The sequence below is a fragment of the Castor canadensis genome, chromosome 12, assembly GCF_047511655.1.
Source record: "Castor canadensis chromosome 12, mCasCan1.hap1v2, whole genome shotgun sequence".
NCBI lineage: Eukaryota > Metazoa > Chordata > Mammalia > Rodentia > Castoridae > Castor > Castor canadensis.
Window position 1 is genome coordinate 40,533,801 of NC_133397.1, and position 144,179 is coordinate 40,677,979.

The window sequence follows — 144,179 nt, forward strand, 5'->3', positions numbered from 1 at the left end:
AGGGTGGGACTGGCAAACAACAGGAGACTGAAGAAAGCCTACTGGGAGTGGAAGGCTTGACTTTCAGGAGCCAGGCTTCAGGCACTTTTAAGAATATAAGCTTTGGCCCAAGAACAGATTCTCTGTTCGCTCTGCCCTCCTTGCCCTGTATGCAATGAGAAAGATTTACCTGATTCTAGCTCCATCCTGGGGACAGCTTAGGCTTTTCCACCAGACCAGGCAGGAAGGAGTCACCTCCTTGACAGTTTTGTTCCAGCAAGAGCCTCCACTGTGCCCACAGCAGTGTCCAGAAAAGGTAGTCCATTGAGCCCTAGTCCTGTGGACTGTCACCTATGCCAGGCTCGATGGATCTTTGGGAAACTGGCAAGTACAGAAACAGGAGTGTGTGCTCTTCACAGATGGAAATCAAACCATAGGAGCAGGTCATGAGAGTGTTTGCCAGTCAGTCTCAGCCTTCCCTCCAGTAAGCCCCAACCTGACCCTATCCCCTTCAACTGGGGTGCTCAGGATTTAGCATACTAGCAGAAGAATCTACTTAAGGAAGGAAGCATGGTCTTTCCCAAGATTATCAGAGGGGTTGCCCTCGTTGATGTTCTTCAGAGAGGCTTCCAAGGGCTTAAGAGAAAGGGACCCCAGGCAGCCCACACTTGTCTCTCTGAGCCTAGCTGTCCTGCCACTTCCCAGGCCCCCTCAGCACCAGGCACCTCCAACAAGAAAGATATACTTGGGTGAGCCAGGGAGCCCAGACAAAAGTTTCCAATGGACTGGTTCTCCCAGGATGCCATTCCTTTGTTGTCACCTGAACACAGTGGGAGGGTTATGAGTTGTTCACAAGACAGATTAGAGCACCCCATGGGATGGTCAGCTTGACTCAGTTTCCCACATCAGGATAGGAAAAATAATTTTCCCTCTACCCTTCTGAGTTCTTTGTCAGGCCTCTCTTACAAATGTCAGATTAATAGAAGAAAAGCAAACAGAAGTGTGATGACACATGTACCTCATTTGCACATGGGAGATGCCAAGGGAAAATGATTCCGTTTCAGAAGTGGCTTAGAACTCCAACTTAGACAACATTTTCAACAAAAAACAATATAATTTTAGAGGCAAAGGAAAAGGGCTTTGAGTCTCTAGGGGCAAATAAATGGGACACTAATGGTGAGCAAAGGCCAATTAGTGAAGTTTGCTTTCCAGATTCCTCTAGTGCTGTCCCTAGGCTCATAAGAGTCTAAAGCTGCCCTCTGCAATCAATCTTTGTCCTTACTGGTATAGAGGGAGAAAGAGGAGGAAAACTTTGTAAATTTATTTATTTGCTTTTAGGGGAGGGCAGAGGACTTTTCTTATCTCGGCTTTTTTTCATGTGCCTTCAGCTCAAAATAATCCTCTCACCAATATAGCAGATTTTAAGGTAGCATGTTCTACTATCCTTCAGCTCCACCAAAGATGGTCCTAGCCCTGGCCATCCTAGCCTCACTGCCCTCACCTTAGCTAAAGGTAATTCAGACACTTTACCAGAGACAACTTGAAACCCTCAGCTAGAAGTGGGCGGTCATGGGTGGGCAAGGCTATTGTGAATGGCACCTACCTTGCTCTGCCAGGGATGGGCTCCAGAGGAGCAATGGTTCATGTTTTCTTGGGGGCAATCTGTAGGCTTTCCCAGAACCTCTCCTTCTCAGGCACCCCTACAAGCTTTGGCTCTCCCAGTATAATTCCCAGGGATGCAATGTCTGAAAAACTCCAAGCTATATAACCATCCTCTTCCCTCTCCACATGCTCTGGACAGTCAGGGAGATAGCATTTCAGTCACCTTTTGCTCTGGTGATGACAGCATGTGATGATCTGTTCCCTTCATTGACTTCTCATCCCTAGCATGCAGCAATTGCCTTGTACTTTAAGTGGGTCTGGGGGACCTGAATATAATAATTGCCCCACATCTCTGGTTACTTGGTCCTGCCTGTGTCAGTCACTGAAGACTGAAGCTCTGGGTTGGGCTTTTCTGGTGCTCCCAGAGTCCAATAGGAAGGCCCTGGTCTCAGGCCAGAGAAGTGGTCTGTGGCTGTAGAGCCTTGTCCAGACCTCCAACCTGGCTTTCCCTGTTTTGGAAAGTGATGCTAGACACAAGGGATGACAAACCCAGGATAGACAGCCCTGCCCAACCTCAAGTTCTGGGAGTGCTTCAGCATTACTTTCCTCACTGGGCCAGTTTTTTCTTCTGTCAAATAGGGGAAATAATTTAGGCCCTTGTGACCTCAAAGTTTTAGGACTCAAATGAGCTGAGAGCTATGAAAAAAGAAGTCAACATAGAGTATTTTTGTCGCCATTCACATGGAAGGTTTGGTGGTGAGTGGCCTGAGCCTGGACCCCACCTTTGTCCACGCCAGTGTCTACTGGACTGCATCACATCACTGTGGGACCAAGGGTCTTTGGGCTAAACTGCCTTGCGCTACCAGTAGGGTGCTGAGAAAGCAGGGAGGAGGTGCTGGGCAGGGACAGCTGCCTTTGGGGTTGCTTCTAGGGTTAATTAACTGGAATGTGTTTTAAGACCCCAGTATCAGAGCTGGCTGTGGGGGTGGTGTCTGCTGGTTGGTGCATGACCTTCAAATGCACCTGACCTGCACTTGAGGCCCACTTTGCCTTTACTCACTGTTAAACCTTGGCCAAGTTCTTTAACCTGTCCGGAATTCTGTGTTCTCATCTGCAATATAGAGATGGCTACACCAACCACTTAGGGCAATTGTTAGAATTAAGTTAAATAATTGTGTAAGTTAATGCGCCAGTGATTGGGGGTTATCTTTGCCTTCTTCACTTTGAAGTGTAACTCCCAGGCCTCGTTCAAGTGCTTTTGGTTTGCAGAGGGAGGTGGAAGCTCTGAGCCAAACCCCAGAGACTCACTATAGTAAAGTCCTCAATGAGTACACCAGGAAATGTGGCTAAGGCACAAATGTGCAGGGCACAGACCCCTACTGCCTTGTGGATGGAACCCCCAGCAAGGCCAGACTAACCTTAACTAGGGAAGAGCTGCTTGCTCCGTAGGAGGATCTGAGTTTTGGGAGGAGGGGGATTTGTGGCCTTGTCTCTCAGTCTCTTATGTTGGCTAATCAGAGGTGGCTGGAGAGGAAGTGCCATGGTGACGGGCCCTGGCAAGGCCCTGCTCTGCTGGCCCTGTGCTCTGGCCTGTAGTTGTTCCAGGCTGGTTCACCATCTGATCTAACTTGAAGAAAGGCAGTCTGAACTGAGAAGTGAAGATCAGTGCCCAGTATTTTGGAGGAGGTGGCAGTACACAGAGCAGCAGTGTCTCTGGGCCCATTGGCCTCACCTACATATGCCACATGTCTGCAGAGTCCAGCATGCTCCACCTGTAGGCTCTTCTCTCTTTGTTTATTCCCTGAGCTGTGACAGGTGGCTTAGAGAGGCCCAGGCAGCTTGAGGAAGTGGGAGGACCTGGAAGTCTTGTCTTTTGCTGTGTGTGGGGGTTGAGGGAGCTGCACCTGCTCCAGCAGCTCCATAAACATGGACTATTGCTTCTGTTTGGCTGGCAAATTCAATAGGAATGTCTTAGCCACTTGACCTCCCAGTGAGGTGGTTTTATTGTAGGTTCTCAGTTCCCACCCCCCTCCACCAACATTGCCTGAGGCTGTGTTCTTCATGCCATGCAAAAGTGGCAGTGGCGGGGAGGTTCTGCAGGCTCCCCACAGAGGAGAGTGCAAGAAATGCACCTAGCATCAATCTCACTAGGATTCAAAAGCCCCTCTTCCCCTTGCCCCTGGGTGGGCAGAGGTTCAGATTGCAATGATAGTTGACTGTCATTGCTTAAAGACACTGTGGCTTAATTTAGCTTCAGAATCCATTTTGTCAACAAAAAGGTGGGAAAGACTCACTATATCTAGAGGGTGCAACATGGTATAACCCTTAATTCTCCTGTCCAATAGGCCCCCCAAACTGCTTCTCCTTGCACCCCGCCCCACCCCCTTTAAGGCTCTACCTCCTGCTCAGAGAAGAGAGCTTCTGCAACTGGGCCCCCTTCTCACTTCCCAATACAGGGGTTCATATCTAGAACCCAGGACTCAGAGGCCCAGCTACAGCCTCCTTCCCTCACCCGGAGTGCTGGCTATGCCTCCAGATGGGCAGAGCTCCCAGCCTGCCTAGAACCTGAAACCAGCCCAGAGAAAGAGAGGTCAAGACTGGCCCTGCCAAAAGGTGGGGCTGGCCAGGAGTTCAATTCCTGGTGGTCCACAGGCCCCTGAGTCCCCAAATGTGACCTGCCCTCTGCCCAAGCCAGTGTTTTGGACTCTCAGTCCTGCCCCTTGAAGACAAATATCCCCAGCCTGGCCAGAGAGCTGCAGGTCTTAGACATCTGGCTTCTCAAGGACACTGGAAGAGAAAGGGACAGGCAGGCATGGGTTTAGCAACACAAAGGGCATAGCCACCCACTATGCTAGGAGACCCCACCTAGGCTGGGATTGCAATGAGCTTGGGGACTTTCTCAGCCCTCTTTGAGAGCTCTGGGGCTAGCATATCAGTCAGGCACTGGATGGGTCTGGAAGGATTTATGCCCTTTCCCCCTACAGGGAAGTAGGGCCAGCCTGTATCCTTGGAGCAGCCCTGCTCCAGTCTGGTTGAGCAGGTTGAGGCTGACACACAACTGAAAGAACTTAAAGCCCATTCTGGACTAGCAACACATGGGCCTCCCCAGGGGTGTGTCACACTTCAGGGTGGCTGCAGGAGGAGCCTTCCTGTAGATTATCTCCTCCAGGTAGCTCCAGTGTCCCCAAACAGGGGCTCCAGGGACCAGTAGGCTCCAGCAGCCTCCAGCTGATTCCCAGCGTCCCAGCTGGAAAGGCTGTTATAGAATCCCAGGAATGTGCCTTGAGCTCAGAAAGAAAATTCCCAAAATAACTTCTATAAATACTTGAGGGCAGGGGTGGAGAGGAGCGCTTAGCCTAGCTGACAGCTGGCCTACAACCAGGGCTGCTTCCCAGGGCAGGCTCCCCCAGAAGACCTTCCTGCTTGTCCCTCTACTCATCATCAGGCACTGATTAATGGGGGGATAGCATTTAGAGGCAAGCATGAAAGAGGACAGCAAGACCCTTCCTTTCTACCAGGCTGTAGCCCCTATTTCTCCACAGAGAACCTGACTCCTTATAGAGCCCTCCCGGTAGAGTCTCCATACAGACTGGGGGACCAGACCTCAGAAGGGCCTGAGCCTCTCAGATTGCACATCTTGGTGGCTTTAAGAGACAGACTTCCTGAGCGCTGTGGGGAGCATCCCTGGCCAGCCAGCGAGGCCAGGAAGCACTGACTGCATCCTGGACCATCCCACTAGGCTCTGAGCAGCTGTTCTGTAAAGAACAGAAAATCAGGCAGGAGAGACAGAGGCCCTATCCCCCTCTCAGTCTGGGGAGCAGGACAGGGATGGGACACAATAGCCTCACAGTAATGAAATGCTGTAACCCTAGGTGACTGTGTGGACAAGAGGCTGCCATCCTCAGGGAAGGTTTCCAGATAGATGAATATAGCCAGGTTACACTGCCCCGAGATTCAGGAGTGTGTTTTGAGGGGACTTCCCTCATAACCCTGCTGCTCCCTGAAACACTATTGGAGGCTGGAACTAGTCCAGGTACTTCTTATAGCTGCAGTGCTCCATCACCATCATCAGCTTGCATATGGCTGTGTAATCCCTATGGGTGGGCAGCCCAGGGGAAGCTGAGAGCCTCTCTGCAGATCTGGGCTCTGTCAGCAGATGAACAGGAAGAATTTGGCAGGGACATTTGGATGGAACTGAGACACCAACTTTGTGTTCTCATCATCTTCTTAAAGACCTGTGCTTCTGGCATGTGGGGTGCCAGGAAAAGTGTTGGTGAACCCTGGTGCAACACCAGGCTGAGAGCATAGCAGGTAAGACCTCCCATCTTCCTGGGGTTGGGTCCCACCCAGTTGCCAGGCAGCAACAGCTCGGAGTTGCTACCAAACACGAAGGCGGCTGGTGTCAGGGGCAGATGGCCACAGATCCTGTTACAGGCCCTGGGCCTCTGGGCCCCAGCCTGACCCCAGCCTGGTGTCTCCTTTCAGGCTCTAAGGTCAGCACCCCCAGGCAGGGGACTTGAGCCAACACTACCGCAGCCCACAGCCCTCCCCCCACAAAAGACCATGCCCTCTCCCAGCCTCTAGAGATACCAGCTATGTCATTCTCTCCCCATTCCAAAAGGACCCTCTGCTCGTCCTGAAGACACTGCCATTCACTGCCTGCCCACTATGTGCCTCCAGCTTGCAGAATCTTCAAAACACTGCTACCAGGAAGGTCTCTCCCATTCCGTGGTTTATAGATAAGGAAACCACAGCTCAGAGGTCAGCCACTTGCCTATGTCAGCCACTTGACTATGGTTACTTGTCAGTGGCAGAGCTGGAATTACAATCCAGTCAGGGTATCTGGCTGCCAAGTCCTGGCTTTTTCCTCTACCCAGGCATGCTGAGGTGGCCACTGCAAACCTTCCACACTAAGACAGACAGACACATACACACACACACACACACACACACACACACACCACTGCAAACCTTCCACACTAACACACACACACACACACACACACACACACACAGTTCAACCTGGCTCCTTCCCAAACACATCTTGAGAAGAGGGGTCTTCAAACTTACTCTCAGCAATGGAACCCTTCCTTCCAACAAAACCTCATATAAAAGGAAGTGCCAAAAGAAAGTTGAGAGTGCAAGAGGCCACTCTGGGCCTGCCTTCTCTGGAGGCCCTGCTGGCCCTCATCTGTCCTCTGTTGCTCCCCATGGGCAGCACTAACAGTTCTCAAACCTTCCATTTTTGGTGCTTAATTTTGGTGTCTGGCAGCCATCTGCCAGCCTTCTTTCCCTCCTCCCTGTGGGCTCTGTTCCATTGTGAGCTGCTTGGGGTCCAGCCTGGACCATGTGGACCAAACAGCTTGGCCTGGAGCCCTGCTGGCCAGACATACACTGTCCCTGGTCCCAGGCAGCCCTGAGTCAGCACAGTTTACATCTGGCTAGAGACAGCGCCCTATCCAAGGCTCCACCCTGCTACAGCTCTCCTTCCTCTGCCAGCTTCAGCCAAATGTGTGTGGTTCCTTGGGTGTGGCTGTGTCCAGGGTCAAATGAGGGTACTGGGAGTACAGTTCCTCTTCCTCTCCCCACCTTGGCCACAGAACCTTCAGCTAACACCTCCTGAAAGAGGCTTTTCCTAGGTTTCCTGACCGCCATCTTGCTCTCGTCTAATTGGTTATGTTCCAAGCTCTTGGAGGACTTTGTGAAATCAGGCATGTGCATCTTTCCTGGTGCGTCTCCATAGCAACTGAGGGCCTAACTCTGGGGAGCTCACAGAGGAGGGAAATGATCCAGCTAAAAATGTACATGGCCATCAGTGGGTGGGAAGCAGAGAGGGGGCTCCAGGCACAGAGAAGGCAGCTCCCCACCCCCACACAGGCCCCCCACCTGCCGAGGAAGTCAGTGTTGGAGCTTTACCTACTCTTTTGGAACAAGAAGAGCCGTCTCCTCCACCTCACCCCCAAGTCTGTGCTGCCATTCTGCACTACCTTTGAAGGCTGGAATAAAGACTGGTGGGATGGTTCAAAGCCACCTTTCTGGGACCTCATGCTTCCCACCCTGTCCCCCTGCTCCCTCCCCAGTGTGGGTGGAAAAGGATGTACAGGGGACAGAGTGCCAGTTTCACTTCCCTGACCCTATTTGTAACAATCCCTGTCACTTCCTCTAGTTCTCAGTCAACAATTGTTTGAGCTAAACTTCAGGGACACACTTCCTGTCTGCTCCTGACCCAGACCCCAGGGTGTTTCATTCCTGAGTCCATGCAGTCCACTCATCCAGCACTGCACTGCCCTCACCCTAGCCATCTCATTCCTTGTGACTTCACCCAACTAGGCTAGGCTGAGCTGGGCATTTGGACCCAGCCATCCCTGAGAAGACAGACTGCTTGCTGCAGGCAGAGGAGCTGCCCCTCCGTCCCACAGTGAGGACTATCTCTGAATGCAGTGCTGAGGCTGTCTGCACCCGTGGAATGAGGGGCAGTCTGCACTGTAGGCAGCAAAGACTAGAATGTCCCCTTTTTGGGAGCTTCCTTGTGCCAGGTCCTCCCCAGTGCTCTCTATCCACTGGCTGATTTCCTTGTCTCAGCTCTAGAGAAGGATGCTGTGACGTTACCATTTGCAGAGGAAGATGAGGGCTAGAGGGTTATGGATTGCCCAGGATCCACCAGATGGGGGGACTGAAAGCCAGGTCTGGTCTTAAAGGCCTGTTCCTTGGGGCTAGGAGGAACAGAATTTCTTTAGAGGGTGATGCGGGAGGCTGGAGTTGAAGCAGGGCTTGGATGGGGACAGGTAGGGTTTGCATGGGCAGAAAGCATGGGGTATTTGTCAGTGTGCAAGCGAGACTTCAGTCCTCTCTGGCTGGTGGTCAGTGAACATGCTCCTGCTCTTTTCCCTGTTGCCCAGAGGACCTCACTAACCCTGTCCCATGCTTGGTCTCCAGGGTATGATGCTGAGTCGGCTGGGCCACAAAAGCCTGGCCCAGAAAGTGCTGCGGGACGCTGTGGAGAGGCAGAGCATCTGCCATGAGGCATGGCAGGGCCTGGGTGAGGTGCTGCAGGCCCAAGGCCAGAATGAGGCCGCTGTCGACTGCTTCCTCACAGCCCTGGAGCTGGAGGCCAGCAGCCCCGTGCTACCCTTCACCATCATCCCCAGAGAGCTCTGAGTTACATGGCGGCAGCAGAGGCTGCCCAGCATGGGTGGCAGGGAGGGATAATAGCATTCAGGTGCAGAGCCCAAGGTAATACATCACTAGTCAGCACTTCTGCTGCTTGCATTCCTAGTTCTCCTACCCCAGCTCCTTCCCACCAGGGCCAGCTGGGCCTGGGTGCTGCTCATCTGGAGCTAGATGGACAAGATTTGCATCTGAAGCAAATCCCTTGCTCCTGGAACTGTAGTGTTGGGGAAGGGGGGGCGGGGTGAGAGGGGCAGGAGGCAGAGGTCACAGTTCCACAGGGCCCTTCCCCTCTATTATCTGTGCACCTTCAAAAGGTGCACTAAGGTCTTGTGCCTTGGCCACAAGCCCTGCTCTCCACCCCACCCTGACCCCTGAATTTCCTGGCTTTGAGGGTCTGCCACAGAGATGAACCCCATGAGCTGCCATGCCCTCTGGCTGGACCAGGCTTTTTCTGGTTTCCTTCCTTAGTGCCTTAGCTGACCAGCACTTGAACCCAAAGTGACCTTGCAGAGTTACTGTGACCAGATGTGCTCCTGAGGGCAGGGCAGGGGGCCCCTGATGGCTGTACTTCACCCCAGCCCATGCGCTGCCTTGTGGTCCGGTAGCCCCACACCTCTAGCCTTGCTCACTGGTCTCAGGGAGCACAGGGCAGTCACAGCCTGAGGTTGCTGACAGGGAAGACGACAGGCTGAGTCAGCAAAAGATGCACATGTGGCCCTTCTTTGTCTCAGGACATCGCTTGTATGCTACTTGCTTCTTCTCTTTGTCACCAAGTGCCTTTGGGCCTTTGGTATCTGACCAGGTGCACTGATCACCAGCTTTAACTCTTCCATTTCTACCACCATCTCACTGGAAACGTGCCTCAGCCCAAGCGGTCCCCATGGGCCCTAGGCCAGTGCAAAATACAGCTCTGACCCAGCCCTTTCTGATACTCTGTGTCAACATGTTCCTTCAAGCCTTTCCTTAGAGCACAGGTCCCCATGGGACTAGTGATGTGGAGGTGGGCAGTTTCTAGAACTGTCCACAATACATCATCACCCACAGCCCATATTGCATCTCAGGCTATCTTAGGTGATAGCCTAACCTACCCTGGCCACTTGTGTCTCCACAGGGGGCCATGGTTGGAGACCCCCTCCTTCTGTGCCCATGTCTCTGTCATGCCCGGTCTGCAAGGGTCATTGCTACTGGGCAGATACTGCTATCGGCTCCCAACCTGCCACTTCTTATTCTTGTGACTCTTCCCTGGGAAGCCAGTGCCTGGAACCTTGCAGGGCTCCCCTCTGATCTGAGCATGGGCTCAGTTCTGAAGCTCCCTCAGGTACAGCTCTCATTTCAAGATGTGTGGGAAGAGGGCGTGAGGGCCGCCCTAGTTTGTCATGCCACAGCTTCCCATGAAGGAGAGGGCTGATGGAACCCTGCTTCATGCAACACTGCCTCAGCACTGCATATCCCCAAGTGTCTCCAGACGTCTGAGGCCTCCTGGCCATACCAAGCCAAAAGGCACCATGGAACACTCTTGATCCTTTGCCTCTTGGTGGAAGGCTCTCTATGTGTATATGTGTGTGTGTGTATATATATATATATGTGTGTGTGTGTGTGTGTGTGTATATATATATATGATAGAGATATATTTTTTCTGGAATTCTGTTAGAAAAAGTAAAGGATAAGCAAATGCTATTGTTTTTTACCTTGGGGTGCTCAAAGGTGTTGGCAGTCAGGCACCAAATGCACTCCAACTTTAAGCATTTCCTCTGGAATACTTGGCCCACGAGGAGCTGAGACAAGTCACTGACAGTGGTTTTGCAGATTGAATAAAGAGACTGAATAAAGCAGACTGTCTGAAGCAGTGTGTTCCTTTATCCTGCTCTCACAACCCCAACCTGGTGAGCCTTCCCTGAGCCCACCCTGGGAGAGGAGGGAGGGCGCTGCAGAAGCCTGGAGGGCCAGGGCCAGAGAGTGCGGGATGGTAGGGAAAAGGAAGGAGGAGGAGATGGGCCTCCAAGGTCTGGATCTGTGCTGGAGAATGTTGCCTGTTAAAAGTAGGTGAACAGGGAGGCCTGGAGGCAGAGCTGGTTGTGGCCTCTGACCTGTCCTTCGAGTGGGCCTAAGCCACCACTGCCTCCAAGGCCCAGCTTCTGAACAGGAATGTCAGCCCTGTCAGCTGTGGGGAAGGACCACCAAGATTTGGGGGCAGTCCAGTCCACTTCCAGATGGGTGATCTCTGCTGAGAAGCCCATAGCAGTACAGTTGAATAGAGAAGTGACACCTTAAACCAACATACTATGTCTATTATAAAACATGCACCAAAAGCTTTAAACAATATAAACTTACACACCGCTCTTTTTTTTTGCCCCATGAAAACTCCAGGAGATCACCTGCTAAACCCCAGAGCCTCAGTCCCTGCAGGCTCTTTGAAGACAGGTGCCCTGCGGCTCCCCCTAGAACTCAGGGCTGGTCTAGACAAACCCTCTTGATCTTCTTGCCCGCTGTGGCTGGGCCTCCTTCCCTGCCATCACCACATTAGGCTTTGCCAGCCCAGAGAGGACATGCTTCTTTGGAAGCCTTTGGTGCCCAGCTTCTCTTTTTTGCTCTTTTTTTTTTTTAGGTAACACACAAACTTTAGTAATTGATAACTGCAGCAAATGGTGTCACATGCCCTGGTTAACCTTCAATTCATGGCCCTTTGGATGAGAAAGGTCACAGGTCTCCACCTGTGCCTGCCAACCTGGGAGAGAGGTTTAGAAGAGAATGGAGGGAAAGTGGAGGTTTGATTTTCCTTGTTCTGAGAAGGATTTTTCCAAGCTGACCTTGAATGGGTCAGATGTTGGAAAGTCAGGCAGTGGAACCCCACAGAGCCCAGGCATTTCCTGACCTCTGATCCAGTCCTCACACTCAAGCCCTCTGCAGACAGTGAGGGAGCAAGCCCCATGTTTGAACTCACCGTGCCTACATGAGTCTTGCTGGGGATAAGACTTGGGGCTGCCCTGTCCCCACCCTATCCACCACTTCTGGGAACACAGCCCCCACTTGTGCACATCAGGGTTAATAGCGTTGATCTTCAGGCATAAGCATGAATGGAATTTCAGACACCAACACCCAGACTCGGGTACCAAAGTGCTCATTGTTGCATTGGCACTCCTACCCTGGATTCAGATGTCGTCACTGTGCAAGTATTTATTTCTTGGCCTTGGGACACCCATTTGCCCAGCCCATGCTGCCAGCTCTTGATGACAACCCACTCAAGGGACCTGTCACTGAGCAGCCTGTGGACCAGCCCCACACTGGAGCCAAGGATCCTGGGAGGCTAGGGAGGTCCTGCATGGAAAGCATCCACTCTCCCCTGCCAGGGGTTCTTTAGAACTTCAGGTGCTTTGAGTTGCAAGACACACTGAAGGTAAGAAAGAGACGTGTAGCTCCCCGGAGGGCAGAAAGTGCAGAACACAGGCCTGGGACCCTATCCCGATGGAGGCAGCAGGGCAGCACTGCTATCACCACCTAAGCTAGAAAGCCCAGCTCTGACATTGACTGGCTGTGTAGCCTTGAGCAAGTTGCTTAACCTCTCTCTGCCTGTTTCCTCAACTATAGAATAATAACAGTGGAATAGGGCCTGCTGTGTGGATTAGGATGATTATATGAAAAAAACATTGAGCGCTTAGAACTGTGCCTAGCCCATAGTAAATGTTAAATGTGTGTGAGCAATTCTTTGCTTTGGCCTACTCCATCTTCCTTGCCCTGCTAGCTGACTTCGCTCGCTCAGAGGTGTTGCTGCCCCAGGTCTGTTGTCAGCCCTACTCCTGCCTGCCTTGCAGCACTGTAGTCACTTCTCTGAGAGGCTGCTGTTGCCTTTTTGTTTTGTTTTGTTTTGTTTTCAGTACTGGGGTTTGAATCCAGGGCCTTGCACTTACTAGGCGGTACCCTATCACTTGAATTACACCTCTAGCCCTTTTTCTTTTAATTTTCAGCTGAGTCTTGAGCTTTTGCCCTGGGATCAACCTCAGACTGTGATCCTCCTACCTCTGCCTCCTCCTGCATAGCTGGGATTACAGGTGTATACCAGCACACTCAGGAAGTGGCTGATTATCTTAAACAAGAGTATCCAGTTGGAGCCAGGAATGGAGGTACATACCAGTAATCCTAGAAACTCAGGAGGCAGAGGGAAGAGTTTGAGGCCAACACGGGTAGAGTTAGTAAGACCCTTTCTTAAAAACAAAACATTAAAAAACAAAAGGGCTGGCTGGGGGTGTGGCTCAAAAGAATTGACTAGTATTTGTGAGGCCCCTGGTTCAGTCCCCAGTACAGCAAAAAAGAAAAGTCATCTGATTGGTCCCACTCATTTTGCACGGGTCACTAGGCAGCCTGTAGACTGACTTCCCTTGGGATGTGCCTTGCCCTGATCCAATCAACCGTGACAGGAGGCATGGGCCTCAGAACACAAAATTCAGCCTCGTATACACAGAATTCTGGGTCAGGAGAGCCCTGGCCCCTTTATCTGCCCAGCGTTCCTTCATTCCTTGCCCCTCTGCACAGTAGGTACAATGCAGGTCCTTGCGGAGGGGCAGACAACAGGATACACTCCGTCCCCTCAACACCCTTCCTGTCTACTCCCTATCACTGACATCATCTATGGAGCCTCAATGAGGGGAGAAGCCATCTGGCTTCTCTCTCAGAATGAAGATCATCCAGTACCGCACTGCTTACACCGTGAGCCCTTTCTGCTAATCACTCTACCTTGGGAGATGGGTTTTGTCCCCAAGAAAGGTGAAAAGATCATTGTGTCTCCACTCACAGCTACTTGCCATGTGTCAGGGCCTGAGAACTCAGGGCCTTACCCACAGAGCCAGAGCTCTGTCCACTGCCACCCTCTGAAGACACTGCCCAGTGCACCGGCTCTGGGGACAGGAGGAAGAGCAGCTTCTCATCACTGCATCAGGACAGCTGGGATCCCTGGATGCTCGCGTCCCCAGGAGTCCCTGTGAGAGCAGGGTAGAGTGAATGGTGTGAATGGTGCTCTGTGCTGTCCATACCCAGCCCCTTCTGCAACCAGAGTGGAGTTTCCTTAAGCAGAGGTCACTCAGGGGCTGGAGATCCACCAACAGCGATGGCATTCAGAAGATGCAGAGCAGCCAGAAGCCTCAATGGGGGACCCATGGGACTCCATTACACTGACCATCAGCTGACTGAATCATAGTGGGTTCCAGAACCAAAGCGTGTCCTCCATGCCCTGGCCCACAGCCTGGTAGATGTGCCCACACAAGGGGTACTCATACAGATGGGGATTGTCATCGTCCTCTCATTCTTGCTACCTCTCCATCACTCACTCTCTTCCTTTCTTGACTACCTCTGGAATTTGGCAAGAAGCAAGTCACTGCTTTGTTTAAAGCACGTATTTGGTTTTGAACCATTTGAGAATAGTTGCATAAACCACGCTCCTTTTCCCCTTCACACTGTGGTGCATTTTTACCTAACCCCAGTGCACTTAACACTTGAGGAATTTAACACTGGTGTGACACTCAGCTAATCCTCTGCCCATCCTCCAGCTTTGCCTCTCATGTTCTTTATAGTGTGCCTTTCCTGCTGCAGGATCCCATGTTCCATTTAGTTGTCCTGTCTCTGCCTTTTAATCAGGACAACTCCTCCTTTCTGCCTTCCATGGCATTGACATTGTGAGAGGCTGCAGAGGGTCTGGCCTCTCAGCATAACCATGAGACAAAGAGGGAGGGGTGGGGATGATGATGCAGAACAGCTGACTGGTAGGAACTGGGAGATTAAAGCAGAAATGAAGAGCAAGAGAACCTGCAAGGCAGAGCTCCTGCATCCAAAGAAACAGCTGCCCACCCGAAGGCGACAAGAGGACTTGAGCTATGGGCCTCTGTTTTGTCCTGATGCCCTCTCCAACTCTGGCAGTCTGACTGAGAGGTCAAGAGTCCCATCTGTCTGGTTTCCTTGAATCCTTACTGTGACCACATGGAGCCTGGAAAGTCCAAGTGTGACAGTTCCTGACAGCTCAGAGAAAGACCACACTCACTTCTCTGTGCCATCGTCTGACACTGAGACCCACCTGCAGGGTGGGGCTTCATGTATTCATCTGTGGTTCACATGCCAAATCGGGAATCATGTATACTGTGATGGGAGTCAAGCAGGTGTGGGGACACTTGCCAAAGAGGAGCAGCTCTTTGGGGCAGTGTCCTGTAACTCTGACTGTGATCGTCAGCTTCGGTGTGGTCCCAGAAGGAGGAAGCTATTGCAAGTCCCCTCCTGTCCTGTGCCTGGCCTAGACACAGGAGTCCACAGCTCACTACCTCACCCCAGGGAGCCCCAGGCTAGGGGAGGTGGATAGAGGCATCCTGTTGGACACACACACCCCAATCTGAGTGTACCCCACCTAGGAGGCAGAGACTTTGGACAGCTTGACCTAGCTTCTGTGGAGCCCCTGAGGGTTGTACTAGGCTGGGCCAGAGGTCCTTCTTCCTCCTGCTGTGGGTCCATCAGGTCCTCTGTGGCTTCCATGTCCACTCTGCCCCATAGCTCTCTTTCCAGAATGCCTGCTGGGGCTCACTCCTTGCCTTTGTCCTTTAAGACCCAGTCCCATGCCTTCCAGAAGTGCCACCTTATTGGACACACAGGCCACACTACTTGGCCTGTGGGCTTTGCTTCCTCAGTCAGATTCCCATGCCGCATACACGGGGGCTCAGCCACACCACTGTGCCCCTGCCATGACTAGAATACCACTTGGGCTCTATGGAAGCCTCCTGTGCTGGGAGGCTCAGGATAGAAATGTGGAGTTGAGGTCACCTTGTCATCAACTATAGGCTGACCTAGGCCTTTCCTCTCTGGCTGGATGGACTTGGCCAGTCCACGTGCTATCACAACACTGTACCTCCCATAGGGAGGGGCTGGTATATGCCCAGAGGCCACGGTCCTGCTCAGCCTATTATGGCTGCTGAAGGACCGGAAATTAATACAAACCAATTCTATTTTATTTTCTTTTTTTGGTGGTGCTGGGGTTTGAACTCAGGAACTTATGCTTGCTAGGCAGGCACTCTATCACTTGAGCCACTCCACCAGCAATTCTGTTTTCTTAATAAAGTTACACATATATTGAATCTTAGTCTATAAATTGAATTTATTAAGAAATATACACTTTCATCATTAGGATCTTCACCAAGACACTTGGGCCCTCAAATACAGTTTTCAGAACCTTTATTTTTATGTCTACCCAAGTTATTTCATGTAGCACACTTAAAATCCTTGAATCATGTGGCCACTGGAGATTTTGTCTGGAGATGTAAGTACCACTCATAAACCATGAGTAGAGTTCTCTCCATCCCAAGTGCATTCCTCTAAGGAGAGGGAGGGATGGGTAGGCCCTGAGGCCTGAATCCAGAGTGAGAGCCTTCCCTTTGGGCCTAGTAGATTCTATATGGTACACCCCTGCCTTTGTCCCAAACCAAAGAGTATGGGGACTCTAGCTAGGAGTCAAGCTGGGCAGAAGTACAGTAAGCCTACCTTATTCACAGACTAATTACATGTGGTTTTGGTCAAGCGTGGCCAAAACTCATAACATTTCAAAAATAAAAATAAATTTCAAAACCAAAATTTTTAAATTCCTGCATGCATTTCACAGCTCAGAGGAGAGCAGAGAAGCCCTCAGTCAGTACCACGTTATCATCAGTGGTGTTGAAATTGTTGTGTGATCTGCCAAGTGTCTCCCTGACCTTCATTTTGTAAACTCTACCTCTCAAAAAAGAAATGGTGCCCCAAGAGGAAGGTAAGCATCATGTGCTAAATTTATGTGAAAAAGTGAAAATCTGAGATTGTTAGAAAGGCAACCTGTCTTTGGAAGAAGTTGAGTGCTAGGAAAACTGAATCAAGCGTCTACAGTGCAATGCTTTAGGCCATGCCTCCTGAGCACGTGCAGTTTTTCCTCAATGGCGGTCTTCTTGGAACCACACACCTGCAGATACCAAGGGTCTGCTGTAACGTGGGCTCAGGCTGCTGCTTGTCCAACCCAGAATCACCACCACCTGGTAACGTTCCAGGCGTGGCTCCCCCAGAAAGCTTTTGGTGCCATGCGTTTCTTTTCCCTTAGGACTCAGCCAGATATTAAAACAGGTCAATGTCGTCTTCACAGCTGAAGAGCAACTTCCTAGGGCAGATGCCTTGCCTGCCTTCTTAAGTCTCTAAGAATGGGAAATAAATATTTGTCAACCACATATTGGATAAGAGGTTAATATCCAGAAGTGAGGATGTAGTTCAGTGGTAGAGTTCCTGCCTTGCATGTTCAAGGGCCCTGGGTTCAATCCCTCAGCACCACAAAAAAAGAAAAATAAGTGAAAAAATGAGAGCTTAATATCCTGAATATATTGAGAACTCCTAAAACTCAACAACAAAAAACACAAAACCTGATTTAAAAATAGGCAAAGCACAAGAATGACTTTTCTCCACAGAATATCTACAAAATGGCCAAGAAGAACATGCAAAGATGGGAAACAAACCAAAACTAGAAGGCAGCACCCTCACGCCTGTTGGGATGGCTACTACTGATAGAGCAGAAACTGGGATGGTGAAGATCTTAATTAGAAGGCTGTGCACTGCTGATGAGAAAGTAAAATGATTCAGTCACTACACAAAACAGTATGGGGTTCCTCAAATAGTTAAAAATTGAAGACCGGCACTGGTGGCTCACATCTGTAATCCTAGTCACTCAGGAGGCAGAGATTAGGAAGATCATGGTTCGAAGTCATGGCAAACAGTTCACAAGAGCTTATATGGAAAATACCCAACACTACAAAGGGACTGGTGGAGTGGCTCAAGTTGTAGAGTGCCTGCCTAACAAACATGAAGCTCTGACTTCAAATCCTAGTTCTGCCAAAAAAAAAATTTTAAATGAAACTATCTTATGAAACTACAATTCTACACATATACCCAAAACAATGGAAAGCAAGGTCCCAAAGAGATATTTGTACACTCATGTTCATAACAGCATTGTTCACAATAGCTAAAACATGGAAGCCAGCCAAGTGTCCATCGACAGAAGAATGGAAAGCCTATCCATAGAAAGTGATATTCCTTAGACTTAAAAGGGAAGGAAGTTCTGGCACATGGTACATGGATGAGCCTTGAGGACATCATGCTAAGTGAAATAAGCCAGTTACAAAAAAGATAAATACTGTCTAATTCCACTTACATTAGGTACTTAGAACAGTCAAAATCATAGCAACAGGAAATAGAATGATGGTTGCCAGAGGCTGGGAGCAGAGGGAATGGGGAGTTATTGTTTAATAGGTATGAGTTTTAGTTTTACAAGATGATAAGAATTTTGAAGATGGTGGTGGTGATGGATGTGTTACACTATGGACACATTTAACACCCACTAAACTGTATTCTCTGAAATGTTTAGATGGTAAATTGTGTATTAGATGTATTTTTGTCACAATAAAAAAGAAAAAGTAACTGCTGATTCTGAACTTGTAGCTTTTGAACTGTGTTTTTAAGATAGTAAGGCTTTGCAACAAATCATAGGCTGGAGACCAGCCAGCTCCATGCCGTAGTTGGTGGCATTAAGCACTTTAGATGATGCTGGAGACAGCCTGTCACCTCCGCCCCTGTGGCCCTAGTCTCAAAGCCTGCACCCACCACTCAGCCTCTGGGTCTGAAAGGGGTCACCTATAGGCCAAGAGAACAGTGGTGGGGGTAGGAGTGGGAAAGGAGGGAAAGAAGAGGAAGGAAGGAGGAGGACAAGTTGTCTCCATCCACGCTGTGACTTTTGACATGCTTTGGCTTAATGGAGAGGAAATTTCACATGGAACCAGCACAAGATTTTGTAGCCAAGATGAGACATTCCCTTTGGTTGGAGCCAAATTTGGAGAACTGTGAGGGTGGGGGTGGGGTGGAAGAGCAGAGGGTTGTTCAGTGGATCAGGGCAGAGCCTAGAGAAGCCAGTATCATAGCAACTAATGGGGGAGGGGTGGTGGGGTGAGATAGTTGAGGCTTTGGGGGAAGTCGCTTGGGACTTATGATGGGAATGGGTGTGAGCCCAGCAAATACCATGGGCCCTTCCATCTGGGGTGCTCAGTGGCTTTTCTAAGCCCTCTTGGACATTCCATTTGATGCACGTGATGGTCCTAATTGCTAGATGACCCAATCTCAGAGCTCAAGCTCCATGTCAACCTGGGGCTGTCCAGCCTCTCTTCCCCCATCTCAGAATTATTGTCCCAGGTTTGGGCTTGTGAAGGGGAAAAGCCATTCAAAGTCCCTCTGGTCTCTCTGGAAAAGCCTCCCCCAGACTGAATGAAATACAGTACTATAAAAACATTGGCACCTGTAATCCTAGGTACTGGGAGGTAGAGATCTGGAAAACTGCGGTTCAAGGTCAGCCCTGTCAAAAAGTTAGTGAGACTCTCAGTCAGGTATGGTGAGTGCATGTCTGTGATCCCAGCTACACAGAAAGCCGTAAGTAGGGAGATCACAGTCTGAGCTGGCTCCAAGCAAAAATGCGAGATCCTATCTAAAAAATAACTAAAAACAACAAAGGGCTGGATAGTGATAGACTGCCTACCTAACAAGTATGAGACCCCAAGTTCAAACCAGAGCACACCAGCGTGTGCACACACACACACACACACAGAGAGAGAGAGAGAGAAAGAGACAACTACTGGCATATGACAAAGAGGAAAAATAAAAGACTGCAAAGCCACTGTCACATCATTCCAAATAGCTAAGCAGGACTGGGGAAAGGGAGATAAGAAAGACAGGCCTGAGTGCCAGCCCCCCAGCTCCAGAATGGAAGCTCAGCCCATAGCCAAAGGCAATGCCTAACAAACACTCTCACTGGGCTCAGAACACAGGATAGCCCAGGCCTGTAGAATGTTCCCCTCCAGGAGAAATCTCTGCAGACTGGTCCTCCCCTCTTATTCTAAAAGTCTCTTTATTCTCTTAGGACACTGGAGAGCCTCCCTCCACCCCAATTACACAACCCACATAGTTGGTCCCTGCAGCCACATCTGCACTGTGGAGCTAGGCCCTCCTTGGCCCTGCTCATGGTCTTGGGACCCCTGACGCAAGCTCCCCAACTGGTTTCCCTCTCCTGGGAAGTCGCAAGTGGAACCAACTAGGGGCTGGTTACCTCCTTGACAGGATACTGGCTGAGGGAGCCACATTTGATCATATAGGATAAAGAGGTGTCAAGAGCCTCCAGGGGTGGGAGAAAAGCAGACCTGAGAGAGAAGCAAAGGGGTGATTGAGGTGCCAGGGAGAGAGAGATGGTTCCTGCCAGCCCCGGTGCACTCCCTGTCAGTGAGATGCCCCTAAATACAGACAGCAGAACTCCCCCACCCACTTTCTCATTCTAGTCTCAGGGGCTCCTCTAATTTTCCATCCATCAACCTGACAAATAGACATGACCCCTTCCTCTACCTCCCCTTCCTAGAGAAAACTCATCCAGCAGAACTGCTAGTCACTACTTCCCAACTGAGCCAGAACTTTGAGCCATTTGGAGAAAAGACTTAGAACTATCTGCCCTGCAGCCATCTTCTGAGCAAAGGACCCAAGAGACATGCTCCAGGGACCCTCCTCTCTCCCCAGCTGCTGCACAGCTGCTTCTTGCTCGGCTGCCTCTTGCTCAGCAGGAGTGCAAGGCAGGGTAGTGTCTTCCCCAAAGGTGAGTGAATTCCGGGAGATGACAGGCTCTCCTTTTTGCCCCAGTGCCCATGTTATTAGAGCTTGTAAGTCTAGAGAAGAGAGGTGACTTTTTCGTATTTTAAATCTATCGAAATGTGAGCATTTCCAGGGTGCTGGTGGCTCACACCTATAATCCTAGCTAAGATCTCGGTTCGAAGTCAGACCAGGTTGTGAGACCCGATCTTGAAAAAAAAAAAAACCCAACACAAAAAAAAGCTGGTGGAGTGGCTCAAGGTGGTAGGCCCCAGTACTGCAAAAAACAAAAATTAGCTGATTAGCTTTATCAGTTAAAAACGTTCTCCTTGCCAACTCTGCCTGTGCTGAGCCCTGCAGCCATGCATCGGCCCGCCTGGTGAAACTCCTGGAGTGGAAAGGACTTCCTGCGTGCGAGGCGTGCAAGGCTCACAGCCCAGCCTTCTGACTGCTGTGCCCCTCCCACGCCCTCGCTTACCCCCTCCTCTTTCCGCTGGGCCATGCTTCCTCTTCTCCCCTTCTGCAAGTATTTATTCCTGCCTTGGGACTTCGCCCAGATGGCGGTCCGTGCCCCTGACCCCCTACTCCCCTCCTCCCTGCTGATCTCGGCCTCTGGGTCCCTTGGGTGGTGGCCAGGATGTCCTCCAGCATGCGCCCAGGCTCAGGCCTGGGTTCTCTGCCTTGTTCCTCTTCTGAATGCATACAGCAGCCTTCATTGTCACAGGCATTCCTCCGCACACCCAGTGCAGTGATCTGGCACCTTCCTGAGATTACAGCCCATCTTCCTGTCAGAGCTGTCACCTGCATGAGGGCCGCCTTGAAGCTTCAGACCACAGGGGACCAGACTTTGTAGAGCATTTCCAGCTTCTCAGGCTCCCTGTCAGCCTGGTCTCGCCTACCACCCTCCCCAAACTTGACCCCATTCCTTCTTCATCTCTGCTCCAGGCCCCACTCCCAACCCCAGCACAATGCCTTCTGCTTACCAGATACTCAATGGACTCAAAATCAGAAATGCAGTCACATGCACTTAACAGTGGCGATGTGTTCATTAGTTGATTTTGTTAGTGTTGTGCAAACACTAATCGACATGGTCCAAGATCATTTATGCTCCTAGAGCCATGATGAACAAAACAGCATGAGATTAAATCCAGCACAAGAGAAAATGATGCCATCAAGAGACGCAGAACGTGAGATACATGAAGCTGCTGCCAGTGTAACACAGTATACCATCTTACAAGGAACTTCCTAGTAGTAGAAGGTGTACATTCTAAAATAATTATAAATGGGCCAGGCATCAGTGGCTTGTGCCTGTAATTCTAGCTACTTGGCAGATAAGGAGGATCGAAGCTCAAAGGCAGCCTGGGCAAATAGTTTTCAAGACCCCATTTCCAAAATAACCAGAGCCAAATGGACTGGAGGCATGGCTCAGGCAGTAGAGCATCTGCTTTGCAAGTGCAAAGCTCTGAGTTCAAGCCTCAGTCTCACTAAAATAAAGAAAGAAAGAAAGAAAGAAAGAAATAGGTGCAGGTGGCTCACTCCAGTAATCCTAGCTACTCAGGAGGCAGAGATTGGGAGGATCGAGGTTTGAAGCCAGCCTAGGTAAAATAGTTTGAGAGACTCTATCTCGAAAAAACTCATCACAAAAAAGGGCTGGGGGAGTGGCTCAAGGTGTAGGCCCTGAGTTCAAACCCCGGTACCGTAAATAAACAAGCAAACAAACATAAATAAAATAATGATAAATGGGCTGGAGGTATAGCTCAGTGGTAGAGTATGTACTTGGCAAGCCCAAGGCCTGTGTTTGACTCCCAGCACACACACACACCACCAACACACACTACACACACACCACATACACACATCACATACACCCACCCACAACACACACATACCACACACCACACACACACCACACACACACACACACCACATACCACACACACACACCACACAAACACACACCCACCACACACCCACATCACATACACCCCCACACACACACCATATACCACACACACACACCACACACATACCACAGTTAAAAGAACAGTAAACATGTAAACATGACAAGAGAAAGGGAAGGTACAGTATAAGAAATATGCAAATCAGTAACACAGTCATTATCAAGCTATTTGTGCCTTACCTTCACATGACTGGCAGCACAGTGGGCGTCGCCATAAACATGTGAGTAAGGCCCTGTGTTCAGACGTCACTAGGCCGTAGGAATTTTCTGCTCAGTCTCATTCTTCAGGGACCACTATTGTAAATGCCATCTGTCAGTGACCAAAACGCTGTTATTTGGCCCGTGACTATACTCATTGGACTGAATAATTATTGTTCTTTTCAGGGAGTTGAAAAAGAGAAAACACCACTCTATTGGGTTCCCCATTGCCATGGTTTAATGTTGACGACCAAGAAAGTCTTCAAGGGGACCTGGAGATCTTTGAACTCTGATATAGTGGTGTTGAAGGGACCAAGGCCACACTGCACAAATTGGCTGTCCACATTCCCAGTCTCTCAGACACAATGTTAGGGAATAAGCAAAGAAACTGACTGCTCAAACAGGCCAGGGTTGAGAGTGAATTGCTGATTAGGCTGATCCTGTTGGCGATAAGCAGGCCAAATTGTCACTCCAGGCAATGGATCATGTTCTGTGGTTGATCCCCGTCAAGGAATAGGCAAAATAGCTTTCTTTTTCTTGCGGGGTGTGTGTGGGGTGGGGAGGGGGGCAGTACTGGGACTTGAACTCAGGGACTCCACCTTGAGCCCCTCCACCAGCCCTTTTTTGTGATGGTTTTTTTCGAGATAGAGTCTCACAAACTATTTTGCCCGGGCTGGCTTCCAACCGTGAGCCTCCTGATCTCTGCCTCCTGAGTTGAAAGGATTACAGTCGTGAGCCGCTGACACCTGGCTCAATAGTTTTCCAAACAGAAGAACTTGCTAAAACTCAAAGCAGCTTGGCACTAAGATTGCTTTATTTTATATACCAATTGTGTTGTTGAAGAAGAGGCTGTGTTCTCGGCCCATTTTTGCAATGATTGGGGACTGTTTAGGGAACTGACTTGAAGATGTATATGCTCCTGGCCCTGGGGTTTTCTGAAACAGAAGAGAAAATAGGAACTGATGACACAGTGACACCAAAATCCAAGAGTCCTGTGCCTGGCTGCTTGCTGAGATGTGGCTGATGAATCCCTCACAGAAGAAGACAGGGCCAGGGAGATGTCCTGGGAGCCAAGGCAGCTCCTGTTGGGATCACCATGAGGATGGAGAGGTGTTGAAACAAGGGTAGGACAACTCAGTGATCACTGGCACCTCTGGAGGAGGTGGGTCATGCCTTACCAGAATCTCATAGCGCGCTTTCTCCCAGGGAATGCCATCTGCCTCCCTGCTAACAGCAGGGAGGAGCAAGTGGCTGGACTGACTGGCTTCTGTAACTGGCAGGTCCCACTTAGAAGTCCAAACTGCCTCCCAGCCCCAGCGTGCTCTGCCACTGCTCCAGGGTTACAGAGTGAGGCATTTTGCAGCCCATCCTGTGGACCCCAGGGTCAGAAGCATTCTCAAGGAATCTCGAGCTCTTGTTTTTTAAACATCATGTTTCATTCTGTTGAAATCCTTGAACAAAATATGTTGTCAATTATTTAAACCATGCCCCTCTTCTGCAAGATAAGTGAATGCTCTCATTTAGACTGAGACTTCAATTTCCTGTGCTGGGGGTGCACATACACTCTTGAAAACCAATGACATTTTTATCTTGGGTCTATTGGAGGGATACTTTAGTCAAGGACAAGGCATTGTGTCCAGCAGGCCTGGGTTCTAGTCTTAGTCTCAGTGGCTGGGTATGACCCCTGGCCATCAATCAGGGTACAGTGCTTGCCTGTTAGGAGGGCCTGAGGCTCAATGGAGTCTTCCCAAAAAAGCCCTCCACGTGTTGCTAGTTGCTATTCTTGTTACTGGTCATGTCCACCCCTCCTTGCTGCTTGCTGTCTGTTCAGGAGACAGTGAGAGTAGAAAGTGTCACTCTTGAGAATGAAGCAGAGTGGTCAGCCGGGTGTATGACATCAGCTGCCTGCAGAAGTCACTTTAAACACAGGATGTTTGCCTTGCCAGAAGCAAAGGCGCAGCCTGGAAATCTAATCAAGCCCTGGCCACACGTCAGAGGAAGTGGAAGCCTTTATTGAATAGTGCTATTAATAAGGATGCGACACCCATGTGAGTGAGTCCTGGAAGGCCAGCTCACAAAATGGGAGATTCAGGGGGCCTGCCCCAAGAGCCCACCCATTCAGGAGGCTGCTGTGTGTTTAGCCACCTTCTGAACATCCAGTTCAATCCCCCAGAACTGATTTCACCGTCACCAAGAGTTCTTCTGGTTGTTCTTGCTTCCATGAAAACTCTATAATGGAGGCAGCCCCAGACTCTGGGTCCTCTGAGTGGATACTTACATATTAACGCTGCACTTCCCACATCTGGCTCAGTTTCCTCGGAGTTCGGTTAGCGTAACTCAGTCTTCCTGAGACTCTTCTGTGCTGTGGGCTCTGACAAACATCTGCTTGTGGATTTCTGGTGATGCCTATAAAGGTGTGAGGATCCTCCAGCTTCCTGTTATCAGTCTGGCTCTCATTTCACTGGCTGGGCCTCTCATTGTTCTGCCAAATAAAGGTCCCACCACCCCAACTGTGCAGCCCAGGGGTCTGGAGCAGAGATTCTGAAGGTCAAGGCTTGGGGTATCACAGTTGGGGCTAGGGATGGTGACCTTCAGCCACACAGTGGCCTGCTAGTCTTTTTCTGCCCATTTCCCCACATGCTTCTCCATCTCTGTGACTCCCTAGGGGGAGCCCATTTTCTTACAGGCAAAATTTGTATTTGTCTCCCCAAACTCCTCAAATAAGTCTACAGACCAGCAAGTCTACAGATTCGGGTGCAGACTAAAAGCAAAGAGACTCTGGGAATTAAAATAGTCTTTGGGATTTAAAATAGTCTTTAGACTTTTTTTTTTGTGTGGTACTGGAGTTTGAACTCAGGGCCACCTACTTGCTAGGCAGGCACTCTACCACTTGAGCCACTCTGCCAGCCCTTTTTAATTTTTAGGTTATTCTCAGATAGGGTCTCGAATTTTTGCCCAGGGCTGGCCTGAACTAAGATCCTCCTACCAATGCCTCCCCTGTAGCTGGGACTACAAATATTCACTATTACTCTTGACTTATTTGTTGAGGTGGGATCTCGCTAACTTTTTGCCCAGCTGGCCTCAGACTGCAGTCCTCCCGATCTGTCTCCCAAGTAGCTGGGATTACAGATGTGCACCACTATTCCCATCCCTCAAAAACTACTTTTAAAAGCCACCATTGTCAAGCTCTGCTTTTATAATCTTGTTCGGTCTTCTCAGGGCCTTTGAGGCACTGTATACCTGAGGAATCCCCTTTCTTTGTCGCACTCGATGAACTTGAGCCTCTTTCTGCTGTCCTGAGTCCTTGGGGCAGCGATTGCTCATGGCTTAATGATCCCTTGTAGCTCAGTAATGTTTCTGCTTCAAGTTTTTGCTTCCTTAAGCGCCGAGCAGCCACACCCACATGAAGAATGGCGCTCTTCTGAGTGGCAGGAGCAGCCTTTGCACACTGCTCGCTTCAGTCCATGAACAGTGCCCCCACAAAGCAGCCAGGTCAAAGAACCAATGACCAATTACTGGGATGGCTATTTTCAGCTGACCCGTAATTTGGCCACGATTCTCAGGCTTGTAGATGTTGGATCGCTGCACTGCTCACTGCCTTGACATACACTGCACATGGCCACTCCATGGAACTGTAGTTCTCCCAGCCCGCCCCCCCCACCCCCACAGGTGAGGTCATGTGATCTACAGCCCAGCCACTCCTCTGGGGGTGTCTGTTTTTCGGAATACTTACTGAACAGCTGGGCAAGAATCGGGGAACCCTGGACCGAAAACAAGAAGTAATGGAGCTTGTTGGAGGTGTTCTTAAATTATAGTGACCTGGGCCAGGGCCTTCGTGCTATGGACCATTAAAAAAAAAAAAAAAAGAAGAATGTTTCAGTATTACTAATGTTTGATATAGTTTAAGTCTTTATTTGTCCTCCCCACATAACACATGAATTACTGTGATATGGTAGAAAAATCCCCAGACCTGGGCTTGACCGGGGGAAATGGGAAATGAGACTAAAACCTGTGCTACCTGCTTAGCTGCTCCGACTGAAGCAAGACTGAAGAAGAGAGGTGACCTGTAAGTGTCACCCCTTGGCCCTGCCCAGGGCCTCAAGGCCAATTGGCTCTCTTTCCACACTCAGGCTTCCTGAGCACATCCACAAACCTCACGCCATACCTCATCTCTGACTGTTAATTGTGATTTGCTGCTCTTAGTTTTTAGCTTTAAAAACAGACTTACGCTTTCAAATATAAATGTAATATCTGCTATCTGAGGCTGAAAAAGTCCTTACAGCAATTCATGGATGCAAGCACAGTGCTATGAGATTAACATGAATGAATGAACACAATTTTAAAAAGACAAACCCCCAAACAGGAAAATTAGCAAAAGGCAATACAAACATTCAGTAAACAAACTGTAATTCATTCATAACTAAATTAAGTTCTTATTAGAACAGTGACTTTTTTTTGAGAATGGAGGTCTAGAGAGTTTATAAAGGTTAAGAAAGAAAGAAAAGGGCAGGTGTTGCTCAGTGGTAAAGCACTTACCTAGCTGTATGCACTCCAGAGAAAGAGAGAGAGAGGACAGGAAAGAAGGAAGGGAGGAAGGGAAGCAAGGAGGGAGTAAGAAGGAAAGGAGAGGGGAAGGGAGGAAGAGAGAGCAAGAAGGAGGGAAGGAAAGAACCCAAACATTTAACAAGCACGGGCACTCTTCAATGATGTGGTAGAAGCATAAATTTGATCAATGTGTCTGGAAAGATCTGAAATGGTTTAAAGTGCACATGCCTATGCAGACAGAGGGAGAGAAAAGAAAATGGTTGGGAGGGCAGACCACCACCCAGGAGACAAATGGCCAGTCTTGAATCCAGATACGGCAGGGAAGATGGGGACAGCCCAAATACCACACTGGATAAGGTGACATGGCATTCACCTTTTCTCTTTTTCTGGTAATTCACTTTTCTTTTTCTTTCATTTTCAAATAGCCAGTGCTCATTGTGTCATGGGTGGGACAGGTAAGAACTAGAAATGGCAGCATGTCTGTCTTGGATCTCTTTATAAATAATGCAGGAATTGAGGAAAGTAGGTGAGAGAACACATGGAAAAGATGGCCAGGACTGAATATGAGGATTCAATGTAGTATTGTATTATGGTTTTTGTACTATGTTATACTTTTATATTATTTATATTATATATATTTTGGGGCAAGAATACTGGGAACCCAACCCTGGCCCTCATGCTACATGGCTAGCACTCTGCCACTGAGCTACAACTGAGCCCAGAAGTTGTATATATTTTCAGTTTTCACAGTACAAAGTTAAAAACAATTGTTTATTTATTACTTTGATCTAGCCATCCCACTTTTAGGCATTCATCCCAAGAAACAATGTGCAAAGATTTTTAGCTACAGACATTCATTGTAACATTACTTCCAAAAGCAAAATATTGGAAATAAACTAAGAGACCCATGATGTATGCCTGATTAAATAAATTGATTCTTTCATCCAGGCATCCAGTGTTTTGATGTCTATAAAATAGTTTTTATAGATATTAAAAGCCATTCCCAACAGTAAGAATGCAAGTTTAAAAGTATGTGAATAGAAAAGAACTCAGAATGAATTGTTCCAGGGTGTCTTCATAGACAGTAGCTTTCTCTAGGAGGTGGCATATTGAGTCAAAAGAAAGCAAACATTTTTTTTCCTGTTTACCTGCATTTTCTCATTTTTGTACAATGAATATAAGCACTCTTGAAATACACAAACAAAACTTAATGTATAGATTAGCAAACACAGAAATCAGGTAAAGAAGAAAAGGGAATAAAAATAAAAGACGGCTGGAAGTATGGCTCAAGTGGGTCCAGGGGCTCCAGGGGCCCCTTGAGGAACTCTGTCTGAGCAGACACTGGCAGAACGAGGAGGAGGGCTTTTTTGAGGGCAAGAAGGCTGAAGGAAAAGTTGGTACAGGAGCAAAGAGAAGGAAGGTGAAGGCTCAAGGGGACCGGGACTGGAGGGCAAGCCTAGAGAGAGGGACGTTATTCATTTGAACTCTGCTGGGACAAATTTTCTACACTGCAATAATAAAATAAAAGTGGCAACTGGTCTGTGCTATTTAATTAGTAGAAAAGACCAATGAACAGATGATTCGTGATCACTGGGCTAGTGCAATCTATGCAAGTTAACAGTAGGAATTCTCTTCCACTCAACTTTCCCAACCAGGAGTGACCCAGGAGGTTAGGGACTGCTACTAGGTTGAATGGGTCAAATCCTGATAAAACAGAGCTTAATAGTCAAATCCACAGGTATTCAGGGAAACTTGCTGTGTGCAAGGTATTTGTGCCAGGGCTTCTGACAGATGTTGACAACATTCAGTATAGTGTTGCCTGCGATCAGTTCAGGGCGCCTGCGATCAGTCGTGAAGACAAGGACACAGATTCAGTAAAAGTAACAATATGAGAATCACATAACAACAACGAAACAAACTGTGACAGAATAGAATTAAACATTAGATGAGTGGCACTGACCTAGTGGGCTTCTGATGAGTTCACAATGAGAAGAAGCTGGGGGGTGGGCTGGGGTGGGAGATGGAGCATAGAGAAAGCTCGGTCAAAGAGAGGTCCAGAGTACAACATGGAGAAGGGCAGGACAAAGAGGCAGGAGGGAAGAACATGCCGCTCCTCCGTGCTGGAAGTAACAGTGCTTACACCAAAGCTATTTTTTTCTTTAAAATCCTAAAGCTAAAGGGAACCTAGAAAGACCCCATGGTTCGTTCCCACTTATCCTAGGCAAAAACAGCTTTTAGCTGATCATGCTGGAAAGAGAAAGGGCCGGTAATAAATTTATGATCTGAAATATCTATATATGCATGCATAAAACACAAGCAAAAAATGAAATCACTACACGGGGTGGTAAAATTGTTCTCCCCCCAAAAACTTTGGTGTGTGTGATAGACAGGAATATACTGCCACCAAAAAAGACAGGTGCCTACTGAGGAGGGCAGACACCTTTGTGGATTTGGGAGCAAGGGAAACCTGGAGGCTTCGCCTGTGGCGGGATCATCCAACTTGGAAAATTCTAGAATTCTGTAAATACTAGGTTACAAGTTTAGAGGAGAAGGGAGAGAAGTGTGCTGGTAGATGCGGTTGAAGCAAACCCACTAGGGTTTGGAAAAAAAATTGTTTTTTGAGACAAGGTCTCTCCCCATAGCTGTATAATCCAGATTGCCTGGGACTCAGACTAGCCTCATTTTTTCTCAATACTGGGGTTTGAACTCAGAGCCTTATGCTTATTCGGCAGACGCCCAACCACTTAAGCCACTCTGCCAGTTCTCTTTTATGATGGGCTTTTTTTTTTTTTTTTTTTGAGAGAGGGTCTTGCTTTCATTTTGCCCGGGCTGGCCTCAAACTTCGATCCTCCTGATCTCTGCCTCCCAAATAGCTAGGATTATAGGCATGAGCCACCAGTGCCACTGTGAGGTATTAAGATGATAGACACTTATTTGGAAATGGGAATTTTGGGAGATGATTAAGGTTAAATGAGGCCAAAAGAATGGGGTCTCAATGCAAAAGGTCTGTGGCATTATAAGAAAAGAGACACCTGAGCAAGGACACTCTCTGTGCATGTGATGCCCTGGACCATCTGAGGACGGCAGAGAGTCCACATCAGCCAGAATGACCTCACCAAATATGGCCATCCAATCTTGAGTTTCCCTGGCCCTCAGCACCTGAATAGGAAAACACTCTTTTTAACTTTATAATTCTGTGGTATTTAATTATAGCAACAGGAAACAAAAGAAGACACCAACCCACCTTTACATTTTTATTTTTATTTTTTGCTTCAGCTAATTTGGGATGGATTCTATCACTTGCAATGGAAAAAAGTCCTTTTTCACCACCACCACCCCCCCCACCCCGTTCCCAGTTGAGATGCTATTGTAAGACAGAAGCTCAGGAAATGCTCCGTACTCACAGCTGGACAGAAAGAAACAGGCTCTGCTGAGGTCAATACCATCGGAAAAGTTATGCGGACTTTTTAAGAAGAAAATTGCCAGGATAGATATTTTCTTAAAAATCCCAGTATATCTGTAGCTATATTTTCCAAAACTCTTACCTAGAAGTGAAACTCATCTTTGAGGAACTTGAGACTAGAACCTGCTTTAATTATCTTAACTTCCAGATTCTATTCAAGCCAAAATCCGTTTTCTGCTTTATTCAGTCTGATCATGTTTATTAATTATTTTCTCCTCCCCCACGGAATTTCAAACTGCCAGCTCAGTTCTTAACTGAACTAATTCCTTAAATGCAAAAACAGCTGGAATGATTCAGCATTCGTTCCTTATGCTGGTATTAATGCACTGGGAATGCCACAGGTCTGATACCCACTTTGAGGACTCTTTTTATCAAATGTGACCAAAACAGACAAGTCACATAATGATCATTTGTACCCGTAAGACTCTTTACTGTTTTTCTCTTCTTCTCCTTATTTATTTATTTATTTACTTACTTACTTATTGGAAGTACTGGAGTTTGAACTCAGGGCCTCAGGCTTGCCAGGCAGTGGCCCTTTTTGCATTAGTTATTTTTCAAATGGGATCTCACATTTATGTCTGGTCCGGCCTGGACTGTATCCTCCTATTTATGCTTTTCAAGGAGTTAGGATGACAGGTGCACACCACCATTGGTCTCTTGAACTTTTGTCTGGGCTGGCCTCGAACCATGATCCTCCCCATCTCTGCTTCCTGAGTAGCTAGAATTACAGGTGTGAGCTACTCCCACCTGGCTCTTTCTCTTAATCTTTTTAGGGCTGTCAGGTTTTAAGAAGTACAGAACACCTTGAAATAGTTCTGATAATGAAGAAAATCCCACCTTCATTTGACATTGGAAGATTTATTTCCACTAACAGGATACTGTCTTTTTTGCTTTCAAATTTTATATTTTTACAAAATATAAAGACAGTGGAAGAGAAAGGAAAAAAACAGCCACCTTAGTCACAGTACCTCAGCATAGCTAATAAAAGCACTTTGATCCCATCCCCATTTTAATACACATAATCTTTCTTATATTATTTTAATCATAACATATACATTAATTTGTATCCTCAATTTTTCACTACACATTAGATCATGAAGGTTTTGGGTGTTATATCATTTTTACAATGATTATATAAATGGCTCCAAAATATTTCTTTGGGTGGATATGTAATAGTCTTTAAAGATTATTTCCTTTCTGCTGGTAATTAAATTGTTACAAATCATCTCTTAATGATATCTTTGTATAGATTCATATTTCTGTATTAAGATTACCACTTTGGGAGGATTGTCTCAAAGTGGAAATTGCAAGCTAAAAGGCATAAACAGGTTGCTTTGCTTTGCTTTGTTTTGTTTTGACAGTGCTGGGAACTGAACCCAGGATTTTGCACATGCTAGGCAAGTGCTCTACCAGAGAGCTCAGTACATACTGCCAAACCACTTTCCACAGGGTTGCACTGACATATAGTCCCACCAGTAACAGAAAGCACTCTTCTGGAGTTTCTGGAGTCTTCATGTCAAGCAGATCTTGGGGGAAAAAAGATTGAGAAAAATAGAACCTTCCTTACTCCATGTTGTCCTAATAGGAAGACTAAATAAAGCCATCAGTTGCCCCAATATGTCCAAAGAAGTTGTGCAGAATATCTAATACCCTAAAGCCCACAGTTGGAAACACATTTAGGAGGCGATAAAATCCTTCTGTGTTTTTAAGATCAAGAGATTTGTTTAGGTCATTTAGTTAAAGGGAGGGAAAAGAAACCATAAACTTTGCCTTTTTCACTTCTCTTGGATGAGACTGACCAGGGTGTACGGCAGTTTGTTTTCCTCTTTAGAAGCAGCTTGGTACGGGGAAACTGCACCTTTGGTCTTGGGATGCACAGGATGTGGGCTATCAATGTTCTAAAAGTAAATGGTGGCCAGGAAGAGTTTCCAACACAGCTTTCTTTTCTCATGTGTGAGAAAAGCCCTTTTATTTATGGAGGACGTACCCTCTCCCCAAGAATGTTCACGTACATACACTCTCGCAGTCAGTCATACTCGTGGACAGACATTTCTGTTGACTCATTATGGTTATTTTAACAATAACAGAAATAGCCAATAAGCATACCATTCTAAATCTGTAATTTGAGGCTAAAAATCATTTCCAACCAGATAAACACCTTACCAGCAGCTTCTCCTGAGAGCCACCTGCACTGTGGAAATAAAATGTAATGATTCACCAACAGAATCCCTGACACAGAATAAGAAGCCTGCAATGAGTTTTTGTTTGTGTTTTAAAAACGAGTAACAGTGACTGCTCCACACTGAGAGGACTTAGGACACATAAGATCTTAGAGGATTTCCAAGTTTAAAGTTAATTTACTTTTCTTCTTTTTGGCTCTGGGAATGGAACCCAGGGTCTTGGGCATTCCAAGCAAGTATTCTACCATGGCTATATCTTAGCCCCATTAATGTGCTTTTTAGAACCAAAACACAAACAAACAAACAAACAAAAAACGCCACATAGCTTATAATGCATAACTAATAAACAAACTTCAGTGTGCTCTTTCTCACAGATCACAGAAAGACAGAAGAAGAGGTGGGCAACCCATATGTATCTTTTATAACTTGCCTTGTTCTAGAAAGGGCAAAGGGAACCTGGCAAACGTTTGTAGGTCTGTGCTACATTGCACCTGATCTACAGGTCAGATTTCTGATGACTGTAGGTTTCATATGCCAACAAAGAGGGAACCTGTCCTAAGTCAACAGGGTTCAAGTGACAGCATGGCCTTACCACGCAACAAAATACAAAACACATTTTAGACAAACTAGAGAGTTAAAAGTTTTTTTAATCAAAATTTAAAAATAGAATAAAATTAAAGTGAACACCATATCTCTAGAGGAAACATTTGTAAGTGATGAGAGGAATTTTTTAAGAAAGGGAACGATACATATTTCATTCATTCGACACATTTGAGCGCTGTATGAAGTGCTGAGTAGTGATGAATGAATCAGACACAGTCCCTCTGTCATGAGACCTACATTCAGGAGGTAATGACAGACTACTAAATTTGAAGACAAACATTTTTTACACTTTAACTTTCTGTATAAATAAAACTAAAAAAAGGGAGGTGGGCGAGAACTCCTGAAAACTTCAGCAAATACAGGTGTTAATAGCCCTTTACTATAGAGTTTATACGAATTACAACCAGAACAAAATAACACTAAAACTTCACCCAATAAATAATTGGGCAAAGACTATGACCATAAAGTATATAGAAAGGATCACAAGTACCTGGCTAACAAATAATTAGAAGGTAGAGCTTCAGATCAATCTAACATATTAAGTTAGAATAATGGGATTTTACTATCAGATTAGCAAATAGTTTAAATAATAATAAAAATGTATAGAGATTTAGAGAAATGCTCTTGTCATTGCTGGTGCAATATGCATGAAGCCCTTATGCATGATCTCTACCTAGTAAATCCCATTAGTGACAATACACAACAAATGATTCCTAAATGTAGAAAAGAATTTTATGCAAGTCTGATCACAATGTTAGCGTTTTCATCTTAGTTATCAGTACCAAAGTTCTTGCATAACGAGATCATGTATCTGTGCAAAAGTTGTCATAACATGAAAGAACTGTCCAATGTGCTGCCCACAGACCTGTAAATGAGATCCTCTCCAAGTGTCTCTCTGCATAACTGCAAAACCACCATTGCAGACAGGCGGGTGTCTTTTCCTCCCTCAGTTTTAAGTGATTATCCAACAATACTGCAAATGAAATGCAAATTCACTTCAAAGTGAAAGTGCACATTTTACCTCAAAATACAGAATTTCACGAAGTTGATGAGAGTGAGGAAGAACCTAAATCACAAGGAAAGACTGGCCAATGAGAACCTTGCAAAGTTAGATTTGTTAACAGCGAAGAGGAGAAGTCAGACAAGGACTGACACTTCACAAAAGAACTATTTAAATCATTAAAGTATTAAGAGATGCTTTGGGGAAAACTAATACAACTTCAATTTTTTTTTCTAAAATCCATTTTCTTCAACTTTGTTCTAAAATTTCATTTGAATGTCAAACATCCAATGAAAGATGTCACAATACTATCATACAATATTGTTGAAAAAATTAAAATCAACACACGTCTTTTTTTTAATCTAAGAGTTAGTGTAGAGTTGCAGGGATGAGATATATTCCTAATTTTTAGTTTAAGTTTTCAAGTGAAATCTAAATCAAACTTTGACTACTGGGAAATAGTTATTCCATTTAAAGAGGGGGTCACTTAACAGATAGATGCTTACTGCATGATGATAGAATAACTTATTTACCCAGTAAAAATTAAGTTGAAAAGGATTTTTAATAACATGAAAGTAAAAGATATATTAACTAAAAAGGGGACAAAGAAGCATAGTGCAGGGCTGGCAGAGTGGCTCGAGTGGTAGAGTGTTTGTCTAGCAAGTGTGAGACCCTGAGTTCAAATCCCAGCACCACAAAAAACCCCCAAAAACCCTGTAATGCACCATAATCAGAACTATGTTTTTAAAATTGAGGGCAAAAGGGAAGAAAATTAACAAATTGGCTTGTGAGTAATGAGTTTTTAATGTAATTTTCTGTATTTTTCGAATTTTCTCAGTTTTTATTCACTCATTTTACCGTAGCTTTTTACATTTTTCATATATTTTTACTTAAGTTTTAGGACTTTTTATTAAATTAATAGAGAAATACAGTTTGAATAAACAAATGGTAGCAGAACCCTTATAATGAAAAAGAAATCTGGTCCCAGTTCTTTCTGACTTTGTTCTCTGAGACAACCTTTTCTTCTTTTCTGAGAGTGTGGAGCATCCAAACACAGAAGAGCAAGCACAGCACTTCACTGCACTGGCACCTTCCTGACCCCCACACACAACCAGCACGCTCAGAAACGATGAGTGCAAAACAACTTTTACTCTTAGCTGTTCTTCTGGTAGTTCTCTTATTGCTAAATAGCATGTTCTTCTTGTTATTTTCTAATTTATATTTTAGAAGTTATTTATTGACTGCTTCCTGAAATAAATGAGAATGTGTCTCTCTCGCTCTCTTCATTCCTGTCAATTCTTTCTCTTCATTCACTCAAAATAGTATTTTAAGTCACTAATCAATTTTTTACTAAACAAATATTTTCCCTTGCAGAGTCAAGTTATGTCCTATGATTTCTTTCCTGGGTAGTCTTTTGTTTTACCTGGAGTTAATAAATGCCTTCTTTTTACTCACACATTTTACTATACGTATTTTCTTAATTTCACCCCTTCTGATGTAGAAGCAGCCCTCCTAGAGTTCTCTGCTTTCCTCTCAATATTGGTTGGTTTTTCTCTCAGCCTGCTACAGTGGTCAACTTGGGACATCTCTAACCTTCCAGAAGAATTCACTTTCCCTTGGACTCTATGCCTTCGTCTTTCTGGATTTATTCCCCTGTCTTGCTATGTTTTATCATTTGTGCCATCTTTTTAAAGAGTATGTAGGATGTAATTTTATGCATTTTTGCATATTTGAAAATGTTTTTATTTTATTTTCACAATTGATAGTTTGGTTGAACATAGAATCCTAAATTGAAAATAATTTTTTCTTTCTCATTTCTCTGTGGATAGTAATTATATATTTTTATTCTTCTTTTTTTTTTTTTTTTCGGTAGTACTGGGATTTGAACTCAAGGCCTCACACTTGCTAGGCAGGTACTCTACCACTTGAGCCATAGTGCTAGTCCATATATTTTTTAAAAATCTTCCCTTTCTGTTCATCGAATTCTGTTTTCAGTCAGGTTTTTATCCTCTGTAGTTTATCCCAAACTCTTATTCATCTTAGAGATTTTTCTCACATGCCTAGTAAAAGGTCTGGGTATATGGCTGGGATACATTGAGATTGCAGCTGAATGGCAATCCAGGTTCTTCCTGGGGTAGCCTCAGGACATTGTTCTGAGGAGCAGAACTTTTTCCTTCCTCCCTCCCATCCTTCCTTCCCTCCCTTCCCCCTGCTCTGTGTTGGAGATTGAACCCAGGACCCTTTGCAAGTAAGGCAAGCACTGTACCACTGAGCTATACTTTAGTATATATTTACATTTTTAAGAGGTTGGGTCTCACTATGTTTCCGAGGCTAGCCCCAAACCCCTACATTGAAGCCATCCTTCTGCTTCAGCTACCAAGTGGCTGGGATTATAGGTGTGTGCCATTGTGCCAACTGCACCAATCTTTTGTCCATGGGGCAAATGTCCAATGGCCAGCATTTTCCACATGGGGAAAGGATTGCCTCTGTATACAGTGCTAATTCATTCCCTGGTTTTGAACCTTATGCTTCTCTTTACCTTTCCTTCAAGTCCCTAGACTCCCTGTAGTTCGAAGGGACAAATGGCACAATACTGACAGTAGGCTTCAGCCCCAGATCAACTCCCTCCTGTCTACAGACATTAAGCAAGGTCATGCTCAGTGCCTAGGACAGCTTAGAGCATAGGTTCTGAGGTCACGGACAGGGTCTGTCTGGAATTTACCTCTTAATGACCATGTGACCTCAGGCAATTAACTTCCATTTCCTGGTCTACCACAAAATGATGACCAGTAAATACAGTCTTACCAAGTCGTGAGGATTAAATGAGACAGTCTATGCCAGGCATTGAGCATTGTGCCTGGCATCAGAAAACACTCAGTAAATGGCAGCCAAAATCATTACCAACTTCAACCCCAAAAGAACAGGTGGTTTATGAAGTTTCTTCCAGTTCTAAGAGTACTTAACTGTTCCATGACTTCGATGTTAATTTCTAGAACAATTAAACTGAATGATATAATCAACCAAATGAGTTGTTCAAACAAAAGCTGCATGACACGTTACCATGGCATTTATCACAAGAAGGTTTAAGACAAGTTCTCCTATCAATCATTGTTCCTTTACCAAAACTCACACTGCAGGCCATCCTCTCCCGTTGCTGGGATCAAAAGAACTTGTTCTCTGCAGTTCACAGGTTCATGGAGCTAAACCAAACCCACAAGTCTGCTCTGGGAATGCCTGTTTAGGACAGACATGAGTCACAGCCAATTTTCTGTACCTTAGAACATTTTCCACGAAAGTATTCATTTTCATTTTTTTGAAGTACAAGATGTTCCAAATGAGTGAATCACTTTTACTTCTACAATGGAATGAAGGGGGTGATACCAAAGAAAATGGCAGTGCAAGGACCTCCAAAAGTCTTCTCCAGAAAACCAACATTCAGAGTACTGGAAAACAGTATGAGGATCAACTACCTTGTGCTATTTCACGCAGCAGGCTGCTGTCCTGCAGGGTCCCTACCTGAACTGAAAGCAAATGTGTATCTTGTGCTGCTCTTCAGAATAGTAAACAAATCACTATTAACTTGCAGCATTTATTGAAAGCATGTATTTTAAAGAAAATACAGTACCACTCAGTGAGTGGAGGGTGGGGGGGACCTGAGTCTCCACTGCTGTCAAAGCCAACACAACACCTGCCTTTATCTCCATTCCTTTCCCATCCAATAAAATAGCATTAACACCCCCCCAACACACACCTACCTAAACACACACTAACGCAGTAGGCAAAAAGGGACAATAGCCAACAAGAGATGATGACATGTTTTTCAGAAGATGTAAAGCATCAAAAAAGGAGCCACTTCCAAGTTTAGAGGGAAGGGAAACACTGGAGGATGTGATGTACAGATATGGTGACCATACACCAAGAAACACCTAAGAGCATGGTGATGGAATGTCCAGGGAACACTGTGCACCAAGCTAGGAAGCACCCAGCTTTGATTGCAAGAGGACAACAAAATGTTCCAGAAGGGATATACCAGAGGAGAAAAAGATAAAAGCAACTGATCACTTATCTGATGCATTTAAAGATTGTTGAGAAGAATTTAGAGTTCTCTTGAGAAGTGCCATCCTTAACAAACCAAGCAAACCAAAATTAGTTGTTAACTCCAAGAAAACAAAAAGTTCAAGAAATCTCATTGTAATATACAATTTAAAATATTATCTCTGACTTGACAGGAAGCAAAATTGGAATGTATCAAACACTATCTGTTGACATAAAAATGTGATGTAACTCTTGGGAGGGGAGGGGCTTACGTGTGAGGAGTTTGGAGAGCTGTAGGCTTGTATTCCATGCAGAGAATTATAAGATAATTAACAAGAATAAAGCAGTAATTATGTAAGGCTGGGTTTTTTTTCTTAGAAATATGGATGAAAATGCTAAAATGACTAAAAGAGTGGAAGGTGATTTCCCTCACAAGGAGGTGTCAGGCCTCCTGCTGCTTGTTAGGATTCATGCTACCTACCAAATGACATTTAACCACATATAGGTAGTTTGGGTGAGAACAAAAGTGTTTTTAAAAAGCATACTTTATCTTTTTCTTTTTTCAACCTGATGGGCTGTCAGACACTGGCATTGCATAAGGAACAACATTTTTTAAAGCAATTAATTTTTTACTTTGATAAATAAAAACTGTCATACGTATCACGTACACACTGTGGAATGGCTAAATCAAACCATTTAATTAACATAGGCACCACCTCACACAGTTACCATTTTTTCTGTGAGAACACTTAAAGTCTATTCTCTTGATTATTTTCAATAGTACAAAGCATTGTCATTAACAATAGTCACAGTAAATCCCTTGAACTTAAAAAAAAATTAAAGAGTCAGACATTTTCTTCTGTAACTTGCCACAAATGGGCTGATTACTCTGAATTTCCTGGCATATCATCAGATATACTTTAGGTATACCTTATATCGATCACATTAATCACTCACAGGTTTTTGTCATGATAAGCAAAACGCTTATATTAAAAGGAATCACTGTATAGTTTAAACATCAGATTCATCACGAGTTAACTGTCTATGTTATACTTACAGGAGTGAAGTAGTTTGGTGGGAATCTTTGAACTGTAGAACGAAATACAAAGCTCCTATATTAAAAAAGAAAAGAAAAAATGGTCTTCTAAATCCCTTTTTATGAATTTTTATTAGCACATATTAATTGCCAAAGGGATCTTGCAATATTTCCATACATGCATATAATGGGCTTTGACTAAGCTTACACTCAAATCTTTGTGTGTGTGTGTGGTACTAAGTTTGAACTCAGGGCCTACCTTTTTTTTTTTTTTTTTTTGGTGATGGGTTTTTTTCAAGATAGGGTCTTGCAAACTATTTGCCAGGGCTGGCTTCTAACCATGATCCTCCTGATCTCTGCCTCCTGAGTAGCTAAGATTACAGTCGTGAGCCACTGGTACCTGGCTAAATTTACTCTCAAATCTTAAATTAAATTAACAATAGGAATCTGCTCAGTGCTGTGGTTCAATACAGAGATTCTGGAAGTTGGCTACTTGGTTTCAAATTGTCTTTCACAGCACTCTCTACAATCTGTGCTGCTAACAACCTAACTTCTCCTAGACTGAGTTCTACAACGAGGCAAAAAATAAGCATTTGTGGATGATAAGCTGATAGAACCTTAGCTTTCTGTCCTGGACAACTCGCCTGCCTCAGGTTTTTACATCTGCTATTTGGAAATGATTGCAAAACCCACTTTGACAGGGTTGTTGGGACAAATCTACATAAAATTACAGTGTCTAGCACCAAGCAAGTGTGCCAAAATGCTAATTATTATTATAAGGAAGAACTTCTGGATAAGAAGGATGTTGGAACAGGCAATTTAATAGGGTAGAATTTTTTTTTCCTTTCTTTAAAAGCAAACATTTTGCTTGATTAAAAATGATCTGAACTTAACCTAGCAAGAATGCTAAAGCACAGATTCTGTGTTGTGAATACTTGGATGACCGTTATGTTATTCTTGTACTAAACCCACTTTTTAAAGTGAAGATCTTGTTAAATTATTCCCTAGCTCTTGTTAAATATTTAAAAATGCTAATCTGGATATGAGGTGCATAGATGAGGTTTAAAAGCCGTAAGTATTGGTATTTAAGTACCTGTAGAAGGGCATGAGTGAAATGTTTGAGAGTAAATCAGTAAGTATATAATTACCTGGACACGTACTTGGGAACTGGTGTAGGAAGTATATCGTATTGCCCCGGGGCAAGCTGAAGTGACTATATACAAGGGACAAGGACACAATAATAGATTAATACAGTTTATAAACCCACTGAGTTATCCGCCATTCATAATCTTCAATGGCCACATAACATTACATCATTTATTCTCCACTTTAATAGTGGAAAAGGGACCCCTTGAAAGACGGAGCTTCAAAACATTCAACATGCATTCACTTTTCATGGTGAATTTATAGACAAGGTGCCTGAGATGCTGGATGGGAATGCTGTATAATTGATCACATTTTGAATGTACAGCACAGTGCTGGTGGTGGGAACACGCTGATGAGAGAGACATGGTCCGTGACCAGCAGGAATGAGAGGCACATATAGAAAGAATTCTAACAGAAAACACTGTAGTCAGTGCTAAACACAGATGGAAACTAGGGGAAGGTGCAGAGAGTAGATCCAACAGGATGATCCAAAGACAATCAAGACTGTGAGATTCCAGGGAGGCTTTTCAGAAGAGAAGGACTTCCTGGAGGAGAGCCAGGGAAGGCGTTCCAAGAAGGATGGATCTCTGGGCCCATGTGCAAACTTGCTGCAAACTCTCTGGCTGGCTCTGTTGTCGCAACTTCTGTGGTTGCTGTCTTTGTGTCTACGAGTGTGAGTGTTAGCTTAGAGGTGGGAGAGGGATGGGAGAGTTAGGAGTGGGGAAGTGTAGAGAGGAGGGTTGCTGCTCCCTGTGTGGCAGGAGTTGGCAGGGAGGAGTTGCATCATCAAATCCTATGAAGACTGCTTCCTGAAATGACAATCACTCTCCACCTCCTGGTATTTTCACATGGGATTCTAAGAAACAGTACTGCTTTTGTTGAACACCGAAAACGAAGCATACTTCTCCTAGCATTACCTGCCACGTGACCATTCAGCTGATACTTTTCACCCCATAGCTTTCTTGCCCGTGTTAGTACACAATTTTGATTTCCATGACAGCTTTTCTGGAGACCATGATAATAGTAAATATAAATTTCATGATGAAATATACACAGGTCTGATGCACCTGCATCTTGTTAATTGCCCATCTGACAGAATAAACACAAGGAAACAAAGGCATTTTTGTATCAGACTACAGAAACATGTTTTAGGCAGGGATCTTTCTTGGGGGCCAGCAATGAATGTCCTCTTTCTTGATTTTGATTACATGGATGCTTGCTTTCTATTTATCTTAAAACTGTGCATATATGTGCAGTCTCTCTCTCTCTCTCTCTCTCTCTCATACACACACACACACACACACACACACACACACACAGAGAAAAAGAAAGAAAACTGGAAAGGGGATTGAGAAGACCTGAAAGCAACTGTTTATTCATCTATACTCAGCAATGTACATAAGATTTTTACAATGAAGTGCTACCCGTGGCATCTATGTTTGTCCTACTATACTTGGCATTGTCCATTCTTTGCCATTTAACAGAACTGAGAGGGTTGATTTTTCTTTTATGCCTTACATGAGAGACTGTTCCTCTGCTCCACATTAATCTTGTTTATCTGGGTTGTTCCATTGTTCTTAGGTCTAATGGAATATATACACTCACATACACACTGCTTTCTAATCCCCACACTTCTTCATTTGTAATGTATAATATAAGGCTCAGAGAAGCTGATTCTAGCTCATTAATGTTTCAATTCATACTGATTAGGAGCTCAAAAATCTTGTAGTGGCTTGAGGTCTTAAAATACAGCAGAATAATATTAGTGTGGTCATATAGTTCAACAACATCAATGTCACAGAGCTAGCATAAGGTAAAAACCAAAACAGAGCAAACAAACTTCCACTACTTAGTAGGCTTTTGGAGTGAATAAATACATATAATTTTAAGACTGTTTAGAGCAGCCTTAGGTTCACAGCAAGATTAAGAGGTAGGTACAGAGATTTCCCCTGCCCCTACATACAGTCACAGCCTTCCCCATCATCAATGGCCCCCACCTAAGTCATGCATTTGTTACAATCAATGAATTACAGTGACACATCATTATCACTCAAAGCCCATAATTCCATTAGGGTTCATTGGGTGTTGCACATCCTATGGGTTTGGACAAATGTAAAATGACACGTATCCACCATTACAGGCAATGAGAATTTTCACTACACAGAAAATCTTCTAGGTGCTACTCCCTCATCCCCCGCTCCCTCCTAACTCCTGGTGACTGCTGATCTTATTGTCTCCACTGTTTTGCCTTTTCTAGAGTGTCATATTGAGACAGAATAGGGAGCTCCTAATTCCTCCATGACTTAAGCTGTCTTCAAAGATATTCCCACAATGACTAGGTTCAGGGGCTGCTGATTCCTCCCTCAAGCTTTCCTGCAACAGCCACAGACGCAATTTGCCTGAATTTGATCAATATATAACCTCCCTGGGGAGGCATCTCCGCCATCTTTTGTAAGCCAGCATAAGACAGATCCAGCCCACCGAGCATGGGCAGATCACCATGTCAAGTGCAAACCCAGGTGCTCATCAAGAACTGACAGGATGTGTGCAGAAATCCTGGGAACATGTGCAACTGCTGACTGTGCGTGCACCTGCATGAGCCTGCCTTTTTCTCTACATAAGCTGTATTCCTCCTGTCCTCAGCCAGCCAGTTCAGGAACCCAAACTCATGGGCTGTCTCCATTATGCTGGAGCAGAAGCCCCAGCAAAGCCTTGTGTGGGTGATATTTCTTGCCTCTTCATGATTTCTGTCTCAAATTGAGCAAAAGAACCCAGGGCTGAGCTGGTAACACTAAGAGCTGACAAGATTGATAACAACATAGCTAGAATCATAAAGTATGCAGTGTTTTCAGGTTGACAGTACTGTGCATGTAAGTTCTAGTACATCTTGAAATGGTTTAACAACTCAGCTCTTTTTAGAGCTGAATAATATTCCATCTCATAGAATGAGTTAGAAAGTATGCCCTCGGAAAAGTATTATAAAGTATTGGTATCATCTCTTCTTAAATGATTGACAGAATACACCGATGAGCCCTAAGGGCCTGCATTTTCTGATTTGGAGGGTTATCATTGATTTGACTTCTTCAGCAGAGTTTTGGCAGAATGTGTCTTTCAAGGAATTGGTCCATTTCATCGAGGTTGTTCCATTTGTGGGTAGAGGATTGCTCATTGCATTCCTTTGCCATTCTTTTAAGATCCGTGAGATCCTGGTGACATCCTCCCTTTTGTTTATGATATTAGTTGTTTGTGTCTTCTCTCCTTTCTTCAGTTAATCTAAAGGCTTATTAGTTTGTTGATATTTTCAAAGAGTCAACATTTTATTTCATTGACCAATGCTTTCAACTTCATTGGCTTTTGTTCTTTCTTTTTTCTCTGCTTACTTTGGACTTATTTGCTCTCCTTGTTCCTGGTTTCCTAAGTGGAAACTAAAAATGGTTGATTTTCAGACTTTCTTCTTTTCCAATATATGCATTCCACGCTATAATTTTCTTGTAAGCACAACCTTTGGCACATCCCACGAATTTTGTTAAAGTGTATCTTCATTTGTATTTAGTCCAAAATATTGTTTAATTTCTCTTGGCATTTCTTCTTTGATCCATGTAATTATTCAAAGGCATGTCATTTAATATCAAGTTATCTTTCTATTATTGATCTCTGTTCAATTCCACTGTGGTCTGAGAGTCTACTTTGTACGATTTTAATTCCTTTAAATTTGTTTCAGTGTGTATAATAACCCAGAATGTGGTCTATCTTGGTGAATGTTCCATGTGAACTTGTTTTTTAAAAAAAATTTTTTTTTTTTGAGCTGTGGGTACTTGTGGAATTTACAAAAGTTCTTATAATAATGTCAAATATGTCATACTTGAATTCACCCTTTCCAGAAGTCTCTTCTCTTCTCCCTCTCCCTAATCCTGAAACAATTACAGCAGGTCTCAATTTTCCATTCACATACACGTGTACACAATATCTGCACCATATTCACCATGAGAACTTGTAAAGAATGCTGTTTTTGGAGGAAGTCAGCCTACAAACATCAATCACATCTAGCTGGTTGATGGTGCTCTGAGTCCAATCATGTCCTTACTGATTTCTGACTGTTACATCTGTCCATTTCTGATAGAGGGGTGTTGAAGTTTCCAACTATAATAGGAATTTATCTCTTTTTGGTCCTATCAGTTTTTGCCTTGCGTATTTTGTCACTCTGTTAGGCATGTGCCTAATACATCGTTCTATCTCCTTGGAGTATGGAGCCCTTTATCATTAGCTAATGCCCTCTTTATCCCTGATAATTTTCTTTAATGTCTGCTGTCTCCGAAATTAATACAGCTAACCCTGCTTTCTTTTGATTAGTTAGCATGGTATATCTTTCACCATAAATTTAATTTATATGTATCTTTACATTTAAAGTGGGTTTCTGTAGACAGCATATAGTTGGGTCTTTTATGTTGATCTACTTTGACCATCTCTACCTTTTAATTGGCGTATTTAGATCACTGATGTTCAAAGTGATTGTTTATAATATATAATATATAACTAATATCTACTATATTTGTTAGTTTCCAAAAAATAGTTGTGCTTGTTCTTTGATCCTATTTTTGTTTTCCACTTTTCTCTGCCTTTTGTAGTTCTAATATAACATTTTATGCTATTCCATTTTCTCTCCTTCCTTAGATCTCCTGGGTTAGTGTAAATGGGGGATTTTCTTTTTTAGTGGTTGTCCTAGAGTCTACAAAATACACTTACAATGAGTACTTTTAAACAACCCTATACCATTTTATGCATAGTGTGAGTACCTTATAATAACAAAGTAATCCTGCCAGGGGTGGTAATGCACTCCAGTAATCCCAACACTCAAGAGGCTGAGGCAAGGCCCTGAAGAACTTGAGGCCAGCCTGGGATATGCAGCAAGTTTGAGGCTGGCCTAAGTGCATATTGAGACCTTGTCTCAAAAAAAAAGTAATCCTAACTTCTTCCTCCTATACCTTGTATCACCATTATCATTTATGGCACTTATATAAATATATAAGCAGACACACACACACATAAGCATATGTGATCAGATATGTTGCTACTATTGTTTTGAATAAACTCATATTGTAGATCAATTAAGAATTTAAAAATAGGGTTAAAATGTGATTCTTATGAGTTCAAGGCCAACTTGGACTTCATAGCTAAGAGCCTGTCTCAAAAAAACAAAAAAAAGAATTAAGCAAATAAAGTTAAAACTTTATTTTACTTTTATTTATTCTTTCTTCTAAGACTCTTCATTTCCTCATGTATATTCAAGTTTCTGACCTATATCATATTTCTTCTTCCTAACAAATTTAACATTTCTTGCAAAGCAGGTCTACTGGCCACAAATTCCTTTAATTTCTAAGTTTTTATTTCTTCTGCAATGAAGGGTAGTTTCACAGGATATAGAATTCCAGCCTGGTGGGTTTTTCCCTCTCAACACTTTAATACTTCATCCCAGCCTCTGCTTGCTCGCAGGTTTCTGCGGAGAAGGTACAATGCTTGCCTTCATTCCTCTACAGGTGGCTTCATTCAGAATTTTTTTTTTTTCAGGATTTTTTTCCTCATCTTTGATTTTCTGTGGCTTGAATGTGTCTACCTATTGTTTTGACATTTATCCTGTTTGGTGTTTGGAGCGTCTTGGATCTATGGTTTGGGAAAAATTCCCAGCCATTTCCCCCCCAACCCCAAATCTTTATTCTCTTGGTTTTTTCTCTTTTTCTTTCGTATTTCCATCTTGCATGTATTACACATTACAGTTGTTCCACAGTTCTTGGATATTCTGAGGGATTTTTTTCAGCCCTCATTCTTTTTATTTTTCAGTTTTGGAGTTTCTACTGAGCTAACCTCAAGCTCAGAGATTGTTCCCTCAGCTGTGTTCAGTGGTTTTGATATATAGCATTTCTTTCTGGTCCTTTCTTAGGGTTTCCATACCTCTGCACCCATTGCCCATCTGTTCTCGAGTGTTGTCTACTTTGTCACGAGAGCCTTTAGCATATCACTTTTTTTTTTAATTACTGATCTGATCATTCCAATATCCTTCCCATGCCTGATTGTGTTGCTTGTTCAGCCTCTTCAGTCTCTGGTTTTTTGCCTTTTAGTATGCCATGTCGTTTTTGGTTTTTTGTCTTGGTGGCTAGACAAGATATACTGGATGAAAGGAGCGACTGTAAATAGGCCTTTAGTGATTTGGCGGCAAGGTGAGGAGGAGGGGATTGTTCTAGAATTCTGTAATTGCTCTCAATCCTTTAGCCGAGGCCGTGCCTCTCTCTGGATGCCATTTCACAAGATTTTCTCGGCACCCTCCCCTAAGGAGAGACAGGACGACTAGGGTGGCTGGGTTGGGTATTTCTCTTTCTGCAGGCATGCTGGACTCTGATGACCTCCACGACGCAAGGCTCTGGTTGGAAAGTTTCTCCTGAGGGCAGGCCTTGTGAAGAAAGTACTCTGACTTACTTCAGAATTCTTCCTCTTCCTGTCACCCTGGTAGAGGCATGAAAGATTATTCTCTGACATTTACTCTGGAAATCTGGTTGAGCATCTGAAGTTAGAGCCCAGGGAAGCACGGGGACTCCTGTGGTTGGGTTCTCTCACGACACTTAAGTCTTGGGCTTGGCCCCCAAGCTTTCAGCCATGTACCTGGGGAGATTTCTGCTGTGGAAGGCTGTGATTCTCTGCGGCTCTGCCATCTCTCCCATTCTGTAGGCAGCAGTATGCCTCACTTCTCTTACGGAGAAGAGGATTTGATTTTTCAGTTTGTTCAGCTTTTAACTTGTCATCAGGATGGCGCTGCAACGTCTAAGCTACTCACTTGTAGAACTGTAAACCAGAAGTTGGTGAGACACTATTTGGTGGAACCCAGACCCATCATAGGTGGGACAGAGGGAAAGAGATTCCCGTGAGAATAACCCTAAAACCAACGCAGCCAAAGGGCTGGCAAGTGTGGCATTCCCAGCCACTACTGAAAAATTCCATGGTGTATCTCCTCTCTGAGTAACGAGGTCTCTTTGGTCAGTCATATGAAAACACAGTGACTCACCGCTCAGATGTCTTAAAGTCTGAGAAACAGACAACACAGGACTGTATCAAAAAAGAAGCATGCCTGTCGATACCAATTACTAGCCTTAATTTTACCATTATCTTGTAACTTCCACAAAAAACAACTTATTGCAGTCTCTGAGATAAATTCTCTATATCCAATTTTCAAACTCCACTTTCATTTGCTACACTCATGACATATTTGTATGTGACAATCATTGCTTTGCCTTGCAGTGGCTCTTTAAGAAGTTCCTCTCAAACAAATCTGCTAAATAAGCCAACTTTGAGGGCCATTTTTTTTTCCTTTAAATGAACAACAAATTGTTCCATTATCTCTACCTTCAGCTCTTTGCTATCCCCACATTTAAGTCTTGAGGTCTCAAGGTGGCTAGCACCCCCGCTAACCAACCATTTAGTAGGACAAGTGTTCCAGGTGGCTGCTTCCTTTTGACCTAAAGCAGATATCCAGTGGGAAGGGGACAGAGTCACCAAATCTGTTTGATTTTTACATGGGCTTCATCTTACAAGATAATACTAAAACTAACTGGGACACAACCTTCATATAATTTTAAATGTCTTTTGTTTAGTTGTAATTTTCATCAAAATATTCCCAACCGAGGGAAGTAAATAAGAGAACTTCTAAAATGGAACATATAAAGAAAAAGAACACTTAAGAGAAAAAAATGTTATTTTGAAAAAAAAATTGAGTTCTTTACAAATGAGCATGACTGAAAGTATGACTTATGCATTGAAAACAAGTCAAAGTGGGGGGCAGTACTCAAGTAGTAGAGTGCCTGTTTCATAAGCATAAGGCCCTGAGTTCAAATCCCAGTACCACAAAAAAGAGTGAAAACAAGTCAAGAACCACAGAAAGAAAAAGTTCAAGTCTCTTTCTTCTCCCATCAAACCCCTACTTTGCAAATGTAAGCCACAATTAATGATTATGTGTCTGTCAAGAAAAAACAGAATGCACTAAACATCATATGTATGAATACTTGTTTTCATTTATACAAATGGGATTATGCTACAAAATTAACCTACACTTTGTTTTTATTTTTTATTTTTGGGGGGGTACTAGGGCTTGAACTCAAGGCCTTCACCTTGAGGCACTCTACCAGCCCAATTTTTTGTGATAGGGTTTTTTGAGATAGGGTCTCACAAACTATTTGCCTGGGCTGTCTTTGAACTGTGATCCTCCTGATCACTGCTTCCTGAGTAGTTAGGATTACAGGCGTGAGCAAGCAGCACAAGGCTACACCTTGATTTTTTCACTTAATAACTTGAAACACTTTCATATGAACACCTTATTATTTTCAATAGTATGCCTAACAGTATGCTATTGCATGAATGTAGCAATATTTAGTCCTTTAAATGAAATTACAAACAAAGCTGCAGTGTTATATAAATAGCTCACTGTAATTTAGTTAAGACCATCCATAAGGTAAATTATGCATTGAAGGTATATCTAGGCTGCCAAATTGCCCTCCAGAATATTTTTGCTAAGTGATATCCGTGCAAACAATGCAGGACAATATCTGTGCCTGTGTCCTCTTTGCCAGTATTGGGTGTCAGCATACTTAAACTTTTGGTCATCAAATAGGTAAAAATGACAAAAAACAGGACTCATGTTTGCCCTTTGAGACCACACAGTGGTGAGCGTGTTTTGGAAGCTCCCTGGCATCTGCAGAGTGGTAGCACTCCACCTTCTTTTGGGCTGCTGACCTAATTCAGTACCGACTCACTGGCTACAGATGGGTCCCCTTCTCTGTAGGGAGATTCTGGAACTGGCAGACTTAGCCGACTTGAGGCTGGGGAGAAGGAGCAGAGACAGCATAGAAGGCTGGGAAAAAGCAAACCCTAAGGAGGTGTTAGAGCTTAGAAACAGGGCAGATGTGGGATAGGGCCATGCAGGAAGTGGGGAGGACAAACCAACTAGGAAAGTCCATTTGGTGCCCATTGGAGGCTAAGAGTTTAAAACGAGACTGGTTCTTTAGCCACATGGTTGCAGCTACCAGGTGAGCAGTTAGATTTAACCAGGGTGTGGCTTTGCTAAACAAGCAAGAGGTAAGCAGTCAGAGCCAAGACAACTGGCAAAGCATGCCGAGTAACTATAGATTTGAAGCTCTGGACTTGAAGCTTGCAAGGAAAACAGCAGAGGGCTGAGGAAGAAAAAGCTGGGGCAATCAAAGGGTGGAAGGCGGGGTAATGGAAAAAATTACGGGGGCTGGGACACAAGCTAGAGTACGACCAGAGATCAGGACTCATGTAATTCAGATTGTGAAGGGGTGAAATTATGGGCCATGAAAAAAAATCATTGCAAATCAAAGAGGAGAGGTCAAGACATTGAGAAGCCAGTCATTGGATGATCACCGCCATGTGTACTGGAACCTGACAGGAGAGAAGCAGTGAGCACAGGGAGCTGACATCAGCAAGAAATGAGGGGAGAAACCCCAGGCTGGTGGATGACTGTCACCCAGGGGCAAAGCAGGTCAGTGAGAGAGAGCTGGCCCCATTGCTGTACCTATATTCTACAGTGAACACATATTATTTCTCTGGTGATAAGCAAAAAGTTACTGCATGCCAGGCATGGTGGCACATATTGATAATCCCAGCACTCAGGAGGCTGAGGTAGGAGGATGCGAGTTCTAATGTGTGCTGCTATTAAAACACCAGAATTTTGAATTTTATAGGTGAATAAACAATGTTACATCTGAATATCTCTCCCCTTGTGAACAGAATCTCATATGCCTTAAAATAGCAAAACATTGAATTCTTCCAGTTTCTGGAGCTTAATCCTTTGTGGGAGGTGGGGAGAAGAGGAGAAAAGAAAAGAAAGAAAAGTATGTTTTCAGAAGGCTTCTCCATTCCTGTTGGTAAGCTAAATTCCTTTGGTTTTTAAAAAAGTTTTTAGTTTTGGGCTGGTGGAGTGGCTCAAGTGGGAGATCGCCTGCCTAGCAAGGGTAAGACCCTGAGTTTAAACCCCCGGGCTGCCAAAAAAAAAAAAAAAAGAAAAGAAAAAAAAGATTTTAGTTTTGCCTAATACCAACCTTCTATGCTTTCTCCTTTCCATGGTGGGCTTTTGGCCAACCCTCAGAGCCCCCTCAGAGCAAGGGAGGAAGCAGAGGGGAGTAAACAGCAAAGGAAAGTATAAAATAATGACTTTGCATTTGAGGTGGCCAGGACAATTTCACATGTCTACTAGTTACCTGATACCAAGCCATAAAAGCCCAAGTATAATTTAGTGTTTGTATCCATCTGCTGAAGCAATCAGTGTAAGATTTACCCGTTTCACAGCTGTGATTTGCAAAGCAGTAGGAGGGACTACATGTTGGATATATAAACTCTCATCTTGCTGAAACTATCCTGTCTACCTTCATGGTCCTTGGTGTTTTGTTTTGTTTGAGACAGGATCTCACTATGAAGCCCAGGTTAGCCTCCAACTCACACTCCTTCTGCCTCACCTTCCTGAGTGCTGGGGTTACAAGTGTGCCCTCCCCGACCCACCGCCATGTTGAGCTACAAGCCCTTGTTCGTAGCTAACTTCCAGTTGCCCTAACATAGTAACATTCTGATAAAGTTGCTAAGATTGATACTATTATTAGCTCTTTTCCATTTGGGGGATATTAAGGCACAGAGAGCTGCAACAAGTGACTGAAGTCTCAAGTAACAAAGTGTAAGTCACAAATCTTTCCCTCAAACAGGCCAGGCACACCCCTGCAACTTCCATGCCTTCAACAAAGCTATGTTCCTCCCTGGAAATGTCTCCTTGGGATTCCACCGATCCAAACTGTACTCCTCACTCTAGGAGCGGGGCACATGGGAAGAGGGCTGAATTTGTGCTCAGGAGCCATCTCTTTGTTCAAGGTGCTGCTCACCTACCCATTAGCCATGTGCTAGAACAAGAGACGCAGTCTCCATGTGCCTCAGTTTTCTTACATGTAAAATGGAGGTAACATCTGCTTAGCCTACTTCAGAATACTTAAGAGAGAAGCAGCTAATGCACATGGAAGCTTGCAGTAAACACTAGGAGCCACATAAAAAACATGCTTAGTATTACTTAGCCATGAGGAATAATGACATGGCATTTGAAGGTAAATGGATGCAGTTGGAGGACATCATGTTAAGAGAAGTAAGCCAGGCTCAGAAAGACAAAGGCCATGTGTTTTCTCTCATATGTGGAAGATAGATCCAAAGGTAAACATATATACAAAAACAAGCATGCTCACATACAAACTCATACATAGAACATGTTTGTAACAGTGGAACTACTCTACGGAACTCAGGGAAAGAGGAAAAGGAAAAGAGAGTGACAAAGCATCAGTAGTATCGAAAAACATTGTGTATTGAAAGCTGGTGAACAATGGGGAGTGGGAGGTAAAGGGAGAGTAATGGAAGGGGTTGAACTGAGCAAAGTAAAGCCCACCTACAGTGGGCTTCCAGTGAGAAAACCCTTTGAACATCAACTTACGTATTAACAAGAAACAGGACTGTAAAATAGGTACAGTGGGGAAGGGGTAATGGTAGGGAGGAGGGTGAATGAAGGGATTAAGGTGACAGTGTATGGTTGATGGACTTCATACACCTCTATAAAATAGGACTAAAAAACCTCTTGCAATTGCTTTAAGTGGGGTTGAGGGGGAGAAGACGATGGGGGCAATGGAACTAATATATAATATAAGTCTAATTGCTATTGTCACTATGAACTACCCCCCCCCATAATGCATATATTCTAATTAAAAGAAGAAAAAAGACATGCTTATGAGTCAAGGTCCAGCCTAGCCCTCCTTAATCCAGGGAACTTTCCAGATTTTCAATCCAGCCTCCATTGAGCTTAACCCTTGGCATCCCCAACTGCATTATTTATCTCAGTACATTTTGTTTTGTATTGCTACTTAAGTACTTCCGGGTCAGGAACACCTAGTCTCTTACAGCCTAGCACAAGGCTGTCAGCCGTGCTCTACATTATCAATGCTATAATACACTGGCAGAACTGAGACTAGAATCTGAGCCTTCTGTGACCAAGGCTCCTTTCTCCAAGAAAAATAAATGCGTTTCCGTGTTTTGGTGCTAGGATGAATGCAAGGCTTTATGCATAGCCAAACACATGCTCTACCATCGAGTTGTTCCCCTGATCACGAAAAACTGCAAGTGCTGCCCTGAGGTGTGTAGATATTCCTGTGAGGATGTAGTTACATTTCTGCTTCAACAAGGATGTTACCAAGAAGCAGGGCTGTCTCCTGAAAAGGGTTGACCAGATAAACTGCTTGAAGAGGCCAGAGCACGGTCCAGCCACAGATGAGATCTCAGAGACTCCCCAAGCCAGGAGTCATCCCAGAGGGAGAAATTACTCACCAGGTGCTCTCCTCACAGAAAAAAGCTTACTGGACACATTTGCAAAGAGGTAGCCCTTTGATTTCTATAGGGAGCAAGACGTCCTGGAGGTTCCCACTGGAGGGGGTGGGATAGACACTCCATGCATAAAGAAAACCTGTTTTCTGTAGTGCTTTACCTTATCTTTGTAAACCAGGGCGCTGGGGCTTGGCCGAGGCTTGTCCTTGAATGCATACGAGGCCTTTTGCTTATTTAACAGGTCTAGGAAGCCAGGAGGACTATAGTGGGGAAGATCATTTAGGACTGGATCATTTCTTTGCACAAGAGATGGCTTCTTCCTTCCTTCATTTTTAAAACTGTAGGTCGTGATCACTGGATTTAATAGGGATTCTTCAATAAATGTTTTCAAGTGGTAAGTACCAGGGATAGGAGTATTCTGTGGAAAATTGACATCGTTTTTAAACCTGTAACTTTTCCTAAAGCACCATTCTTGAAAAGGTCATTTCTAAATAGCATTTCTCTTTGTTTGCAAGTTTAATGAAATTCTATCAAGTGTAACAAACACTCTTGACAGAACAGTATTTCAAAAAAGAATTATGATTATTCTCTTTCTGAAGCAACTGCTGAATTATGGTAAACTTATTCAAAGGTAACTTCAGGATGTACTTTCATTTGTGATTCAACTTGGACCGCAGATCTTAGGCCTTTAAGTGATACTACTCACCATAGTTTCTTGACTGACCAAAAGCAACCCTACTCCCACTTAGTGGATACTACAGTTGCTAACTAGCCCTCAAGTAGGAAGCCTGTGGCTGAACTGGCAGAGCATCCAGTGTGCTTAGTGCAAGACAAGGTTTGATATGTCAAGTCACAACCACAGTGTGACTGAATGGCTGGAGTAGAGGTTTTTCTCTCTTCTGTTCTTGGCCATCTTTCCATTAAGCACTCACCCAGTTCTGCCATTAAAATTAGTTCAGTTCCAAGAAGGCTTTAATCAACGGGGCTCTCTTTACTAGCTTCTGAGAGGTAGGTGGTGTGGTCCTTCTTTTGTATGTTACCATCATGCTTTTACACATGCTATCCATTGACCATAGTAGTAAATGTTCTCATAGGTTCTATACCACCTACGCCAAAATCTGAACCAAATCGCTTTTCCAGCAAGGAAGTTTTTCCTTTCTTGTGCACTGCCACCAACATGGTAGGTGGCCTTATCTAGGTGGGCTACATAAAGCACCTGAATCTCTAGAGTTGTTTACTGTCCAAGCTCTTATTGCATTCAAAATTTAAAGCTAATTTCTTATTCATATGCTAATACTAAAATTATAAGGCCATGTATATCTGAACAACCATTGTTTTCTTACAATTAAGTGTTACTGACTTCAAAGGCAAGACTGATTAAAATCTTAATGGAAATAAAAGTAATTTGGACAAGAAACACTGAAAAGATACACACTGTTAGTGCAACTCTCCACCATCCTTCTCTTTCAAAAGATGAATGCTTCTGGACTGGTTTCTATTAACAAATACAAAATATGCTTATTCATTTGAAAGGCAATCCTTTAAAATTAAATATCTTAAAGAAATTATACTTGTACCAAAACAACGAGCTATCATTAAAATAAAAGCTACATAATGATCAATTTTGCCCATAAATATTTCCTTAAATTTCTTTTTTATAATCTTAAATGTTTTTAAAAATCTAAATTCCCTTTGGTGCTGGCAGAGTGGCTCAAGTGGTAGAGTACATGCCTATCAAGTGTGAGGTCCTGAGTTCAAACTCCAGTATCACTAAAAAAAAAAAAAATATATATATATATACACACACATATATATATATACACACACATATATAAATATATGTGTGTATAATATATACATATCTACAAATTCCCTTTGGTGAAATTAGAGTAACAAATACCCTCGTCTCACAGAGATGTTGTGAGGATATTAGACATAACAAAATTTGATGTTCTTAGGAAGAAAAGAATTGAGCTTGGGCCGCAACTCCTTCACTTAGCAGCTAAGTGCTTTGGGCAAGTTGCTCACAGGGATATAAAAAGAAGGTAGTACCAGAGTTGGCATAATGGTAAAGTATCATTGTATTCACACTATGGTTGGATGCAGTGGTTCATACCTGCATGCCAGCTACTCAGGAGAGGGAGATTGGGAGGATAGCACTTCAAGACCAGCCTGGGCAAAAAGTTTGCCAGACCGTGTCTCAACAGAGAAGTGGGGTGTGGTGGTATGCATCTGTAATCCCACCTATGTGGGAAACGTAGGTAGAAGATCACATTATAGGCTGAGCCCAGAGGAAACGTGTAAGACTCTTATCTGAAAACTATCTAGCAAAAGGGCTGGGGGAGTACCTGCCTAGCAAGTGTGAGGCTCTTTTTTCAACCCCTAGTACTCCCCCAAAAAGAGAAAAGAATCACACCCACATTGGGTGTGGTTGTAACCCAGCACGCAGGAGGCTGAGGCAGGATAGTGAGTTCAAGGCCAACCTAGGTCGTTATATAGTGAGACCCTGTCTAAAAAAAAAAAAAAAAAACCAAAAGCCTTGCACTCCTGAATATGATCAAAGTACACTATATGTATGTATGAAAATGCCATTTTGTGTCATTTACACTAATTAAAAAAGACTTAGGGCTGATGGAGTCCTGAGTGGTAGAGAACCTGCCTAGCAAGCGCAAGGCCCTGAGTTCAAATTCTAATACCCGCCCCCCCAAAAAGACTTGTACCCATAACCAATGCTTAGTAAGTGGTAGCTTTTAACACTCATCTGCCAAGGTAAGACGCAGATGGTTTTGCTATTTCTCAGTTTCCAGGAAAGCTCTCATCTTCCATAGTAAGTAATTTACAACTCAGTTATTACTATTACATTTGTTTCAGCCCCTGTCCACAGAACAGAGCTGTTTGGTTTTTTCCTTTTGTACTGTTTCTAGTAGGGAAAAAACATTAACATACTTCCATTTTATAATGCTTTTGTCATTATTATGAAACATGAGTTAGGAAGAATGCATTAAAAGTAATAATCTAGTCTGTTAAAAAAACCTGATACAATTATTCCTTCCTGATTCATAACTGGAATCCACTATTCAACTGGACTTTAACTATGAAATACGTCCATTTTTCTTAAAAATGGCTTCATGCATACTGCTCAGTCCAAATTTCTTCTCCTACATTCCTATGTGAGATTTATGCTGCATCGTCTGGGGCAGGGTTTATAGTCTCAGAAAGATGACATTGTTGGGCAAGTCAAGTCAGGTGACCCACCTCCTAAGTGAGGGGGGAGATGGGCGGGAGAGCAGGGAGAGGTCAGCACAACAAAAAGTCAAGCCAGGTAACCGGCTGCGGTGGCCCAAGGCACCACCTGCCACTGAAATTCACTTTAAAGGGGAAAGATAAAACTACACATCCTTCACCCCAAGACTTTATGAACTAACCCAAGGAAATTCTTGGGTCACTACTACAGTAGTAGTGCTTGGGAATGGCGCCTCGGGCACGGTGGGAGAGGAAAGGGGAAGAAATGTCATCGTCCACTGAAGCAGTAAGAACACAAGGGATGAAGTCGAGAAGGGAGGCAGCAAGGCGAAAGGGAATACATTGCAGATCAAATAGGAAGAAGGAGCTGCAGTGTGGACAAGGGCGGGAGAGGGCCTCCTGAAGCGGCAGCCAAGGGCTCCAGGGCTGGGTGACAGCGGCCGCTAAGGGCAGGGCCTGGCGGCCGGGGGACGGCCGTACCGGGATCCCGATGAGCGAGTCTCCAAGCCCCAGATCGTCTCTTAGAACTGCGGAGGTGATGGAGATGACTGGCTGCTCCATGGCGGCCTGCCCCGTCCCGGGCCTGGCTGGCGTCAGGTTGCTAGGAGGCGAGGACGGCGCAGGCGTCCCAGTGAACTGGCGTGCGCAGAGGCCGCGGGTTCGTCTCCCCGGCGCGGACCCGCAGCGAGACCGTTCCACTCACGCAAGTGTGCTCAAGTCTGGAGGGCCCGAATCAAGGCGGGCAGGTCAGGGCTTGAGCGAACCCCCGATCTCCATCAGCCCTCCCCAGTCACCCGAACCCCGCAGCCCGGGCTGGGAGACTGCTTAGTTGGCATACTTGGCGTTAAGGCAGAAGTCTGCAGTGGAGCCCACGTTCTGCCAGGGTTTTTAAGCTCCTCCCAACATGAGCACTAGCCAGCTGGTTTCACGAGCTGTGCACCCCTTTCCTTCTCACTTGGGCCTCTCTGGGTTGGAGCTGCTTCTCAACCCGAATCATTCTCTTTAAAAAACAGCACTTAACTCACAGCAAAGCAGGTATGAGTCCCACCTGATGCGTGAGGCCAAGGTATCCAATGTAGTGTAGTTGATTGGGCAGCACAGACACTGCACAGCCAGAATTCAAACCCAGATCCGACTCCAGAGCCCCAGTGCCCTCTATACATCAATAAGTTTCGGCCCTCTTCACAAACTTCCAAAGGTAACATAGTCACACATTGTGACTATGACTGTGACCCCAGCATTTAGGAGGGTGAGGCAGAATAGAGTTCCAAGGCAGTCTGGGCAGCAAAACAAGACCTGTCTCAAGACAACACAAAATGTGCATTTATAAACTTGTCAAGGATCCAACTGCCAAACCCAATGGGAGATTTTCAGCTTTTATCAAAGATAGTCTTCATTTCTTATTGCTACATTGGTTACTCCCCCTCATTCTTGAGTCCCTTTCCTCTCCCTTGTCTGGCAGGATTTGAACAGGAGCTGCACTTGCTATGATTTATTCTGTGCTTGTTTCCTTGCCTAAAAAGGGGAAAATGAAGAAGTGCCTATCCACATGGGGTTATTGTGGTTATGTTAGTAACCATGTCTGGCATAATGCATTCAGTAAGTGTTATCTTTAGGACAAAAAACAGAAATTACAACCCAAGCCCTCACCTCTGCTCCATTAGAAGCTCACTCTTCACACTCTTCACACCTTCCTTCTGCAGGAAATGCTGTTCCTTTCTTTGACCACTTGCCAAAGGAAGAGTCAACTCCTGAGTAGTCCTCAAAGACCTAATACATCTGTTCCAAAGAACCAGGTGCCCATCTTTATTAGATTCATTTAGATAAATCATTTCTCCCAATTTTAAACATATCCAAATAATTGATTGGTATTTAATTCTGAGTCCCTTGAACATAAGAGGGACTAAAGTATTTTTTGAGTAAATGACCAGTTTCCCTGTTTGTGAATAAAGCCAGAGAATGGACTACAGCAGTGCTCTCAAAACATCTGGTGATCTTGTTAAAATGCAAATTGACTCCAACTCCAGGGCAGGGCCTAGGATTCTGCATTTCTAATAAGCTCCCAGGTTAACTCTGTGGGGTAGCTTTTTTGAGGAACAAGGGACTAGAGGATTTCATCTAATTTCTCTTAAAATACTGGGACCTTAAATTCATTTTTAAAAAGGACCAGGCACCAAGTTTAAAAGGACTTGAATGGGGGCAGGGGGGAGAAATGACCCAAACAATGTATGCACATGTGAATAAATGAATTAAAAAAAACCCTACACATATATTTTTTTCTTTTAAAGGATTTGAAATTAAATGGCTAAGAGGAAAATTAACACAAGTCCTCACAAATATGGATTAATCAAATCCATCCCAGTATCTCATTTCACTTTCTCATTTTGGCTGAGCCTGTAAAACTGGCTCAGCAGACTAGGGACTGGGACCCTAGAGACTAAAATATGAAAGGTACAGAGAGATCCAGAAACCCATACAAGGTGTGAAAGCAAAGGGAACAGCTAGATGAGAAAATAGTTTATCTCCAACATAGAAACAGCATGGGTGAACTTCAAGGACTTTACCTATAAAATAGATTAAGCATGTAGGATAAACAAAATGTCCTCTTAAGAAAACATTGCCAGGGCTGAAGGTATGGCTCAAGTGACAAGAGTGCCTAAGGAGCCTAAGGAGTATGAGGCTTTGAGTTCAAACCCCAGTAATGCCAAAAACAAAACAAAACAAAACATTGTCATGTACAGTATCACTTACTTTTAGGGCAACCTAATGCTTTTAAGGGAAGAGGATTTTCTCCTTTGAGAACTCAAGACTATAGTAACTAGAGCCATTAAGTGCCTCTGCTATTCATCAGATCTTTAAAATTTTTTCTTCTCTTGAAAATTTTCAGGAAAATTACACCTGAGGATAATCAACTCAAATAGTGATGGTTTAGTGGTAGAATTATCTGACAGCGAACATGCTACAGAAACAGTAACTGCCATGAGTGTGCTAATATAAAACTAATAACATGGTTAAGACTTAAAGGTGTTATTTTGAAATTATAGTCCTGGATTCAGGTATGACTGTTACAGAAAATAGTACAAATGAGCTTTGAACACAGATCATAGTCAGTTAAATAACTGATACTTTTTCTATAGTATAAATCAAGATAACGCCTACTTGTGACACTCATAAAACCACCAATATGACATACAAGTGGGCTGGGGATGTAGTTCAGTAAAAGAGCACTTGCCTAGCATGTCCAAGGTCCTGGATTTGATCCTTTGTCACTGAAGGGGGAAAAAAAAAAAAAAAAAGACACCAGATTCCAAAACATGTTTTGCCCTTCCTTGTTACTCATATCTTGGTATTGACTTTTATGAACCTCAAACTGCTGAAACATCAAGATTAACTGCCCAGGTTGTGGGGCAGTGGCTCACGCCTGTAATCAGGCAGAGATCAGGTTTGAGGTTTGAGGCCAGCCTGTGTAAAATAACCAGAGCAAAATGGACTGGTGGTGTGGCTCAAGTGGTAGGACATTTGCTTTGCAAACAGAGTTCAAATCTCATTCTACCAAAAAAAAAAGAAATTAACTACTCAATTTTTTCATCTCATAGGATCTTAACTGATGTTAACAGTATAGTAATTGAGCACTTACTGCAAAATGCCAAGGATTATGCTGTTCTAAGCTCCATTTCATGAATATTTTACAAAGTATGATGTTAGAAACCAGATGAGCAAATTACAATTGTTTTATAGGTAAGACAACTCAAGCTTGGGTATCAGGCCTCTTCAAGATCACACAGAGCCGATTTAAACATTGCTGCAGTAAAACTTGAAAGCCCAGGTTTTACACCCTGGAGAAAATGCCTCTGCCAGAAATATGAATTCTTACTCCACCAGATACCTTGTTTGAATTGCCCTTTAAAAGCCTTAGCACATTTAACAAAGGGGGCTTCATTAGAGTGATCATCCCAACAATTTAGATAAAAGGCTGGGAATGCAGCTCAGTGCGGTGGTAGAGCTCGTCTTTCATGTATAAGACCTGGTTTGGGCCCCCAAAACTGCAAAAAAAAAAAAAATCTATTTAGTTGATCACCTGCCCAATAAATGGTAACATTTCTGTTAGGATTAGCAATGACTGACTGTCAATTTCCTTGTTCTAAAAAGATGGGACAGTAACCTGCCAAATAATGAATTGCCTCCTGGGGAAATTCAAAACCTTGTGGACTGTTGTAGTAAGTAGGTAACAACCATACATAAAAGTTTTAGTCTTTGCTTTAGCTTGCTTTCATTAAGTATTTAAAAGGTATAGTTAAAACAACACAAAAACCCTGATAACCACATTTTTCAGTAGTTTAAATTATAGAGAAAGCAACTGGTAGAAGCAAAAATTAAGATAAGTCTTCTTACTCACTGCCAACGTGATCCTAAAGCACCTACCTGTACTTGATTACCTGCAAGTGTCTTAGTTGAATTAAAAAGCACACTGACTGCAAAGTTAGGAAACAGAGGTAAAACCAGACAGAGTAACCCTCCCCAAATAGTGATTTTTAACAATTGAAAAATCACTGTGTGGCTGAAGTCATCATGGACAAACATAATATATATTTTAAAAGGCGGGAAACACTAAACACCTACTATGTCAATTCCTATACAGTTATGTGGATTAAACTAAGGAGAAACCAATTCCACATACTGTTCTTCAGTTAATTAAATGACTCAGATTCAGAGCAACGGTTGGGTAAATTGTAATTTTTTTATTGGAAAACAAATATACAACTTGGAATGGATTTGAGGCAAATTGTGCCAGAAGCAGATTTTAAGTGGCTAAAACAAAGTTTAAAAAGCAAGTAACAATAAAAGAAAATGTTTCTGGTACAAGACCAGTAGTACAAAAAAATAGTGTACGAGTACCTGGATAATACACCCGTTTTGCAATAGTGCAACTTTTAAGTACATATTGTTGACTGTCCATAGTCCACGCAGAGTTACAACTCCACACTTCAACAACAACATGCTGACAGTTCCTAAAAGAAAACTACTTAAAAAAAGGCATAACCCAGATGGTTCCCTCATTTGACCAACTCCATCTAAGTTTAGATGTGCAGAAGGGCTTAGATATATCCAGAGTAAGCCACATGCAACATGTTACTTGATCAATTTTCTAAAATAAGGTTTCAGGACAATGACAGTAAGATAAGGGAAGAAAACATGGAGGAATGAAGTCCTAATTACTATACATGCATATTTTTTTGACAGTAGGGGAAACCTTTTACAGATAAGTTACAAACAAAGAAAAGGCAAATAAACAATTTTGTACAAGAAATTTAACACATTCTGTACAATGTCTTCACTTTGCTGTCATCATTTGTACAAACTCTGAAAAATAAGAAACACAAAAAGTTGAGTCAATGGCATAGGGGACAAAGCCAATCATATTTACTCAATCATTGGGCAGTCTCTTTATTTCCTTTTCTTTCCTCAGAATTATAGTTAAGACTGGAATGTCATAAACTTCAATTATTCAGAATTATTAATGCATAAGCAAAATTAATGCTTTAAAGATTAGCTATTATAAAAAGAAACATTCTTGGTTCTTAGTTTAGACTTGAATTTTAAGTCTGCTGGGTCACTCATCAATATTGTAAGCTTCAGTACAATGGATTATGCTTAATTTTTACACTGTTAAATTTTATGCTACTACTAAATTAAAATGGTTACATCATGAAAAATACAAGTGAAAAAACCGTAAGGCAAAAGTTTCACTGGAAACCTTTTCAATTTCTGAAGACCTTGCTTCCTGCAATGGCTACCCCAAAGCTTACACTCACATGATGCTTTTGAAGCATATATAAACAGTTTCAGATTAAAGCTAAATAGAGGGAAAAAGAGAATCCACTTAAGAAGTCTCTTTTTAGGGAATTCAGACTTTTGAAGCTTTCCAAATTGTTCCACAATCCTTATACAAAAACTGTACAGTGCTTCTCAAATTTTAATGTGTCTTATTAAAATGCAATTCTAGACATAGGGATGGTTCTGACAGTAAAAGTTCCAACACTGCCTAGTCTGAAGACAATACTCTGAATAGCAAAATGTCAGTAAGTATTTACCATGTTAGCATCCTAATTTGGAACAAAAATGGCCACTAATTTTCACCCATGAGATACTGAATAAGTACTTTTAACTTTAAAATCAAAGCATAAAATGAAGTGGTGAAATATTTACCTTCATAGTTTACTTGACCATCACCATCAATATCTGCTTCCCTGATCATTTCATCAACCTCTTCATCTGTTAACTTCTCTCCAAGGTTTGTCATCACATGGCGAAGCTCTGCTGCACTAATATAGCCATTGCCATCCTACAGAAAAATGTAGTATAATGTCTGATTAAAATTGAGAGGTCCAATGGAACTAATGAGTTTAACTAAACTTCACATTAGGGAAAAAGCATATACTTAAGAAATCCATTCAAGCTGAAACAAATCTATAAATAGGTGATCTATAAATTAAATGTCACTAAGCAGGATGTCCTATATTGGACCCAATATTCCCTTGTTCCAAATTCACATTGTTTCTCTTTTGCCAGAATAATCATGTTATTAGGAAATCTAAGTAGATACTGAATTCTATTTTTGGGGGGGCGGGGTTGGCACTGAGGTTTAAACTCAGGGCTTTGCTAAGCAGGTGATCTACCTCTTTCTTGAGTCACGCCTCCAACTCTTTTTTGCTCTGCTTATTTTGGCAATAGGGTCATGTTTTGTTTTTTTTTTCCCAGGCCAGCCTGGACTGCAAACCTACTATTTTAGGCCTCCCACTGCAGCTGGGACAACAGGTGCATGCACCATGCCGAGCTTTTCATCTTTGAGATGGTGCCTCACAAACTTTTTGGCCCTGGATGGCCTGGAATCACAATCCTCCTCACCCCAGCCTCCCAGTGGCATGGGATGACAGGTGCAGGCCACAGTGCCCAGCTACTGGTTGAAATTGGGTCTGTCAAACTTTTTGCCCAGGCTGGTCTCAAACTGATATCCTCCCAATCTCAGTGTCCCAAATAGTGACACTGAATTCTTAAGAAAGCGTTTACTTGATAATTATGTTGACAAATCATCAGAAGCACAAATCTTCAAAAAATAAAGGGTCTTGGCAGCTTTACATCGTCTTCAAATTAAACTTACACTTACCTTATCAAACACACGGAATGCTTCTCTAATTTCTTCTTCGCTGTCTGTGTCTTTCATTTTTCTTGCCATCATTGTCAGAAATTCAGGGAAGTCAATTGTGCCATTCCCTGAAATGGTTTGTTTAGTTGAAACATTAAATAGACTGTAAATACATTATTTTTCAAACCCTCCCAACTCCCCACAAATTAAAGACTTACCATCAGCATCTACTTCATTAATCATGTCCTGTAACTCTGCTTCTGTGGGATTCTGCCCAAGAGACCTCATTACAGTTCCCAATTCCTTTGTTGTTATAGTTCCATCACCATCCTTGTCAAATAGTGAAAAAGCCTCTTTGAATTCTGTTTGAAAGACAACAATCCAAATACAAGGTTAGCAATAAAAACTCTGAAACAAAATATACTAATTAACTCTTAAGGAAGCAAAGATAACACATGGAGATAGCAAATTAGGTTGGGAAGCCTTATGATAATATTTCAAACACATGGCCAATGATACCTGCGTATGTTCATATTGAGCCCCAGGGAGGTTTTGCATATTTAAGCCATAATCTGGACCAGATAAAAGTACTATGTTGTATAGTTAGCTTCAAAGGTTAAAACTATGTCTAAATCAGCTACTACTAAATTAAAAACAAAAGCCTTAAATTTCAGAATATGCAATAGTCTGGTTTCCTTTTCTAGAAGGTGGAATGGACTGTCACCAAATAATCAATTATGAAGTTAAAAGGGCTGATCAAGATATAAATGCCCTGCTTCAGCTAAGTGCTATATTACTGAGAACAAGGAAAATTTAGACTTTTTTGGGGTGGGGTGTGGGGGGGGTGGTATTGGAGGTTGCTCAGGGCCTTGTTTTTGCTAGGTAAGCAAGCCATCACCTGGGTCATTCCACCAACCGTTTTTGCTTGGTTATTTTTGAATAGGGTCTCGCTTTATGGACTGTGATCCTCCTATTTGTACTTTCCCATGGAAATGGGATGACAGGTGCAATGTGGGTAGCTGGGATGACAGGAGCAGCAATCAAGTCCAGCCACTGGTTGAGATGGGATCTTGCAAACTTTCTGCCCTGGGTGGCCTCAAACTGTGATCCTCTTAATCCTCTGTCACCTGAGTAGCTAGGATTACAGGCTTCAGCACCACAGTAGGCCTAGACTTTTCTTATAATAGAGTGAAATATATTATTCCTTCAGATCTTTAAGATTTTCTTGTAAACAAAAAAGTGTCTTGAAGTAAGTTCCTTCTAATATATGAGACTATCTCGACAGCTGATGGCATTGGAGCAACACTCCATATTACCTGGCTTCACCATTTATTTGCAGCTAGAGAAACTAAATTATTCAATTTTGTATTACAAGATCATATCAATGAGTTAATAACAAAGCTAATACTTTACGAGTAAGATTATCAGACCCTATCAGCAAACAAATACAAAAGCAATTCCAAAGTTCATGGGGTCATTAAACTTTCCTAATGTGTCTACATATTAAAAAATGTGTATCTGACATGTTTAAGAAATGGGGTACCTTTGCTAACAGCCCAAGGTCATTTATTCCTGATCTATCTAGCCTTGTTCCAATTTACATGCCTTCCAGTTCCATTTCATATTATCTCTTCTCTGGACTCAAACTACTCCTCTTGCCCATGTAAGTACCTTCATGTCTTTAGGCTTAGCACTCAAATTCAAACCTCAGTTGTATTTTCTTAAAGTGCTTGCCATTATCCAGCCCCAAATTTTAGAAGACACCACTACTTATATCCATTTCCTATTAATCTATTATTAAAATTACAGTTCCAATTCATCAACTGAAAATGCTTAGTATACCAAAGACTACTTAGCTGTCCAATCCATCAAGTATATTTAATTATGTAAGGCCATATGGCACAGAAACTAAAAGCAGGCTTTGGAACTTGACTTCCTGGGTTAAAACAGCTTTATTACTTACTACAATTAAAAAAAAAAAAAAAGGCAAAGGACTAAATCTCTTTAGCCTCAACTTCATTTTTTGGGGGGCGGGGGGTGAGACTGGGATTTAAACTCAGGGCTTCAAGCTCTATCACTTGAACCACATGCCAGCAACCCTTTTTTGGGTTTTTTTTTTTCCCAGATCTCCATCCTATCTATGCCTCTCTGGTAGCTAGGCTCACAGTCCAATGTCATCACACTGTGCTTACTGAGATGGAACCTCACTAACTTTTTGCCCAGACCAGCCACCTGCCAAGTAGCTGGGATAACAAGGCATGAGCATGGAGCTTAGGCTCAAGAATTAAGCCTAGAATTATTAAGAATATGTGCAGAGCACTTAGAAGTATGCATGACAAATAAATACTTAATGTCCCGAAAAAGATCTGATTTTTCTTGCAGCAAAACCACAATGAAAAAAAAAAATAAAATTCTCTTGGCTCTCACAACAGCACTTTGATTCTCTTCCCACCTTATACTGTCAAAGGTCTTGCTCTCATCTGTCTTCACAGGTAGACTGATCAATTTTATCCACTTTCTTTCTCTCTGTGGCCATTTAATCTATTTACAACAAGACTTAAGTCTACTCACCTCTCTTATCAATACTTGACTGCCTACAAGACTTCTCCCCTGGCTGACCTCAAGCAAGCACCTAATAAATCATTTCCATACACCTCAAAAACTCTAGGGACACAAGCAAAAAACAACAAAAAAAAACCCCCAAAAAACAAAGAGCCACTTTAACATCCCCTTCCTCAAATCTGTAACAAGTTGTGATGAATTCTACCCATTTAAAAGTACTGCCACATTCTTCTTCCACCTCTACAACCAGTATTTCATTTCAAGGTCTCATCATCTTTTGCCTGGACTATTTTAACTGCCTTCTAACTAGATTTTTTCTTTAAAATTACCCACAACTGCCTGGGTCCTATTACCTTTTGTTACTTTCTCCTTCTTAAAATATTGATTGCTTAATTTTATTTAGATTAGGTATCACTGACTGTTTATAGCACCTTGTTTATATTCAATAGTACATACATTGTTTCTCTCCATCTAAATATTACTTATTTCCAGAGGAACGCAGCTCCTATCACAATCTTAGTATCACACCAACAATTGATTATGAAAATAGCATTATAGTATAAACCTAGGTCAATCTAATGACAAAAACAGATCAGGGAGTTCACGGGCATACAGCAGGATGCCTCTATTTTGCCATTTCTTAAGTTCTAAGTGCTTAAAAAAAAAAAGATGCACAAATTGTCTACAAACACATCGATTACTGGAATTTAGATATACAGCACAGCCTGTTAAAAGTTATAAAGAAAAGTATTTAGACTTTTGTGTTTGTTCACATGAGCACCTGCTATTGGCATCTTTTAACACCAGCAAGTGCATAAACTCCCAATGTTTTAAGTAGCAGTGATCATTCTATTATATAATTAACTAAAAGCTGAAAGATGTTTCAGTTTATATATGTGTGCTCTAAATTTCAAAAGAAGTTTTAAAATCTAATAAAAGTTTAAAATGTTAGTTGAAGTAAGTGAAAAGCAGGGGGAAAAAAATCCACTAACCATGTGTGATGACACCTGCCTGCAATCCCAGTATTCAGGAAGCCAGGCTAGGGTACACAGCAAGACCCTGCCTCAAACGAACAAAAACCTGCATCACCCATGCTTATACCTACTATTTACCTCACGCATGCAAGAAAGGAACAAATCACAACCATTTTTTTAAAGGTCAGTTTATTCCAAATTCCTACCCGTGTTAACACTAAAGACACCTGTTAAAATCTCCTAGCTATACCTAAATTGAAATTTTCAGAAAAGTCAAACTCATTCCAAGTGTATTTGTTCATTCAGCAAGCCCAGACCCTTCCCTAAAGAAAAAATGGAACCAGGGGTGTGGCTCAAGTGCCATAATGCCTGCCTACAGGCAGAGTTCTAAACCCAGTCCCACCAATAATATATATATTAGCTAGAAGCTAGGTATGGTGGCGCATTGCCTGCAGTCCCAGCACTTGGGGGTGGAGACCACTAGGGCTGGGGGTATGGTTCAAGCCAGAGAGCACCTTCCTAGCAAGTGCAAGGCCCTGAATTCAATCCCCAGTACTGTCAAAAACAACAAAGTAAGTTCCACACCAGCCTGGGGGTACATTGGGAAACTATCCCTCCCAAAAAAATTTGCCTTCACCTCAAAAATAGACACTGAAATACACCAAATGTGGGAGGAAGAGACTTAGGTAGGTGGTAGAGGAACTGACAGGACAGTGGTGTTCTGCAACATTTTTTTGGTGCTACACATCTTTGAAAATGAAATTTATCCATTCAAAAAATACTCAACTCTTAAAATCTGGCAGGCACTGGGACTCAAGAGGGAATTAAAGGAGGCTGGGCATGGTAGCTCACACCTATAATTCCAGGCACTGGGGGAGGGAGGGGGATCAGGAGGATTGAGGTTTTGAGGACAGCCTGGACAAAAAGTTAGCAAGACTCCACCTCAACAAACAAGCCAGGAGTGGTGGTGCACACCTGCCATCCTATGAGAAGTGCAGACTAAGGATGGCCTGAGCAAAAAGCACAAGACCTAATCTGAAAAATCACCTAAAAGCAAAAGGGGCTGGAGGTATGGTTCAAGTGGTAGAGTGCTTGCCTAACAAGCCCAAGCCCTGAGTTCAAATCCCAGTACCCCTACCAAAGGAATACAAAGTTCACTGACCACACACATGGCTTTATTTCAGCAGCATAAGTTTTGGCTCTTCTATTCTAAAAGTTCATGAAAACCTATAGTTCAGAGAATGTACTTAAATTTGTAGTTTAAGGAAAGGAAAGACAGGGAAAGAAACTTAACAGATTTTTCTCTATTCCTACGGGAAAGCTAATCTTATGATGGAAGTCAATGAAAAGGCAGACCTATCTTCCTTTTTGACAGGGTCTCACTATGTAGTCCATGCTGGTCTCAAACTCTCCATCCTCCTGCTTCAACCTCAGAGTGCTGGGATTACAGACACCAACTACCAAACCCAGTCAAAATTGATCTTAAAGACAATGCTATGATGAATTACAAATATTCTTTATAAAAATGCTAGTAGTTGGCTGGCAGAGTGGCTCAAGTGACAGAGTGCATGCCTAGCAAGCATGAGTCCCTGAGTTCAAACCCCAGTACCACCAAAAAGAAGATCCTCTTATAATCAATATAAGCTTTTTAAAAGTTGTATTTAGGAGAACATTAATGCACATTAGGTATGTGACAGACACACTCTAAGATAAATCTGCTATGGTTATGTATAGGAGGAACTGGAAATACTGAGAAATGAAACGCAGAGAGATCAGAGATTAGGACTAGAAATATTAGTCTAAACTATACATTTAAAATGGTGTAACTAGGGCTAGGGTGTGTGGCTCAGTTGGTAGAGAACTTGCCTAGTATATGTGAGGCCCTAGATTCAATACTCATCATCTCAATAAAAATTTATTTTCAAAGCTTTGCTTGACTGCTTCAATGCATTCAATACATGTAACTTACCAACCCCAAAAAGAAAATTCCAGGTTTTAAGTCAAATTGCACATTAAGTAGTAGAACTAAAATTTACTTAAATTTGGTCCTTAATAGCTTTCTACTTTATACAGTCATCAAGTAATATTTGTAATGGATATTTGAGACTAGATTTATGATAGCCTTTAAGTTTCTGTATTTTTATAGGAGAGTGGCAGATTTGTTTTAAATGGGCCATTCAGTTGAATTCCAACTGGGCTTAAAAAAAAAAATGCTTGAATCAGGCCCTATGGCTCAAATTTGTCATTCTAACTACTTGGTAGTTAGAGATGAGAATCTCAGTTTAAGACCACTTGAAGCAAAAAGTTAGCAAGACCCCATTTCAATGGCTGGGTGTGGTGGTACTTGCCTGTCATCCTAACTACATGGAGAAACACAAACCGGAAGATCGCAGGTCTAGGCAGAAATAACCAATCCAAAAAGGGATTACCTTTTTGGAGTATCTTAAGTGGTAGTATATCCACCTAGTAAGCATGAGACCCTGAGTTCAAAGCCAGCACCCTCTCCCCTCCAAAAGGCTTGAGTAGCCAAGCGTGGTGGTGCCTGCCTATTTCCAGTAACCCCAGCATTTGAGGAGGGGAAGTACGGTTGCACATTCTGAAGCTGGCCTGAGCTATATAGAGAGCCTGTCTGAAAACACCAAAGGTTGGGGATATAGTTCAGAGGAAGAGTGCTTGCCTAGCACAAGGCCCTGGGTTCAAGCCCCAGTAGAACAAAACAAAACAAACACATGAATGCCTTTGAGCACTTATCAAACATCTTGCTCCTGGGAAAACTGTGGCAGCTAAACTGCTCGGTGTTTGTCTCAATAAGTATAATTGAGGCCAGGCTTGGTAGCACATGTCAATAATCCCAGCACTCACGATAAGGCAGGAGGAGGTAGAGCTGAAGGAAGGAAAAAAGGAAACCCCCCCAAAACCTGGCAGGTTTTCCCAGCATTTTCACATTAAACAGCCCACTTCAAAGTATTAGAATAGAACCAAAGTACTAATGCTTACGTACTATAGCATATGACAACAGGTTTCACGTAATTATTTCATGTATTTCAAAAAGCTTCATTTCAATAGCTATCACCACTTTTTAAAAATTCAATTACTACAGTGACATTTATACATTTGTTATATTCTTCTCTAGAGAAATGGTTATTCCCCACACGATCCCAAAGTCTGAACTTTCTTATCCGAAATGCTTGGTACCACTGGGGGTGTGGCTCAACTGCCTGAATAGAAACCACAGGGCCCTGAGTTCAAACCCCAGTACTGTCAATGTATATGTGTATACATGTATGTGTAAAGTAGTCATATGAAATGCTTGGAACCAGGAATGTTTTGCATATGCATAATGAGATTTATTTTTGGAATGGGACCCAAGTCTAAACATGAAATCCAAGTATATTTCATATATACCTTATACACATAACTGGAAGGTAACTTTCTGATTTGATATGCTCAACCTGCACATGCAGTTCTAAGATTAAAATACTAGCTAATTTAAACCATCTAATTTTCTGATTCTATGCTTCAAGTTACCTTAATTACTTTTCTTATGGAGACTGGTTTGGAGCTGTAATGTTAATTAGCCCATAATTTATGTTTTCTAGCATGGTAGTCTTCAAAAAACAAAACAAAGACCCCCATCAGGCTCCTGAGTATATGCAGGTAGATAAAAGACATGTCTTTAATTAAGTTAGCACCACACGTCTTTCACAGCAAGTTTATGTTCTAACTTGCCAAAGCAGATTGAACTACTATATTAAATACACTAATTTGTTACCATCTATGACCTACAAAGTCAGTTATTTCATACAAGTATCTTATTTTGACTTTGGCTATTCCATTTGTAATAAAATCCAATGGGTACAATCTAGCAGAGTATTTCTCACCTGCAATCTGCTCTTCAGTCAGTTGGTCAGCCTACAAAGAGATCAAAAAGGTAGGTTAATGACTTTGAACTGTTACAGAAACAAATTTAAAGTATTTCAAGGTTCATAGTATACTATGAACTATAAATGAGTTCCATTTAGTTCAATATTCCCTAGGAACAGCAATAAACAGGTGGGCAGAAAATGCATACATCTGGTTTACCTTCACAGCTAAGCAGTCCTGACTCCAAGTTACAGATATGCAAATATTCAAGAATACTTCAAAAGTATACTTTCAAAAATCTAAATATTAGACAAATGAAAATAAGCAAGTCTGGCATACTAGAAAGTTTAACTGGAGTTGTTATTCTTCTAAAGCAATAGAATCCATAAAAACTTTTGAAGTTCAGGATACTTAAATTTAAACTAACTTACAGCAGATACAAAAACCATTTTTATTAGAAATTACCACTGAATGAAAGCCAGTATTTTAAGAATCCCCAAACTAAAAACTATTTCCATAATGGTTAAATACACCATTCTTACATGAAAGGAAGGGAGGGAGCAACCTCCAACTTTTACTACTTCTCACCTGGCAGGCAAGCACAAAGAATCCAGGGTTCTGAACATCTAAACAACAGTATTCACCAAATGTTACATCCAGCCATCCATTTTCTTTTGATTTTTGAAATTCCTAAACTAAGCCTAAGGTCTGTGATGGTTCTACAACATAGAGGATAGTTACTTGGTTTTGTTTTACAAAAATTTTTTTCAGGCTCAGGTTAAATCTAGGCAGGTCAAGGTAAGGCAGACAAAATTAACTAAAAGAGCCAGGATTAAGCACTGAAGTGTCGGGGGTTCCCAATACCTAAGTTTTAAACTCAGAGCACTGTTAATATTTAAAAACATTTGCAAAATATCCAGGTTTCTTATTATTCTTGTAGCCCGCATCTCTGGATGTTTCACTGCTTATTAGTACAGACACCTGTGATACAACTGCTACTGTAGTACTGAGAGGCACTGCCAAGATACAGCCTACCAACATGGAGTCACATGTGCCATAATTAATCCATTCACTTGAGAGAAGGAAAATAAACACTGCCTAGTCTCATTCTTTACTAAATGAACATAAACCCAACGATGGATAACACCTTAATGGGAAATGGTATCACATTTTCTTAAGAGCACAGGATGAAGAAATTTAAAAAGGAACCCAGAAAGAAGTTTTTTTCTCTGTTCAACAATTCCAATTTGAGCTGGGCATGGCAGGAGGACTGTGAGTTCAAAGCCAGCCTAGGCTACACAAGGTTAGACCTTGTCTCAAATAACCACATCTGACTTGATTTGTCTCTCTCTGTCTCTTTTTAGTGGTACTGGGGGGTTTGAATTCAGGGCCTCACACTTACAAAGCAGGCATTCCACCACTTAAGACACTACACCAGCCCTCGTGTCTCTTTTTTTAAAAAAAAAGCCATGGAGTTGGTAACTTAAAACTAAAGTGCCAGTAATTAATATTATACAGTAATTCAAAATGCACAAGTTCTAAGATAAAAATGTTTTAACTCCTATCAAAAAGTATTTGGAGGAAAAGCAAACATGGTCCCCTCCACCACCTTAAGAGTAAGACTTAGACTCCAGTAAATCCTCTGAGTTTACTTGGTTATAATAGAAGCTATAGAGAAATTTCTTCTAGCTGATGGAGTGGCTCAAGCGGTAGAGCACCTGCTTGCAAACCCCAGTACCACCACTGCCAAAAAAACCAGATTTACTTCTAGTTGAACTGCTTATGCAGGACTCCAATCACTTCTGAGGGAACAGCACTGTGGGGCGGGGGAGAAGCCTGGTATTCTGAGTCATATTGGGCTGGTATCCCAGCTCTGCCACCAACAGCTGTGTGACCTTGGACATATTACTCAACCTTTCATATTCAACCTCAACTGTAACTCACTACCAACAATACTTACCTTGCAAGGATTACTAAGTGGTTAAGTGAGAAGCTAGTTAAGTAACAATTTATATAAATAAAGGCCCTGCAATGTTAAGTATCAACCCGACTAGCCCAATTTTCACATAGCAGATAAATATGCAAAGAATTCTGAAGCCCTTCCCAGCAAACTCTCCAAGTTAACGTTAGCTGGAGAAAACTTACTTGCACAAATTGAAACCACAAGGTGCAACGTAGGAACGGATGAGGCAGTTCAAGTGAAATCAGTTTAAAATGTTAAGCTCCATGGGTGACAGGCCCTGTCGAATGTGTAAAAGCTGAGGTTTATTCTCTCAATGTTTGGGGGGAAGATCTGGGGAAGACTCATGTACATGAAAGATGAGAAGGCCTCATGAAGAAACAATGTTAGCTGTAAATAAACTTTGCAATTGTCCAATTTTGCTTGTAAAGTCAAAAATTAAAGACCCACACTACCTGGTATCTGTAGGCAAATGCAATCTTAAGAGCACAAAAATGAACTTCAAAGAATGAACTGAGCACACAGGAGGCTCAATTTCTCACATAATCTCAAAGTTCTCAATTTTGCTTGAAAGACTGAGAATTTTTTTTTTTTTACTACTTACCCAAGTTAAAGGTCTTATTAAACTTTAGCAACATTCAGATTAAAACCTAAAAGCAAGAACATATGGACTAATGCTAACATTAACTTTCCCAACCACAAGCAAATACATTTGATTCTTCCTTTTGTCTATGGAGAGTGCCATTTTATTAGTTAGAAGAACCAGAATTCTACTTTTGGGAAAACACAAGCTCATTAACATGTGTTTATCTCAGTGAAGTAAAGACTAATTCTCCAGAGACATAACTAGTTCTTACTCCCTTACTTCTGCACCTATTGATATAATTCTTCTGACTGCTCTTGCCACTCCAGAGAAAGCTTCCAGACATTAGTATACTCTCAGGTTCCACCCCAACCTACTGAACTAGAATCTGCATCTTGGGGAACCACTGGTGATCTGTAAACACTAAACTACACTATGGGAGTAGCCTGAAGTGAATGCACTATATACATATTAAACATTTTAAAAACAGGTATGAATACTTTCAGAGCTTGTAAGGTGAAAGTGGTCTCAAAAAGCCTGGAGTTCTTATCCGAATAAATGTATGAGTCCATAGGCTTGAAAGGGAAGAAAAACTGCCACCCTTGCATTCCTAGCTGTTCATTCCCCCAAAATGCTTAAGAGACAGCAAAGGTTGTATTTATCAATTTCTTCCTACAATTATAGAAGCCAGGATCATCTTTTACCTGTATCAAAAGCAGTCTAAATTATTTCAGCCAAATAAAAAGGTATCTTAATTCTGACAGCACTTGTCATATAACATCTTGAATGAAAAGAAACCACTAGAACAAAATGACTTCATAAAAATCAGGACCTTTTCTGAATGCCTAAATTCTAGCTGAAGCTAGAACTTTCTGCATGGGTAATAGAGCCAAAGCCAATTTCTTTGATTTTCTGAATCTAATACAAACAGATCTTGCAACTTAATGGGATTATTTAAACTAAAGTGACAAAATTTTCTATCTCTTCACAACTTTTACTTATCATCATGGCCTCAAGTCTTCTTGAAGCAATCCTCTTTCAATGAACATTAATTCAAGAGCTTAACAAGTGACCACTATATACTTCCATACCAAATACAATTTTTACTCTTTAACTTAAAAGTTCTGTAATCACTAAGTTACAAGAGGGCAATTTTTAAACTAATTTATTAGTTAATGAAATCGTTAAATGTAACAAAAACCCCTAAAAGTATCAATGATACAATCGGTAATTATTAGGTTACGAGAGGGCAATTTTTAAACTCATTTATTAATGTTATTAAATTTAACAAAAAACGCTCAATGCATCAATGATACAAACAGTAACTACAAAAGCTTACCTATTATGGATATGGTTGCAACTACAAAAACATTTAGAGAGAACTATACATTAAAATTTAAAACCTTACCTTTCCTTTTAAAAATGTTTTCAAAAATTTACTACACAATTTGGAATGCTGATTACATGCCTGTAACGTACATCCCGTTTTGCTTTAAAGAGAGCAAATTCAGCCAGCAAATTCATATTCAGAATAATTTAAAATGTTAAGAGGAAAAGAATCTAAACTTAAGTGGACTCCAGTTTTATCCAAGGTGAACTCTCCCCGGACTCATACAGGCTGGAGGTTTCAGTTGGCAAGGATCCCCACAACTCCTGTTGAAGATGTCACCTTGTCTCCTGGACACACCCATCGCCGTAACCACTTGGCAGAAGGAACCACAAATTAACTATCGCAATTTATCTCCATCATTAATTTTTTTTAAACAGGGAAAAAAAGAGGAGCTCCAATCCTCGGTGACAGAAAAATGCTTTCTGTAATTCCCTGCTCCCCCATGTATTCTTACCACTACAGTACCTGACAGCCACTATTTTATAAATGAATTGTACTTTAAGTTCAGCTGGCAACTTCTACACGGAAATACCAGTCATTTTCCAGGAACGTTGTGTGTGGTGGTGGTTCTTTAACATGTGGAGTGCACGTGAGCGCAAGAACACGATAGTGGGCTCTCCTTTCAAAGGCCCCCACCCAAGTGTTCCAAGAAAACCTGGGGAAAATGACTTCCCCCCCGAGACGGTTTTGGCTCCCTTGTGACGAGGAAATGCCTTTCAGACCCTAGCTGGAGCCGATTGCTTTCCCTTACAAGATGTGTGTATTTCGAGGATGCGCCAGACATCAGGCATAAAAGCTCACTTGGATTAATGCCATTAAAAAAATTTTTTTTTAAATATCCAGCCTGGCCCCAGACGCAGTAGCATGATCGGGCGGGGGGGGGGTGGAGAGAATGTGGCCGCCCGAGGCCCCCTCCCCCGCCCGTCCCGCAACGCAGCCAGCCGCGGAAGCCTCCGCAGTCCTGCAGGTGCCAGCGCCAGCAGCTGGGGCGCGAGCGGAGCGGGGCGGCGTCTCCCGGCCCCGCGCTGCGCCCGCCCGCCCCGCCCCCACCGGCCGCTCCCTGTGCCGCGCGGGCTCGGCCCACACAGCGCGCCGCCCGCTCGCGCGCCCCCCAGACCCCGGCACGCGGGGGATGCGGGCTAACGGCGGCGGCGGCGGCGCTAGCCCCGGGCCCCGCGCGCTCCTCCTCTCCCCCCTTCTCCTAACCGCCCCCCCCCCGCCCCCCGCCGCCACAGCGCTTGGCGGCCGAGCGACACAAAGGCGCTTCCTGGCGCCCGCACTAACCGGCCGTTGAGGATTTGAATCCGACCCCCAGGTTGAAATTCTGAACAGCCCGACCCAAGGCGCTCTGCGGGGTCCCTCTCCCCTCTCTAGCCGACTGCCCCGCACCCCAGATGCGTCCCCCCCATCCGAGTCCCCGAGGAGCTACACGGCCTTGGGGGATGTGCACCCCGTCCCCTCACTCACTAGAGGAAGCCCCTCGAGGGGGATGGGGGAGCACCTGCGACATAATCATCCCGGTTGGGGGGGGCTCCCGGCCTCTTTTGCGCCATCCCTATGGCGAAGACTACTTCTTGAGAGTGTAAAAGAGGCGAGTTCCCTTTTTTTAATCAATTCGCTTCAGCATCTTCCCCCCACAGGCCAAGCGCCGGCAGCTAAGCGACGCACTCACCATGCTGCAAGCGCTACCGGTTTCCGAGACGCGATCACACAACCACTCAGCTCTCCCGCTCCACTCGGACTAATTCTCCTCCTCCGCCCCCAGCGCCTCATAAACACCTCCCTCCGCTAGATCCCTCCGCCGCATGCCAGATAACGGAACAGCGCAAACGAGTCCCGGCCAGCCCCCTCCCCTCAAAGTCTCCTCGAGACCTCTTTATCCACAGTCACTTGGTCGACCAGGCAAGAGATAGGGGGAGTGGGGGACCAGATGACGTAAGTGTGTTTCATTCCCCTGCGAGCCGTTAAAAGGCCGGTGGAGTCGAGCCTTCGGGGCGCTACTTTGCGGCGCGGAGGAGCATGGTGGTGGCAAGCACACCGCGATGGTCATTGAGCCGGCCTCTGATTGGCTGGTTCGTACCTGCAATGCGTCACTCGAGCTCGCAGCCGCCGCCGCCGGGACGCGGTGCGGCTTCTGCCGTTGCTGCACGGGCCGGGCCGCGCTGTCCTGGCAACTGCGCCAGGAGGCAGAGTTGCTTGCTTTGCGCTTGGCTGGAGAACCTTCCTCCTCCACCCACCGTTCCCCGCCACACTCACACAAACCCTTTCCCGCCCCTCATTGAGGCGTAGATGAAAACACCTAAAGCCAATACAAAAATGAACCTGAAAGACCCCCAATAAACACGTAGCCCGCGCTCGACTCTCAGCCTAGTTTCTGCCTCGTGGAGGCCGCTCATTTTCCATCTGACTTCTTTACACACCCATGGAAATCTGGGTAAGGGCAAATGCAGCTGCTCAACTGACAGGCTAATCTGAAAGGGGCATCCGTTTATACTTCCCCTTTGCTTTCCTTGCCAGCAAGAATGCATCAGAGGGCGGGGGAGCCAGAACCCACAGTATCGGAGATTCTTTAGGATTGGTCTCCCCAAAGAGCCTCTTGATATTGGGAGCCCAATATGGACAACCAGGAAAGGGTGCTGGAAGTTCAAGGGGGAACTACGGTTTAATGCTGAAAATACAGTTCCTCCAGAAAGTGGATGATGGTTCAATGCAGAGCCCAGAAAGAATCTTTAGGTCATATCAAGGCCTGAGCGAACTTCCCAGTAAAAAAACACAGGCATATGGGCTCTTGAAACCTTGAAACTTGAACAGCATTTTTAGCAAGCCAAGATAAATTTCACCCATTGAAAAAAAAAAGCTTTCTTCGGAACATTTTCCTGCCCAGCAGCACCATTTTTGATGCTAACAGCTTTCTGTACCCACTTGGAAGGCTTCAGTGGAATTTAACTTTTTTTTAGCCAAATTGGACATTTTCTCACACCATCAAAAGTATTTTCTTTGCTAGTCCAGAGATAGGTTCTATTTCAATCATGCAAACCAGGCATTTAGCGCTCTTCTAATTAACATTGGCAACCCTGTGACTTTCAGATGAATGACCTGGTCAATGAAAAAATCAGATCTCTGTGTTTTTATTGCCCTTGCTAATGCAGTGATGTAATCATGGTATGTGTGTATGGGGGGGGGGGATTTAATTAACCTTATCCTACAAATGTATAAATACCATTAAGTCAGAATGTTACTTAAAAGTGGGCACCTCTGTTTCAGAATCTGAGGCCACCATTCCATTACTGTGCATTCTGGTGGCTTCCAAATCTTTCCAAGGTATGCCTCACAAATGTATCCATGATTCCTCCTCAGATCCTCAAATAGAAGACACATCAGTGATCTCTTCTTTCAACTGAATCACTAAAAATATTCTCTCTTTACACAGCCCCCATTATCATGCACTGATTTTACATATGAAATTTTTAATGATGGGAAATTGAATGACAAAATGAATAATCACCTCCTCTAGAAAATGAATTTTTTAAAGGATTGACGCATAACACATAAGTGTGAGCTTAAGTCTAACGTACAGGAATGTGCACAGATAAATATGTTACATCCAGGAGCTTTTTAAGTAAATATTTGAGGATAGAATATGTTTTTTTAACAGAAGAGACAGAAAGGTTCTTCCAAGTTTTATTATTTTGGTAAGGGCTCTCTTGCAGAACCTTCTTTCTGACCTCTCAAGAAGAGAAAGAAAGTGAGAGAAAAGTCAAGAGTTGTATTTAAAGTCATTGTGGTTTATGTGTATTTGAGACTGTTCCAAGTCAATTTATTTATAGAGCATTTGTCTTCCCCAACATGACATAGAGTGCTGCCTGACTTTGGCAAATGCCAGCTGAGAAGCAAAGTTGGTAATGACCATGTCAGGGCCCAGAAGGTGTCATTCTACATGCTCCTCTCCCCCCCCCACACATACAAAAGGGTGAGTTCTTACAGTTCTCCTACCTTTGCCATCTTGGGAAAATGAGAATGCACTTCCTCATTTGCTGAACAGAGATAACACAAGTCCTGTCTTTTAACAACTTCCTTCTCATAGCTTCCCTCCACCAGCCAGTTGTGCCAATGAACAAGGGCAGAGGGATAATCATGATGGCATTCTTGGTTGTAGGGCCTACAGTTTTCTCAGTAGGTGAAAAAATTAAGCCCTGAATGTTCTAAAACATTGGTCATATGTAATGAATTAACTTGTATTCCATGAATCTAGACTGTGTACTAGTTACATATCAACATTGAGTATATTTTGAAAATAGAACTGAAATCATTTTTTTCTGTGATTTAGATACCAAGTCCTGGTTGAAAGAATTGTTATTCTTCCTTCAAGATTATAAGGCAAAACAGAACTTGGATAATGTGTTAGTCAGCTTTCTGTCACTGTGGTAAAATAGCTGAGAAAAACAAGAGGAGGAAAAATTTATTTGGGCTCACTATTTCTGTGGTTTCAGACCATGAGCGTTTGGCTCTGTTGTTTCTGGACCTGTGGTGAGGCAGAACATCATGGTGGGGAGTGGAAGGTGGAGCAAAGCTGCTCACTTCATGGAAGCCAGGAAGCAAAGACAGAGAGCTGGCTTTTATAACAAAGCCCCTCACCCAAAATCCATTAATCTACAATTCAATCACTTTCCAAATGCCCCACCCCTAAACACTGCTGCACTGGGGACCAAGCCTTCAACACATGAACTTTTAAGGGTCATTTGAGATCCAAACCATAACAGATGGGAATCCAGCCAGATCATCTTTGTCCATTGCATTCCCAGCTCCATGAAGGTTGGAAGAGCATAGAAAAGAACAGAATCCTCCAGACATCTTGAAGGGGCTTATGCTCATATGAAAATAGGAAAAACTGAGAGTCTTCAGCTTTGATATTGATATACTGCTATTCATTTATTTGCTCACCAAAAAAGTTGAGATGTCAGTTTAGAGTGACCAGCCACCTGGGTTGCCTAGGAAGAGTTTCCTGGGATGTTGTACTTTCAGTGTTAAAATCAGATTGTTCCAGGAAAATCAGGGTGCTTGGTTACCCCAGAAACCATGACCACTCATTCAATAAGTACCAGTAAATACAATGTGCTGTGACAAAAGTGAACACAGGAGACCATGGAAACACATGGAGGGCAACCTAATGAGTAAGGGGAAGACTTCCTAAAGAATGTGACTCATAGTATCTTAGTCTGTTTTCTTGGATGTAACAAGTGCCTGAGATTAGTTTAGAAGGAAGAAAAGTTTACTTAGCTCATGGTCCTGATACCAGGAGCATGACTCCTACATTCAGCTTGATATCTGGTAAGGGCCTTCTTGCTACATAATAAAGTGCCAGAAGGCTTCACTGTGAGACAGAGCAAGCATGCTAGCTTGGGTCTCTCTTCCTCTTCTTATAAAGCCACTAATGCCATCATGGGGCCACTCTATGATCTGTTTTAATACTGATTTCTTCCCAAAGTCCCTATCTCCAAATACCACTAACATAAACTTGGAGATTAACTTTTAGGGGACACATTCAAATCACAGCTTCTAGGAATTTGGCTTCAAGAAGTTAAGAACCAAGGCAACTAACCACTAGATAAAGCTAAAAATTTGTGCTTTCACTCTCTGAATGATTTCATAGCAAAGAGGTTATTGATACTTTTGGTATATTGTTAGCAGGATAGAAGACAACATAGAGGTATGAATGTTTGCAATTACCTCAAATTTTAGCTTCATTTCTTTGATATTAGCTTGCTTTTTGAGTATCATTTGGATGGTTTGCAGGTAACATTTGGTATGTCCATTCTTAAGGCTGAGAAGTTGGCAGTGTTGGGGATCTCTTTTTCTTCCTCATCATTGTTTTCCTTTCTTATATAACTAGCCAGAATTTCTAGGCTCTGCTCATAGAACTTGGAATAAATCATTGTCAGCTTTGAGCAATTTAAAAATGTTCTAAATGAACTACATTATAAGGAAGAAAAATTTATTTAGGCTCTGGTTTCAGAGGTTTCAATCCATGACCACTTGGCACTCTTGCTTTGGGGGCATGGTGATATAGTAAATCATGATGATGTTTTTACCTCATGGTGGCCTGGAAGCAAAGAAAGAGAAAGAGGAAGAGGCTATGGTCCCAATATCCCCTACAAGGGCACACGCCAAGTAACCTAACTTCCTTCCACTAGGCCCCACCTCCTAAATTTTCCACCACCTCCCAACAGTACTACAGGCTGACCACCAAGGCTTTAGCATGTAAGCCTTTGGGGGACATTTAAGATTGAAATTATAATCCTACTCATATAGTATCCACTTAGATTCAATAATGGCTAACATTTGCAACATTTTTTCTCAGTCTCTGAATCTGCACCCACACACCCATATACCAAATATAGATATGCAGATATTTTTGGCTGAATCTATTGAAAATTGCAGGTACAAGCTCAGCCCTACATTTCAGTGTATTTATCATGAGAATAAGGATATTTGCCTACAAAACCACAACACTGTTATCATACTTTTTTAAAATTCCATATTATTATAGATTCAATCTACATTTAAATTTCCTTGACTATTTCTGAAAATATTTTGTAGTTTTTTTCTAAGATCCAACAAGAGTTATATTTTACAAGGTCTTCAGAGTCTTTAAATTATTTTAATCTAGATCAGTTTTCCACCTTTGTTTGTTTATTAATGAGTAACATTGGTATTTTTGAAGTATCCAGGACAGTTTACTTTTAAAATATTTACACTCTAGATTTGTCTGATAGTTTCCTCATCGTGTTATTTAACTTGTTCCTTATTGTCCATATTTCCTGTAAACTAGAAGTCAGGGGCTACAGGGCTTGACCAGATTCAAATTGAAGACTTTAGGCAAAATCCTTCACGGGTAATATTTGTGTATCTCACATTAGGTAATCTAAAGAGCATATAATAGCATTGTTCCACTATTTGTGAAGATAAACTTGATCACTTACTTAATATGGCATCTTGTAGACCTCACCATCATAAAGGTACATTTTCTTCTTTTTTAAATGTTTTTATATTTCTTAGTATACAATAATAATAGTACAGGGGGTTCATTATGATAATTCCATAGATCATTTTCCACTTTTAATTAATGAGTGATATGTGGGGTAATACACTGTCACTGTGTAAATTTTATTTTCCTAACTTTTTGTTACTGTTTTTGGTTTGGTTTGTTTTTGAGTCAGGATCTCGCTATACAGCCTAGGCTGGCCAAGAACTCATGATTCTCCTACCTCAACCTCCCTAGTGCTGAGATTATATACTCCGCTTCCCAATGGCTCTTCACCTACTGAGTTTATTGTTCATCCTTATCTAAATCAATAATATAATTATAGGTTGCAAAATTAAGGTTATTCTCTTCTATAATCCATTCTGTGCATATCATCTAGCATTCTATTATGGAGTAGTAGTACTTTCCTTTTCCCTTCTCTTGTGAGCATTGCTATGGGCTGGAGGATTTGTGTTTTATTTTTTCAAGTCAGTGTATTATAGTCAATTATACTCATCCTAGTTTTGTTGCTCAAGTTATCCCAGATTTGTCTAGTGTGGGCTCTTCAGGTCAGCGCCTGTGTTCTTTTGAGATGTCTCCATCAGCTTTGGAGTACTTTATTGCTTTCTGGCACAAAATGTTCCAGACTTGACTTGTACTTTCTCTGCCTGTACCTACAATCAGCCAAATTATTCAAGAATCCTCAAATATTTTCAATGCATCTTTGTTTCTCATTCTAAATGTTAAAAGTCATCACTCTGGATTTATTGTATTCAGACTGTCCATAGATGTTCCACTGGCTTTCCCTTGGTCCTTAGAAATTCTTCCCAACACAGCCTTCATCTTGGAGCCTTGCTTTTAGCACACAGTTCTCCAGCCATCTCTGTGTAGATCTTCATATGTCTTTCAGTTCTTCCCCAAGGTATCATCTTGAAGGTATAAAAAGTGAATACTGGGCCAAACTGGAAAGTGGATCATCTCCCAGAGTCCACTGGGAAGCTGTGGATGGGAGGTCTAGATGGGCAGTGCCCTTAATGAGCATGATACAGTCAGAACTGCCCCAGGCAGAGATGCCCCAACTTCCTACAGCTCCACTGTCATCCCCACTCACAGCTGCAGCTGCCTTTCTGGGAGACAGCATGAACTGGGGAGAGAACAGGAGCTCTGCTTTATTCACAGAGCTCAATGCTTAGGAGAGTGGGACACCAAGAACAGTGACAAAAAGAGTGGCACTTACTGCCTTAGGTTCCCAAAGGTTCCAATATCCGTACATGCCCAGAAGACTATTATTTTGACTGTTTATATAGGAGACATCAATATTAATTTTTTTATTCCTATTAAAGCTTCTGTATTTGAATATATTCTGTATGGATTTACCATTATCTTTTAATGATAAGTAAATCTGTGATAATTTTACTTACCTGTAAGCCCTAGTTTTCTTTATAGTATATATACTTCGCTTTTTGAGACAGTGTCTTGCTATGTAGCTGAGACTGGCCTCAAATTCTCAATCCTCCTGCCTCCACCTCCCAAGTGCTGGAATTACAGGTGTGTACCACCCAGCACAGCTCTGAAATTCTTAGTTGTGGACTAAAAATCTCCTTTGATTGTGTCCTTCTGTGTCTAGTGGTGTTTTCTGCCAGCAAGGCCCACATTATACTTCCCACTCTCCAGCAAGTACTTTGAAGGGTGTACGGTTTTCTGTCTCCAAGTCATTCAACACTGTATATAGACCCATCCCTGTATAAGGACCCAGAAGGTAGAGATTTGCATCTGCATCACCACCAATTAGCTGTCATGTGGGATGGTGAATCTCATTGTCTCGCTGGGCTTCAGATTGCAAATCTGTCACAGGACCTCTTAATCTTAAAGTCCCTCTCAGAGAAGGGGGAGTGGGGGAGAATGAATCAGCCAAGTGTCTTTTCTCTCAAATTAGAAATAAATGGGAAGAGATTTTAGATGCCATTTAATGAAAATCTCTGATGAGGAAATTAAGACCCTAAAGTTAAGGTGATTTGCCCGAAGTCCTGTATCTGAGAGGAAGATTCAGGTCAAGAATTTCTGGCTTCAATCTAGTCCTTTCTGTACTATGCATAGTTAATTCTCATCTCCACCCTGGGTAAAATTCTGCTAATTCTCTAACTCAGCCATAGTTCTCCAGTAACCCCCACTTCATCTTTGTATTTGTGTTTCATCATTTCTTTTTATCCTAGTAGTAAGCTAATGTTTTCAAATACCATATCCACTGTGCCTAGGTTCTGTGTTAAGCATTTTAGATCTAGTATCACATTTAATCCTCATGGTAAAGGTATAGGGTCAGTTCTACAACCATCCAAGTTTACAGATGGAGTAGCTAAGGCTTAAAGGATTTACATAATTTCCCCAAAGTTAAAACAGCTAGCAGATTTAAGGTTTTTAAGTCATCTCTGCCTGACTTCACCTTTTTACTATACCTTTCTGCCCGTGAATATTTATATTCATTCTTTCATCAAATTCCTACTAGTGTCCAGCACTGCACTAGGCACTATGTGGGGAAAAAAAAAGAAGTTTCTATTCTAACTGGAGATGCAAAAGTCAGTAATGTGAAATGATTTGAGTCAACATATATGATATATAAATTCCAAGTACAATAGTTCTTTTCTATATAAATAGACTAAAAACTTTCTTAGGGTAAGATTTAAATCTATGGTTTCTAGGATACAGTGGGCTTCAGATAGATAATGACCAGTAATAATATCTTGTCAGACAGAAAATACAAGTTGGGTTTGAGAAAGAAAGTTTACTGCTCAGAGCCAAACTAAAGTCATAAGAATGTGCAGATCTGGGCTCGAGGTGTGGCTCAAGTGGTAGAGCGCCTGCCCTGAATTTAAACCCCAGTACCAAAAAGTAATGTGCAGAGACCACTGAAATTGTCTTAACAACCTGTCAGCAATAAGCTGATTACCTACTATATACAAGGTCTGATAATGAACCAGGAAAGGAAGACAACCAGATACAAAGACAGGAAGACAGCTAAGATATTCAGCCCAGGCAGAAGTAAAGTCAGGCTTTATTAAACATTATAAATCCTATTTCCAAGTGAGCTGTCAATGACTTTCTATAGATTGCTTGATTTTGTGTTTTCATGAATAAAATGGTATTGCCCAGTGCTCATATATTGATATTGAAAAATTATCCTGATGTGCTTGGCTTCTATGTAATTGATCCAACATAGTATCTGGTTGTGGATGTGATCAGAAGTGGATGAGTTTAGTTAGGGTTATTTGAAACATCTTCGAAAAAGGAATTACTTTCCAATAAAAAGACATGCTGGGAATTTAAGAAGAGGAGAGGAAATTTAGAGTTGAAGTGAGGACTTCAAAGTAGGCCAGATAGTCTCCAGGCTTCCTATGACCTCTACATCAAGGGGCAGTTCAACTTGCTTTCTTGTACTAGTCTAGAATGACTCATTCCTGATGTTGGAACACATTTACAAGTAAATAGTTTATGTATATTTCTTTACTAGACTTCAGAATTATTGCATAAGTTTGAAATCTTAAAGACAATACATTTAAAGCCAGTTTGGTCTGTGGTCCAGTTTGGTTTGAGCTGAGATACCCAAACCTTTCACTGGAGACTGCTTTAAAATTGTTGTACTTTCCAGGCACCAGTGTCTTGTGGCTATAATCCTAGCTACTCAGGAAGCAGAGATCAGGAGGATCTTAGTTTGAAGTCAGTCCAGGCAAATAGTTCTTGAGACCCTATCTCAAAAAATACTCCCCCTTCCCCCCCCAAAAAAAGGGATAGCAGAGTGGCTCAAGTGGTAGAGTGCCTACCTACTAAGCATGAGGCTCTGAGTTCAAACCCCCGTAGCACAAAAAAAAAATTGAACTTTCAGTCCCGCATTCCTGTAATCCCAACACTCAGGAAATGGAGACATGAGGATGGAGAGTTTGATGCCAGCCTGGGCTACACAGTGGGACCTTGTCTCAAAAAACTAAGAAAGAAAAAAATGAAAGAAGGAAGGAGGCAGGCAGGGAGGGAGAAAGGGAGGGAGGAAGGGAGGGAGGAAGGAAGGAAGGAAAGAAGGAAGGAAGGAAGGAAGGAAGGAAGGAAGGAAGGAAGGGGAGAAGGAAGGAAAGAAAGAAGGAAGGAAGGAAAGGAGAAAGTTGTTGAATTATAAAGTGGAATTATTACTGTTATTGACAGTATGGACTCATTTCTTCCCAAACTGACATTGGGTGATGCATTCCTCTTCACTAGAACTTTGAATTCTTCATTCTGGAGTTTTATGATGCAGTAAAATAACAACAAATGAGGTTTCCTGGGAAGAGGTAGACTCTCATGTCTTCAGACAATTAACTCTTCTAGCTGTTTTGACAACAGTTTAAATATATTAAAATATAACACTGACCTTGAAAGAATTAAAATAAGGGGCTTCTCAAGGTCCTTCTCAGCCCCCACATTTTGAGACACCACCTAGACATGAGTTCTCTTTCCAGCATTTGCATTTGTGCATTGCCTCATTCCAGTAAGCAGTGGGCTGTGAGAGTTACAGTCCTTTGATGAGAGGACTGAAAGTGAACAGGTTTTTACAATATGGCAGGCTTCAGGAGGGCTGTCTCCTCAGAGGTTCCAGCTCTGCTAACAGGCTGCCTTTCTCTACAAGGGTATGCTCTATGTAACTTTCTATATTGAAAATGCAAAATCCTCCCCTCCCTTCCCTGACTTCGAGGGCAGTATATAGGTAGTTCTGTGGTATGCAATGATGTAATACCCTGACAGTCTGTTACCATGCGACAAAAGCTGAGGTCAATTATGATTCCCCAGCAGTGACCCACAGTATCTCTCATGTCTTCCACTGCAGTCTGTTTTGAAGAGCAGACACTTTAACATTTCTAAAGGGAACCAGAATTATCATTCAAATGATAAACTGCCACACAGACAGACATTCTTTTATGATTCATTGACGTGCAGGTCTTAAGAGGTTATGCATTCCCTCTCAGTGTTTATTAAAGAGAGCAAAGACAAATAGATCAGAGAACAAATCAAGCATTGCACATCAGAGATGCCGAGCACAACAGAATAATCTTTCAATATTAATAGATGAGCTGCATAACCCCACTTGGCAAAACCATGTTTTATTCAGGAAAACAACAAATCAAGTAATCTCTCTACAGAAAGCCATTTATAGCTCATTTGGAAATTGGATTCATAATCTTTAATAAAGTCCATTTATACCCATGATGAAGGAGTTTCAAATAAATAAAACTGAAAGCAATGATAAATTAGCCTCCTAGCCTTTATATGTTTATTACACTGTAATCATTCAAACCCACTGAAGTCAAATTTGTTTTACCAATTTCCTAAATTCAATCCAATGAGCTCTTGGTTCTTACACAAAATCAATTCATATTGTCAAGTGACAGCAAGAAAAATTAATATTATGCTGGTTCTCACGATCGAAAGGGACTTTACTGCCAGGTGCTGGTGGCTCACACCTGTAATCGTAGTGACTCAGGAGGCAGAGATCAGGAGGATTGCAGTTCGAAGCCAGCCCAGGCAAATAGTTCATGAGATCCTATCTTGAAAAAACCATCACAAAATAGGGCTAGTGGAGTGGCTCAAGGTGAAGTCCCTGAGTTCAAGACCCAGTACTGCAAAAAAAAAGAGAGAGACTTTACTAAATGTAATAATATAGGCTGTTGCCATCCAGAAATCTATTATTTAAATGTAGATTCCAGACACATGCTCTGATACTCTTAAAATGGCAATAAAACAAAAAGCTGGCTCTGGGGAACATATCATACCCAACATGTTAGAAAGGATGCCTAGGGCCTTGGCTACAGAATAAAAAGCCATGCTAGAATTTTATGGAAAAACCTTGATGACAATGCCCTTTCCATTTAATGATCACAGCTCATCTACATCATTGAATCAGTGGCTGGAAATGAATGGAGAGGGGGTCCCAGTTTGCTCTCTGCTTGGCACCCAGCTTTGGCTAATGCAGTCACATCACCAGCTAGACAGATCAGGCCAGGAGACTCTGCTCAGCAAATTCCTTCTCAACAGAGGCCCAAACTTGCTGAGCCTTCCTGCTGCCTGCTCTAGACCTTCTTTCTGCAGATCCACTGTCAGCATTAGAATACCAGCTTTCCTGGTAAATTCAAAATGCCCTCCTTCAGGGCAGCTGTCTTCCTCAGTGGTGGAACTGTGAGGGGTGTTTCTCTTCACTAGAATTCTTGGATAAAGGCTGCCATTTGGATGAAGACCTGAGGTCACGCAGGGCAATTGGAGACAAGCTTTATTGTATAAGCTAGGCACTTCACTTCATTCCTCTGTGCATTGTTTCGTGTGTGGGAGAGGGGTAGGAGGGTGATCCCTCCCGGGGGGAAATGTGGGAGGAAAGGTAAACAGTGCACGTGAACTGCCAACAGTTGCCCAGAACCAAGAAAGGAGCATTCCCTCCTTCCCGGTCATGGAACAAGTATTTACTAAGCCAGGGACTCTGCACAGCACTCTGCACAGCAGGACTGGCGTCCCAGGCTCAAGAGTCAGGACTATGGAGACTTCCTATTTCCACCTAGCTGAGCATATGTGGGGAAGAGGGAAAGAATTTCAGAGACAGGCTGACCCGATTTGGGTCCTTTGGCCATACTTAATAGCTGTTGTTTGTGAGTGAGTGGCTTGCCCTCTCTGAGCTTCGGTGTCCTCATCTACACAGTACAAGGTAATAGTGTCCGTGTGTGAATGTTAATGGGAGAATAAGAGGCAGTGGATGTCTAGCTCAGGGCTTGGCACTGAGTCAACACTCTTTCTGTTGTCCTGACCTCACTGTTCCAGGCACACACACACACACACACACACACACACACCATGGACAGGACATTCTGCACCCATTCAGCAGTGCAACCCTTCACCACTCCTCTTTTCTCTGACAAGTCCTATTTCCATGTCAGGGTGGCAGGCCCTGGAGAGCAGGAGTCACAGCTTGCCCAGCTCTGCATTTCCCCCGAGGGATCAGTGGCAGCTCCCTGCACAATGTGGGCTGCTTGGTCAAGAAATGGAGAAGAAGCGTTTTCTCTCTTCTTTCTGTTGCCTTCTCTGTGGCAATCAGGCCAGCAGCCAGAAAAATCTGGACTCTCCCGCCATTGCTTCGTGTGCCTCCGCACTCCAGAGCTGTGGGGAGGGGAGAAGCCCAAGGTAGTGGCACAGAGGCCTCTTTGGTGCCAGGAGCCAGCAGGCCTAGCCCACATTCCCTTAGGGGACTGATGAAGAACAAGGGAGGGGAGAGGCCACACACCCAGGAGTTCAGAGCAAGAGAGTTCCCAGCCACTCCTCAGTGTGTCCCCTCCCAGCATTAAATCAACAGTGTCCTCCGATTTCACAGCACCTCTTTCTAAATGAGAAAGGGAAACCCGTGACCTTTGCTGAGCACTGCTGGGGAACAGACTCTGAGCATGATAGCTTGCAGAGGTAGGCTAGGTACATCCTTAGAATTGGGGACACAGGCTACATCTTATTACCTCTAATTTATAGATCAGAAAACCGTAGCTAACAGATCCCCCAAGTCACAACCAGAAAGCACTTAGGCTAGGATTTGAGGGCCCCAGGCTGTCTGATTCCAGAGCCCACCCCCTCAGCTTCAGCAGGCTGCCTCCCTAGCAGGTGGCAGGGAGGCAGCTGACTCATGGCTTTCAATTCATTCAGTTCTCTTTTCTGCATTAACATTGCTTCAGCCTAATGAACAAATACTGCATTATGTATTTCTCACTTTGCAAACATCCACATGAGGCTGGTTGCCTGCAAGCCCAAAGTGTCACAGCATTTTCAGGTGACATTGACAGCCTGGCTTATGGGGTAGTTAAAAAAGAATCAGAGACCATCTAACTAGGGATCCTTAAGCTAGGGCTCAAGAAGGGGATCTCAGAGAGTCTCTGTAAAGCCCTGGATTTCTGTATACCTGCATTCTCCTAGGGCAAGTTTCCAGAACTCCCATCAGATTCTCAAAGAGGCTTTAAGCCCCAAAGGGTTAAGAACTGCACACATTCCAGCCAAACCCAGACCTCATATTCCCAGGCTCGTTCCTGCCATGTTCCATGAGGCAGCACAATTTGTGATAGAGAAAACCCAGAGCTAAGCGCCAGAAGCAGAATCTGAGCTCTGAATCTTCTGGCAAACATTTTAAAGCCTCATGAATTATTAAAATGGTTAATTAAGTCAACCTTCACCAGAGAATATTTGCTTTTCCCCCTCATCATTGAGCTCACTGAGAGACTTGACTTTACTCCATTCTTCGCTCAAGAGCAAGGTTAGTTCCTTTGGTTCCTTCTTTGCCAGTCTAGGGAGAACTTTGAGTAGCCTGTGTAACCTGCTGACCTCAGGGTACTCATCAGAGAGGCTCCGAACCCATTTTCTCCTCTTTGCTTTTCTGTATTGGGGCAGTTCTGCTCTGTGCAACTTATTGCTACTTTAAGCCCACACCATTTATTATGTGAGGCATTCTCCTCACTAGCCTGTGTCACCCATGCTCTCACATCTTTCCCTCTTACTAGAATCAATCTCCCCCTGAGATGCCATGAGTGAGTGGCCTAGAGCCAAAAAAAAAATATCACCACCATCAAGTTTAGCCTATGATGTGAGTTGCACTGGCTTCTGCTCAGTTGTGTGACAAGACCACCTTCACACCCAGCCCTATATTTTCAAGCACAGTTACCAGGTTTTACCCTCCTCCTCCCTCCTTCCCTCCCTAAATTCTGTTTTCACAAGCTCCTTTTCCAGTTCCACTTCATTATCTTATCTTATCTTATCTGTTTCAACTTCATCTATTTCCAACTAGATTGTAAACTCCTTCAGGGCAAGAACTTATTTTTCTTTCTCCTAATATACTTACCAACAGGTTTGAATTAGCTAGATGCCATATAAAAACTATTAATTATAAAATAGGCTTCTCTCCAGCATCCCTCACCCCCCACTCCCCAGTCTTTGAAGCTGATCACTTGCCAAGAGGGTCCATCACCTCTTGAAGATGTAGAGCCCAAGCCTGGGATAAGGAACTCAGTCTCACCATTCCCATAGGCCAACTGCTCCAACTGATCGCCACAGGGGACTCCCCAAGGGATTGCAACACTGTACTGGATAAGAGATGGCAAGAGACCATTGCCAAGTCACTAACCAAAAGTGCAAGGGAAGTGCTTGCTGTCACATTTCCCTAACCTGAAATGCCATGGGGTACACATCCAACCCCAACCCTTCTCATATCTGTGCCCTGTCAGGAACACAGAGCATCAGTGAAACTCAAGCCTCCCTCTCTGTTGCAACCCAGTTGCCACCTCAGATTGAGGGTAACAGAAATCACAGGATCAGGTATAGGGAAGAGGGGGCCTGATGGGGCCCAGGATGGCAGGGACAGAGAGAACACAGGAACTCATCCTGGAGAAATGAGAAAACACAGGAAAACAGGACTACAGGAGAGTCAAGTTCCCATACCCTTGCTCCATTGTCCCATTAGAACTCATTTACAGAACACAAAATGCAAGAGTTTCAAGATGTCAACTGCAGAGGGCTCAACCTCACATATTGCATTGATAGTGGGAGGCCTGTGTTTCATGGTCACTCTCTATGGGGCTCTTCAAAGTGTGGAGCCCTGGGTGGCGACATTGGTCACAGGTCCATGAAAGTAGTCCTGCTTGCCAACCTGTTCCCTGAAATCTTGGCATAACTCTAATGTGGGAAAATACAATGAGTAAAATTCACTTAGGGAATCACAGAGTGACCCTAATGACTATGGCTAAAACCCCTTCTCACATTCACTGTTTGTATGTACACAGGAATCGTGACTTTACTCTGTAGGGAATGAGTAAAATGTGCCCAGGAAGTCACTTAGTGAATATTTAACAATCAGACACACAGCTTTAGTAGAAAATTCTGGATACTTTCTCTTTTCTTTTTAAGCCTGCCTCCCCTCTCCTCACTGAAGTCATTTTCCTTTTTATTTTCTACAAACTCAAGAAATCTTTAATATTGTTAGACTAGCAATGGTTAGAACAAATTTTACGCAATTCCTATGAAGCCTTGATGAGATAGATGCAGTGTCACACTTTGGTTTTCAACCCAGTGTTAACCAATGGAAAGAAGCTAGGTACTATTTTTCTCTCCCTCACATCTTTAATTCATGACTGTAGCTGAATATTTATCCTAAAAAGATTTTCAAAAGGTTGATTGATCTGACGGGCACTGGCCTGGATCAGATCCCATGATAGTTAGTGCTATTTGTTTTTGTTTTAACACAAGCAAACAGTCCCTTTCCTCAGTAACTGAAGGCTGGATAGAGTCAAGCTGGCTTCCAGAGCTGGATTTCTGAGCTTGGCTAAGGCAGGGCCTGCTGCCTGTTTGCACTGGTGGTATCTGGGGAAGAGAACTGGGTGCTTTACTTGACTCAGAATTTCTCTTTCTTCTTTTAAACTTCACCTGCCCTTGGCTTGTTGTGTGTGCCTTATCCAACACCCAGCTGCTAGGTTAACATCTGTGTGCTGCTAATTAGTTGGGGAGTTTTGCAGCCCAAAGGAATGAGCTGTGCTGCCCAATCAATGCAGCAGAACAAGAGTCAAAGAATGGAAACGAGCTAATGAGCTTCTGGGGATGCTGGATGGTATTGCATGCTGGTGTCTGAATCCTGGAAATGAGTTTCTCCTTGGTCTCTAGTTCCTACTCATCTGCAAGCATTTCCCAGGATGGGATAGTTTTGATTTACCTCTTGGTGTCTACTTCATAGTCAGTACTCAGTACACACTTACTGAATCGATTTGGCACTAACCTTCCTTCTCTCCATTTTTGGCTCCAAATTTTTCCTCTGGGAATCAATATTAGTGTTGCTGGCCATATCTTTGCTCCGGCTTTTTCTTCTAAGTTTGGCTACATGGTCTGGTGAAACAATGATAGTATTTTTCTCAACACACACCTTACAGGCCAATGAGATTCCTCTCTAGACTTCCATAACAAAGGTGACTTCAATCTAAAGATCCGTGAAGCAATGGCAGGTGATCTCTTTTCCTCACTAGTTCAGAAGAACACTGCTGGGATTCACTGACATTTTATCTGTGGGTTGTTTTTCTAAACCAAGATGCAGAATTATCTTACAAGTCTGAATCCCCATTAACCCAATATCTCAGTGTCCATTTTCCTTCTCTTTTCATGGAAAACAGTAATAAATCTTGCTTTCTAGGGCCTTTACCTCCTCCTTCAGTCCCTCAGCTAATAAAATCAAGGCTGTTCCTAAAATTAGATTAAATAATTTGACTCTCCCCTTTCTAGAAGTTTTGGAGCTCTCACTGGCCTTTGTTGAAGAAGCAGAAATTATCTCATTTTTTTTCTCCAGTGATCTGTAAATAGCCTTCATCACAAAGCAAAAGCAAAAATGAGGGTGCTATGTAAGTGGAAGGAAAACTGGGAGTCACCTTCTACTAAGTAGTTGAGTGGTCCCAGACTCTCTTGGAGCCTCATTTTCCTTTCCAGAGAATACAGGATGAAAAGTCTATCTTTCAATGTCCTTTTTTGTCTCTAAAAGTCTGGGCATCTTAGAGGGTATTTATAACCCCAATAATCCCGTAGGCCTTACTTTCAAAATGAGAAAGAAAATCATGTTCCTGGAATTTAAAGACAACACTTTCAGAAAAGGATATCATCTAAAAACCTATCAAGATGAACATCACAGACTCCACAGTCATCACAATGAGTTTGCCTTCTGGCACTTCCATTCAACAGCTGTGTAAGCTTTCAGTGTCTCGACCTGCCATGTTCTTGTAGGTAAGAGGGAGATAAATAATACCTACCCCATAGGGTAGGGCAAGGAGTAGCAGAAATGAATTATGGAAAGGGCTTGCTCAAATGGTTTAGTCATTATTAATAGTGATGAAGAATTAATAATAAATAAGAGAAGTGACCCTGTGTCCCTAAACTAGTGAAGCAACTGTTGCCTCAAGGCTTCACATGCCTTGCTGGATTTCTCTTGGATTTCCACCTGAGCAAAGGTAAAGTGGGAAAATGCTCTTGTGTTTCAGTCACTGAATGCAGTGGTATATTTCTTTGAAATGTCTCAAATTGTACTTTAATGCAGACAGAGAAGAAAAGAACTTAAACTAATAGAATTAAAAAATTCTTGAACTTAAAAAGAGAGACAGAGTGATTCAGGGCCCTTTATGGATGACATGGGTGGGTGACTTTGGACTCTCACCTTTGATTGGAATTGATGCTAAGGCTCTAGCTGATGGGAAACAGAGTGATTGACAAGCAGAGGGGAGGGAGGGGGGATTGTCATAGGCACCATATGGCCTGAAACAGCCCAGCTCAGTAATGCTTGTGGGACTGAAAGTATCTATTCTTCTGTCATCCCCACCCCCTCTCCAATCCCTGGAAATCAGATGGGGTCATAAATCCAGAGGGCCAAGGCAGATGACAGACAGTGACTCATCTTGAGTGGGGATGATGCCCCTGGTGAAACAACAGTCCTTGTTTTTACTCTAGACATTCAGATCTGTGCTGAGATGAAGCTCATCTACTCCCTTAGGACAGGGAACAGCTGTAAAGGCCCAAAGAACTGTGTATTCAAGTTCAGATATGACCTAGCTCCTGAAAAAAGCTGTGTAGTGTCCACTGTAGCCATCAGAGGATCCCTCAGAGGGTTTGCTTATATTACCACTGAATCAATGGCAGATCCAACCTGGACCCCAGTCAGGCAGGAATGGATCAACACAAAAGTGTTGTGAAATGTCAACATTTTACAAATTTGTGAAATGTCTTAGTCTGAAAGTAGCTCAAGCAAGCCTTGGAATAGGCTTGGGTGCAGCAAGAGGCCATTTGAATTGGCAAAAGATGAGAGAGAGAGAGAGAGAGATGCAAATCCTACTTTGTTGGAGGGAAGACACAGTAGAACAGGAAGTGTGCATGCAGATCAGTGAGGCCTGAATTAATGGCTTCACTGCATTTATCAGAAGGGATTTCAATTAACCTGATGAAGACCAAGGCACTAACAATAGGAAGAAGAGTGGATTTAGGATTAACCTCCCATTGTTTCCTACAGCAATTTATAACAGAAATGTTGCAGAGAAGAGCCTGGATGGAAATTAACCCCCAAATTATTAGAATCGGGGTCCTTCTTTTTTAGAACCCTAAAGGTTCCCTAACTTGCTAAACATTTGAATCATTGGGGGGTGCCTTTAAGACTTCCAAAGCCCAGGCCACAGCCCAGACCAATTATATCACAATTTCTAGGGGTGGTTCACAGGCAAGAGAATCTTTCAAAGCTCTCCATTTGTTACAATATGCAGACAAGTTTGGGGATCACTGCCAATGGAAAATATACACAGTGGAGACAGGTTAGGAAATGATATGTTAGGTTTTGCTCTAAAGGGGAATAAATATAGTCATTAAGGAATGGCAAGAACCTAAGTATGGTGGCATATGCCTGTAATTCCAGCACTGGGGAGGCTAAAGCAGGAGTTCCAGGTCAGCCTGAGCTACATAGTGAGACTGTGTCCCCTAAACAAAAACAAGAAACAAACAACGAAGAGGAAAGAAAAAAGAAATGGCAAGAAACTAACCTGACTTAAAACAGAACGGGATGTTTGTCTACTGTTTTCTTTATTTGAATTTTAAAAAGTGTTTATTAGTGTTAAAGAAAAATGGATTGAAGAAACGGGGCCAACTTTTTTTTTTTAAGCAGTAAAAATTTAATTCAAGTAATTATTGAGGGAGGACTTTGAACTTGGTGTCTGGGAGTGGGTAAAAGCTAAGGGAGTTCACTGCTATTATGGATACAGCAATTTATATTTTTTGCTTCATAGAATGTTCACATCCATGACCTAATTTTAACTTGCATCTCTGTGCAGTAGGCAGAAAAAGGATTATTTTTCTCTCCTTCTTCCACAGATGGGAAAACAGATAAAGAGTCTCACGATTTACTCAGCATTACAGAGCAGAGCTAGTGGCAGGAACAGGAGCAGAATTTGGTTCTTCAGGCATCCCAGTTGGATGTCCTTCCTCCACACTGAGTGGCCTTGTTATCCTTGAAGAGCTCTGTAAGAGAGGGGAAAGTTACAGTGATAACTAAAACAGGAAAACATGACACTTTTGAGCTGAACAAAAGAGTTCTGCTATTAGGGGAAAAAAAATCTAGAACAGATGCCAAGAGACACATCAAGGTGGTGGCCAAGTGCTGGACACCCTGCCCTTGAGGGATGCTTCATAAATATTGGATGATGTTAAGACATTGAATTTGCCTCCAAATTACACTGGAGTGGTGGGCAGAGATAAGGTCAGTGAGGAACAAGAAATTATTTTTAGATAAAAATTCTTCCGTCTTTCCTTCCTTCCTTCCTTCCTTCCTTCCAGTTCTTGTGCTTTTGCCTAGAATTTGAGGGCCCCTCTTCAGTTAAGTGGGCTGTTAGAGTGACAATGAGCTGTTGTTGGCCTGGGTTCTTTCTGAAAGAAACAAATGCACTGGAAGTGGCATCACCACAATAGGAAGAAAAGGCAAGCTGTAGGCCCTAAGACAAGGATGCAGTAGGCTTTAAGGAAGTACTAGAATTAGGAACCGGCCAAGTGTCAAAAGCTCAGTGTCATGTGCTCTTCCCATCTTTCATTTGCTTCTCTCCATGTATTTGTGTTCCCCTTTTCTCTGCTGTTGTGTCTCACATGTGAGGTCAAAAGCAAACATCAGCATCTCCCAAGTTCACATTTTAGCTCTATGGACCAGGTCTACTCATCCTCCTTTTCAAACACAAACTCCTATGGAAGGAATTCTTTGGGCTCAAATTAGGTTTGAAAGCCATCTTTGATCCAATCAACTGTGACCAGAGTGTGACACATTAGGTGTAAACAGCTATTGGGAAGCACTCCAGAGATGGCAATAAGGCGCTTAGAGACAGAGGTCATTTAAGCTGAGCATTAATTATCTCATGTCTGCTAGGATGGCTATCAGAAAAATGGAAAATAACAAAAATGTTGGCAAGGAAATGGAGAATGGAACCCTTATGTAAAAAAAATGGCACTATATATTTGAATTTAAAATGGCATGGCCATGGTGGAAAACTGTGGTGGTTCCTCAATAAATTAAACACAGAACCTCCCTATGTCCCAACATACTTACTCCTGGGTATGTACCCAAAAGTATTGAAAAATAGGTGTTTAAGCAAAAGCTTGTATACAAATGTCAATAGCTACATTATTCACAATAGCCCAAAGTGGTAACAACCTAAATTTCCATCAATTGAATAAACAGAATGTGATACAGTCATTCAATAGAACATTATTTAATCATAAAAAAAGAATGAAGCACCAATACATGCTAAAACATAGATGAACCTTGAAAACATGCTAAGTGAAAGAAGTAAAATACAAAAATCTACATGTTACAGAACTCCATGATATGAAACATCTAGAATCAGGAAATCCATAAGGACAGGAGATTAGTAATTGCTAGAGGATGGGAGGACGGAGGGCTAGAGAAAGACTGTTAATAGGTACAGGGTATCTATTTGGGGTGATAAAGAATGTTCTGGAACTAAAAAGCAGTGATGGTTGGCATTTGGAAGGAACTCAATGTCACTAGGTTGTACACCTTAAACTGGTTAAAATGATAAACGTGTGCTTTACCACAATTTAAAAAAATATCCGGCACATATAAATGCTCTGAGAAAATCTATCGCACTCACTACCTGGAGGCACCTACTTGGAACTTGGGAGTGATAATATATTAACTCATTCATTCATCTGGCAGACATAAATGAGCATTTATTATATGCCAAGCTGTACAGGCATCCAGCATATGGAGAATGAAGGGGCTAGTACCTGAACTCTGTGAGCTGATAGATCAGTGGACGGAAAAATAGGTGATTCCTTCTTTCCTTTTTCTGTTTTCAGAGTCTTGGTGTGTAGCTCAGGCTAGCTTTGAACTCTCGATCCTCCTGCCTCAGCCTCCCAAGTGCTGCCATTACAGGCACAAACCACCATGCATGGCAAAATAGGTGGTTTCAATACAATGTAATAAATGCTAAGATTCAGACCTGTATGGGTGTTTGGGGAATTCAGGTGAGACCTGATCATGGAAGACTTAGAGAATGAGGCAACCCCCGAGCTTATCTCTAAAACATGAGTAGGAGTTCTTTCAGTGAGCTGGCAAGGCGGGAAGAAGAACCCTTCAGGCAGAGCAAAGAATTGCACAAAGCGATGAGAGAAGAGGTGGCCCTCAGAGGAGAGTGGTCACATTGTGTGGCTAAGCCAGACAATGGAGGCCTTGTCAGAGAACAGAGTGTGTCACAGGGGTCAAGGGAAGGGGAAAATTCAAAGAGAAGGGAGGTCAATCCTTGGCAAGGTCAGCTAGACAGGGGCTGGAAGCGACTGTGGACCAGAAGATGAGAGGGTCACTCTTAGCCTTTGCACGTGGTATGGTCATAACAGGCCAGGACCCCACCAAGCATACTTTAGCTTGAGTTTGGTTAGAAAGGAGAAGAGGCACAGCACAGTAGAGGGGGAACATTTGTGAACTCAGATGAAAACAGAATGAGATAGAGATGGAAGGAAAAAGGGACAGAGAGAGAGAGAGAGGGAAGAAGGAGGTGCTGAGGCTTCAGAGCTTCAAGGATACTATCTTGGACAGATAAAAAAGGTAAGGAGGTACCACTGCCTTTTAGATTGGGGGTGGGGATGATGACCAGGAGGAAGCCACATTTCTTGGTGGGGTGCAGGAGTGGGTACCCAGGAGGAGGGAATTCCTATCTGATGATCCTGATTTTCTCAGCTGCCAGGGAAGCTAGGAAGGGTTTCCAGGCTGCTCGAAGCCTGCTGAGGCTGCAGATGACTTTGTAGTAGCGCCAATCTGCGTGGGCTGTGATTTTTCTCCAGCAGAGCTCACCAGCCCAGGAGCCCAGATGTTGGGGTAAAGGAAGAGAGGCCTGACACAGCTCAGACAGGGGCAGGCTGGGGCGGGGGAAGGGGGTTTAGGCCAAGGTGCTCTTGAAGCCTAGGCTAAGCAGGGAAGGATGTGCAGGATGTAGGGAGGTGGAAGGGGGTTCGGTACAGTGACAGAAAGTGGCAAGGGAAAGAGACTAGGGTTTGAGGAGGTGGAGATCTAGCACACTGGGAGTTGTAGTGGGAGGGCTAGAAGGTGAGAAGCTCTGCTCAGAGTGGGCTGGGGAACAATTCCAGGCAATATGTAATCAGGTGCTAAATAGGATGGTTTGAAACTTAAGTGGGCATAAGTGCTGGGGAGGAGGGGGCCCTTGGGGACAAGGACGGGATCTGAGTGTGGATTGAGAATAAATCTAGTGCAAATTGCTACACTAACATTGACAGCAGCCCCAACAGGAAATTCAAGGTGACAATGTTACACATGGTACCTAAAAACCCTGGGTGGGTCAGACCTTTCAGAGGACATGGTTTCTTTGGTCTCAATAAAGTCAAAAGGTGAACAATAGGAGAGAATATTAAGGTTCTCCTGGTCCTGCCTGGGATGTTCTTGCTTTGTGTGGTGCCTGTAACGATGCTTATCATCCTGCTTGTTCACCTCATTCACTCGCTGCTTCAAGGCCCCTTCCACCACACCCCGTTCAGCTGCTCTTGAAGTTTCAAGCCATGGATTCTTGTGGCTGTTTTGGAGGGGGTGGGGAGGAGAGAGAGAAAATCATCAAAGTGGTCCTTGGTGAAGACATGGTTTGTAGAATTTGCTCTGGTCCACATGAGCCCAAGGTCAGAGAGTTTAAGCCACTGGTCTGAAGTAGAGCAGATTTGAGCAGCAGAGCCTGGACTAAAAGTGGGGTCCACAGGTCAGTCCTCATCTCGATACAATTCAGATGGAACCAGCTGATTTCTTTCTCTGCCTACTTCCTGGTCATCTAAAACCTAAGCCTCTGTTTCTTTCACCTCCTAAGCTCCAGGCTGGAATCAAGTGTAAACATCTGTGGGTTTTGCCTGTCCAGCACCCACCCATCCTATTTCTTTAATCCCAGCACCCACTTGGGTTCTGGTGAAGCCTCCCAATCTGGTGACTCCATTCAGTAATAACAGTGGCCCTTAGGTGGCCTGTTTGCTGCTCTCACTGAAATTTAACTTCTGAGGTGAGGATCTGGAGCCGTTTGTTCTAGGAATGGGAGTGTACCTGAAAGACAACTCCTGGCACCATCCGAGTGCATCCTTTCAGAGCCCTGTTTGAAGGCTTTTCCTCTTGTCTGTGAGGTACTGTTTATTCTTCCAGAAAAATCCTCATTGGTAACTTTGAACAGGGTATACTACCTGATGCCCAAATCTCTGGAGGCCCAATGATGAACACATCACACCAAGTCAGGCTCTGGGAGCAGAACATCTGTCTGTCAGCAATTCTCATCAGCATCACCCCCAGAGCCACTATTTTGGTCCAAGTCTTTGACCAAGACTATGGCAGTGGACTTCTCTCTGGAGGTCCTGCTTCCAACTGTGTCCCTGAAGTCTATTCCCCACCCAGCACCAAGGGTCTCGTTATCACCTAGGTTGGACCATGTCACTGCTTGGCTCACACCCTCTGCCCACCTCCCTCAGAATAAAGCCAAAGCCGTTACTGTGATAGTCACTTCTCCTGTGTGTGTCCCCACTTGGCCCCCTGACCCAGCCACACACACAGGCTTGCACTCTCCCGACACCCCAGTCACCGTCACACTACCAGGCTTCTGCCCAGGCTTTTCCTTCAATAGGAAGTGAGCTCCATGAGGCAGGGATTCTGCCCAGTTTGTTCATTGCTGTATCCCAGGAGGTGCATGGCAAAAAGCAGGTGTTCGATTAGGATTTGATGAATGAATGAATGAACAACCAAATATGAGCTGGACAGTTGGTGTTTTATCTTCCCTTCTTATCACTGCCACTCCTCACATACACATCCTCTGTCAGCCTGGGAGTGTTGGGTGGATGCTCTGAACACTTGAGGTAGGTAGACCTACCTTGTTTGGGTTTTGGATTCTTTGTTTGTTTCGATTTTTTTATTGCAATCATGAGAACCAGATTCACTTTAAAATATTTGTTTTTAGAAGTGAAACTCATAGGTATTGAGATATATACAAAAATGGGGCTAGGGATGTAGCTCAACGGTAGAGCTGGCATATCTGGGCCCTGGGTTCCATCCCCAATGCTGCAAAAAAATTATATATAACATATGTAAAAATAATTATAATTTTGAAAATCAGAGAGAAAAAAATGAATAAACACATAAATATGTCTTCCCAAAGTGAGGAAAACCCAAAGGTTTTATGGGTCTCTGGGCTCTTGGGGGAGCAAGGCAGGCAGGGAGAGTTTTGTTTTGAAAAAAGATCTTTGGACATGCACTATGCAAATCCTCCAGAACCCTTATTCAGAAATGTTTCACTTTACTTCAGTACTGCCTTGCCTTAGAGATTTCTACAGGCTTGCTATTAAATGTCCTTTAAGATGTTTGCTTCCTGGAAGAAGCCTGTTACCAGTTATGAAATCAGAAAGCCAGTATATTTTCATTAGAGGCTCAACTTAGTTTGGGGCCTGAGGGAAGGATCTGAAGGACAGCCTGTCCCAGCTGCAAACTTATTTGAAGGCATCAGTCCCACTGCTGTACAATACCAGCAGCCTTTGGGCTCCTCTACCTGGTGTTCCTCAAGTAGAAGGATGTGAGCTGAAATGCCAGAGACCTCTCTGACACAGGTTCTGCTCACTGGTCCAGAACCCCTACACTCGCACAGAGGTTCCCCTAGGCTCAGAGACCTCTGTCTTCCTGGCCTCTATTGCAGGGAGTGACTTAGACACTGGCTAACCAAGTTTATCCTCAGTGTTCCTCCTATTTATCTGCCCTTCACCTTCCATACATCCTTCCCTACTGAACACCACTCCCATGCTAGGTTTGGTTACCAAAAATTTACACTTTGGACTTAATTCCAACACCTATGCTTCCTCTTTTCTAGAGAGGATTATGGTTTGGCCACTTTCTCAGTTTAGGCCTTGCGATCTGGAAAGAAGGAGCAAGATGAGCAAGAGGACCTTCCTTAAATCTCTGAAATAGTATCATGGCACCAACTATCATTTACTGCGCACTTACTGTGTTCTTTAACTTGCACCAGGCCCTTTAAACTCATTGTCTAAATAATGAGCTCAGATTCAATTACTAAATACTTATTAAATAGTTAGCCCTGGGCCTGGCACATAGTAAATACTCAATTCAAGCTACACCTGTAATCCCAGTCCTCAGGAGGCTGAAACAGGTTGCTCTTGAGTTCAGGGTCAGCTTCAGCTACATAGTGAGACCCTGTGCAAAAAAAAAAAAAAAATCCAGAAAACAAAATAAACAAACAAAGAGCCCAATTCAAAGTAGTTATGACTTAGGCAAGGTGGCACTTGCCTATACTCTCAGCTACTGGAAACACTGACTTGAGTTTAGGAGTTTAGGATCAGCCTGGACAACAGAGTGAGAAACCATCTCTTTAAAAAAAAATAAATAAAAGTAGAAATTATCTTAAAAAGATAATAATCTTCATAACAATCCTATGAGACAGGCATTACTTCATTTTATAGACAAAGAGAAAAGTTAAGTGATCGCCTGAACTCTCAGATAATAAGAATAGGGCTAGGGTTTACATCCAGATGTGGCTGATTCCAAAGAAGGTGTTCTTCCCATAGCACCACTGGGATTTCAAATCATGAAACCTCAGCTTAATCTGCCTCCTAGCGAGTCCAGCTTGGGCACATGGGGAAACATGTCTTAAGCTGCTTTACATGGCCAGGCACCGGTGGCTCACGCCTGTAATCCTAGCTACTCAGGTGGCAGAGATCAGGAGGATCATAGTTTAAAGGCAGCCTGGGCAAATAGTTTATAAGACCCTATCTGGAAAAACATCACACAAAAGGGCTGGTGGAGTGGCTCAAGGTGTAAGTCCTGAGTTCAAAACCCCATACTGAAAAAAAATACTTTTATATATTTCTAAAAGAAGTTTTTTTTGTTTTCTTGTAGTGCTGGTGACAGAACCCAGGGCCTTGCTCGTGTTAGGTTGTTAGGCAGCACTTTACCACTGACTTACAGACCCAGTCCTATTTATTTCTTTGGGACAAGGTCTCACTATGTAGCTGGGCTGGCCTAGAATTCTTAATCCTTTCTCTTCCCTTGGCATACCAAGTGCTGGGGAGATTCCCCCCCGCCCCTGGTGGTACTAGGGTTTGAATTCAACTTTGTTTATTTATTGGGACTATGGTTTGAACTCGGGGCTTTGTACTTGCTAAGCAGTTGCTCTACTGCTTGAGCCATACCTACAGTCTATTTTGCTCTGGTTGTTTTAGAGATGGGGGGGCATCTTGAGAACCATTTGGCTGGTCTGGCCTCAAACCACGATCCTCCTGATCTCAGCCTCCCCAATGGCTAGGATTATAGGCATGAACCACTGGCTCCCAGCTTCAGTTTCATTTTTAATAGGAATATCTTTACCATGAGCAACCTTTCCATCAGATTTCTCTCCCTCATTACTTCCAGAGCAGTAGAGGTAAGTTATTTCAGCTGGTACTTGCAGCATCTTATTCTCAGTAAAGTGACAGCCTGACAAGAGCAGAAAGTCCCTGGAGTGTAGAAATGTCAGAGGCAAGCTTCAGCATAAACCTCTTTGATTTACTTCTGTTCCCAAGAGTGAGCCTAGGATAGAAACGATGCTTGGTCAACTTTCTTCTAGAACAAGACCTGTGGCTAAGTGGCTAGTTAGTATATGGTGATGCTCATCTGTACTCACTCCTTCTTGCTTTTCCTCAGCCATCACATCCAGGTGTTTATTGTTCTTTTGACTCAGACCACAAGAGAAGCAAGCTTCTAGGAACGTGGGTGTATGGTTTCCTGCCGGGGCCATAAAGACTTTGGTTAGAACTTGGTGTTAATAAGATCATTCCTGAATGAACAACACCAAAGCCAAACTCCCTGTCCCCATGTCTGTCTACTTCCTAAACTGGAGATATTGGTTCACAAAGGCAAGAGCCTACAGATGGCTGGCAGCTAGAAGAATAACACAGACCCCAGTGCCCAGGCAAGACAACATGTATATTCATGGAGTCTGCTCTGGCAGTTCCTGGGAATGGGGGAATATTTGTGTTAGGATACAGCCTCTTACAAGTGCTCCCCTGAACATGCACTGACTTTGGGGCTTCATTATTCCTTGTGAAAAAAAAAAAAAGCAATAAAATCTCTGTTTAAATGGGGATCTATGCTGTATCTTCTTTCAGCTAAATTCAAAATGAAATTCTTACAGAAGAGCCTCGCCTCCTGCAGGCTGCTTTAGGCTCTCACATGAACCAGTCTAGCGGGGAGAGTCCTTGTTAAGAACAGCAGTCTCTGCATCCATGCCTCTGAGTACAGAGGTATGTCTCTCAACAAACTTGGGCACAACTCAGAGGACTGCCCCCCCCGCCCCATTCAGACTGGGAGAGAAGTACACACAATGTATGGAAGTCATTCCAAGGCCTTTCCCAAGTTGGGTTCATCATTCATCATGGCTGATTAAGTAGTGATCACCCTTGTGGTCCTTTTACTTCTAAATCAGATAGGAGCCACGGACTTCCTGGTGCCATCCATGAGTAGGTATGCTTAAAAAGCTGTTCTCTCCATGTGGGAGAACTGAGCTGAAGAACTCTGCTTTGCCCCTGTTCAGTTTTATCCATCAGTATTCTTTCAATCAAACTTCATTTCTAGATAGAATGGGGCTCACCACTGGGCCAATGAGCAGCGAGGTTTTGGATGTCTTGCAGCCATGCCGTTTCTACAAGGACTGGATCTCTGGTCTCCAGTGCCAGGGTTTCCAGAATAACTGGAAAGAGACAGATATGCTAGGGCTCCCCAGACTGAGCAGGACCCACATGCAGCCCTCACCTTCCAGGGCTCAGGTGCTGGCTGTAGAGGCTGGATGAGGAAGGCTGGAGCAAGACTGAATGCAGACTCAGGGACAGGCACGGATTTGGTTTAAAAGCTGGAATACAAGCCAGTAGGCATAATGATGCATGCCTGTAATCTCAGCACTCCAGAAATAGAGATAGGAAGATTGTGAGTTTGAGGCCAGTCTGGACTACATAAAACAAAAACAAAACAAAAACTTGAAATATACCTCTGAATATCTATTAACCAATGGGGAGTAGAGCTGGGGGTGTAGCTCAGTGGTAGAACTCTTGCCTAGTATGCATGAAGCCCTGGGTTCCATCCTGGCTTGAGCCCTGGGGAAAAATAATGGGGAGGGAAAGTCAGAAACCAGGTCCATAGAATGACAGGCAGGAGAGTCCATCCAGGAAGACAATATGTGAAACTTCGAAAGTTGAAGCTGAAAGCAAGCCTGGAAAATAGTCAAAAAACAACCAATTGATATTTGATAAAGGTGTTGATAGGAAAAGAATGATCTTTTCAACAAATGGTGCAGGAGTAAGTGTTTAACCACATGAAAAATGAACCTCAACCATTGTTTCATTATATACAGAATAATTAATTAGTAATTGATAGGCAAAGGCTAAAGTGGAACTATAAAGATTTTAATAGAAAACCTAAGAAAAAATCTTAGTAACCTTGGATTTGGCAAAATTATTTCAAGGAATTTTAAAAGCACAAACTACAACAATGTGAGTATTCTTAATACCACTAAACTGATTAAAATATGATTAAAATGATTAAAATAAGCCATATGGTTGTGGTGCCCATGTCTGTGATCTCAGCAGCATTCAGGAGGCTGAGGCAGGAGGAGTGCTAGGGCAGCCCGGTCTCAGAGTGAAACCCTTTTTGTCTTAAAAACAAAAAAACAAGGAAGAAAGGGTTACGGAAGGAGTGAATATGATCAAAGTACATTATATATGTGCATGAAAATATCATGATGGGACCCATTAAATAGTCAATTTTATGTATGTATTATCATAATTTAAAAAACAACCAGAATACCATTTATTTAGGCATTTGCCAAGGAAAAATAAATCCGTGAAAGAAAATTAACAAATTAGACTCCATCAAAATTTTAATCTTTATTACTCAAAAGACACAAAATGAAAAAGTAAAACATATGAAAAGTTGCAAAACTGACAAAGGACTTATCTGAAAAAAGGCTTGTTATAGAATATGTAAAGAACTCTTGTGCTGGGGGAGTGGCTCAAGTGATAGAGTGCCTACCTAGCAAGTGGGAGGCCCAAAGTTCAAACCCCCAGTACTGCCAAAACTAAGATTAAAAATAAAAAATAAAATAACTCTTGCAACTCAATAATAACACAATTCAATTTTTAAAAAATGGGCACAAGGTTTCAACACTTCATCAAAGGTAGAAAGATGGCAAATAAGTACATGAAAACATTCTTGACATAATCATTAGAAAAATACAAATTAAAACCTCAATGAGAGAGCCTAGCTACTTGGGAGGCTGAGATTGGAAGGATTCTGGTTCAAGGCCAGCCTGGACAAATAGTTCATGAGACCCCTCCCCACACCCCCGGCCATCTCCAAAATAATCAGCAAAATGGGCTGGAGGTGTGTCTCAAGCAGTAGAGCACATGCTATGCAAGCACAAACCATGAGTTCAAGCCCTAGTCCCACCAAAAAAAAAAAAACACCTCAATGAGAAACTGCTGTAGATCTACCAGAGCAGCTGACATTAAAGACTATACCAAATGTTTGAGGCAGTGAAGCTTCTGGAACTCTCTTACATGTTGATGGGAAAGTAAAAGGGTACATACAACAGCTTTGTTAAATAGTTGGGACATTTCTCACAAAGTCAAACATACTATATGATCCAGCTTTTCCCTGCCTAGATATTTACCAAGGAAATGAAAGCATATGCCCACAAAAGACTTGCACTTGAAGGCTCCTAATAGCTTTATTTGTAATATCCAAATACTATAACCAGGTCAAATGTCCATCAAGAGGCAAATGGATGAACAGATTTCCACACGGTATTTCTACACATGTATCTACACAGTGGGGTTCTGCTCGGCAATAGAAAGGAGTGAGCTATTGATATAGATGACAACATGGTTGAACCTGAGAATATCCAGACCAAAAAAAATGCATACTGTATGTGTCGGCATATAAAGTCCTAGAAAATGCAAATTAGTCTATAGTGTGGGAAAAGCAGACAATTGGTTGCCTAGTCATGGGGTGGGGCCAGGAGTAAAGGAAGGATTACCAAGTGCAGGAGGAAACTTTGGGGAATGGTGGACATAATCATTATTTCGATGGTAGCAGTGGCTTCGTGAGTATATACAGATGTCAGAACTCATAATATGTGCAGTGAATTCTACGCTAACTATACTTCAATAAAGCCTTGTTAGACTGTATCACGGGATGGGTTTGGCCAGTAAGAGGCATGGTGGGTTTGGGAGACAGCAGAAGAAAAGAGAGGTTGGAGCATTTCTTCTCTTTCCCTCCTTCCTTTGGAGTCTGGTCCTGGTGGTGGCTGTCCTTCTGTGACTCCAGGTTCACACATGTGGCTCCAGAACTCACCCGTGACTCTGGTCAGTCTTTGCCCTCCTTGACCTGTCAGGCTTGGAGGTGTAGGGGAAGGGTTTGGAACTTCGTGTTGTTGCTAGTCTCTGAGTGTCGCCAGCTTTCCTTTGTTCCCTTAACCCTGCCCTCACCTCTCCCAGCAAAATCTTTTCATTTGAACCACATTCAGTGGATTATATTCCCTTCCAGGACCTGCGTGATACTGGTTAACTGCAGGATAACCGCGGACAGTCAACCTCCAGCTCTGCTTTGTTGTCTCAGGTGGTACATGCTGTGCAGACCCCACGGGATGATGCACGTGGTTAGTTACTGCTATTGTCCCAGGTAAAGTCCCTGCAGAGGGTCCTTAGACAGGTGACACAAGAATCAGGTCCTGCAGGTCTCCCAATCTCTCCTCCAGAGCCCTTCCCCTTAGGTAAACCCTGTGCACTCAGACTGACAAGGAGAGGAAGCCAGTCCCTCCAGTTTGGCCAGTGAAGGCAGGAGGGCATTCTGCCAGCCCAGCACATCAACCGTCCCCGGCAAAGGTCAGGCTGCCCGGAATAAGGAAGAACCCCCAGCCAGGAAAGGTAAATCCAAACCTGAAAATAAAGACGCCGAGCAGGTCAATCAACACATCTGCAGTGTCCTTGCACAGCACTGTTTATGGGGCAATAAAGTGTTTAAATGACTCTAGGTTGGAACCAGCCAAGATCTCCTTGAATGGCTTATAAGAGCTACTGGGCTCCAGGAAGCCTGGAGGGTTAACACTGGGCCAATCCAAGCCTCTGGCTGAAACTGCCTGTTTTATCCCTGTAAGGGGAACACCAGGTCCTGGAGGGGTGGCTAGGACGCGGTACCCCTGGGAAGACTCCAGGCTCAGACAAGACAGTCTGTATCATCACAGGTGCTAATGGCCAATTTTGTGTCTTCTGTGAGGGGAATGTGAAGAAAAATGAAATTATTTCTTGCTGGGGATAGAGGTAGAGAGGAAGGGCTCTAGTGTGGTGATAAAAGCCTGGCATGGTGTCCTGAATTTGAATCCTGGCTCTGATCCTCATTTGCTGTCTGAATTTGACCAATTTACATACTCTGTCGGTAACTCAGTTTTGTCATCTGGAAGATGGGGATAATAGTGGTAATATGCCTGTCTAATAGTGCTTCTGTGAGGATTAAATGAGGTTAAATGCATATAACTAACTACTAACTAACTAACTAACTAACTATATATATATATATATATGCATATATAATGGGTTTAACATGTGTCCTGGCACACAGTAAGTGCTTTAAAAATTGGCTATTATCAAAAATGTTATCACTACATTCACATCTTCCCATCTGGCCATACTTCTTCCAGCTCCAAAGAGAACAAGGGTCCCTGGGAGACTAAGAGGTAAGAACTCAACACCTACTTCTGGTTGGGTAACAAACACAGTCACATGAATTCCAGACAAAGAGCAACTGTTACAGCCCCGCAGAATCCAGAGGCTGCTAAAGGGGTTGCTAAGTGACTGTGCAAAGTTAACCATGTGCAGATCACCCACAGAACAAGTCAGTAGCTACTGTATCTTCAGGCAACACCTTGCGTTTTCTTTGACACAAGACTGGCAACAATAGCCATTTGTTTAGAAGTCATTGCCTCTTTGTAGAAGACAAAATAGTCTGAAAAGAGTCTCAGTTTTGAAAACCCACCATCATTCATAGGAAGTCCAATATACTAGGAAATCCAATCTATTGATATTGGAGGGCAGATGCATTAGAAGAGAGAAGTGATGTTTAGGGAATGAACAGGTAAGTTCTCAAGAGGGTTCCCAAAGCCACGGTACCCTGGTAAAGTCTCTCAGGTCTTGGACTACCCTTCATCAGGTTCTGAAGCTTGATGCAAAACAGACTTAGGGGTAGACTAACATCAACCAAGATCATAAAACATTAATATGTAGGCCTGAGTGAAGATTAGTTATCTCCTTTTCCCTCTCTTACTCATTCCCTCCCTCTTTCCTTCTTCTATTTACTGAATAACAACTATGTGCTAAGTAGCTGTAAATAAAACAGTCTCTGCCCTCAAAGAACTTCCACTCTAGTTGGGAAATAAAAAATAAACATCAATGTAAATAATAGGGGAGGAGAAACATCATAAAGGACACAAGGTATCATTCACAGTGGACCAGATGGGAAAGGCAGGTCACTTTCTCATCTGAAAGCTGGCTTTGAACTGAGGTCTAGGGAAAAGGCTCCAGCGGCCTCTCTCTTGCTCCAGTCGTATCCTGCCCAGGGCCCAGACATCAGTGGATCAAAACTACTTCCCACTCAGTGCTGGAGAAGCGACCCTATCATCTTTACAAACACACGTTCTTCTGCCAGCTTGATTGGTCCAGTTTTGTGGTTACCATTACATGTTGCTTGGGTCAGTTATCCAAATTATTTAACCTCTCTATGCCTGTTTCCTCATCTATGCAATAAGGATCATGAGAGCTAGCTTGCAGGGCTCTGGGGTGGAAATGAGGATTCAGTGAGGAAATGAAGGCATGTAAAGACCTTGTGCCTGATATTAGGCATTCAGTAGACTGTTGGCTTTGATTATTCTGTCCCAGCCTGTGAGCCTTGTCTATTTGAGGAACATCATAGAGCACAGAGTCAGCTCATAGAAAATGGCCTCCAGGAACATTGAAGGAGCTGTGTAACCCATGCAAGTTATTTAAACCTTTATGCCTATTTCCTCTTCTGCATCAAGGGGCTACTTATGGACTCCACTTCATGGAGTTTTTGTGAGGATTAAATGAGTTAATCCATATAAAGCTGTTAGAATGGTGCCCGATGCATGGCGAGGGCCTGGATGCCCACTGCTATTTTATGTTAGGGTCCATCCTCTCCAAGGGTGACTACAACAATCCTTCCCATCCCAAGGGCCCTTTTCTAGAGCTCCTCCCCCATATGAAGAAGTTCATTTCCTTTCTCCTTGAATCTTGGCTGATTCTGCCACTCATTGTGGCAGAAGTGGCATTCTGGGACATCTGGGGCTCAAGAATCCTTGCAGCTTTCATTTTTGCCCTCCAGGAAGCCAGTTTCCATGTAAAGAAATCAGGGCCCACTACTGGAGAGGACACATGGAGAGAGCGAGGCTCTAAGGGATGAGGCGCAGCATGGAAAGGTACCAGCGCCCCAGTGGACAGCCATTGTGGACAGTCACAAATGCGAGTGAGGCTATCTTGCATTCTTAAGATGCTATAGTGGACACCATGGAAGTGAAGGTGAGTGTCCCAGCTGGGCCCTGTCTGAATTCCTGACTCACAGTATCTGAAAAATAAGTGGCTATCATTTTATGGTATTAGATTTTGGGGTGGTTTGTTATACAGCAATGAGTTACTGAACTATATTTACATATATGTGTGTAATACATAAATACACAAAATATACGCACACATACATGTGCACATAGCTTCACCCATATCATGTTGATTTTCTAGTCTCATACTCACAAGCCAACCTTATTCACCAGTTTTCAGCATCTCTTTTATATCCTATCTATATAATCAACCAGAGAAGGAGCCAATATTTGGCTAGTAATGAATCAAAGATAAAATAATCCAGAAAAAGTAAAAAGTTGTAGTCTCAACTCTTGGGAAACTTACAGTTACAATGACTATTAAAGTATCATGAAACAGATTAAAAGAACCAATCCCCTCACATGTGGATAAAGTTTTGTTCTTTTAGGGAATTATCAGAAATCATATGATTTTCTTTCAAAATATCTAAGAGCAAATAGTTAACACTTGCTGAATATTTCCTATGTGCCAGGCACTAACCTACGCAGTTTACACACAATTGCATAGTGTGGCAAGTTGTCTTTTCCAAATCCATGATACGTCCTATTGTTAATGTTCTTCTCAAACATGATGTTGGCATTCCACCCATCAAGTGTTGTGATCTGTGCTCCTTCCTCTTAAACCTGGGCAGGCCTTTGCAACTGCCTTTGACCAACAGAGTAAGTCAGAAGTGAAGCTATATGACTCCCAAGGCTAGGTCATAAAATGCCATGGCTTCTGCCTTGCTCCCTTGAGTTGTTCACTTTGGAAAACCAGCTTTCATGCTGAAAGGAAGCAGAAGTCACATAGAAAGACCATATTGTAGATGCTTTGGCTGACAGATCCAACTGTGGTCTTAACCCACCCTACATGTGAGTGAGGAAGCCTCTGAAATGGCTCTCACTTAGCCCCAGGTATTCTGAACAGTCTCCTGTTCACCTCACAGTGACAGAGAGTGAGTGAGAGAGAGAGAGAGAGGACCCTTCCTCAAATGCATGCCTCCAGTGAGCTTTTTACTCCAGAGAGGACCCGCCGCAACTCCTAAAATTTCTACCACCTCCCAACATAGTACTACCAACTGGGGACAAAGCCTATTGGGGAGTATTCATATTCAAACTATAATAGTGGCAACAAATATTTCTAAATAAATAATCTCTCAATAGAGTGGTTTCAGATTATAAATACCCTATGACTTTAGAGAGACTAACATTGATTTAACAATAAACTTTGTGTTACAAATTTTGCTGTCCATTAAATTTGTGTGGGTCTTGTCTATCTGCCTAAATTTTGTCCATCCTTCAGTGCCCACCCATATCAAGTCTTACCCCCTTCATGCACCCTTCTTTACTGACCAATCACAGAGTTTATTGCCTCTACAATTCATTCTGCCTCTACTGCCAGCCTTTTACATATGCATATTACCACCCAGAGTAGAGTGGAAATTCTGAGGATGAGAACTACACCTTGCATTCTACTGGGAATATGCTACTTCAATCTGTTCATGGAAAGTACTTGTAGAGTAAGGTTAAATGCTTTAGTATAGGATTTTTAGGGAGCTACATGCTAATGTTACATTATTCGCACTTCCACAGGTAGGGAAATTGAGGTTCTAAGAAGCCGAGAGGATGTACACACAATCAAGACTGGTTTTATAGTCTTCTAAGTACCCCAGGCTCTTGACACCCAAGCTTCTTGCTCCTCCATGGTGTGCATGTCTAAAACATGTTTATTCCTTTTGGATCATTTCTAAGACCAATTTTCAGGTTTGTCTGTGATCTGTATTCCTGAGGTAAGATAAATGGAACTTACTAGAATGTTGACTGCTGGGGATATTGGGTTAAAGGCACTAAGGAAGTAAATCACTTGGTAAGTAACTTAAGAAGGCCAAGATGTTAAACTCTGAGCTAAACAGAATTTAACTTATTTGTTACTGAGCTCAATGCCTTTTTTTTTTTTTTTTTTTTTTTTTACTGAATGCTAATAAAAGCTTGAGTTCTGTTGCCATGATTCCAGAGAAATTCTAGTTGTCATTTTTCTCTCTATAGGTAAGGAAATGGAGACTGTCAAATTTGGAAAGGTTGAAGAAAGGGGATAAGGGAAAACATATAGAGAATTTCTTCCCTTCTCTGGTGGGTAGTTTTGGTTTCCAAGTCAGAAGGAGTCATGTGACCTTCCTCATCAGTATTGTCACTGCCATCACCTCAAGGTAGTTTGGTTTGCTTCCTGAGGCCAACTTCCCCTCTTAGTCAGCATCTTGCTCTGGACCTTACTATGGTCTGAATGTTTCCCCTCCAAAACTCATCTTGAAAATTACTCTCCTCGGTGATAATATTATGAGGGGGGCCTTTAGGAGGTGAATGAATCATGAGGCTTCTGCCCTTATGAATTGATTAGTAGCTTATAACAGAGCTTGGTTTGGGCAAGTTCATCCCTTCCATCTCTTTTTCCATGTGAGAACGTAGCATCGTCCACTCTCGAGAACACAGCAACAAGGTGCCATCTTGGAAGCAGAAGGACCAGGTCCTCACCAGACACCAAAATTGCTGATGCCTTAAGATTGAACTTCTCAGCCTCCAGAAGTGTGAAAAATAAATCTATTGTACTAATTACCCAGTCTCAGGAATTTCTTTAAATAACAGCACAAAAAAACTAAGGTAGACTAGAAGGCAGACAGCTCTCAAAAGGTAGACCATTTCCTATGTTGAGCTCAACAGAGAAGTCCTCCCCATAGTTCCCTACTCTGACTCATCCCTGCTTCCCAGACATCTTTTGCCTGTTCTCTTAGCTGGCCAGATCTACGGCCAATTCCATGTGTGTGTCTTGTCTATTCTATAGGGCAGAGATGGCTAACAGATACAGGGTTGCAGGCTTCCTTTGAAGATCTCCTTCCTCTAATTTTGAAAGCTTTACTCACCTTAGTGGGATTAAATCACTTCCCTGAAGTGTGTCTTGAAGTGGTCCTCTTCACTGCCCACAACCCTTCAGTCTGGTTTTATTTTCTATGATATATTCTGTGGTTAAGATATGGGCAAGGGACTGAAAAACGCCAGAGGAAGGGAGATGATGAAAGAAAAGAGAGGAGCAAAGAATTAAGGGAGAAAAAGTAGTTTCCTGCACATAGTCCAGGAGATTCCCAGTATTCTGAGGAAATGGAGGCCCCCTTCCCTGCCAATACAACACCTTGACCTTACTGGGTCTCCTGCCCCAACCAAAGCTCCCCAGCACCAAACCCAGGGTGGAAATTGCAGAACTAAACCTGAGTCAGTGCTGCACAGCCCAAGGGGGGAGGCTCATATGAATTTGTGAGTGAATTAACCAGCTGCTCTCACTCTCCCTAGAGCATCCTGACCTCTGCACTGGACTGGAAACTGTGGTTTGATCAGGGAAAGTGACCCCAGGGTTACTAAAGTCTTGCTGTTCCTTTCCTAACTTCTGGGCTGTCTGGTTGATATAATACAATGGATTGGAGCAGAGACTTTCAAAATAACACGTGCCCTCTGTATTTTTTTTTTTTAGCAAACATTTCTCAAGTACTATGTGCCATACACCATTTTAAGTTATTTACATGAATTAACTCAGTACTATAACTTAGCATTGTTATGTCCATTGTACAGGTGAGAAAGCTGAAAAATTCTGGTGTAGTTATTATTTATGGTGAAATGACCCAAAGAGATAGTCTGAAGACTGTTGATGGAATTAAGGAGATTAGAAGGTCAAAATCAAATATTTGGCCATACTGTAAATACAAGGCAAACTGGCAGGGTGTCCCAGCCAACCTCTTTTTCTCTAGTTAAAATAAATTGACTCAAGGGATACACTATTGGATTGCAGTTAAGGGAGCTTAGACCCAAGGGCTAAACCTGTCCCTGATTTTAGTTGAGTGTCCTTGAACAAGGTATCTCTCTGGGCCTAGTTCCCTATCAATGCAATAGAGAATTGGGGGCTGGCACAGGACTCTAGGCAGCTTCTCATGCATGTGCTTACCATACACCAACTGCTTGTTTGGGCCCCGCCCTTCCAATCTCCACCATGCTTTTAGCGATCATAAGGATACTGCTTTGGATGCACTTCGTTATAGAAATAATTGCGCTAAGGTGAGATCAAGAAGAATTAACCTAGAAGGTAACACACACGCACAGGAAATCAATGTGAGTCAACTCCCTGTATAGCTATCCTTATCTCAACCAGCAAAAACTCTTGGTCCTTCCTATTATTGCCTATACTCTGTCCTCAACAAAATTAGAGATAAGGGCAAAATAGTTTCTGCCGAGTATCGAGGGGGTGGGGGGGGGGGAGAGTGAGGGGGCAGGGGGTAAGGGAGGGAGTGGGAGAAGGGGAGAGAAATGACCCAAACGTTGTATACACATATGAATAATAAAATAAATAAATAAAATAAAATAAAAAAGAAATAACTGCGCTAGAATTTTTCAGTTTCCTCATCTGCAGCAGGGGTGAGAGTGATGACCTAAGGTTCAATGACACCCCTAGTCACTGGCCCTGGGCTCTGCTGAGCAGCTGGCAGTGGCGTTCCTAGGAAATGAGCTGGAGGCTGAAAGTTGGACTCTTTCCCTGAACAGCTGGTGTGGCGAGCAGGGAAGGCAGGACAACCTCCAAGACTGTGGCCAACTGCAGTGCCTATTAAGGGTGACCCAGATGGCAGCTAGCCAACCGCTCATGTGCTTTGCAAACTGTAGTCTCTCTTTTTTTGAAGGTCTCTCTCTTTCACTCCCCCCCCCCCCAACTCCAGAATGTGTGGAAGTCTACACTTATCCATCCAGGGTAGGCCTCAGGCAGTTTCCATCTTCATGTGGATCCTGTGAGGCCCCTCATGGACTCCAGAACCATCAGGCTTCCTGGAGCGGACTTTAGAAGCAGAGGTTGCAGGAAAAATTATACCCCATATGTCACACCCCCCACCCCAGGAACAGAGATAGGGTCTTTTCTCATATCCCAAAGTTTCAAGATTAACATCTTCAAGGTGAAGGCTTGAGGTAGGCAAAGAAGAGTTAATTACAGGAGAAAGTGCTAAGCTGAGGCCGGTTTGGACTCTCCTGGAGTCCACTGGCCCTAGCTCTCAGTGCCCGGTTAACCCCCTTCCAGGACTGTCCCCTGAATTGCAGAGTCAACTGAATACCCACAACAGGAGAGTCTTTGGCCACATGTCCCCTACCTGGAGTCCAGGCCCCAACATTCTGCATTCCCTAGGAGAGAAGAGGATAGTCTGACCAGGGAGTGAGGTAGCTCTGAGTGTCACAAACCTCATGACAACCTTTAATATTAGCATGCATGGCCATTTATTTCTTCTTGTCTCAACCTGCTCATTCCAGAGTTGGCTCTGAGCCTTTCCTCTGCATACCCAAACATCCAGTGTTTTTCCCAAAACGAAAAGCAGTCTTCTTCCTTAGATGGATTTTTCTCTCTTCCTCTTGCTAATCAGGAAACCACTGGAGCTTTAGAATGGCTGTGTGCTCTGCTCTGTTTCCACCCTTCAAGCTTGCAGGAGTATTAGGGTTTGGTACCAGAGCACCCCTGCATGTAAGTAATAATCAGATGGGAACAAACAGCCCTGGGCCAGTCAACCTTTAGACGGAAGTCCTTCTGAGAGTCAAAATTTTAAATTAAGCATACAATTAGAATGACCTTTAAGTCTATAGTATGTGGCTTTATCAGCCAACAAGACCAAATTACTCTTATGTTTATTTTTAAAAAGTCAATGACCTATGAATAAACAGCTCTTGACATTGAAAATTGCCACATTAAGTACCCAATTCCTCTGCCCGATTACAACAGCCTCCAGAGCTCTTCCAAATTGTCACCCAGGATGAATATGACAGCAAACAATGCTGTAAAAGTAAGTAATCTGCTCTATAATTATTTTAGCGGCTGCTACTGCCAGCCACCAGGATCACTTATGAAAAAGGATGCAGCCGCTCCTTATTAAAAATGCATGAATATGCAGTCTCTTGATTGTGGAAATAATCAGTGGACTATCTAATGTAACAAGACTTAGCCACAGAAGAATTAATTAGGGTGAAATTGATTAAGGAGAAGAGGGTAAAAACCTATCTGTGATGATTCAGGCTCCGATTATATTCAAGCATTAATTCTCACATTCTTTTCAAATTAAGAGCTTCATCTAAGTGTTACATTAATATTCCAACACACCCCACCCTTCTTTAATCAGAGAGAAATGAAGCCATTTGCATTGACAGCTAAAGATCTTGCTCCTCTCAAGCCTCTTATTTAAGGATTTCAGGAGGTTGGAGTTTTTATGATTATTTTAAATAAAAGATGGGGGGGAGTGAAATCACCAAGTTTGTTCTGGTCTTGAACTCTGAAGACCTTGTTTGATTTCTCTAAAGCTAAAGGAAGCATGCAACACAGATAATTATGCAAGAGCCTCCTGATTTCTTTGTCTGGTGGTTACCTGCTCCAGAACAGATAAGGGGACCTTGCAGGGTCACTTTTTCCATCGCTTGAGACAGAGAGCTGCATCAAACCAGAGAGCCATATGTAATTATCTACCATCTCCTGAGAAGTCTCTGGGGACAGGGACTCCACCAACTCCCTCGGTAACAGATCTGTCTCCAACAGGCAGCTAATATATTCCCAGCTCCGAGCTCCTCCTCCCCCTCCGCCCCCTGCTGCAGTTCGAAAGAAGCAAAGACAAGCTTTCCCCCACCCTTGGTTTTTTCCTTTCACTTTGCCTCCGTTAGGAACCTGCTCTGTGTTTCCCGGCTCTGTGTCCCAACTGGGCTTAGGTTTCACAGGTCACTGACCTTTTCTTGCTCCTCCAATGACTGCTATCTTTGCAGCTCTTCTTCCACCAGTGCCTCGTTTTCAGTCCTGTGTGGTAAGGTGGAGTGCATCCTTTGTCCTGTCTGGGACAGGCAGCTCAAGGCCAATAAGAATCCAGAGGGCTCTAAGCCTACTCTGTGGGGATGCTCCACTCACCACTCTGGAGCTGGACCACCTGGGGCAACGCGCTGTAGGTGGGATTGTTAGGAATCACCAGACTTACATGGGGGAAGGGGGCAAATAGAAGAGGCAATTTCAAGCCCTTTGTTTGGCTTGAATATGATTTGTTTTCTCTTGGTTCTCATTTTGCATAGAAGCCGAGCTGATCACAGGCCTTTGGGCAGAATAGGGTGATGAGAACAGGAAGTGGAGTCTAACTCTGCCTTGTGGAGCTACCAGGTAGAGGGAACTGCGTGAGCGGATCTGGGAACAGCAAGCATGTAGCAACTTCATCATCCTGAACTACAAAGGAGGTCCCATTTACATTTATGACAAACTATCCAAGGTATCCCCATCCCCAGCTTGCAGTTTCAACTGCTTCAAACACTAGTGAGCAGGTGAACCAGGAGGGTGCTGGGGTAGACATATCACCACGGAGCAGGAGTACTAATGGTGCCGACAGCTGGACAAGTCCAGGCATCCCCTTCTTGCCCTTAAGTTGCATCTCCCAGAGGTGCAACCATACTAATCTGTCTGGTTCCACTGTCCACACCTCCACCCTCACAGTCACCAAACAGGACTTTGAATGACAAAGGAGGAATGAGGGGAGGTGGAAGGGCAGCTCTTCTCTCAGGAAACTCCTTCAGTTCTATGTAAATTTATGGATGCAAATAGTTATATGGGGGCAGGGACCCCAAGCAGCCAACCCCCAAATGCAAATAGTTATGGCGGGAGGGCAATCGCCCTGACTCCACCCATCCATGGAGCCTGGAACCTGGGGCTTAACTGTCTATGTCCTTTTGAGTCTATTCTTCTCCCATCTCTTTCTCAATTCAGATATTAGAAAATTGGTTCTGGGGACCAACCTGAGACTTTAACTTTGTCCTTAAGTACAAGAGAGAAAGTTGTGATCCCTGTCCTCAAAAAATGTCACAGGTTGCAGTAGGATGGCATCAACTTCAGTGAAAAGCCACAATGGGTAATGTATCACAAACCATTATAACACTGAGTCCAGAAAAAAAGGAAGGAACCTTGGGGAGTGGGCTGTGGTGATCAGGGAGGCTCTAAGGGAATTGGTAGGACTTGAATAGGATCTTGAAGGTGAGTTGGCATGGCATGGACTCAGGAGAGAAAGAGAGGAAAGATTCCAGTGAAGGGCAGGACTTAAAAAAAAAGGTAGGGAGTGGGGGGGGAGGCAGGACTGAGCAAACTCTGGCTGGAAAGCAGGTTAGGGCCCTGCAGCCTGTCTGAGGAGTAAGGAAAGCCAAACTCTGCAAGGGCTTGAAGGTCAGGTTTAAAAGTAGGATTTTAGCCTAGACTGTTGGCTCTCAAGTTTTAGTATGCTGCAGTGTTACCTGTACTGCTGGCTAAAAATGAAGGTTCCCAAGACCCAGCCTCTGTGGGTAGGGGTCCTTTTATATAAGCACCCTAGATATCTGTGGCATACATGTATTTGTGGAAGATCCTGTTCTCAACATCTCTGTCCCTTCTACACAGTGAGTGTGGCCTGTGGGTAGAGCCAGGGCTTTGTTTGCACCATGGAAACCCCAGGGCCTCAGAGGTCTCCCCAGCCTCAGCAAAGATGTTAAACTTTATCTCCTAGGAACCTGGAATCCAGGACATGGAATTATTTTGACTACACAGAAGACAAAGGGAAAACAGCCCTGATGAAACCCTGCTAGAGTCACACCTGTGCCTATAGGAGAGTGGAGAAGCTGCCTTGGACATTGGGACAATGGGCCCCTTCTTGAGCAATCCCACTTAAAAGTGTAGCAGACAGAATTTCAGGGGAGAGCCTTTGTATATTACAGAAGTGTTCAGCTCTAGTTCCCTTAAGTAATCATTGCCTCTTAGCATTGTAACCTGCACTGACTCCCAGATCTGCCTTTAATAAGTGTGGTGTAGGTAAGTTTCTTGCTTTCTCTACTAAACCTCTGTTTGCTCAGTTTCTCAATTTTTACTGGGAAATTTTCAAATCTAGAGAAAGTCAAAAGGATTGTACAGGAAAACCTATAAATCCTTCATTTAGGTTCACCAAGTGCTAACATTTTACTATTTGCTCTCCTCTCTCTCTCTCTCTCTCAATATAAATGTATATTTTACATACATATGAAGATGCAGATTTTTTTCATTTTGCTTAAGCACTTGAAAGTCACAGCTATCAGGATTCTTAAATACCTAAAGAACAAAAACATCCTCATAATTCCTGTTTAACTACAGTATCATTATCAACCAAGATATTTGACATTGATGTGGTAATATTAGCAAATTTATAAAATATAATTACATTTTTGCAATTCTCCAAAAATATTCTTTATGGCTTTTTAAAAATCCAGATCGCATAGTGTGTTTTAGTTGTCTTGACTCTTTAGTTTCCTTCCATGTAGAATAGTTTCCTTGTTTCTTGTTCATTTCTCATAACAATGACTTTCGTTGCTTAGGCATCTAGGTGAATTATCTTGTAAACAAGAACAGGATTTAGCTTATTTGATTGAGATTAAATATGTCTGGCCAAGAATATACTATGAAGGTGATGTTTTATCCTTCCCATGACCGGCACTGTGTCCAGAGGCAAGCCATGTCTTTTTGTTCCATCAGGGGTGATGCTGACTTGGGTCGTGAGGCTAAGGTGCACACTGTACATTCTGACATTTGGTTATGTTGACCCAAGCACCATGAAACTCTTATCAACCTAGATCATAAAATTCTTGAGGGCAAAAAGCAAGTCTTTGGAAAATAATGTGATACAGTTTACAGACGCTTTCATACAGATTACCTTACTTGCTCATCGGACTCTTGAGGGAGATATTTTTATTCCCATTATATAGGAAGGCAGCATCTCACTATGCTTAGGAACGCTGATGTTTTATCTGTGATCTACCCTTTAATAAAAATATTTTTTAACAGGTTACTTAATCTCTCTATTAAACCTGTTTGCTCAACTGTAAAATGGGGATAATGTCTTCCTCTCAGAGTGGTTATGAGGACTAAATGAAGGTATTGAAAAGAAAATGCTTAGGGCTTGGGGGCATAGCTAAGCAGCAGAGCATATACTTAGCATGCATGAGGCCCTGGGTTCAGTCCCTAGAAGGAAGAGAACAAGGAAGGATGATAGGGAGGTAGAGATGGAAGGAGGGAGGAAGGAAATGCTTGATATACTGCTTAGCATATAAAGAATACTCAAAAAATGAAAGTGTTGTTGGGGGCTGGTGGCTCGCACCTGCAATCCAAGCTACTCAGGAGGCAGAGATGAGGAGAATTGTTGTTCGAAGCCAGCCTGGGCAAATAGTTTGAGAGACCCTATCTCAAAAACTTTGCTTCTCAAAAAAGGGCTGGTGGAATGGCTTAAGGTATAGGCCCAGAGTTCAAGTTCCATACTGCAAAAAAAAGAGCATGTTAACCAGGCAGGGGAGACTGAGTTCCAGGGCAACTTGAGCTACAGAATGAGATCCTGTCTCAAAAAACAAAAACAAAAGTTTTATGTGTAGAGCTAAGCACAGATATAGACATACTTACATATTTAACATGCATGTGTATATACTAATGTTCAGGAAGGCCAGTCTGGCCTGTGGTTTCTCGCCTGAATAAATTAGCAAAACCCAGATTCAAAGCCCCCCTGCCCAACTCCAAATCCTGATCTCAGGCCCGTTTTCCACACATTATCTGCTGGCAATGGGCCAGCTGGTGTCGCTTTGTGCGAATCACTTGATCAAAATCATTTGACTAGTATGTCTAAAAATTAACTTTATCTTAGTTACACCTAATTTCAAGACGTATAAAGCAAGGCCACAGTGCTCTGATTGGTCAAGATTGGCCAAAGGGCCCCACGCCATTGCCCTCCATTCCCAGAACTCTGCCTGTGTGCGCCTTCTGCTCGTTCCTGTGACACTTGACAATCTCAAGAAAGGGGCTCTTCCCTCACACATCCCAAAACTCACTGCATCAAACAGCAGACCCCATGCTCCCAGGGGGCAGCATATTGGCTGGACAATGCTACATATGTAATCCATTCGTTCCCTTGCCCTGCCCATGGAGGGTAATTAGACTAGAGGCAATGCTGGAGAATGTTCCTTGGTTAAAGTGGAAAGGCTTTAGGAGTCCAGGACAAGCTGAAGTTCCTGCAAGTAATCCCATAGGTTTGCCTTTTTCTTCTGAGAAAGTCTTGCCATGTAGTCCAGGTTGACTTCGAAATCAAGACCTTCCTCTCTCAGTCTCTGGATTGCTGGGATTACAGGCTTGTGCTCCCATAACCCCAGCCCCATGGGTTTTCATTGGAAATTTCTATGTCTACTTTCTAAGAACTCCAGCTTCAATCAACACAGGGAAAAAATCTATAGCAGCAGCATGCCATTGTTTCAAGTCAACAATCTTTATCCCAGATGTTCAAGCATGGGTTCTGTTGAAAACTAATAATTCCTCCAGGCTGGGATTGCGAAGTGTGGGTTTGCCATTTTGGTGAGTGAATGTCTGGGAACTAGAGCTGGATAGTCAGGGGGGAGAGGGAATGCATTCCTGACTTGGAGGGTGGGGGACATTAGCACTAATAAAGGCTCAGAGGTAAGATCACCAAGGCCTGGGCTTTGTGAGGAAAGATGTGTGCAGGGAAGAGAGAGGGAGGAACCCCTCCTTTCCAGACACAGAGCTGACCAGTGCTGTGGAGCCACTGAACATTTCATTGATGGAAAATTGGATGTGGCTATGGTGCTTGGGATGTGTCTTCTGATTTCATGGCCAGTGTACCCAGATGGCTGATGAGGCTGCAGAAAAAAACACACCCTCACCCTACCCCACCCCCGCACATACCTGCCTGGTTTCCTGACCACAGAAGGGTGCAAATACTGACCTTTTTTCAGCAAGGTCAACAGATATCTGTGCTCTGGGTCTGGGAAGATGAATGAACCCTCAATCCCATCCAGATTCCATTGCCTCACAGACCCCAAACCCGTCTCCATTCCAGTTATTCAGCAGACACATCTATTATGTGCCAACCATCATGTTAAGCACAAAGGAGACACAGATGTCTCTGCTGTGGAAGCGAGCTTGGGGCAACAGATCCCTAAAGGCCCTCTAACTGGGGGCCACAAGCAAAGTGCTCTGGAGACCAGGGGCTCATTCAGCAACCTGGACACTGATGTATTCCCTGCATAGAGGGGAATTAGGACTCACTCTGGAGAGGACTGTGCTGGGAGCTTACTCTGTGCTCCAGCTTATTGTCCTCACAGCTGCCATGAAAAGATATTATAACTCTTAATTGCACAAAGATGTTTCAGGTGGGAACAGTACAAAAGAACACGTATGAAAGAACCCAGGATCCTGGTGATCACTGAGCGGTTTGGAGAGGCTGGAGCAGTGGAGGAGCAAAGGGGGCTGGCAGGAGAAAGCCTGGGGAGGTAGACTGGGCCTTGCATATCAGGATACAAATATGGACTTTCTGCTTTGATTTGGGAAGTTTCTGAAAGAGTGAAAGGGTTGTACCAAATGCACCCCTGATGCTCTCTCTTACTCTCTCTCTCTCTGGTCCCGGCCTCCTCTCCAAATTCTAATCATTCTGCATCTTCTCAACAAATATGATGGCCCACCTCTGCTGTGTGCCAGACACTGTTCTGTAATAGCAGGGAGCAAGATCGAGCCTATTGTTATGAAGCAATGAGGAGTAGTGGGGGAGACAGACAATAATTTAATAAACAAAAACTAAACAGAAGTGATCATTGCCAGTAGTGATAGGTGCAGTGACAAAAAAAAAAACACAGAACATGTCTAGCATGCAGGAGGTCCCAGCACCACACACAAAAATCTATCAATCAATCACAGAAATGGGACAAGATCAATGGGGACGGGAGGCTGCTTCTGTTGGGACAACAAGGAGGGTATCTCTGAAGAGATGATGATGAAGTGGAGACCTGAAGAACAGGAAAACCTGAAGAGTGGAGAGCAGGCAGAAGAAGATAGGAGGAAAAGCCTTTCAGAAGGAGGCCCTGGGGTAGAAACTAGCTGAGCAGGTTCAAGGAGCATTTTCAAACCCTTTCCTGAGGGGTTGTTAAGATCTTAAAGAACCATGTTCCATGCTGCTGCCTACATTCCCTGTCTGTTATGCTGCTGCTCTCCACACCCACCAAGGGACCTCGCTTCACAGACCCCATCCTAATTCTCATGGGGATGGGACAGCCAGAGCAGAACAGATGGCGGCTACTTAGAGAACGTTCTGGGTGGGGTGGGGGGTGTTCCTTTCCCTTCACCCATGAGCCATTGAAAGTCTTGTCATCTTCTTGGCAGCTAACAGGGTCTTCTTTTCTCTGAACCTCTCCTGCTTAATTCAGAGTCCCCTCTAAGCTATTCCTCCAAGGGCAGGGAGAAGACATCTGGTACCCCAGGCCTGGTGATGAGTCTTCAGAGAAACAAAGCTAACCTGAGTTGTCTCTCTCCAGCTCACAGTCTTGATCCCTTTCACCATCTGTTTCCCCCTCAGTAGCCAGACTAGAGTTTGTCCTGAGAAGGAGGGGAGTTGGAAATGGTGGCACAGGGGTTGTCATGCTTCTGAACCACATTGCTGGGGAAGCAAAGAGAACTGAAGTGTGGGCTAGAAACCCCAAGAAGCAGCCTCCTGGAAGATGAGGTGAACATGAGAACTGGGGCAGAGCCTCTGGGCCCTGGGCAGCACCCCAGAAGGGAAGGGCCAGGAGGTAGGATGCCTAGGGCCCATTCTAGAAAGAGCCTTGGGTACCCCAGTAGAGGTGAAGCTGGAGTTAGAGCGACTCCATGACTGCACCCACCTAAAGGGCAGGGGAGACCCACATAAGAATGGACCCTGGAAGGGCTGCATGTTTCCCAAGATCAGAGAAGCAGGCTACTATGTTGGATTCTCAGAAGAATCCAGGTTGGAAGTCAACGGAAACAGCTTGCTGACCTGTAGAATAACTTGGTGGTCAGCCACTCAATCAGAGAAGACTTTGTATCATTCTACGCCCTCGAGCCCTTTCCAAAAGCTAGCTATGGTTTCTCAGAGCAGGGCATTGCTCCTAACCAAAGCTCAAGCTAATATGGAATTTGAGGCCATGTGTGTTGAAGAGTGCAAATCCATCCTGGCAGATTTTTCAGTTTCTATCTTGGGCATCCTCAGGCTGAATGATGAGGTGCTCTTCCCCACCTCCACTCTCTGTCTTTACCCCCCCACACCTTCCCCCCACACCCATTTCAGAATAGGTTCTTTTCCTGCTGCAGTCTCTGCCTCCTCCTCTTCCTTCTCCACCACCTTCCCTCTCAGCAGGAGCACACCAGGACATGAAAATGTTACTACAGGAGCCTCTTGGCCACAGGCTCTGGTTTCTCAGTAGTGAATGCAAACCTGGCCACAAAGTCAATACTACCCTGAGCCTGTTTCTTGGTCACACCATGTCTAATGTAACCCAAGAAATGATGCAATTGTGTCTCGCGGCCTCCACCCAAACTGTGCCCTGGGTCACCCTGGGGAGCTGAGGCTGCTGTTTTAGAAGAAGGCTAGCTCACTTTGTGCGAGTGGGGGCTGCTGATAGGGCCAGTTAGGCATTTTTGCTGCAGATGAGGGTATTTCTTTAGTCTGGTTCTCAAAGGATTCAGAGACTCTCAAAATGGTTCTTAGTTTGGAACAGTAGGTAAAATGAGAAATTGAAATGTTTGCCCTCTCACTGTTGCTCCCCAATGAGTTTCACGCCATTCTCATACAAGAGAGAATCCAGAGTCCATGAAGATTTGGGTTGAGCATTCTAAATGTGCAGTTCCTTGGACAACCACGGAGAGAAGACACAAGCAGGAGACATGATGTCACCTTCAGGGAGGCAACACTTCAGTTGTCTGGAGTGGAGAGAGGATGGATGGGGAGGATCACTGACCTTGAACTCCAAGAAGAGGCTGGGACACCCTTCTGGGACCCAGTCCAGGCTCTGTTTTGAAAGTGCAGTTCCAAAAGGGACACTGTTCAGATTTCAAGCTGCCAAATCCTGGAGACCCTGAGAGAGCCCAACCAAACAGCCCAGGTAGCATTTGGGCACTCTGTGCCTTCCTGAGATGACCAGGACCTCAAGGTCTAGAGACACTGTGGAGCCAGACCAAAGACAGCTCAAGGGCCACCAAGCCCAGCTTTCCCCAACCTCCCACGGAGGAGGACAGGAGAACAGGAGCCCCCACCCAGCCACCCACCAGCCTGAGTCCCTGTAGCCCTTGGCAGGGTAATTAATGGCCAGCAAGCTAATGTGGCAGGAGCTCCCTCCTGACAGCAGAGCTAATAGGAAGTTTGCTAATGCAATTCATCACTTTAAGAAGCCATATGTCGGTGGGGATGAACACGTCTCTGCAGCAGCCAGTGGAATTGTCAGAGCAGAGCAGCCAGAAACTCTCGGGAGGCGGCGGGGGGGGGGGGCGAGGGGGGGAGGCTGATGTCTCCACTCAATCAGTGGTGCAATGCAGCAGGTGGGGGAAGGAGTGAGGGGAAGGGCGGGGCTGGGCTCCCTGGAAGCCAGTCTCTGCAGACCTGTTCTGAAGACCCATTAAGAACCAGATGGGCCCCAAGCTCTAGTCTCTGCCACCTTTGAACTGCGAGAAGCTGCATTTCAGTTCCTGCCGCAGTCTTAAGATAAGCGGCAGCTCTGCCTGCAGTGACGGCTGATCTGTCAAAGCCAGCCAGAGTCAACACATCAGACCCCACCTGCCCTCCCGCTGGATGGGTGCTTTTTCTCCCACAGACCTCTACAATGACATCATCCAAGACCAGAGCTACCAGCCCTGAGTCAGGCAGGGAAAGATTAGAAACCTTCTTCAGACCCAGCAAGATCTCTGCTCCCAGTTGGGACAAAAGCTACTTGCTTTGAATAACCAATGTTTGGCAAAAACAAGGAGTGGTTTCTGCAAGGAGGTGAGGGGAGAAAGAAAGGCTGCCATTGCTGGCTTTTGCTTCAAATGCTCCCTGCAAACCACTTTCTCCAAAGCAAATTCAGACAGAAGCAAATGAAGCAAGTGTCCCCTATGGGAATGGAGTCCAGAGCTGCTTAGGAAGGCTGTGGGGAAGACAAAATGTCCACATGGCCGGACCCCTGCTTCTTCCTGAAGTAGTTCCATTCTCAATATTGGGAGTGAGAAGGGCTGGGGAGAAGAAGAAGGGAGGGCAAGTCACTAACACCCACCTGGTATCCACAATCCAACTTTCCTCTAAAGCAAAATTCGCTCCTAATAGTTCCCTGTCCTCTTAATTAATGGTTTGGAGTTTCAGTAGACACACTCGAGGAAGACAAAGCCCAGAGACCTGGGTGTTAAGCAGCAGCAAGAAGAAATGCTATGCCAGGGTCCTAGACGGCCCAAGGCACGAACCACCCCCAGAGGAGCAGGAGGCGCTATTTGCACCATGCCTTGCTGTTGAGGTTTGCTCAGCTAGTGACCGTGGGGATGGCAGGGTGCATGGACGAGCACATCGTAAGGACAACATCCAAGGTGACAGGAGAGGCCTGGCTCTGAGCAGGGGTTTATAGTAAGCTTCTCCCCATCCAGGCCCCAGTGAATTGAGGCCATCTGTGTGCCACCCAAGGTCCCAAGGACCCTTTATATGGCCTTTACAGTGTGGTTTATATCTAAAGTCCCATCCCCTTATTTATTTATTTATTTATTTTTTCATTTTTCTTTTATTATTCATATGTGCATACAAGGATTGGTTCATTTCTCCCTACTGCCCCCACCCCTTCCCTAACCACCCACTCTGCCCCTTCCCTCTCCCCCCCCCTCAATACCCAGCAGAAACTATTTTGCCCTTATTTCTAATTTTGTTGTAGAGAGAGTATAAGCAATAATAGGCAGGAACAAGGGTTTTTGCTGGTTGAGATAAGGATAGCTATACAGGGCATTGACTCATATTGATTTCCTGTGCGTGGGTGTTACCTTCTAGGTTAATTCTTTTTGATCTAACCTTTTCTCTAGTACCTGTTCCCCTTTTCCTATTGGCCTCAGTTACTTTAAGGTATCTGCTTTAGTTTCTCTGCGTTAAGGGCAACAAATGCTAGCTAGTTTTTTAGGTGTCTTACCTATCCTCACCGCTCCCTTGTGTGCTCTCGCTTTTATCATGTGCTCAAAGTCCAATCCCCTTGTTGTGTTTGCCCTTGATCTAATGTCCACATATGAGGGAGAACATACGATTTTTGGTTTTTTGAGCCAGGCTAACCTCACTCAGAATGATGTTCTCCAATTCCATCCATTTACCAGCAAATGATAACATTTCGTTCTTCTTCATGGTTGTATAAAATTCCATTGTGTATAGATACCACATTTTCTTAATCCATTCGTCAGTGGTGGGACATCTTGGCTGTTTCCATAACTTGGCTATTGTGAATAGTGCCGCAATAAACATGGATGTGCAGGTGCCTCTGGAGTAACAGTCTTTTGGGTATATCCCCAAGAGTGGTATTGCTGGATCAAATGGTAGATCGATGTCCAGCTTTTTAAGTAGCCTCCAAATTTTTTTCCAGAGTGGTTGTACTAGTCTACATTCCCACCAACAGTGTAAGAGGGTTCCTTTTTCCCCACATCCTCGCCAACACCTGTTGTTGGTGGTGTTGCTGATGATGGCTATTCTAACAGGGGTGAGGTGGAATCTTAGTGTGGTTTTAATTTGCATTTCCTTTATTGCTAGAGATGGTGAGCATTTTTTCATGTGTTTTCTGGCCATTTGAATTTCTTCTTTTGAGAAAGTTCTGTTTAGTTCACATGCCCATTTCTTTATTGGTTCATTAGTTTTGGGAGAATTTAGTTTTTTAAGTTCCCTGTATATTCTGGTTATCAGTCCTTTGTCTGATGTATAATTGGCAAATATTTTCTCCCACTCTGTCCATCCCCTTATTTAAAATTATTGTTTTTAAGTTTTTTCCCTGTTTCTTCTCCCATGTTTGTTTTTCCAAGTCAACCTTTTTGTTTGTTCGTTTTGTTGTTGGTTTGTTTGAGATGGGGTCTTTGCTGAATAGCTCAGGCTGGCCTGGAACTGACCATCTTCCTGCCTCAGCCTCAGAATGCAGGCTTTCAACACCATGTCCAGCACTCCAAATCAGTCTTAGTACCATTTCTGCCAAATTCTAAAGGACAATCCTGTTGCTATTTGGCTGGGTCTGCACCGAATTAATAGAGGAAAGTTTCACCTTGTAGGGAGGCAAAATTTTTATGTCTCCCCTCTTAGGGATTTTAGCTGAGCCTGCAAATTAAAGTGACACAAGATAAATTAAAAAGGGAACACATACAAAGTTATTTAACGTAAGTTTTATGTGACTCAGGAGCCCTCATAAATAAATTAAGAGCCAAAAATCGGTTTGAGTTGAACACTTATACACTGAATTGGACAAAGAGTTTCACAAAGTGAACTAAAAATGTGATAAGGAGAGGGGCTTGGGTGGAGGTAGCTAACTGTGGAGAAGTCACTAGAAAATGAGGGTTAATTTACAAGGTTGGTGTGTACAGGGGTGGTTCAGCCTTGACTCTTGTCCCTGGTGACAAGAACGTCACATTCCTCCTAGTAGATGGGGGCTGTTATCTCTTCTGTTCAGGAGCAAACAGAGGGTATCAGAGTATCCTTCTTGCACCAGCTATTTTTTGAGTCTTTAGCTCAAAATAATCTTTATGCCAAAGTGGCAAATTTGGAAGTAGCAAATTCTGCTACCCCTTAATGTTTACAAATTTGACCTTTTCAATTCAAGTTAGATTTTTCCACTTAAATAAAATCTTGCTGTCTAAGTACTTTTAAAAACTCCATATATAGGCTCTGAAGGCTGGGCAAAAAGCCTGTGAAATCATACCTGCTAAGGGGGCAAAGCATTTCCTCTTCCTTGACTGGTAAGTCAATTACTTTTTGAGAAGAGCCTTCCCAGGTGCCTTAACTTAAATCAAAAGGCACTGGGACAGCCACCTCAACCAAGACCCTAGGTCCTGGGGTCTCCCATATTCTGGTTCCAAGTTACCCAGGATTCTATTCAAGGTCAACCAGAACACCCCTCACTTTTACCTAGTCAGCAGTGAGTGAATCAACAGAGGGAGGAGAACCAAGGAAGGTGATGGGGCTTAGAAAATAACACTTTTTTTTGATGGGGGGGGTGGTTTGAACTCAGGACCTTGTACTTGCTAGACAAGCACTACCACTTGAGCACTTGAGCCACACTCCCAGCCCTTTTTGCTTTAGATTACTTTTTCAGATAGGGTCTCGTGCTTTTTGCCCAAGCTGACCTGGGTCCTCCATCCTCCTATGTGTGCCTCCTTGTAGTTGGTACAGCCATGTACCATTATACCCAGATTTTTTGTTGACATGGGGGTCTCCCTAATTTTTTTGCCTGATATGGCCTTAAACCAAGATTGTCGTACCTATGCAGGTAATCCTAGTTGGGATTACAGACAAGAGCCATCTTTAACCTTCTTCTGCCTTCTCCTCCCCCCTCCCCCCCATCCTGCCACCCAACCAAAAAGAAAAAAAAAAATTTGCCCTGATGACACTTATGTTAGCTACTTTTCTCATTGCTGTGACCAAATACCTGACAAAACAACCTAAAAAGAGGAAAGATTTATTTTGGCTCATGGTTTCAGAGAGTTCAGTCTGTGGTTACTTGGCTCCATGTTTCTGGGCCTGATGTTAGGCAGAAAGTCTTGACAGCAGGAGCATGTGGCAGAGGAGGTTGTTTATCTTATGGTGGACAGGAAGCAGAGAGAGAGAGAGGAAAGGACCAGAGAGAAGGTACAACCTTCAAAGCCATGCCCCAGCGACCCACTTCCTCCAAATAGGCCCAGCCTCCTAAAGTTTCCAAAACCTCCCAAAATAACACTGCCAACTGGACCCAAGTGTTCAGCGCATAACTTGTGGGGGACATTTCATACTCAAACCATAACAGCTCTCATGTGACAGGTGTCTGCTCTATACCCAGAGAAAAAGAATGAAGACACAGAAGTGCAGAGAACAATCTGAAGAAACAGGCCTCACTGTGTTCCCCTCTGTGTTATAATTAATTGATCAGACACTTTTTGTGTAATCATGCCATTCATTCAACCTAAGCACAAAGATAATTTTCCCCAGGTCTTTGAGTCTTCATTCTTTTTGTTTGCTTGTTTTGTTTTGGGGACAGGGTCTTGCTATGTAACCCAGGCTTGAAAGCTGAAACTTGAAATCCTCCTGCCTCAGTCTCCTGAGTGCTGGGATTACAGGTGTGCACAACCATGCCTGACCTTGGTCCTTCATTTCTGAAAGTTCCAGTGTCGCATAATATTTTGGTGAAATCACTTTGTCCCACTTTTCTCCCACTAGTCTATATTTGGAGATGTCAGCCTTGAACTTAGTGATGGGTGAGAAAAGAATTGCTTTTTCTCCCCTAGCAAGGTAAAAGGTAAAGTCCTTGCTTTTAAGACACATAGAAAGAGGTCAACTTGAGAACAGTTGCTGGTGCCAAGGAAAATCCTGCCTGCCCCAGATTCTCCTCACATAACCCCTCTGCAGGGTGGGTTTCACAGGTGGGCCACAGGGTCCACACTGCAGTCACACAGGGTCTCCTAGATGGTCCTTGTACTTGGTTTAATACTCTCCTATCACCATGTTGGAATTCTTTGTTTTATTGTTGGTACTAGGATTTGAACTCAAGGCCTCAAGCTTGCTAAGCAGGCACTATACAACTTTCGCTTTAGTTATTTTTTGGATAGGATCTCTGGTTTTTTGCTTGAGTAGCTGGGATTATATATGCACCACTACACCTTGCTTATTAGATGGAGGTCCAACTAACTATATGGCTGAGCTGGCCTTGAACTGAGATCCTCTAGATCTCCACCTCCTGCGTAGCTGGGACTACAGCTGTGTACCACCATCCTCCACTATATTGGAATTCTTGATTTTGAACAAGGACCCCCACATTTTAATTTTGTACTAGGCCTATAAATTATATAGGTTCCCTGCCTCCTGACAGTAAGGAGTCAAGGTCACACTCTGGCTGGCCTAAGGGGTCAGCTTTAAAGCCCAGGCAAAGCTAGGTGCAAAGCTAGGCTCTTTGGCAGCCTCTGCTGTGAGTCCCACCTCCTCTCCTCATCCAGCAGCAGGCCAGGCCTCACTTCCACCTACAAATAGACCTGGCTGATCGATTTTTAAGGGGACACCTCACAAGAGACCCAAGGTTCCCTTCACCAGCTCCTCCTCCTGGCCTGCCTCCCAGGGACTGAGAGCAAACCCTTAGCACACCTGCTGGCTGCTGTCTGGACTACCTCAGACACAGGCCTGTTCAGTGTTCCACAGTTCAGACCCCAGCCTGCACTGTCTTTCCAGCGGCCTCTGGGTGTCCAGGCCAGCAGGAGAGAACACTCCACATCACTAGCACATCCTGCCTCCCAGGCCAGAGGAAGTCCCCTCACAGGAGAATCTGTTCCAGGGCTACTTAGCCACCCAGCCATGCAGTCAGGGGCGGGGGTTTGGGGAGAGGGGAGTGGTAGGTTCCAGCCCCAAAACTCAGGGCCCCACCTTGTTCAGTTCCTTCAGCCAGGTGTTTGGAGTCAGATTGAGGAATAAAGGTGGCAGAACACTGCCAGGAGAGCAGAGGCCAGGGGGCACTCCCCATGGACACCCCCTTCTCTAGGATGCCTTTCCTCCAAAGGACTCTGGAAGGATTTGGGCAGCAAGAGAAGGGCTCATTTGTAATCTCCCAATTGTAGAGGTAGCAGCGATCTGTTTAATTCCATCCATCCATCGATGCATTCATCCCTTCACTAACTGATCACTTATTAAAGGCTTATTCAGGGACTGACTGTGTTCAATGCCATGAGGACTGCTGAGAGTGTGGCCTCCAGAAGCTTAGAATCTAGATGGGTTGAGGGAAAAGGATTGCTTTTTCTTGACATAGAGAACAAAATTATATTGGTGAATCTGTCTGAGGGGGCTATGGGAGGTGGGAGAGAGAAAGAAAATGTTAGAGAATGAAAAATACTGAAACCACCATCTACATATGAATATAATATGATGCACTGTGAAAGGGGCGCTGTTTCTCGCCCTCCCTCCCTTGCTGGAGCAGGTTTTCTCTCTCGGTCCTTGGTTATTACTGAACCTAACTGGGTTTAACTGGAGCCGACTGGAGATTTTAGAAAAGGTACAGGATAGACAGACAGACAGAAAAAAAATTGGGGTCAGGCATGTTGTACGCTTGGCTGGAGACGCACAACCCTCATTGCTTCTCTTCTCTATCTTGATTCTTTAAGGCCTTTCTTCTTGCAGTTCTTTAAAACCTCACTTCTAAAGCCTTCTTTAAAACCTTGCTTAAAACCTCTTTCCTTAGACTCACTCTGTCCCATGTTTGCTCTCAGCTTATCGTTAGCTTAATTGCTCTTAAAGTCTTCCCCCCGCCCCGCCCCCCGCCCCAGGCTTGCACTGCCCCATCTCTCTTTAGCTCTCTCAAAGCCTCGGTTCTCACTTGCAAACCCGCAGCTACAACCTGCATATGCATAACTCTTAAAGTCTCTGTCCTTAGACTCGCACAGTGCACTAGCCTGTGTTCTCTTTGGCTTTTCTTTAGCTTTAGCTTTTCTAAGGCCTATGTATGAAGTTTTCTCAGCTTTGCTTTCTGAAGCTTATGTTAAAGTTCTCAGTGCAGACTTTCTATCAACCCCTCTTTAGCATTTTCCCTTCAACTGTTCTTTCCCTTCAGCAATTTTTCCCTTTTCCCTTTAGCATTTTCCCTTCTACAATTCTTTTCCCTTCAGCAATTTTTGCCCTTCATAATTCTTTTCCCTTCCAAAAGCTTCCCACACCAAAAATCCCTAAAAAACCCAAGTAAAGCCCCAAAAGGCAAAAGCAAAATCCCCTCTTCCTCCTTCAGGGTCTTTTATAGCAGCAAACAGGGTGGAGCCATGGGAAGGTGTGTGACATTGCCACAGGAGAAACCTGTGTTCCTGCTTCTCTGAACACAGTTCAGGAGACTCAGCTGCTCTGCCTTTCCCTGGCTTGTGGCTGGGGCTGTGCCTATCTCGGCCTACAGGTTAAAGCAATTAACTGCATCTGGCCTTGCTTGTGTCCAGCTCTCACAGGCTTTAATCTACTCCCCACAGCACTGTACTGTAATATTAGGGGAGCATGGTGATAGAGAATGAGAAAGTAATGGGGTGGGGGTTAATTTGATAAAAGCATGATATATACAGATCTGAAGCACCAAGGTGAACCCCCCCCTTGGACTATCAATATACACTTAATTTAACAAAATGAAGGGCAGGAGGGAAAAATAAATCTTTTGTGTGTGGGGGGGGTAGCAGTGGGAGGGGTGTGGGCACAAGGAAAGGGGGAATGAGGGTGTATATGGGGGATGTGTTTTATATTTACATATGAAAATAAAAGAATAAAGCCTGCTGAAATTGTTCTAAAAGCAGGGGGAGGTTGGAAGAGGAGGACAATGGAAGGGGCAAATCTAACTAAGGTATAAGTACGTACGTAAATATCACAAGGTGTAATCAATGTGAGTCAATGCCCTGTATAGCTATCCTTATCTCAACCAGCAAAACCCCTTGTTCCTTCCTATTATTGCTTATACTCTCTCTACAACAAAATTAGAGATAAGGGCAAAATAGTTTCTGCTGGGTATTGAGGGGGGGGAGCAGGAGGGGGTGGAGTGGGTGGTAAGGGAGGGGGTGGGGGCAGGGGGGAGAAATGAACCAAGCCTTGTATGCACATATGAATAATAAAAGAAAAAAGAAAAAAAAAAACTAAATAGAAGAACAAAATCTGTTGAAATTGTTCTAAGGAGGGGAGAAGACAAGAGGGAGAATGATGGAGGGTGTAACTCTAAGAAATATTGTAAGCACATATGTAAATATCATGATGTATCCCCTGTACAACTACTGTATGCTAATAAAAAATTTTAGAAAGGATGTATTCTATATGATTCTACTATGTAACATTTTTTGAAATGATAAAATTATTGAAATGAAAAAAAAAAAAAAAAAAACAAGGTGTCCCCTGCACAACTATTATATGCTAATAAAATTGTCTTTCTCCCTTACAAAGGTAAGGCCCCAGTCTTTAAGGAACATGGAAAGAGGTCAACCTCAGAGCTGTTCTTGTGGGGAGGAAAACCCTGCCTGCCCCAGATTTTCCTCCTTATTAGCCAAAGGCATAGAATAGTGAATGGCATAGAATACAGTTGCAGGGACTAAAATACAAGCAGTAGCCATGATGTCCTATAACAGTCAGTGTTGGAGTTCTGTTTAACAAATGATTCTTGAGGCATTCTATTCCAATGGGTATAAAGAGATTTAAAGAAAAAACCACAAACCAAGTATAGTGGCACATAACTGTAATCCCAGCTACTCTGAGTTGAGCAGGATGATGGACGTTCAAGGCCAACCTGGTAACTTAGTGATGGCCTGTTCCAAAATCAAATTTAAAATAGCTGGAAACTTAGCTCAGGCATAGAGTGCTTGGTTAGCATGTCTAAGGCCCTGGAGGAGAGACACAGAGAGAGAACATGGTCCCTACACTAGAAACAGTCTTTTTTTTTTTTTTCATTCCCTTCTCCTACTATGTAGCCCAAGCTGGTCTCGAACTCCCAATCTTTGTGCCACAGCCTCCTGAGTGCTGAGATTACAGGTGTGAAGCACCATACCCAGCTGGCAATGCCCAGTTCTAATAGGGGAGACAACCATTGGTGGACACATGCAGGGTGCAGTGGCAGCACAGAGAAGGGCCACTGAGCCCAGGCTATGTGGCACATCAGCTGAATCAGAGCAGCAATGTCAAGGGAGCCTGGAAGGGTGCTGTAGGCACAGGGATCAGTATGAAAAAAGCCAATGGTCTGGTGTGACTGATAATTAAAGCAGGGAGTTCTCAGAAGCAGAGAAGCAGAAAATGAGGCTCAGACCTGACTCGAGATTGGATCACAACGGGCCTTGTGAAGGAAATTGGTCTTGGTGGATGGTGGAAGCCACCACAGTGTTCTAGTAGGGAACCTTTGTGGCTGGAAGGAACATGGGTTGAGGGGAATGAGGCTGTGAGCAAGAAGAATGGTTAGGAAGCAACAGTAATGGTCCATGCTAAAAGTGATGGAGACCTGAGTCAAAGCAGGGGTAGTTGGGGGAGAGAAGAGTGGACACACTATTCTTGTCACCTGGAATGCATTTTCCCTGCTTTTCACCCAGTTCATTGCAGCATGGCAATGAGATTTTTAGATTTCAGCTTCTCTGAGATACTTTACCTGACCCCCACCCCCACCCCCACCCCGACAGGCTAGGGCAGGTCCTCCTGCTGTAACTTGGCAGAGCTCTGGCTACTTTCATTTCCTAATTTCCTGGTTGTCATTGTAGACTTATTCCTGACATTCTTTGATTAACATCTGAGTTTCTTCTTAGGACCATAAGCTGTCGTGAGATTGTGGAAACCATGCCTGCCTTGTTCGCTGTTGTATCTCTGGTCCTGATACATAATTGGGCTCAATCAGTGTTTCTGGAATGAATGGATGACAGGTTTGACTGCTATTTGGAAGCTTGATTGAATTTTTTTTCTTTTTTGCTTTTGTGGTGCTGGCGTTTGAACTCAGGGCCTACACCTTGAGCCACTCCACCAGCCCTTTTTTGTGATTGGTTTTTTCAAGATAGGGTCTTGTGAACTATTTGTCTAGGCTGGCTTTGAACCTCAATTCTCCTGATCGCTGCCTCCTGAGTAGCTAGGATTACAGATGTGAGCCAGGGGCACCTGCCTCTGATATGTAAAAAGTGTCTATGTGAAGATAAAAGCGAGAGCACACAAGGGAGGGGTGAGGATCGGTAAGACACCTAAAAAATTAGCTAGCATTTGTTGCCCTCAACGCAGAGAAACTAAAGCAGATACCTTAAAAGCAACTGAGGCCAATAGGAGAAGGGGACCAGGAACTAGAGAAAAGGTTAGATCAAAAAGAATTAACCTAGAAGGTAACACACACGCACAGGAAATCAATGCGAGTCAACTCCCTGTATAGCTATCCTTATCTCAACTAGCAAAAACCCTTGTTCCTTCCTATTATTGCTTATACTCTCTCTACAACAAAATTAGAGATAAGGGCAAAATAGCTTCTGCCGGGTATCGAGGGGGTGGGGGGGAGAGGGAGGGGGCGGGGTGGGTGGTAAGGGATGGGGTGGGGGCAGGGGGGAGAAATGACCCAAGCATTGTATGCACATATGAAACAATAAAAAAAAAAGTGTCTATGTGAGTTGGGAGGGCTGGTATAGACTTCATAGACAAGATATAAACACAGAAAAAGTTAAAACACACAAGACAACAGTATAATAGAGAGGACAAGACATCAACCACGTCAAGGAGAATAATGCAAACACTGTGTGTAAGGAGGGAGTATATCAGCAATGATGTTTTTGTCAGCAAGTAGCAAAAAAACCTGAATTCAGAGGAGCATTGACTGCAAGGAAATTTATTATCTCTCACAGCAGAGTTCTAAGGAAGGGCAGGCTTGGGGTGTCCTTGCCCTCCTGCTCTGCCATCTTTAAGTGGGCTTCATCTGTTGGTTGGGTGACAGGATGCCCACAGCAGTTCTAGACACAAAAATATCCTACTGAAGGAGACTGTTTCTTCCCATATCTCTTTCCCAGGAGCTCCCTAGATTTCTCCCATCATCCCATTGGCCAGAATTGGTCCCATGACCATTCCCAGGCCCAACCACTGGTGAGGTAGGTAAGATTCTGCACTAAGAAAGTTAAACTAAGCATAATCCACTCTGGCAACTGGGGCGAGGTCACAGCCCCACTGAATTACAAAAGTGGGGCAAATAGCCAACAAAAACCAGGGTCTGTTAGACATAAACACATGGGAAGTGGGTAAAAATGAACAGCGCCCACTGCAGCCACTCTTGTGTCCCTTACATCCACTCATACTTTCATCTCCTCCAGAGAGGTCATTGTGCTGGAATTGTCTAGAAAAGGCTTGATGAGGAAGTAGGATTTAAGTTAGGTCTTCAAGGAATGGTCAGTCCTGTACCAGCGTGGAAGAACAGCAAAGAAGAATGAGAATCTGGAGTTGGGGATTGGCCAGGCTCCCTCTAGAACATGTCCTTCCAACAGCCACTGTTTGATCCTAGGCAAGTCTGGATAATGGAAAGTGCTGAATTTTGATGGCAAAAAGGCCTGGATTCACATTCTAGCTATGCTACTCAAGTTGCCTATCTTGGAACCTCAGTGTCCTCCTCAGTGGAGTGGGACTGGAGAATTTGCCTCACTGGAATATGATCAGAATCATCCCAGACTGTCTGCGACAGAACCTACACATAGAAGATACCCAATCTGTGTTTGTCTTCCTTCCCTTCCCTCCCTCCTTCCTTCCTGGCAAAGGGAGGCTGTTCTAGACAACATATTGAGTTGCCAACACTAACTTCAGTCCTACTGTGAAGTGCAGGCACCAGCCTAGGCTTGGATAGCAACACTTGAAGCTTGAGTTTTCATATTCACTTGACTCTTAGAAGAAAGCTGGCCTCTTCTTGCCTTCTCCATTCCTACACCTTGACTCCTTTGACATAATCTTTGACTGCAGAAATCCAGATGTGAAACAGGAGGGCCATTGGATGGAACCTAGAGCCATGGATACAGCGATGAATGAAGGGTCTATGTAAGTGCCCTGGTCGTCTAGGTTTTCATCTAAGTGGCCAGCTGTGCAAGGCGATTACAGCAAGGCTTCGGTATCCTTGGGGCCATCACGGACCCATAAGGGACTGGAGAATGTGGTGAACCCTCTTATCGGAGAAATGCACACATGCACAAAGGTTTTTGCATATAATTCCCGTTTTCTGGAACACTGAAGCATCACTCCAGAAGGCCTGAGTTAAGGGGTTTGTTTGGGATGGTTCAGGGCTTGTTTCTGTAGGCAAATGGGGAAAGAACAGGCTTTGCTTCATATAAAATCATTCAGCTACCTACAGCTTCAGAGTAGAGGGTGCCTGATGCTGGCTCCTTTGCTTCTGCTCCACATTCAGACCTAAGTCTGGGCACTGTTTAGGGAACAGACTACGTGTCTGGTACAGACGCTTAAGGAGAGAGAAAAACAAAAAGTCGGAGATATGAATAGAGAAAGAAGGAATGGGACACAGATTTGGAAAACAACAATAGCAATCAGAAAGCTGTCCTGAGAACTTTGGCAAAGGGCGGGGGGAAGGGCTGCTTAGCTGAGAGGACCCGGGGAGGGGACAGTTGGAGAGATTTAGGGCAGCAATCCAGAAACTGTGCAGTTACATAAGAATGAGAGAACATCAATCACCCAGATCAAACAATGGGAGGGGTGTTTCTGGAGTTCCCAACAATGTGAAACCCTTCATCACCTCCCTTGCACAGGTACCACCTCTGCCCCCACAGCTCCACAGCCCCGCAGTCTGCAGAGGCCAAGGACACACACTGCCCTGCTGGGAGTGTTAACTGGTTTGAAGACTGCAGCAGCCGCTTCTTAATGGAGCTCCCCAACCGGATCGCCTGCCTGCATTATTAATGCATTATGTCATCTTTCCTTGCACTTGCTCTCAGCTGCTGAAATTTTATAGAGCAGTATTATTAATTGAAGCAATTAGTGCTGGGGATATCAGCACAGCCACGTCAGAGGGCTGGAGATGTGCAAGGCAAGGATCGCTCCCTCTCCCTTTGTGACCCCTTCTCCCTCGCTCCCATCCTCTTCCCTGTGACTCCCCATCCCCCAACCCTCTTATTGCTACTCTGCCCATTATCCTCTCTCTTTCTCTCCCAGTTTTCTCTTGGTATCCCCTAGAGTCTGAGAGATTTGGAGTCCTCACTACCCTTCCCAGGCTGCAACCATTCAGTCTCCAACCACTCCCCAGGCATGAACAGACAGACAAACAAACAGAATGACAGTGTCACTGTGGCTAACTACTGCCTGGAGTCACTGGTCTAGTTGAATAAGGATGGGAAACCACCTTCTTGGTCCTCAGGTTAGCTCAGAGCCCTGGTGAAAGTGGAGGATAGTAGGTAGGAAAAATTATGACTCACTGTCTGTCAGACCCAATCATTCATTCTCTTTGTCCCTAACCTTATGACAGTACTGTGGAAATAAATGAGATAGTGCTCTAGTACCCTGGGACTGCTGTGATAGCCAGAGAGACCAATCTGGCCCCAAAAAATCTAAAGTAAAATTAGGGTACAGTAAAGGACCCAAAAGGAGTGATTCCCCCATGGATTGTCCAGCTCCTTGGAGTATCCCCAGTGGCCCAGGTGGTGAGAAGAAAAGCCTGGGAGAGGGAGTGAAGGGGCCCTAGGGGTCCTAGTATGCTGCAGGGGGTGGCAGCAGGGGGAGCTAGGAAGGATGTGGCTGAGCAGGCATGGACAGGAGAGCCCAGGAAGGACTAAATGGTGCCCAGTCCAGGAGACCCAGACTCTCAGCCCAGCCCAGCCAGGGTTGAGACCACGAAGTGACTAGAAAACCTGGCCAGGGGCCAAGACACCTGTATACCAGGGCTCATACCACAGATCCCTTCATCAGGAATCAGAAACAACACCTGAGATGCCACAGGCTCAAATTCCCTAAAACAAACAGATACCAGGATGGAAATGTCCAGAGTGGACGATCACACATGGTCTTGATCCCCAGGCTCTGGACCAGGTATATCTCCTATGACAGAAAGAGGCCACGGGGGCCAACGGTCCACTTGGGGTAGGGGGCATGTTCTTAATTTGTTAGCTTGCCTCTTTCTTTCTTTCTTTCTTTCTTTCTTCCTTTCTTTCTTTCTTTCTTTCTTTCTCTCTTTCTTTCTTTCTCTCTCTCTCTCTCTCTCTTTCTTTCCTTCCTTCCTTCCTTCTTTCCTTTCCCTTCTTTCCTTTCACAGTGCTGGGGATTGAACCCACACCCTTGTACATGCTAAGTGATCTATCACTGAGCTATAATGCTAAATTTTTTTAGCTTTTTCTATTATGAAATATTTCAAGTATGCACAGAAAAAATAGAACAACAAACCCTTATTTTACTTAATGGGCTTAAAGAATTATCAACTATGGTTAATTTCTTACCCATCCTCCCTTAACTGTTTAGGGGTCATGCTCTTTTCAGGTAACATGTTTTTGTAAGGAAAACCCTACTAACTTTTTATTCTTTTTTTTTTTCTTTTTAAAAAACACAAACACACTCCTCTGACAGAGACAGATGACCATAGATGGGGCTAATTTAAATTTGGAGAATAGGTTGTTTGTTAAACTCTCCCAATGTGCCAAGGCAGGAGTGGGGTGTTAGTCATTTACTACTCCCAACAACAGGAGAAGTGGGGATAATTAAACAGATAAGGGAAAGGTCACATGTAGCAAATGACAGAGGCCCACGAAGCCCGAGCCCCCTCCAGTTACACTCTACAGCCTCTGATCAGCACCCAAATGTGGCACCCCGATGGAGGCTAAGGCCCAAATGAGAAAAGGACAAACGGGTCACTTAGTGGTGGTGGCTCCCCAAGCTCTGTTTCCTCCGTTCTTTGGCCTGGTGACACCCAACCCCCACTTTCTGGGGTGCTCATGTTCCCACACCCCCAGAGAAACTGCTCCACTGAAAGGGGCTCAGGATGCTGAACTCTGGTATCGCCTACATCTGGGTTGAACAGGAGGCTTTTTTGCAGTAGCGGAAGGTACTGCTCTATGCTGTCCAATATGGTAGCCACAAGTTACAAGTAGCTGTTGAACACCTGCAATGTGGCTCTGTGTGAAAACCCTTGAACAAAAGATAAGAGGTGCAAGACTCTGTCCTATGGATGGCAGGGAATTATGGGAGGTGTCTTTGTGGGGACAGAGGAGACTTTCAGGTTTTATTGACTTCTCGTTCGATTGCTATTGACAAATCCTGGCCTTGCATTTGATGGGCCCTGGTCTGAGCTCATGCTCAGTTTCACTTAGTTCTCATAGTTGGCCCTCTGAGATTGACGGTTCATAGGTAAAGAAACTGAGGCTTAAGGATGCCAAATGTCATGGAATTAGAGAGTGGCAAAGGAGTTTGAGCCCAAGTTGGTTCTCCTCCAAACCCTCTAAGCTGACTTTGAGAAAATTCAACTGCTATCAGGATGTATAAAAGGAATGGAAGAGGAGGAAAGAGTGATGTCGCCTGTGCAACAGACTCTTTTCTGTGACCAGAAACAGTGCTGGCACTCCAGAAAGGCTAAGTAAATCCTTGCTCATTTAAATTGGGTTGAATAAAGGTACTGGAAAGTGCTTAATCCTGAGCAGGCTTCCAGGAGCTAAGTCTCACACAGGTCTCCAAGCAGGCTGGGATCTCTTACAGGCTCCAGCACAGGTTACTGTCCATTATAGCCATTAACAAGCCAAAATGCTTGGCAGAACCCTTCCCAGGCCAGGGGCCAGGCCTAGGGTCGCCTGAAGGGGACAGATGCGAAGTTTGCTATAAGTAGGTGGCATTTCTGCTGGCCCAAATCTGGTGGTCCTGTCTTTTCCCAGTCCTGTCTAGCAGTACCTGAGCAAATCCCCTAGCTACGAAGAGGGGCCTGGGGCAGGGGCTTCTAGAGGCCAAAGTCAAGGTCAGACCGAATTAAAGAATTTAGGGATGCAAGCTCAAGAGGCCACAATCTCCAGAAAGTTACTTGACAGGAAATTTGTCTACACGCCTCCCTAGCAGGTTCCACCTACCTGCCCTCACCCAACCTACCCTCCATTATAACTGGAGTTTCTCATGTCCCCCCACTTCCACTGCAACCAGGCCCTTTGGTCAGAAAACCTTCTGGAAGAACTCATCTACCTGACATGTAAAGACACAGAGTCCAATTTATTATAACCTTCTATGCCCCTACTAGGAAATCTGCACTCCAGGCTGGAATTCTGGAGGTTGAGTAACTCCTAACCCATCTCAGGACAGGATCATCCTGGCTGATTGCAAGCAATTTGGAAAGGGTTTATGAGAAAACAGCTCCAAGTAGGCAGATCAAATAAGATGAGGGAAGTCCTTCCATCTGTAACCATTTCCTGAGCAGTCCCTGTGTGCCCCAGCGTGTGCAGGAGGGGAGCAGCACACAGCAGTGAAAACACCAGCTTGAGTATCTGTACCAGTAAAAAAGCTGCAGACTTGGTGACAGACAGCTGGGTCTGCATTCCAGCATTGCCACAAATGAGCTGTGTGACCTCAGACAAAGTATTGGCCTCTCTGAGCCTTCGTTCCTGCTTTCTTCTTCTATTTTGCAGGGGTGGGGATGGAACCCAGGGCCAAGTGCTCTACTGCTGAGCTATACCCAGCCTCCAGCTTTCTTTGATTTGGAGGACATTGCTGGCTAAAACCAGCTTTAGCAACAGACAGATGGAGATTTGAATGCTAGTTTTGTCATTCATTTCCTAGCAGGTTTTGGGGAAATTCTTTGATCTCTCTATGCCTCATTTTTCTCATCTGAAAAGTACAGCTGGTGCTGGTGGCTCACGCCTGTAATCCTAGGTACTCAGGAGGCAAAAATCAGGAGGATTGCCCTTTGAAACCAGCCAGTTCTCCAGACCCTATCTTGAAAAACCCTTCACAGTGAAAGGGCTGGTGGAGTGGCTTAAGATGTAGGCCCTGAATTCAAACTCCAGTACCCACCCTCAAAAAAAAAAAAAAAAAAAAAAAAAGGAGCATGGACAGAAGTCCTACCCTGCATTAATGCTTAGCTCAGACAGCATAGCACATATCATTATTGTTGTGTTACTCATTTGTTTCCCCCAGGGACTGGGTATCAGGAGAGAAGGAACTGGGAGTTAGTATCAGAAACACAGCAGGCAAACCCACTGAAGATTATTGTACAGTTGTGCAAAGACGTTAGGCTGAAGTGGCCACAGGGTCTGAAATCCCATCTAGACCCCACTCCTGTGCAGACATATTGTCCTCACGGTTCTCTGTGCTCCTGCTGCTGCTCTGTGATTTCTGTAGCTCACACGTGACTTCTGCCTTAGAAATTCCTCTCAGGAGCCCCTAGAGAACACAATCCCCTCTGAGAGAGGTCTCACATTGTGTCCCCAAGCCTGCAGAGGGGCTGCTTTCCAGTCCCTGGGGTCTTTCTTCCTTGTTCCAGAAACTCTGAGCAGCTAAAGAAGATGGGAAAGGTGAGAGGGGCAAGAAAGAAGAGGCAAGAGGCTGAGATCAAGCCTCTCTGGCTTCATCGTTTCCTCCCTCAGTTCTGCTGTGTGCCCAGCCCTCGCCAGCCACAATCTACAGACACAGGTCCTGGGAGGGAGAGACAGCTCTGAAGCCACAGCAGCCCATGGCTTTGCCTTGGGTGCTGTGAGCTGGTCACACCAGCTCTGAGCTGTTTCATGGCTTCCCTCTGTGAACCATCCTTTCCCTCCCGCCCAGCTCTCCCGGCCTCTGTGTTCTGTGGTGACTTTTATAAGGCCCCTCTCTCTTGTGTTGGTTTTATTAGCAAGTAATTGCTTCTCAAGACTCAACTGTGAATCTGTCAGTTGTGGTTTCCACGTTGGGCCAGGAGGCCTCTGAAGACACCATGTGTTCCCCCAGCTTCCTGCTAGGAAGAGCACCTTGCCTAGGGCACAAGGGGGCCTTCTGGCCCACCCGCCAGGGGTCTAGATAAAAGGTCAGCTATAAAATCATGAGCAAATCATAAGCATTATGATCTAGCTGAGAAACCTTGAGGGACAGAGGGACTGAGTCACCTGTCAGAGGTTGAGAAGGTAGGAAAGGAGCATTGGCTGCTTATACTTTACACTCAGGTTTACAGACTCTGCCTCCCAGAGGAGCTGTCCTGACTCCACCCAGACCCCACTTCCCAACTAGAAAAGAGGGTTCAAGACCAGACTGCAGGCCCTGTCCTGCACTAGGTGGTCTGAAGAA

At 43.8% G+C, this 144,179-nt stretch overlaps 3 protein-coding genes and 1 long non-coding RNA gene across 7 annotated transcripts in view; 1 reads left to right on the forward strand and 3 right to left on the reverse strand.

Moving 5' to 3' along the window:
• The window catches only part of Ttc7a (tetratricopeptide repeat domain 7A), a 117,489-nt gene extending 106,906 nt beyond the window's left edge, over positions 1–10,583 (forward strand). For both annotated transcript variants that reach the window (XM_020179287.2, XM_074049632.1), the window contains one exon: positions 8,518–10,583. In XM_020179287.2, the coding sequence (XP_020034876.2) occupies positions 8,518–8,739 (222 nt within the window). In that variant the 3' untranslated portion in view covers positions 8,740–10,583. The remainder of the gene's footprint in view (positions 1–8,517) is intronic.
• A 12,796-nt stretch (positions 10,584–23,379) lies between these two features.
• On the reverse strand, positions 23,380–60,816 carry Stpg4 (sperm-tail PG-rich repeat containing 4). The gene is made up of 7 exons (XM_074049014.1): positions 56,692–60,816; positions 54,404–54,463; positions 53,129–53,386; positions 40,572–40,636; positions 39,445–39,499; positions 26,295–26,399; positions 23,380–23,496 (listed from the first exon to the last, which is right to left on the reverse strand). The coding sequence occupies exons 1-7, from the start codon at positions 56,770–56,772 to the stop codon at positions 23,380–23,382; spliced, it is 741 nt and encodes a 246-aa protein (XP_073905115.1). The 5' UTR covers positions 56,773–60,816.
• Positions 60,817–60,930: 114 nt separating this feature from the next.
• Calm2 (calmodulin 2) lies at positions 60,931–78,705 on the reverse strand. 3 transcript variants are annotated; one of them, XM_074049634.1, is made up of 6 exons: positions 78,682–78,705; positions 70,773–70,803; positions 63,574–63,717; positions 63,377–63,483; positions 62,419–62,554; positions 60,931–61,572 (listed from the first exon to the last, which is right to left on the reverse strand). In XM_074049634.1, the coding sequence occupies exons 1-6, from the start codon at positions 78,688–78,690 to the stop codon at positions 61,544–61,546; spliced, it is 456 nt and encodes a 151-aa protein (XP_073905735.1). In that variant the 5' UTR covers positions 78,691–78,705; the 3' UTR covers positions 60,931–61,543. The 3 variants fall into 3 exon arrangements, with proteins under 3 accessions (XP_073905735.1, XP_073905734.1, XP_020034875.1); XM_074049633.1 differs by lacking the exon at positions 78,682–78,705 and adding an exon at positions 76,561–76,696; XM_020179286.2 differs by lacking the exon at positions 78,682–78,705 and adding an exon at positions 76,361–76,466.
• Positions 78,706–95,441: 16,736 nt separating this feature from the next.
• On the reverse strand, positions 95,442–104,509 carry LOC141415030 (uncharacterized). Its single transcript, XR_012440051.1, has 3 exons — positions 104,410–104,509; positions 103,444–103,544; positions 95,442–95,761 (listed from the first exon to the last, which is right to left on the reverse strand). It is a non-coding gene; the product is annotated as an uncharacterized lncRNA (long non-coding RNA).
• Between the last annotated feature and the right edge of the window lie 39,670 nt (positions 104,510–144,179).

What these genes read in the sequence shown, in the direction of transcription:
- Stpg4 (XM_074049014.1), bottom strand. Translation starts at nt 56,772, where the DNA reads ATGGAGCAGCCAGTCATCTCCATCACCTCCGCAGTTCTAAGAGACGAT. An exon ending in GGTGGAGAGTTGCACTAACA is followed by an intron (nt 53,387 to 54,403) that starts GTGTGTATCTTT and finishes AATTTTCCACAG; the next exon opens with AATACTCCTATCCCTGGTAC. An exon ending in CCCTGGTTTACAAAGATAAG is followed by an intron (nt 40,637 to 53,128) that starts GTAAAGCACTAC and finishes CCTTGTATATAG; the next exon opens with TCACTTCAGCTTGCCCCGGG.
- Calm2 (XM_074049633.1), bottom strand. Translation starts at nt 76,638, where the DNA reads ATGAAACACACTTACGTCATCTGGTCCCCCACTCCCCCTATCTCTTGC. An exon ending in GACTGAAGAGCAGATTGCAG is followed by an intron (nt 63,718 to 70,772) that starts GTGAGAAATACT and finishes TCTTTCAAACAG; the next exon opens with AATTCAAAGAGGCTTTTTCA. An exon ending in TGGTCAAGTAAACTATGAAG is followed by an intron (nt 61,573 to 62,418) that starts GTAAATATTTCA and finishes CTTATTTTTCAG; the next exon opens with AGTTTGTACAAATGATGACA.